At 39.6% G+C, this 144,179-nt stretch overlaps 1 protein-coding gene and 1 long non-coding RNA gene across 2 annotated transcripts; one reads left to right on the top strand and one right to left on the bottom strand.

Annotated features, from left to right (window-relative positions):
* Positions 1-49,359: 49,359 nt before the first annotated feature.
* On the bottom strand, positions 49,360-70,839 carry LOC131558266 (uncharacterized). The gene is made up of 3 exons (XR_009274792.1): positions 70,761-70,839; positions 49,870-49,955; positions 49,360-49,567 (listed from the first exon to the last, which is right to left on the bottom strand). It is a non-coding gene; the product is annotated as an uncharacterized LOC131558266 (long non-coding RNA).
* Positions 70,840-74,518: 3,679 nt separating this feature from the next.
* On the top strand, positions 74,519-104,866 carry MTPN (myotrophin). The gene is made up of 4 exons (XM_058804977.1): positions 74,519-74,682; positions 95,985-96,098; positions 97,049-97,132; positions 101,624-104,866. Exons 1-4 carry the CDS (start codon positions 74,611-74,613, stop codon positions 101,708-101,710), a joined length of 357 nt encoding a protein of 118 aa, XP_058660960.1. The 5' UTR covers positions 74,519-74,610; the 3' UTR covers positions 101,711-104,866.
* The last annotated feature ends 39,313 nt before the right edge of the window (positions 104,867-144,179 follow it).

Genomic DNA, 144,179 nt, shown 5'->3' with positions numbered 1-144,179 from the left:
TGTTTCCATTCCTTTTTTTTTCTTTTCTCAGTCATTTGTCTGCATCATGTTGTTTCTTTGTTTGTTTGGGTTTTTTAAATTCCTCCTTTTATAACAAGGATTGAACAAGGTCATAGAGTTTCCAGTATTCTTCTTTGTAGCAGTTTTTATGGTGATCAAGATAGTTCACTTCTCAGAGAGAAAATCAGGCAGCTTTCCCATTTGAGTATGATACTCATGATGATGCTGTGTTTGAAGTTGTTTCCAAGGATTGGGAAAAGTGCACTTGGTCATGAATGCTGCAGCACAGAACACCTGAAACTCCAGAATTTCCCATTTGAAGAAATGATCACTTAGCCCAGGTGATGTACAAATGGAAAAGTTAGGTTAAAGTATCTTCCTTTGGAAGAATTGATGAACCAGAATAGATAATTTTTCTGACTGTAATTAATGTGTTGGTTTTTTTGTTATGTAATTTTCTCAACAAAGAGATTTATTAAGCTTTTCATTTTGAAATCTAGGACTGACAGGTTTTAATGGTGATTTCAAGTGCAATTGGTTCTCTGGTTTTGCTGCTTTATTCTTTGGTCAAAATTTTAAGCTAATGTGCTGCCCAGTTTTTTCCATCCAGATTTTCTTTTCTCTCTCCTATTTCCAGTTAACTCTTATCAAGTGTGTCAGATGGAGTTATTATTTATGAAATTGGCAAATTTTGTTGCACTTTTTATCTTTTATGTGATTTTATTCAGCTGGAAATATTGATTTTGAGTGCTACAGTGTCACAGCAAGCTTCATTTGAAGTTATTATCACATCTGTCTGTGTTATATATATGAGCAATCCCTCTTCTCTAGTATTTTTTTTTAATTATCAGCATTGAGCCATTTTTGCCAAACCCACTCTAATATCACTTTTCCTGCCTGAGCTACAGCAGCACTCTAAGACATTTCTTTTTTCAGTTTGATAAATCTTTGTTGAAAGTTTATTCTGATGCATGATTTAACATTTTCTGCTTAGCACGAAACCCATGTGTTGATAAGCATTTTGGAATCAGTGATTTTCAGGGATCTCATGCTGAAATTGCAGCCCTGTCTCCAGCTACACATCTCAAATACTTGTTCCAGTGCCAGTAGTTTCAGGTACAACCAGTAAGCGCAGATTAGGCACAAAAGTCTGGAGCTTTTATGTTATTATCAATACTTAAATAAGACCTAGCTCCACTATGGGATGTAGAGGCTGTGCTCACTCTGCTAAAAGTGGACTAAACACTCATACAGTGGAGGACAAGATGGATGGAGGCTCTTCCCTGCTTTCTCCTTTAATGACAATGCAGGCAGATTTTATAGACACAATGCAAGTTACTCTATTTATTCTGGGGGCACTGCCAACAGTTAGGGTTAGAATGAAGCACATTCTTCTATGAGTGCATGTATTCATATCTTCATATAGAAAACATTCATTCTTCCTAATGCCCAAAGACTGCTAATTCTGACTGAAAAACGAAATAGTATCTATCTTCCCAATCCCTTGCATGTAGTGAATTTATACTTTTCTTGCTCATTAGTACTTGCTTTTTATTTCACAGGCTGCACATCTGTGCTGATTCTCACTGGATTTCATTTTGTGATTGAAAGCTGCCTCTAAGAATTGCACAAAGGGCACACAAAATGTGGCCTGCTAACGTTTAAAGAGTCAGCTCTCCACAAGAGGAAAGACCCAGGAAAAAGGCAGAGGAGGGGCCTCATATTGGAAAACAGCTACAGAGACCTTCAAAAAAAACCCATCAGATTTTATAGGAAAGTGGACACAGATGAACAGAAAATACATGTTCTTGGGAGAGACCAAATATTGGTGGACAGAAGCAAAACCCATGGGCAGACTGCCATTTCAAGAGGAAGCATTGGCAGAGATAACACAGAAAAAGATACAGAGCTTAAGACCCATACTAACCAATAGCTCACCCCTCCAGGGCACAGCAAGGGAAATTTATCACTATGGATAGCAATCAGGACAAAGATGGTTATCAAAAAACATCCATTTAGGGACAGCCTACATGCTCAGAACTCAGGCTGTTGAGGAGGAAAGTGCATAAAGGACATAGGTTTTCATTTCTACTGCTTATGGTGGGGGGCAGAAGAAAGAAAATTAGATATGAAGGAGGAAGACAATTAAAAAATACAAAAAGAAGCAGAGAGTCATTATCCCAGTGAGGAATAATAAAGCCTTTTCCTGGCATATGAACCCCTAGGATGAGATTTGTTGCTGCCATGTGCAGCACAACCAGTTGCAGCCCAGAGGCTCATTTGAGGTATAGATGAGCAAAGGAAACAGCACATTACACTGTCTGACAGCTGCTCATCCTCGAGGCAGATGTGGCTTGGGGTAGTGCTGCCTGAAACATCCTCCCAGTTACATCTTTTTTATTTTTAGCAGTGCAAGACAGTTCACTTTATCATTTTAATCAAAGAGAACAGGCTGCGATGAGCAAGGGAATGCTTTCATCTAAGCCATTGATCACTTCATAAAATTGGCAGCATCTTTTCAGCCTCTCAGTCAATTCAGATTCCCCTTCTGACCCCCAAACATGTGACATGAAACCAAGCAAGTTTTTAACTGTAAAGATAAAATTTATTCATATACTAGGAGTATTTAATTGCCATTTCCTCTTTCAAAGCTGTTGGATTTTTTTTTGTTTTTGTAAGGTGTTGATTCTTGGTGTGCTACTGAGGGTCTGCTCTAACAGTAGCATCAACTGTCAAGTGCCAGCAGGTGACCCTGAAATTAAGCTGTACTGTCTTCAACTTAATAGAAAATATTCCCCCACACACACCCCAGTGAAAAAATGCTTATGGAAAAAATTCTTCCCTGAAACATGATAAAGATCAAAAACACTGCAGGAATCTTTTTCCTCCTGGGTTTTTATACCCAGCCCAACAGCCTCATGGAAGAAAGCTCTACTCAAATAAGTTCAGATTTGTATGCATGCTTGCTTTTACTAGAGCTTTTAACATGCATGATGGAGCAATCAGACTTGAAACTCAATAGAAACATCTGATGCCTCGCTGCTGTACCTTGGGCAAAGAGAGAGAATTTCCATGTTTGGAATTCTCCTCTTGTAATAAATGAAAGCACTAAAATTGAATGACTGCAGGTTCAAAAGAAAATGTGGAAATGAATTATCAATCAGGAATCTGAGGGCATTAGATAAAGGCAATAACAATCTCACAGAAGCCATGGGTTGAGAGAAAGAGCTATTTGAAAGCACACAGTTGCAAACATTGCAATGCTGTGTGAGACACAAACATTTTTTCTTTCTTCTTTTTTTTTTTTTCTCAAGGGATTTCTACAGGAAGGTAGGCAATGATATCCATTAGCTTTAGCACAAAGCTAGGAACCAAATTTCTCACAAAAGGCAGAATTCCCCTGCTATGGCTTTTCCCTAAGATACATTTGAAATTAAGTAATTTAGCAAGGCAAATGAATGCAAAGATAAAAATGCCTGCCAGGAGTAGTAGATCTAGAGACACAAGCTCTGACCCCACTTTTATACAGAAGAGTTCCAAGAACAAAGCACCTTCCCATGGCACAGTTATTCTTCAGGCAGGGAGAATTTCTGTTCTTCTAATGAAATATCTGTCTTTTGTTTAAGACATTTTCCTGTCCTTTGCTCCCAGGGGAAAAGGAACCATAAAACTTTCCTCTTTTCCTAACCCTAGCTCAAGTTACTATTGATGCCTTTCAAACCAAGAACTTCTGAGGTGTCTAAAATTACCTCTGAAGCACAATTAACTTTCCTCTAGGATGGCTGTACTGCTCCCAGAACTCAGTGCTAGCACTGTTTTAAGGCTTTGGACTAAGTAGACAGAAATAAGGTAGACATCTCCCTCTCCAAAGGAGAGAACCTGACTGCTGAATAAATCTGCCTCCCAAGTGCTCAGTACCTTGCCCAAACCTTTTTAGTCTTCAGCTACAGAGACTAGTGCTGCCTTTTAAATAAGAACTACAATTGCATCTCCTCCTCCCTTCTTTCTGAAAACTGCTATATAAGGCATCTTGGAACAAAGCTCCAGCAGGCAGGAATGCTTCCTCCTTCATCTGGTAGCCTGTGCAGGAACTATTTTGTAAATGACATCTGACCCAGGCTTCAATGGCTGAGGCATGAACCTGTAGTAACAGAGCTACTCCAGATGGAGAACAGTGCATTAGACAAACCCTTCCCACCTGGTTTGTTCAGTGTTTGTACATCAGTAGTGCAGCTAAACTGACAGTAGTGGGAATAGTAACTGTATGAAACCTGGACCACACACAAGACAGTAACCTTAAGACAAAGAATAACTGGGCCTTTGCCACAGTTTTAATTTATTACAAGGTGCAAAGGTCCTATTCCTGTGCTTCCAGTTTTAATCTGAAACACTGATCTTACTTCAGAGGAGACTGTGGGTTAAGGGCTGTCACCAAAGAAATGAGAAGCATGAAGAGAGAAAAGACTTAAAAACATAGGCCACTGAAGAGCAGAAGAGGTAAAACACTTGTGCAGACAGTTGTTAACATGAGGAATGCATGCATTGCTTAGGGGAAGACACAATTCCCAGTGTTTTTTCCTGCTGTTAAGACAAACCAGTAGTAGTGGTACTAGTAGTAGTCTCTATATTGATGTTTTCCTTTCACCTGAACATAAACGTTCTCTGGTCACCTGTGCTACCTTTTATCCAAGCACACATGATTTGTTTTTCACATGCCATAGACTTCACTGGCTTAGGGAACCAAGCATCTTGGCCATTTCAACACACCATAATTGCAGCAGGGTTTTTCAGGCAGGTATAAGACTTGAAGGATGAAAGTTCTGAGGGATGCTGCCAGCTCTCTTGCTCAGTGTTTTGAGGAATAACCTGGTGAAATACACCTATACCTTCTTCAGTCCAGCAGGACATGACTTAGCAATGGCTTGGGCTCATGCATGGCATGAACCCAAAGATTCTGGTGATACTGACCCACATCCCTCTGTGACACAGCCTCCTCCCTCTCTAACAGGAGTTGCCAACAGACCTGCAGGGCTCATTTTTGGACCACCCCAGCCTGTGGAAAGGTAGGGAAGGTCCTGAGCCCAGTGTACAAAGGGAAAAGCAATTTCCCTACAAGGTTGTTGCCAACAACAGGAGAACTGAACTGAACCCACCTTCAAATCCTTATCTCCTGGAAGAGCCATTTTGCTGTCTAATCTCTAAAGAGATGCAAGGTGCCCAAACTTTATTGAAAAAAAGGCAGAAAGTAGGGCTAGAGAGTCTATGCATATGTATGGTCAGAAACTGGGGCCACTGTTTCCCTAATCTTGTCAAAACTGAGGCAGGCTCCAGAATTCCCAGGAGAATTTCAGAGTAATGACAAATATAATGACTTAATTCCAGGAGTAAAGAATGCTGTGAATTGTGCATTAGCTTTCAATGCAAGCTGCTTAGAAGAGATTTACCAGCCAAATCTGGTTTAGTCAGCTTTAGGTAATGTCCATTTAAAGTAGCCAGGGAGGAAGTAACAAAGCAAATCTATGTTCAAAAAACAGGAGAACTTTCCACAGCTGGGGAAAGCAGCCAGGAAAAAAATTTCCAGCAAGGCTTAACCAGCAACACAATCTGCAGTCTCAGATGATTTGCTTTGGAAAGTGGAAGAGTCTGGATTTTCCAGTGATGCTGTATGAGCTCTTGTGTTCTCTCTAGAACTTTCCATGGTTATATTTAAGCTGTGCTTAAACACGGCACATTTTGTGCTTTTCAGTGAGTGCATTTCTGGCATGAGTGGCTCAGGTACTTTGGGGTTTGGTGATCTCAGATGAACACAGGGGAAGGCTGTGGAGGTTTTGAAGAGGATGAGTTAAGTGATTACCTACTCATCTTTCAGAATGAGAGTTCTGATTTTCTGGTAATGGCACAGTGCTGGGGAGTGATGATCTGGTGCCATCTAGACCCGTGACAAGGAGCAACCCAATCACTACACCCACCACACTCCTCACCTTCAGAGCTGGGTCATTTCACCAGCCCAGGCAAGGAGCATTTGCCCTGGGCAAAGCTGTGCTGAGTGCCCCTGATTGCTTTCTTGCCATCCACATATCTGGAAATAAACTCCAATAGAATGTGCTCTGTGTTTCCTGCAGGGACTGAGGTGAGGCTTCCTGACCTCAGAGATCCTAATTTCTTTTCCAATTTAAAGGAAAACTGCAACTGAGCAAAAAAAAAAAAAACAAAAAAAAAAAAAAAAACCACATTCCAAGTTGGTGCTAGTTTGTTGAGATATAACAAGCCCAACTTCAACCTTCTGGTCCCAAGAGCTTTTCAAACACAATTAATCAAATCATAGCAGCCTCCACAGGATTTCCAAATTGTCGAAGCAAATGAGGTTCACAAGCATGTTGCATATTTCATTCCCCTCACACCATTTTTAAGCTGGTGCCTTCTGTACCTTGCAGTTGCATAACTTTAACCAGTTCAGCCACATAAACAATATATTCAGTGATGATGTCAGAAACTCAGCTACTGCTGATGGTCTCAGGATGAAGAGCCATTTGAAAATCTTTTTCTTCATCGTTTATGTAGGCTCTTCAGAAGAAAGATACTGAAGAGAAGAGAAATACTGCTAATAATATTATAGTAATATACTATTTTATACTCCATGCAATCAACTTCCTTGCTTTTTACTGCCTTTCCAGTCTACTGGAGCCAGAATATGAGGAAAGATCAGTGCACTCTCTTACCAGAAATTTTCCCTTGCTATTTAGGAACAGGCAGAACACAGCATGGAAGTGAATTAGGTTCCTTGTCTGGGAAGCCACAAAGGTCTCTTCTGTTTCTGCTCTACAGCATTCCTGTCCTGTGCCCCTAAGGAGAACCCAGAAGGTGCCCCTCTGACAGACAGGTTGACAAGAGATTAAGGAAGAAATAATCCTTTTTTTAGAACTGAAGCTGCAATGTTCTGTATTCTGGAGATCAAGGAAGAGACAGCAACAGTAACGACAAGTCAAATCATGCTGAAAGATCCAAAAGCAATTTTCATTGGGGGGATTATTAGCAAGATTAATCACAAATAGATGTTAGGCTGTCTCTGATTTGGGTTCAGCACCATGTTTATATACAAGTATGTGATAAACAAATCATAAGCTGAAATATGTAATATGATTTCTCAGAACATCTTTTGATGTTAGATACAGGCTGAAAAATAATCTTCACTTGTAAATCCATGTCACCAAGTTCATAAAATACAAAATAAGAAGACTCAGATAAAAAATAAGAATCATAAATGCAGACCAAGCAAATAAAAAGAAACTATTGCCACATACCTGTTGGTGACATTTTCACCACTTATCAGTGGGCAGTTAGCAAACAAACTTTAACAGAGGGAAAATCAGTATTTTTACTGCTTTTTCATGCTCCATAAATAATCAACATGAGGAAAAATGAATCAAGAAAATCACTACTGAAAGAAAAAGAATAAGAAAGGGCCTTTGTAAGAACAAAACCTCATGTCTCAGTAATGTCAAATCACGACATTTCTGAAGAATGATCTTAACTGTGACATCACTGAAAGAAGCAACATTTTTTTTTGCTGTAACATTTCTTTATCAGGGGGACTAATAGAGAAACTACAGAATGTAAGGACATTTTCACATCCTTCATACTGCAGCTGTTTTGTAACATGCATGGGAGCCCAAACCAGAGAAATCATTAATGACATAAACTAGCATTTATGACATTTTTTAGGGAATGTTTACAATTTTTTTTAAATTCAGATGATTTGAGTTTTGCAAATCTTATGTTACGTCTGTAGAAAAACATGCATTTAGCTAATAATCAGAATTTGCATATTTATGGCCACTGTGCTGGAAAGTACTGCCTCTTGGCACCAAAACAAGCTAAAAATATACCTTCTATTTATTTATTTTGGGTTTTTGTTTGTTGTTTGATTGCTTGATTCTAAGATGCAGATTTCAGATTCTTTTGGAAAAAAATTAAGCATGAAGATAGACAAATTTCATTATTTGCTGTGTAGAACATATATAAACATTATTTTCCCAGTAAATATGCACAGAGCTGGCAGGACACTGTCCTCCAGACACAGAAGGCAACTTGAAGCAACAGTCTTTGAGTGTGTTGGTGCTCATCACATCAATTTGGCAAAGCTGGCTCTTAGTGTGGGAATATTGAATTTTGAGCAGCCCAAATGGAAATGCCTCAGAGGCACCCCACTTTAATTCTCTCCTTCAAAGCTCAGTCTTCCTTTTGTCCAACAGCTGGAAAAATAAGGGCCCCAAACCACTGGTGATTTTTTAAAGTTTGTCCTCAGAAGCATCATGAACAAACTTTTAATGCCAGCAGGGTTAAGTGTTACACTGCTCAAAAAAGGAAGGTATTTATTCACCGAAGAACTGTCCACCTTCCTTTTGATTTTGGGCTATCAATACCAGATTTATTTCTTTATAGACCATTGACTTGCCTGCAGATGACCTAGTTTCCCTTGCCTCTGATAACTAAAAGGTTTCACAAATCAACTGAAACCTCTTACTTGACTGTCCATTTCCTTTTTTTATTTAATAAACATCTTTTTGTTGACAGTGTTTGATGTGCAGCCAGCAGATTGAAACAGCTCCAGCTTTGCAGGTATAGTCCATTATTAACTTTTTGTATGCCAGTGGTTTTCATTTGCTTTTGCCCTTTCTAGAGTGCAAAGCAAGGCTGGCTGCAGCAATCCACAGTGGATTAAATACTTCAAGTCCATAACTGTCACCACAAACCTTTCTCAATGCATTTTGCATTTTTATTGTCACCCACTTTGAAGCCATTCCTGTACCACAGGAAATTTTCAACATAACTTACTTTCTTGCTGTTGTTAGTTGCAACAACATGTTCTGATTCTTCTAATTATGCCAGAGAAGGGAAGGCAGTAGATTGAAATACTTTCACTTGAAATTAAGATTCTTTAACTGAAACATTTCAACTATTGAATAAATAAATAAATTCAAACACGGTTGCAATAAAAACGAGCCTCTTGAAATTAGTCATAACTAGAAGTTGGCAAGCAGTTTATAATAACAACATACAATTAGCTGCAGGGATTTAACAGGCTTTTGCAAGAATTATTATTGAGTCTGTTGTCTTTCTGATTAATGCTATTAACTCTTGCTTACCTAGCTTCACTGATCCAATTCTCCAGGTTCTATTAACTGTCCACCTGGAAAAAAATAAAATTGGTCCCAAAATTGCCACTTTAGGGTCTGAATGTGACATTCACACAGGATTTAAATAATAAATAGAACATGACTGTTCTGCTATTTGTCTGATGGAGGACTACAAGAAAATTTGATGCCACAATTCAGTTTCTGGCTTTCTACAGGCTCTGAACATGATGAGGCACATATGTCTGTAGCCTGGGGCCCCCTGCACTCATTCAGGTGCTGAATGTTTGAGCTGCAGCATTCACAGGGCTGGAGACAAAGAGTAATGGGGCTCTGCAAGAAAGAGAATCTGCCCCATTACCTGTGATCAGCATGAATCTCACATAAAGGGAATAGAAAAAACTTTTCCCCTCTCACTTTCTCATACAGACATCAAGACTGTTCTTTGTGAGCATAAATATGCCACTCACCCACTAACACTTTGGGCTCAAATTTGGAAGGAAATTTAAGGATGACCAAGGAGTAATCAGCAGTTATCTATGAAGAACCTAGCATAGTCAACTTCTACAGTCAGGTCAGCAATCAATATTTAATTTTATCTCTGCATCTCTGCATTTATTTATTCTAGTCATCTTCTCACACACTCATGAGATTAGAAATTGTTCATACTGATAAAAACCATTAATTTGAAATTATATGGGAAAAAAAAAAGCTGTTTGTTTGGTCTTCTGAAAAATCAGGTTTATTACTTGGCAAGTCTCCTTAGCTAAGTGCTTCACCTAATCAATTTCAATATTTGCTTTTTGCTTTATATATAACAAAGCAATAGAGATCATTGATTAAACATGAAAGGGATGTGTGGTAGCTCCTAGTGATGTGAATAGATAAAAGGGCCTAGGTCCACCTTTTTTATTGGAAACCACCCAATTGTTTCAGGGCAGCCTTTGTAGCCCTCTGGAAGCAAAAGCCTAAGCAATGTCAACTGGCCTTACAAAATACTAGATATCTGCTGCATTCTTTTTTCTGTGTCCTTTCAGTCTGTTTAGACAACAATGAAAGGGAAAAAATTATCCAGAAATCCACAGAAACCTGAGCTGCTGTAGAAGGGCTTCATTTTGTGTTTACAGAGAAAACAAACGATACCGACTTCTTTCTTGCCAAGGGGGAAGCTGAAGTTAAAAAATGGGAGCTCCCTTGGGGAAATCTTGCTTCTTACAACCTATTCCACAGCAAGTAAAACCCCTTTTGGGGATATTCCTGACACCAAGCTCAGGCAGTAATGGTTGAAAGGGACTGACAGTGAGAGGCAGCAGCCAGGGCATGCAGACATTCCCAGCCCAGCCAAGGTACTGCAGCACCCAAGGGCTGCAAATTCCCTGTTTAGGGTTAGGGCTGGAACAAGCCCAGCTCAGGGATGTCAGCAGGCACACAGTGAGCTCCCTGTGCTGCTCAGAGCAGAGCAGAGCCCTGTGTGCAGCAGGGCAGCTGCTGGCAGCCTCCTGAGCTGTGAGCACTGCACAACATCAGCTCTGCTGACATCTGCCTATGAGCAGCCTGGCCACAGCCTCCCCCTGGTTACCAGGAGGTGTTTGAGAGAGCCTAACTTTGTTATCTTCAGCCCCTGTGCATGGAAAGTGTGGGAGTGATGGGGTAGGGTGGTCTGGATGGACAGAGATGAGAGATGTCTGAAGCCAGGTCGTGGAATTTGGGGTTTATTGCAGAGGGCCTGGGTGCAGGGCCCTGCTGGGAGCTGCCAGCCACAGCTCAGAGCAGGCCCGAGAGAAGTAAAGAAAGTGGTAAAGAGAAAGAAGGGAAGAGCATGGTAAAGAGGATGAGAGAGTAAAAGAGAGGATAAGAGAGTGAGGTTCCTGTTGCAATACAACAACTCTTCTTCTGTGCTGAATATTCTAATTCTCACTAACCAATCTAGTACAATATACAAATCCTATAGCATTTACATACAGCCTATAAGAATCACTACATTACCATACTGTGTTACATTTTAAACCCTAAAACCTACTCTTTGGACCCCTTCTGCCAAGCTAGTAGGGTCTGCTCTGACCCTTGGGCCTGTCTGCAAGCAGAGGGTACTCTTTAACCAAAAGGAGATTGCCTTCATCTGGCCACACCATTGTTTTCCAGTTGTTCAGTAACTAAGGCTTGGTATCTCAAAGCTTGCTTTCATTTCAATCTCGCTTACAGCTTCCATATTCTCAAGATCTTTTGCCAGGCAATCATATTCATAAGGCTTTCCTGTTTCATCTTCCCCAACAGAAAGTTCCTGACCAAACACTGCTCTGGTCTTGCTGACCTGTTCCCAGGACTGACACAGATCCCACTGCTACTAGAGCAGAAAAGTCCAGTTTGGAACTGACAACACAGCTGAGGATTTCTCCTCTACACTCCCTTAGGTCTCCACAAGTTCTTAAAGGCCATACACATTCTAAACTTTGTTCTGCATAGCTCCTTTTCCTTCCAACAGGATGCTGTCTGCAAAGCTCAGTATGGACAAAGCAAGACATTCTGAATTTGCTCCACACTGTATACTTGTCATAGATACATGGCATCAACACAGAGACACTGATACAAAGCACAAACCCATTAATGCTTGAAGAGAATAAACGTTAAAAATTCTGTTTATCCCTGCTAGTGAAATTTGCTCTGAAATCCTTCCAGGTTTGCACTCAATAGGATATTTATTTAAAAGGGACAGGAAGGAAAACAATAGAGGTAAGTGAAAATCCATCAAAAGGCATCATTCGTCTGCCAGGTGCAACAGAAAGAAAGATAAAACAGATAATAACACTGCTGGAACAGAATGCTGTTAAGGTTGATGGATGGGAAGAGCTGACAGCTCACAAAGACTGTGAGGGCAAGCTGTTGGGTACAGTGTCAAACTGAATAAATCTATACATCCTTGTTTCACCCAAACACAGCTCTATCACAAATGATACAGTCCAGCACTGTGCCTTCAGCTGATTTTTTCAACTTTGAATGTGAACTAACAGCATATTAAAAAAGGTGCGCACTGTTTCCTGCAGGAATCACCACAGGAGATGAGGTATCATATCTAAGAAACTTTGATTCTTCTTTGTCCCACTATGATTTTTACACCACTGAGAATCCATGTATCAACAGAAATTATATTCAGCAAGCTGATAGGATATAGCTCTTGGCATCCTCCTCTTTGGGGATGATGCTAATATGTTAAGGGACATGGGAAATGGAAACTGTTGTAAGGAAAGTCCATGCTTAGGATCTACTGAGAAATCTGGTGAGAGGAAAAGGAAAATAACTTATAGTGCTGCACAGTGAATATACAAAAATCTGGCATTGAAAGTCTTGCACTTCATTTTATTTTTACTTGGTGGTTTTGGGTTTTTTTCAATTATCATGAAAAAGTCAATATTTTCATGTAGCTGTGGGATTAAATGTGAATAAAATAAGCAAGTTTTTAGTTTCACAAACTCATTAGCAAACCTTAGATTTTTCTCCTTAGATTACAATGACTGTGGCAATGCTGACATAGTTGTCACAGAGCACTTTTTACTTGTGGGCCATAAACCACTGAATAAAGGTTAAAAAAATTAAAATATGAGCAGTATCTCATACAGAGAGAATCGGAGGAACAGAGAAGCACATTGATTTCTCAAAGGTAAATGAAAACCATGTGCTATATATCCAGAATTATATCCACTGACCTATCTGGGACTGTGGGGCTTTCTTTTCCCTTTTAAACCTTCCTTAAAATTTCAGGCTTGCCAGTGAAGTTGTATTTGTGGCACCACCTCCAAGGATGCTGCATGACTTCTCCTTAGAGGACAATAACAGCTACAGGAGACAAACACCCACAGGAGATGTCAAGTTCTCAGAAGAGTAATTGCATTTCCTTTTCTAGGCTGTCCTCAGGCAGTCTGAGCTCAAAGAGAGTGGACAGAGCCATTTTGTGAATGTCTCTGTATCCAGTCTCCACTTCCAAAGAGGATTTAAAACAAGGGATTGAGCTTGGCTGGTCAATTTGTAACTAGAGGATGATAGGAAGGTGGGGAATTCTGCTGCTAAATTCTGTTATTCCTTTGGCTTATTCTGCTTGTTACCTTGTGAGTGCATCTACTGACCCACAGAGGACCACAAATAGCATACACCAGGCAGGTGAAAAAATACCCCATTTACTCCAAAAGTAACTTCATTTACTCTCCTCACATTCACAAGTGAAGTTTTCTTCTATTTAGAAGGTATTTCTGAATACCAAACTTTAGATTATATACCAATTTTACATACCTCTATACCTCCCTTACTGCATAACTTTAGATTGCTATGAATCTTGGGTTTGAGTACTCTGAATGTAGTAAAATTTTCTTTAGGAGGAGTGAGGGAATTTGAAACAAAAGTTTGCTGGGCCTTTCTGTAGCTGTCAGACTTGAGAAATTAAATTTGAATCAATGTCAGTGTTTTTATACTGCTCTCATTTTAAAATAGACTTATTTCAACACTTGAATTTTACTCATCATGTAAAATTCCATAAACTTTTCCGTCCATCATCAGTGATGTGTTAAAAGATGATGCATAGATATTAAAATTCCTGGCAAATTCTCATGGCCATTCTCTGCTCCACAGTTGCAAGACAAACCTGCTGCTAATTTAAAGAGCGGCAGGTTTGGCTCTTAGAGGCAGTGCTGGATCAGGAGAAGGAAGAGCCAGAGGTGCCCTTATCCCTTCTAGTGCTCCATGACCCTAAGGCACTGTGAGCCATCTCCAGGCACTGTGAGCCATGTCCAGCTGGCCAGGGCCTGAGCAGCAGCCCCACAATCACACAAAGGGATGCTCACAGAGTTGCCAATGTCTAATTCCCATATGGATTTCTGGTGCATTTATTATGTCCCTCCAAGGACTGCATCTTCCAGGGAGAGAAAAGTACAACCTTTAACATAACAGGCTATAATCAGGAATTCAACTTCCACAAGCTTTAGATCACTTTAGAACTCCAGTCCCAAGTTAGCAGGAAACTCGGGAGCTCTGGGTTTTCAGGCAAGGCAGATTCTCTTCAGAAGGTTTATTTGCTCCCCTAGCCTTCAGTGGCACCTAGTGGAAAAGAAGCAACTCGAAATGAAGAACAGTTGGGAGAGAAAATGAAGTATTTTTTCCAGCTCCATCAAACAACCTTCCTCCAAAGCCTCTGAAGGAATAAGGACGTGGAGTGGCTATTTGAAAAAATAACAAGATGTTGGTATGGCGTAGAGCTGCTGGCAACAGCAGCCTGTTCTCTCAGGAAGGGGTTGCTTTTCGAAACAAGTTCAGAAATTAGCACATGAAGGTGGAAAAAGGGCTTAGTGCAGCATGATGACAAAGCCAGCAACCCTGAAAGAACAGAGAGGGTGCAAAAGGGATGAGGAAGGGTAGATCTGACCTGGGGGACCACTGGAATCATTTAACATTTCCTATTTGAATTACAAACAAGGTGTTTTACCTTTTTTACCAGAGCAGACATTGAGCCATCACTATCTGTTTAAAGTCATACTGGGCAGTTTAAGAAAGTCTCTTTTTGTTTTTTTTCTGACCATGTCCCTGTAATTTACTAATACAGATTAGATTATATCTTGTTCTGGGAGAACACATGCCTTGTTTCCTGGTAGCTCTGTGCCACATTACTGTAATATTGGGGAGTCTATTTACAAACACTCCTTGTGGCTTCAACTACTTTTCAGGGATGGGATTTTAAATTTCCCTGCCCTTTCCCTCCCTCATCACTCCCAGCTGTTGGAGTTCCTGATTCCTTGTGAAATTGGTACTGCCCAGTTATATGTTTATTTTTTCAGATTATCTCTAATTCAAGTGGTACCTGAGGTGAACTGACAAGAAAGATGGGGAGACTTTTTACAAGAGCATGTAGTGACAGGATAAGGAGAAATGGCTTCAAACTGAAATAGGGCAGGTTTAGATTAGATAGGAGGAAAAAAGTCTTTAATTTGAGGGTGGTGAAGCACTGGAACAGGTTGTCCAGAGGAGCTCTGGATGTCCCTTCCCTGGAAGTTAAAGACTTGGTTGAATGCAGCTCTGAGCAACCTGATCTAGTGAAAGGTGTCCCTGCCCAGGGCAGGGGAGTTGGAAAAAGATATTCCTTAAGGTCCCTTCCAACCCAAACCATCCCATGATTCAATGATTCTAATTACATGACTTAAAGAAACGTCCACATTTTTCAGAGAAACATTTTTCAGAGTAGTACTTGGGCTTGTAGCTTCCATGTCTTATTCACCATGGGAGAAACAGATCCTGTAAAGCTCATGTAAAAGCTGTCCCCACTGCCAGTGCCATGCCACATGCCTTAACCCTATTAGCTATTGTGTCATAGAGTCACCTTTTCCATTTTTCCTCAAAACAGATGTAAAACTTCACCAGTGGCAAAGTGAGTTGGGCACTCAGCTTCCACCAAACTTCTAAACATTAGTGTCACTCTGTGGCTTCACTGGGGTTTGAGGAGTGCTCACACGGGTAATGCAAAGGTCTTTGATTAATGTTCATCTCCCCTGATAGCCAGAACAGCTCATTCTCTGCATCACACTTTCATTGCCTTTCAGGGAAACACTTGCTATTGTATTTCTATGTTCCACCCATTCCCATTTTGGTATTTATGCATTCAGTTTTCCGGGATGCTGTCACCCCTGAGCAGTTGGAAAATGACAAGCTAACCAGTTCATAAGTGGGTTCCTTCTCCCTCTGTACTTTACCCACAATGCCAGACACTGGATTTGTTCTTGAAAGAGCAACACACTGCTCACTTCTGTGCTCACATCTCTTTGGCAGAGTTTTCAAGCAAACAACCCACAGAATGCTAAATACTGGACAGATTTTGAAAAGCTCCATTTCTCTCTGTCCTGTGGTTTTAGTCTTTTCCTATATTTTTTTTTGATACTTCTCCAAATACCAAGTGTGATGACTTCGGTATGTGGTTACTTTGCTGGGTAGGTGGTTCTTTGTTTGTTCCACACATCCTCTCCATTCATACAATTTGATATGGATTCATTCCATGATGCTGAGGCCAAAGGACAAAAAAACTCCAGACAGGTAATTTATCAACAGCTGCAGCTCCATCCCGTGGAGCTGCTGCATTCCCAACAGCACAGGTTTGTCCTGTCTGGGTACAGCTTGTCCCCATAATGCCAAAAATGACACTGCCAGAGTTTGCTTTTAGCATTAATCCTATGGCATCACTCATGTGAACTGCTCCAGTGGTAACCCACAGTATAATCAAGAAGGGATTAAGACAACCTTGATTGTTAGAAAATTACAGTGCCCTAAACCTGATGGAAATAGTGAGTATTGTCCACTGTTTATTAGACAAGTTCAAACATTAACTTGTTAGGGAGGGAAAAAGTTTGTAAATGTTAGTGCTTAATAGTAGATCCGACAAAGTATTTAATAGGTCCATCAAAGACAGGACTTTATTTCATACTGCAATGGGCTGTGACTGACACCTCCACCATATTCCATGTACTGACTCGGATTGGATTTGAAATGAAATGTCTTTGTTTCCTGAGACCCTACTTTTCCTAACAAATGGTCCTGCTTCTGCAGTGCCTTGAAATGCATCATATTTTCATGCAAAAATCAAATAGTGTTTTATATTTTTATATTGAGTAATTTCATTCCTCCAGCACACACACTGTTTTCCCTAACTAATATACTCTAATAATACTAATATACATTTATTTTAGCTCTTTCTCCCTTTTTCCTTAAGTGCTAACAATATAATGAAAGCTGCAAACAGATAGGTTTCATATCAGTTGATCTGATTACCTTTAATTTCAAAATAAGGTACTATAATTTCTTTCTCCCTCTTGGGCTGTGCAGTACCCTCTAAAATCTATATTGCTTGTTTACATATCTTTAGAAAACAGTTTTATACCTTATAATATTGCTTGGGGAATCTGGAGTATATAAAGTACTTAGCAGGGTGAAAGGACGTGGCTGCAGTGCCATTTAGAATATTTCTGGGATAGCAAAGCATTCCATTGTTTGTTTTTCTGTGTACTTTTTGTAATAACCAAGATCTTTTTCATTCTCTTGCACTTTTGGAGGTCACTAAAGTCATGCTTGAACCAACAAGTCAAAATTTGCTTCCAGAGTAAGTGCTTCCAGAATTTCTTTAATTTAAATCTGACAGAAGACATTTATTCTAGTCATTGCCAGTAGTAAGAAGCAATGTGAAGTAAGCTGCAAGGAATCTGCAGAGCCCAGCTCTGTACACAAGAAGTCCAGGAGCTTTTGTAAAAGGTGAGATGTTCCCATTACAAACTCTCCCACAGAGGGGATGGCCCTGGTACTACCTACAGAATAGGAAAAAACCACAATTTCCAGTCTTTGTACGAAGAAAGCTGAAGATAGAAGCACATTTAAATCCATGCAGGGACTATTCAGCCTTGCTAATTCCATCCACTTATTGATTTAAATGTGCCTGGTTTAATATGCATCTCTTGGGGACCTTTCATTATGTGAGTAGTTTCAGAAACCAGCACAGCAATAACACAGGTGAGAGTGAAAAAAGTTTGCAATGACATCAGGGTGACAGGTACAAATCTTGTTTGGTGCCTGCCTATGCTCAGGTCAGACTTAGGTACTGCCATGAAGCCTTCCTTTCATAACTTTTTTTAAAAACCCAGAGAGGATAAAATTAATTAGGAAAACAGAGCTATATGGCAGATGAAGGTCCCACCTATCAAAATAATGTGCATCTGTTCAGGACTTACAAGACTAATTTCCCCCAAATAGCTGCAGATTAGTCAACTGCTATTTTTAGATTTTGTGGATAGCCAAGGGAAAAAGTAGAATTATACATCTGGAACACTGCATATGTAGCATTAACTAGAAAAGCTTGTTTTCAAAGAACATATTTGATGTCTTTTCCAGATTTCCCTTCCACCATCTGTAATATCCTCCTTGGTCTTTTCCATCTGCTGAAGAACTTCATTGTCCAGGAGCATGATCCTAGCAGGGACCAGCAGCGCTCAAGCAGTGTGAGCAGTTATCACAGGGGTTGGATTCTCTCTGGAGCAGGGGTACTATCTGTCTTCCAGGGACTCTGAGCATTTCACAGCATGAGCTCTGAGCTGGAGGATTATAAAAGTCAATGCTGACTGCTAATGTCTTTCCTCATTAACAACACAGGGAGTAAAATGAAAGGTAGAGCACCACACTGCAGTGAGTGCGGCTTGTGTTTGCAAATCTGAAGATGAGGGAAAACTTTGAAATTTAAGTAGTCAAAAAAAAAAAAGAAAAAAATCCTTAAAATAGTCCCCAGTAAAGGCACAGTAGTTTTGTGCTAAAGCTAATCTTGATACTGGGAGAAAGAAACTGGTATTACTTTTTTGGCACAGAAATTATAGCAGATTGTCCCTGCCAGCATCACAGAAGGTGGGAGCACGGGGACATGCTGGGAGAGCTGGCACTGGTGATTTCTTCTGCCTGTTAACCTGGTCCTGCTGCCTCAAACCCTCTCTCTCCCAGATCCTGTCCACACTGGGTCAATGAGCCCCACTTTTGGAAGAGATCCCATGTGAGACTGATTAGGGCCATCATGGCTTATTGTGCCCTCAGAGCTCCAACAGCCCAGAGGAAACGCATGACCAATGAAGAAAAGCTTGTCAAATTATTTTTGTCCCCCTTGAAGAAATTCTGTAATAGCATCCAGCTATATTGTTGCCATCTAATCATGAAAAGGTGCTAATTGTCAGCTGATAAGGAAAAGGTAACACAGAGGCATTGCAGCAGATCTCTGAAGTGGCTGGGCAGTCAGGCCCTGCCTCTGGTGAGAGATGTAAATTCAATATTCACATCAAAGGATGCAGTCATGCACACAGAGAACTAAACAAGCACTGGGCACCCACTGACCACTCACATATTTCATGTCATGGGAAATACCAGGATGGAGAGGAAGGGTGGTTGGAGGCTACATGCAAATGTTTGTATCTAGCCTGGACGTTGTCTGAACCCAAATTCACAGCTGGCTTTGGCCATAAACATAATTATGAACATAATTGATAAAAACATTATCATTTATAATTATGAACATAATTTATAAAAGCAGTTAAGCATCTAAGTATGCATGAACAAAATTTGCAGTGAGGCTTAATCAGCTCCTTAAAAGTTAGGGATATATTTGAGTGTCTTCATGTATTGAGATAAATTTAGAAGCCACACACATCTCCAGAGCTGGGGTCACAGAGACTGTAGAGCAGAGATGATGATGTTTATCCTGTTCCTGACAGATTCCTCCCAGAGTCTCAGTGCCTGCTTTCCATCATCAGGGCACAGACCATCACTCACTGAATGTGTGTGTGTAATACACTGAAATATAGATATATAAATACAGAAAGGGGCAGAGCTGGTGGTGCAATTTGGCTGCTCTGGCAGTAGAATGTGATATCATTACTCTTGATTTTGGTACTTATGTATGTGAATAATAATAATAATAATAATAATAATAATAATAATAATAATAGTAATACACATTCTGCCCCTTAATCTTACATTGCCTTACATCTTCATTATACATATCTTTGGGGAAGGAAGGCAAACACTTCCACAAAGTAATGACAGAAAGGATTTTGAGCAATACATGGAGGACAGATTCCTCCTGCTGCAATACAAATTAGGAAACCCTTGTTCTTTTGCTCTCTTGCAAACTAGAAAAATAGTCAGTTTAGAAGAGATTTCTTTCTTTTTGTTTGTTTTTTTGCTTGAGCATAAGAAAATACTGAGTTTCTCTGCAAGCCTGCTAGGATCTGAGGCCAGGACCACAGGCATGTTTACCCTGACCAGCCATGCTCCAACCTGTCACACCCTAACAAGGATAAGGTAAAACTTGTAGCCTCAGCTCATCTCCAAGCTTTGTAGATGTGGGCAGTGCAGCATAACAGCACTTTGTTATACATAACTCCCTCAGAGGGAGGTGTCATGTAAGGCAAAGATTTTTGCAGCTTATAGCAGCTGTGTGTAATGGCTGCCACTTATCTTGTATCAAAATTCCTCATCTGATATTTTTCACATGAAATTTTTATGAAATATTTATTACTTAAAAACACCTCTCTGCAGCTGAACATAGGAACTAAAGGGCTCCCACCAGTGTGTGTCACAGGTAATGAATGTGGTGATGCTTGGCAAATCTCTCTTCCTCTCCCTGGAAAAGTCAGAGTCTACAGTCTGGGAATAGTCTTGTACTAAGGTACAGTGAGAGGCATTACAGCTCAACACATAACCAAACCAATATTCTTCAAAAAGTAATGAAAATACAGTTATATTAGGGGTCAGTAAACTTATCTGGAGGACTGCTAAATCCAAACCACAGCACAGTGCTGCAACCACTGAAAGCACCCGAGGCAGAGGGCCTGCAAGGATGGTGCTTCACATTTGTATTTCAATTCACCCTTCACTGTACTCAAGGAAAAATAGAGGTCCTTTTGTGAGGAGCTGAGCACAGCTCTTGCCAGCTGATGGGAAATGCACATGGAGGGATTTATGTGGTGGAGCTCCTGCCTGTGGATCACAAAACCCCAAGAGGATTAATGCTTCAGGCTGAGAAATGTGCACAGCAGTCGGTCTTGGCCCTGGATGGGAGAGTCCAGCAATTACTCACTCTTGCTCTGTTTTCTGGACACTGCAAATAAGCAGGCAAAGTAGCAAACAAAACCAAACAAATAAAACAAAATATGAGACTCTTTATAAGAAAGTAGATGTGGCATAGAATTAATGTACTGCACTAAAATACTCCTTGATCATAAATCTAAATGCCAACTAAAGGGTATTGTTGTTCTGGATCAAAACAAAGTATATTTATCTAAAAGACACCAAGGCAGACAGATCCACAGTATTTGTGGTTGAGAGACACATTTCTAGCCTCCAATTTAAAAGGAATCAGAACCATTTAATCTGTTCTTTTATACTGCCATCAGCCTGGGTTTCCGGGGGTATTTTCAGCAAGCATTAGTTTTCAGACACAGACATATCTATGATTTATTTATATGGGACTGAATCAGAAAATATTTAGCTCAAAACAAGGAAACAAGCCCTGGTGTCCATGGAAATTTCATTTTCAGACTAATTACAAGGTTTCAAGAGCCAGTTCATTTAAATGGCTAATTTATATTAGACAAATCTGGCTTTGCATAATATTAAGAGAACCATCTGAGTGGAAGTAAAATTACTCTTCATAGTAAAGAGCCATCAAGCCATCATTTCCATTTTCTAAAAAGTCATTTAAGTATTTTTTACACTGTTATGACCAGAAAACATATCACATCTGGATTTCAGGAGATTTCACTGCATAGACTAAAACATCAAAGTGGAAATATATTTTTTAGATCATGAAAATTTATCTAATTCTAAGTAGATGTACACTCAGTCAAGTTTCAGACATGGGGCACAAGCTGCATGCAAGATGGTTTGTATAGTAATTTTCGTTTTCCTACAATAACAGGCTTTGCACAGTGCTCACCATGGAAAGTGAGGGGCTGTGCCTTCTTTTGAGGAATGAGATCCTGCCCAGATTTTTCTTCTTCTTCAATTCACATCTGTGAGAATGTGCTGCTCTAATTTAGTGACTTAGCTGGAGATATTAGAAGAGTAGAAAACAATCATTGTAAACCTCATTAAAATGACTCAGGTCCAAGCAGGTCTGGTAGTTATGAAAGTATAAAATAAATTAAGAGGAAAATGCTGTTAAAATTGAAGAAATCAGAATCATGCAACTTTTTCCATTGCTTTGCAAGGCTCATCCCCTATCTGACTCAGATTCCACCTATTTCTAATAACTACCACAGCCATAAAAACAAAATTTCAGACTCTCTCTTGTGTCTCCTTCCTCACCCTAAGGTAATCCCTTTTAAAACCTTCTCAGTGTTTATCAAATCTGATCAGAGAGACAATGCTCAGAGATTGTGGAGGCCTGTTGCTCCATCCTGTTAAGCAAAGCATCTATGCTTTCATAATACCTAAATCTTCCAAAGTTTCAAAATACAGAAGAGCTCTGTAAATAGTGATAATAACCAGAATGGGTTTAACTGCTTGTGGCTGAAAATCAGGTAATTTCATCAAATTTACAGAGAAGTATTTGGGTTGTGATTAAATTTTTGTCCTGATTGATGTAAATACAATTGCTGAGGCCACACCAATTTTCCTAGATAGCTTTCTGCTGAGGGCACAAAGACTCTCTTCCACAGTTCCCCACATTACATGTATATATCCCTGAGCCTGCAGCATACATAAATTATAACAATAATCTATACTTATTTCACATTTTATTTTAAATACCTCATAATTAAACTATTTCTTGAAGCTAATGTAGTCTTAGAGGGAGAGAATAAAATTTTCTTATTAATTTTATTAGGAGCTGATTAAATATTTACCAAAATGCACTCTGACAAATCTAATTAGAAATGCTATTAAAAAACCCTTGCTTATGAAATATTTAAATGTCTGGAATAAAGCATTTTAAAACTGCATTTAGAAATTACATTGATTTTAAAGAGTGAAATTTTAAAATAAAAGTAAAATCCCCTGAAAAATAAATGCATTTCTCACAACCCCAATACATTTGTGAGCATTTTTCTGTAATAGCTTTGCAACACTGGCTTTTCAGGATGCTGAAATTCTCACATTTTCTGTGGAAAATTTTTAGCAATTTTGTGTAGCCAATATTTTTGTAACTGATTCAAACTGCATTTGCTCAGGTGAAAGTTAAATTCAGATCACAGAAGTACTCTCATGAAGCCACATCACTTTATTTTACTATCACAGACAGATCTAACCATGGACTAAAAACATTTACTGAGCCAAAATCAATTTTTCTCATGTCTGCTGCCTCTCAAACGTCTCTATGAGCATGAACAGCTCAATTTCAAAGGCAGATTCCTTGGAGGAAAGTGAATTCCAACATGAGCATCACTCCCATGCTCAGTCTTCTCCTTCCTCTCCCAGCAGCACCTGAGAAATGTGATTGGAACTGAGGCTTCTGCATTACCAAGCAGCAGGACATAATTTTGGGGTGGAAGCTGTTGATCTTGTGTTCTGTTTCAAGAACACTTAACTTTCTATATTCCTACAATGTTGAGAAATTACCCTTCTCAGGGAGCTCTGTGTGTGCTCCAGGGTAGGGGAGTAGTGGAGTGCTGTTCCCTATTCCCCTTCCAGAGTGATGACTCTTCATTTAAACTTTTCCTGGTACTTTGCATGAAAAGATGAAATTTTAGCTCTCCCTGCTCCTGTTCAGTGCATTGTGCAGTTGAATAGTCTCTTTTTTTTTTTTTTTTTAACCCACAGGTGGTTGCATGAAGGCAACCTCATCATTCAGCAGTATGGAAATGTGTCACATCACATAAAAATTAGTCACTGAGATGTGAGTAGGGTGATTTTCCCAGATTCCTGGATTATGAGGCAAAACAATCTTGTTTTGCAGCAATCTCAGTGTCCCCTACTATTTATGGTTCTTTTTGATAAGTGAGGAGTAGTCGGGAAATTCCTTGATGTCACTTTGGACAAAATTGCCCAAATTTGCCTTCAGGCATTGTTGCTGTATCTTTAATCATGTGGTGTTTCATCTACACCACATGATTAAAGATATAGCAAGTCTTTGAAGAACAATGCTAACTGACCAAAATTCATTTCATGAAGGGCATGGATGTGTCACACTAGCCAGCACTAACATGTGCACACTTCTTTTAAATCTCACCTAAGCCCAGGGAAGCCAGAAGATAAGGCAAATAGTTTTGGAATGCAGTGCCAAATATAGCCTGGGTACTTCAGAGAACAAGAAGGGGAAAATTTACTTGGTTTGCCCATTTGAAATAAGCCCTAACAACCATTTCATAGGGAATTCCTTTGAAGATGACACTTGAAATTTGGCAGAGCTGCTTCCCTTTTTTCCCTTGCACTCTTATGCATATGGCATACATGATGTGCATCTTAGAGCTCCTAGGAAATTTCTTCCACATTTGGTTACAGGCTTTGAAAAATTTCTCTGCAAAGATATGATTGAAATTTGTTTAACACTCAGAGACCCTGTCTGCAGTGAAATGTTCTTACCTGGGTCTTCAGGGACAGAGCAGGGCTTTCTCTTCAGCATCTTCTCTCTCTTTCAGAAGGGAGGGAGGTTAGTGGCAGAGCCTCAGAGATATTCTGCAGGGCTGTTTTGCACTCAGGTGCAGCTCTCACTCCCTTTACTTTACTTTTTTTTCCTGTGAAGAGTGCAGAAAGACATGGGAAGTTTAGCCTCTGTGCTCCAGCCCTCCTGAGGGCGGGATAAATTCTTTTCTGGTCTGTGTGTGCCTTGATGCTGGGCTGAGCCCAGACTGGAGAGCAGAAATCCCCCCTCAGTGGTGCCCAGGTCTTGTTCAACAGCAGGGGCACAGCAGTGGGGAAGGCTGTAGGGGCAAAACAGGGCAAGGATGCAGAGAAACTGGGAAGAGATTTGGATTGTAAACAGGAGGCAGAAGGCGGCAGAAGAGAAGGAAGAACTGAACAATGGAGATGGGGAACTGCAGGAGAAAACCATAAACAGGAGATTAAGGAGAGGGCATGTGTCAGAATCCAGGGAATTCCTCTGGCTACCCTGGAGGATTCCAGACCCTGCCCAGGGGGCTCAGAGACCTTGGCACAGAGCCCAAGACCCCTGTGTCTTTGATTTAGCCCTTGGAAAAAACAATTACCAGCCTTATATGAAGAATTATCGGCCGTGAAAGTTTGAGTAGAATGATAGTGAATTTATCACAAAGTGAAAAAATAGAATTTTTTGGGTTTTAGAATGGGGTTTCAGGGGGCAAAATGGAGGATCTGGGCATGTCCAGATGTCCAGCCTTTCTCCTTCTTCTTCTTGGCCTCCATCTTCTGCTGTGATGTTGGCACTTTTAGACTGGTTTAGAGTAGAAGCTCACTGTCTAACATAGGTGATAGGTATTGGAAAGTGATTGTAAACATTGTACAGGTAGTTTTTAGTACAAAAAATAACACCACTCAGGGGCAGGCAGAGTGCCTCGGACTGTCCAGCTGAGCAGACCTCGTCTAGACAGGAGAAAATATTTTATAGATAAGAAACAATAAACAACCTTAGACCAAGAAATGAAGAGCTCTGACTCCTTCTTCGACCACTGGGCTGGGAAAAGAGACTTTAGAACTCTTCTCAGGGTCATTCTGAGCAGCGAGAGAGCCCGAGAGGCAAGGAAGGAGTAGAGGTAGATGAGAGTGGGGTGGGAATGGAGGCAGGCTGTAGACACAGGGACTGAAGAATTTGCAGCCACTGGTGAATCCCATCCTGCACAACCTGGAGCTGAACTCCAGTAGTTGTGAAAAAATGAAAAGTTCACATATAATTTTTCCTATCCCTTCTTTTATAACTAAACAAGCATGGTAGCTGGGTAATCCAAGAACGGTCATTTACAGAAAAGGAGTTACACAGATAAATAGGGTGAAGATACTGGTTATGTGACAATTCTCAACTCTGACTATTATAAAATCAGAGATGATAAGAGAAAGAGGGGCATAAGTAAAGGAAAAAAAGAAATAAAAAGAGGATAGAAAACAATAGACTTAATGGAACAGAAATGCTGTGAAGATAAGAAGTCAGAATTAAATTGGGAAATAAAAGAAAAGAAGATAACAATGAAGGAAGGTGCTAGAATAGAATTTCCTAAAATTTCTGAAAGCATGAGTGTGCTTTCTCTCATCTGTCTCTGTATGACTTCCAGCGGGTCCAGACACCTGGTAAAACATTTTTGGTGGTGCAATAGCAGAAAGGATCTTCATTAATGAGTTTATTAGTCATACAGGTACATAACTGTGCAAAACCAGTAGTAATAAATGTAAAAATAATATAAATAATTAAACGAAATCTCAGGCATGGAAGACTCAAGCTGCTTGCCTGAAGAGTTGAAGAATGCACCTAGTTCAGCCCCAGAGTACTAAATCTGGCAGTGTAAAATGAATTAATTATAGCAAGGGCTCCCTTGCCATAATTTTGTCTCTAATGTACAAGGTCACTGCCTAATCCTCATCTGGGAGGCCAAACCCAATCCTCACTTCACCCATATTCATACAGTGAGATGATTTCTGATGCAGAGCATTTGGCTTTAAAAAAAGGCTTCAACATGTCTGGAAATCCCTTGGGAGCCTCCTACAATACATGACCTCTTTGTACCACAGGGGCCTTGCTTGTGCTTAAAGGCCCAAAGTTTCTGAGCTCAGAAACATTATCCTTTACACACCTGCGTGATGCTGTCTTTAGCCTGTGAACTGGGATGGGGTTTTGCTCAGTAATAGTAAAACACAGGAGCCAGGGCCTTGGAGTGATGATTAATAAGTAGCTATCACCCTTTACTTCATGGTAGGCACCCTACAAGGAGCTGAAAGGTTTGGACTTGAATTTGTGCTCCTGGTCAAAACTATGTATGCAAATTCTTGGACTTCATTAAAATTGTAAAACAACCACTTGATTTTTCTGATGATAAAAACTCAGAGCTGCAGTTTCACAACCAATTAAAATAACACAAGTAATGAAACAGAAATATGCTAATTGCATGTCATAAAAGTGCCTGTCTCCAGATGCATTTTACGTTGCCTATTTCCTCTCCATAAAAATGTACATATTTATCTCTTTTCACTAAGCATAAAATGAAAACCAAATTATGGTCTTTTATGCTTATCTGGAAATAAATATTAAAACTAGACATCAGCTTTACTGGAAGCAAATTTATTTATCTTCTTCATCTCAAGGGACTTTTAAATGAAGGGACATTCAACCAAGAGTCAGGGAAGGCAAAATGATCATTGATCAGCTGAGCTTTCCATGAGTCTCCAACATTGATCCTAATATCTGTGTGCCCCCTAGGCATTTGTATGTCTAGCAGCATAACATTATGACAAAGAATTTTGGTTTACTTTCATATTAGAAACAAAAGAGCAAATACTTTCCACTGAATTTTTTCAACAGTTTTCAGCTGAGGAGAGAGACATTACAAAAAAGGTGTCTGTACGACATTAGGAGAGCAAACATTATGCAAAAAGGAAAAGGAAACTCCCACCCTGTGTTTTACAGTCAATTCCAATTACTAAAATTAAAACCTAGATTATTGGTTTTGGCACTTGGTTTTTCCCTCTCCTCATAACTCTTTAATTTTGGTGAGCAGAACTACAACACTGTACATTAAGAACAGGCTCAAGGCCAACGTTCCTGACTTTCCATCTGGCTGAAACGTGGCTGGAGCTGGCTGTGGGTGACCTGTGGGGAACATCTGTGGGGTGTCCTGAGGGACTTCCACATGCCTATGACTCAGAGCTGCCAGGTAGTCGTGAGTGAAACACAGACCTTTAATTTTGGAAGTATAAAAAGGAGCCAGAATCTTAATGCACTGACTGATAGCTGCTGCTGTCTGTGCACTGACTGCAGTGGAAGATGATGACTCAGGCTAAAAAAAATTGAAAAATAAATACATAAACTTCTATGTTATACATATCATAACATCAATATTTTAGAAGTACTGAATAAATTGCTTAGATGTATTGCTCCTGGCCTGAGTCAAGCTTACAGCTAACTTTTTATAATTAAATCATTTATTCTAAACGTGCAGCAAACCAATTCACTCATGCTGAGGAGGAAAGCCAGGTGTCTGTAACTCACTCTCATTGTTGCAGCATTTAAGCCTAGGTGTATATCTAGTACTATTTTTACAGGTCTGTTTCTTTTGCCACTGTGATCTCCCAGTTCCAAAATAGATGCAGTTGGGAGACCCCATAGCATGACTTCCTCACATCACTTACCCCACAAGCCCAGCTGTTCAGTGTAGAAATTCAAACTGATCAACTAAGGAGTCTCCAATACAGAGGATCACAGAAATTCAGGACAGAAATCAAGAGCCCAAGGATGGTGGAGGAATTCTTCAGGATAGAGTTTAGGAATAGAGAGAAGGCAGGTGGGTGCTTGCTCTTGCAGCTACATGCCAAGCAATTTCCATCCAACATCCTTTCTGCCTTCTCTTCCTGCAAACCCAAGTTTCTAGTTCCTCCATACCTGAGATAAGCTTGCTTGCTGCTGCACACACCTCTGAGGCCATGGCAGGAGATTTGTTAATCTCTGATGATTGTTAAGCCTCTGATGAGAGCACAGGAACTAATTGAACTGTTATCATTGAGCATCTCAGCCCATTCTTCCCTCAGTTTAAATCAGTGTGTTGCAGCTAGGTTATTGAAATACAGATTATCAAAAGGCTGCTCCCTTTGTGTATATGCATCACTAAATCACACAGAAATACAAAGCAGCTGCACTGCCTCTTCTGTAGGAACTGCACTTGCTAAAGCTTTCTGGAAAAGGCAAAAAGTCAGAAATTTTTTGTCCCCTCCATCCATAAAATGGAGACAAAGTTATATTGCACAAGAGGTGGTGACAGGGAGGAAAACTCAAAAAAATAGTCTAATTCTGCTATTTTATCCATCAGAAGAATGTCCTCATAAAAGCTGTCAATTAGAAAGCTGTCACAGGAGCCACAGCAGGCAACTGACTGCCCAGAAGTGGCTTTTGTCCATGCATGCATGGATGGATCTTCCTCTTCTGTAGCAGAGAAGGTCACACTTTGGGTTTGTTTCTCCAGACCAGCTTCTACACAGTGCTTGGCAAGCAGCTCAAGTAAATAACTGATGCATTTGTAGCATTTATTTCCTAGAAGTCCTGAAAAAATGTTGTCACTGTTGGACACGAAATAACACGACACAGACACGCTGCTCTTTCAAGGTAAAAAGAGACTTTTTTAATTTCTGACTCCAGCATTTATAGGTTTCCAAAAGTGACACTGGATTGGAGGGTGAAAGTGCCACCTCTCCAATGACACTGGACAAACCAACAGTCCATCAAATTTCTCCTCCTCCAATAAAGAATGCAAACCAATAAGTTATTTACATAAGTTGTGTGAGAAAGTTCATTACAAGATTGTAAACATCAGAAGGCTTAGAAAATCTTAAAAAATCAGGGCAAGAAAATTTTCTTTCTATTTTCTCCAAACAGGTGGCAGCCTAAAGGGTAGAAAACTGAATCCCTTGCAGGGATCACTCTTGCTCTGCTAAGCCCTTGGGGCAGACTGTGCAACCAGAGATGTGGAAACTCCATCAACTCCTGGTCAGTCAGCCCTGGCAGAGAGATCCAACCAATGCAGACAGTGACCTGCTGCTTTGGCTTTAAACAGGAGAGACAAAAATGAAGCTTTTAAACTATTTTCTATTATGAAACATGAAAAAAACAGTACTAAGAGTGAAAAATTCAGTGCAGGAAATTACAGCTCTGTTTCTTTGAAAATCCAGCACAGCCTGCTCCAAAAACATCTGAGCCTACAGTGCTTCAGAGGTGTTGGAAAGTGTCTGTGAAACAGCAGGAAACTGGAAGATCAAGACCAAAGTCAGACGTGTGGCACAGATGTGTTAACAAAAACTGTGTTTCTTGGCTATAATTCAAAATTTTATACTCAGTCATATTGGCCCTTAAATGACAACTTTAATTTCCTTAGCATGCCAATATTATTTTTATAGACTTTTCAGTCAATGCTTTTTTTTTTTAATTTTTATAGCAAGTTATTAAGTACAGGGCTTTAAAAATAGCAAGTATAAATCTTTAATAGCTCTAAGCTGTAGCTGAACATAAACTAATAAATCTGTTAGTATTTATTGCCTTACTTCTACCTCCATGCAAAAGCCCAATCCTGCAATTGCCTCTAGAAGAATATTAAGCAATCAGAGACCTTAGATACAGCAACAAGCTGGATGTGGTCCCACCTAATTCCAACCTTTCTGAGCTCAGCTGAGCTCATAGCCTGTCATTTCTAGATAGGTATTAAGTCATTGCCTTGAATTTAAAATAGAAATAACATCATTAATAAAAAACAGGACAGCAAAAAAACAGCATTCACAATTATTAATATTAATTAAAAAATGAAACCTCAGATTGGACTGAAACTTTTGACATCTGTTTTAATGGGTCTCCTTCAAAGGGACAGCTCTGTGAACTAAAAAACTGGTAAAAGAGCCACAAGGAGGAGCAGGTAATTTAGAAAAGCAGGCAAGACTTTGGTTTTTTTATCAAGAACATGCATGACTGAAAACTGTATCCAAACCCAAAATATTTAACTTCACAGGCAAGGGTGAAGTCAAATATTAACTTCTCACTGATGGGTCCTAATTTTGGAAATTGTTTTCTTCAGCACAGGTATAAAATATGTAGATAAATGGTCCAGTGTCTCCCATGATTAGTCCCTACAGTATTTTATTGTGAGTATTTCAGTCAGCCAGTTGGCTTCTTTTCTCTTCACTGAATCCAGCAGGAATTTTGCTTGCAAATTTAGAAACTAAACAGAAAGGAAGAAATTCATTGCCATAGGACATGCTTGCTAAAACTTAAAACTACAGCAAACACTACACAGCTTAAAGAAATTTTAAGGAAATTGTAACTATTCTCCCTAGACAAGTGATGTTTTTTTCACTTATAACAGTGCTCAGAATTGAACAAATATCCTCAAAAGTCAGACATGCATGGCACCTTGCCATTAACACAATAAACCCTGCTGGTTTATACCTGGTCTTCTCAAACAGTGCCTGAGATCATCTCCTGCTTGTTTCACAATGCCAGGACAAGAAATGGCCATTCCCAGAGGTGGGCTAAGCCACTCTCACATCCATTCACTTCCCATAACTCACAAATAACAAAAGAAACCTAGTGCAAGCAGCACTTAGTTCATTTCATGCTTTAGTTTGTGGGAGAAGGGATTATTTTACATTCTTGATCACTTAGCTGTTGATTCCACAATACATGATACATGAGCAGGAGGAAAAGAGCCATATAAGCATCTACACAAAAATCTTGAATGATAAAAAAAGGCATGCTAAACACCCTAATGTGCATAAAAGGCAGTTATTTCAGGCCATCTAACAAACACTCCCCTCATAACTTATCACAAACAGTCCCAGTCAATTACCCATTCAATGCATTCAAGTGAACAAATGCTGCCTATTGAATAGGAAGCATAATTCAGGCTGAATTCAGACTTTTTTTTTTTTTGTTTTTGTTGTTTATGATTAGTTCTCAAGCTTTATTTTACTTGGTTGAATGCAATTAGTAGCTCGATGCCAGACTTAAGAATTTCTGCAAAGGGGTATTTATCCCCACTTTTCTCTTTGCAGTTTGCTGTGAATCCTCAGCATTGAAATGTATTGACCTGTATAAAGATCAGAAGTACTTTTTTTTTTCCTTTCTGTGTCCCAAAGACTTGAATTTAATTTGTAGTGCCAGGTTTATAGAGTAATACTTATTCAATTCTCCTTGAGTTCTCATTCTGTACAGCCAAGACCTTTTGTGCTTCAAATTTGCTCTTTTTATGAACAAATAGTTTTAGAAAGCAAAAATAAAAAATAACAATAAATGCACAAGCAACCTTTATACAGCTCTTCACAATCTGAATCTCCTGTTCTGACTTTGCTCATAGACTCTGAGAAATTTGGGTATTTTATTCCTTTATTCTTCTCCTTAACCTACAATTAGTGAAAAAGAAAATAACACTTTTCCTAAGGTATTGGTTAACAGGGCACACCAGCAAAGTGAGATTGCAATTTACTGCCTCTTTTAAGCCACCAGGAAATGTCAATGCATTTGTAGTCCCATAAAATTAAGGAAGTCTGTACGCAGTGAGCCTATTTCTATATATAACTCCCTCACCCATCATCCACAGATGGCACATTTGAGATGACGAACACAGTAAAAACACTGAGCCACTATGTTTATCTAAAACATGTATTTTTAATTACGTACTACAGGCCAGCTTTCTTCACAGCTTTCACAGTCGGGAAGGAATAATTTGTTTACACTTGACTAAAGCAAGTATTTCATTTGCCTGTTAATATGGGGCACACATTCCAAGATGGAGCTGAGGAATATAGCAGCAAAGATCAACAAATATTAAAATAATGTGCCAAAGCCTGCCAAGTATAATCATTGGGGCACATTTAACACAAACTACACTTGTGTGATAAACTCTGTAATGTTCATGAATATCAGAAGGGCCTACATAAAAAAAAAAGGGTCTTTTTCTTGTTAGATTTATAAGGCTGATCTGCAATGACGGTGAGCAAAAGAGCCACTTCTCTGTCCCTGCCTCACAACTATGCACTTTGCATTGTTTGCTTTTCTGTCACTGGAATGTTGTCATATACAGCAGAGGTCCTTAAAGTTTCAACAGCAGACTGGCCCCACAGATAAATCACAGCAGTAAAAACCAGTGTTCCTGTGTCCTCTTGATCTACTTATATCCCTGTTTTCTCTTTTTTAACTGGAGCTCCAAATGCCACATTTTCTGCAGATCCAGGCATAAAATGTTATAAACCTACTAAGCACCAACTGAAATACATTCAAACACTAAACGTGGACAGGCAGCATTTCATGAGCAGTGGGACAGATAAGGACACAAATACCTGCAGTCAACCCCCACATCTTTTATAGCACTCCCATGTTCCCAAGCACAGCTTTTTTTGCAGCCTCTATTAGTTCACTCCTGCCTGGAAATTCTGTGTTTAAGGCCTGGCAAGAAAAAGGTGCCCCATGGCTGTCCTCTGTGAATGGGCAAGGGGCAGAGTTCTTGCTTTTCTACCAGTACTGCTTGTATCCATCCCCTCACCCCATTCCCAGTATCACAAGGATACTGGGAATTCAAGATCTTTCAGCTCCCTGAATTATAACAAGAATGCAATAGCCTCAAAAACTACTGGGAGGAATGAAAGGTATGTGGGCAAGCAGGCTAGAAACCAACAAAATGTACATCCTTTGTAGATAATTGGTATTCAGACTTAAAAATCAACAATAAGACTAACCACATACAATAACTCTCATCTCAAACTGTTTTACAAATGAATAGCAGAGATCATTTCATACTCTTCCAAAGTGAAGCCTTTGGAACAAAGCTGCAATTCAATAAGGCACGTCAACATCACTAAATAGTCTTGGGACAGGGAATGAAAAGGGATTCTGCAGGCAGTGTAATTCCCAGCAAGAAGCAGATTAAAATTCTGTACTAAACAGAAAAAAAATCTTTTTTTTTTAATGTAATGCAATGCAAAGATATCACAAGGGTAGCTAACAGTGGAGCTGGAGGGATGCGCAGCCTCAGAGCCTCTCTCAGGACGTCCTTCCTTACATAAGTGATTATATCTTTTACTGACAGTCCAGATGAAGATGTTGGGAATATCCACATGACCAACCATCAGCACTTTCAGTACAGAAGTGGCTAAATTGGAAATGGGTAATCTGTTCTGCTGATGCCACTCCTTGGGCATAGATTACTCCTTTCTCCCCTGCCTGACCTTCCCCATGACACTGCAGGGCTTTTGCAAACTCATTCACACAAATTTTGTCTTTGTCCAAGTTGTCTGCCCAAGTTTGCCATTTTCCTGTGAGAAAGCCAATTTACCTTTGCTTTATTCAAATAGATAGACATGAGGTAGGTGAAGCCTACCAAGATGATGTGGGGGAGAGCACAGATCTGAAAGAATGTGAGAGACTGCAAGGACTACTTGATTATAGATTATGTGATGTGAAATAATGGGTGAAGGAAAAGAGAGAGGTTAAAAAAACCCCCTAAAATTAAAAAGTGCCTGGCTTTGAAAGCTAGGAGAAGTAGTATACTTTGAGGATAAAAGTGCTAAATTTATTCATTAGTTTATGTCTTTGAGAATTTTTATAAAGTAGCTTTTCTGAAGGCAGCATAGATTCCTTTCCTGGCTGCAGAGGAACTGGACCACAAACTGATGTGCTACACAAAACCAGTGCTCCCTGCACTCCCAGGTGCCACACACTGGATTAACTGATCCTGAAAAAGGTGGACACTTCTTGGAGGTGCCTACCTGAGCACTGATGCAGTCCCTGACTGCTTAACTGTTGCACTAAGGTAGAAAAGTTAGAAAAGTGATAAAAGAAAGGTCTCATAAAATCAGGCCTGCTCTGTTAGATCAGTGGCTTGTAATTTCTTCTAAGCAAAGAAAAAACTTTGCAAGTTCCCATGTGAAAACAATCCTGGTGTGAACAGCTCGTTAACATAACAATCTATTCCTGGGTAAAAATACAACTAGCACCTGCATAAACATTAAATCTGTCCCATGAGAATCAGTGAAGAAAATATGTAAACAATTTAAGAATAGAGAGATTTCATGGACAAGAAAAATACCTTTTACTAACCAATAGGATAATTGGCAAGAAAACTACTAACCAATTGGAGTCACACAGGAGGTCAGTAGAACTGTATAAAAAAAGGAGAACATACAGCACAAAACCAAGCTTTTGCTACATTTCTCAGTGTGTCATTTCTGTCTGTCTCTACTACAACAATCTCTTAGATCTGATGGATTTTCAGCATAGGCTGAAACAACTTACAGGACATCTTCTATGTTTCTGTTTTTTCGATGTGCTGCTACAAAAGTCTCTGCTGCTGAAATGGAGTCAAATACAATTTGTTTAAGAAGTCCTGTGTTTAAACCACCAAACTTTTACAAGTTGCACATGCTCAGGGAGCCTGGAGATGTCATTGCTCCAACTTTAAAGCGTTAACCAGTGACTGGTGCAAAAATGAGCATTTCAAAACCACAAAAAAATTCTTGGGTCCAGTTTGTGAGTTACATTCCCAGTATCCTCACATCCCAAAGTCACTATGTTACTAAATGTGAATGATATTTACTGCAAACAGAGTGTCCAGGAAAGCATTCTCAGCCTTCCAAAGCAATTTTCCAGCCTCTGATTTCTGGTATAAAATCGTTACATGTTTCTTCTTCTCAACTATGCAGTAATTTGAATGGAGTGTGGTTTGCTGCAGGGAATTAATCAGAGGAGGTGGCTGAACTTCACTTTCAAGTCATCAGTCAGGACAGACAGAATCAGTGGCAGGGGTCAGTGGAGTGAGCCACAGCTGTGAGGACAGGAATCCACCTTCAAAGTTTTATATTTACTTTTTAAAGGGCCAGAAAGAGATTCGGAAGGTCACAAAATCTTGGCTTGTAGCCTAATGCCTACAGGCTCATCACCCTCTGTGCTTGATCACTGACTACACTGCAGATGATCTCAGGAGCAGAGACCTTTTCATCCCCTGTCTGGAATAGCCTGGTGGCCTGAAATTGATTTTCTTTGACTTTTAATATTCAGAGAAAATATTAAGATATTTAAGCACTTTATCAGATTGCACTTTATCACAGTATACATGAACACATGCAGACCTACATTATGGAAGACAATGAAATGAAAACAAACTATACTACTGGAAAAGCTTCTCTTTAGAGGAATTATACAAAAAAAAAAAAAAATCACATAATTATTCTTTAGCTGCAGCCAAAAGAGCTAAACTGAAATTTCAAGACTACACATGAAATGGTCATTGCCTAAAAGTTATCGAGCCCCCCTGTCAAATTAAAGTCACCAAATGCCACACTGCCTTTCCCAGGGGTTGTGCCATATAACAAATCAAAGAGGATTAAGTTTGTTAAAAAGTTTCACCAGTGGGTTTAAAGTTTCTGTATTGAAATCAGTACAGGCTGGGCAATGACATCAGTGGGACTGTCAGATCAACATTAATGCTTTGGAAAAACTTGCTGATGATATGCAGCACTTTAGCTAATTGAACTTCCTCATTTATAAATGCAATAAAAGATTCTATATTTGTAGTTTCATCTGCAGAGAATTGTTTTTACCACAATAAAAAGAGTTTTACATCCTCCCTCTCTGTTGAACCACTCATTTATTTTCCTTACAAAACATTATACACAGATGTACACAGACTGCCTTTTCTTTCTGAAGTCCCCCATCCATATCTTGGTTGCTTAGTTTTAGATACATTTTCAAGATTACTAAACTGAATTTCCACTTCCATTGCCTTTAAACTAAAAGAAACACATGACAGCCTTGATCTCCTCTCTAATATAGGGGTGTCTTCAGATGTTAACACCAGTACATTTAATTCCTAGACTAAATGACCCATTTCAAATACTACCTATCTTTGAATTTCCCTTTTTTCCATTCTGCTTCAACATAATCTATAAAGAGATGAGAATACTGGCAAAATGTGTGAAATTGTTTCTTTGCTAATCACATATATTTAAACATCAAAAAGATTTGTATTTCTGCTTAGCTAAAATATATTAAATTGCCATACAGTATTGTCAAAACTATGCTCATGTCCTAGATTTGCTGTTTCCTGTACATATTGGAAATAATTTTTTTCCTCTTTTTGTTTTACTTTTGGGGAGAACACAGGAAGAATTTCTGTTATTTTCATAATATGGCCCAGAAAAGTCACTGCCACTGCAGTTTAGCATAACCTTTCTGCCATCTGAGGATTTTTTTAATCATTATAGGTCACTGAAGTTCACATATTGCTAGTAAAACCCATGTTAACATTCTTTTCAGGCCACTGCACAGTGACTGATTCAGTCTCACATCCAATCTGGCTCAACCAGCCCAACCTCTTGAAAACAGACATTATATATACTAGAGTTGTGTAACCATAGTTTGATCCAGAACATTTAGCTGGGAAAAAGAATGAGGAGAAACAAAACCACATGACAACCGGCATGGTGTTCAGCAGATAGTTTTGATATTAAAAGGTGGAAAAATTGCTTTTTAGTAACATATCTCATTTCCTAAAGAAAATTCTCATTTTGATGAAGCATTTGTTATTTTTAAATTTTTAAAAATCACAAACAAACAAAAAACTCAAAAAACTTCTCCTAGGCAAATAACTAGTGGGAAAAAAAGGCTTAGAATTAAAATTTTTGCCCTGTTCTTCTAAGTGCTTCTAAGTCTTCTGATGTTTACATTCTTGTAATGAATTTTCTCACGTGCTTTTCTCTAAATAATTACTGCTTTACAGTCTTTTCTGGAGGAGGAGAAATTTGATGGACTGTTGGTTTGTCCAGGGCCATTGGAAAGGTGTCACTGTCACCCTTCAATTCACTGTCATTTTTGAAAATCTTTAAGTGTTGGAGTCAGAAATTAAACTTCCCTTCTTTTTACCTTGGAGGTTCCAGTGTCTGCACCAGTTTACTTCATGTCCTATAGTGACATTAAAATATTCTGCTTAACCAAAGTGATGTATAGCTTAATCCAAGAGAAAGCATTTCAGAGATATTTTCAACATTCTCCAGGCACTAACGAGGGCCGCCATTAATTGCCATCTATCAGTGCTTGAGTCAAAGAAATTCTTACAAGCAGAGCCAGGTTTAGCACACACCCCAAGAAAAGCAGAGCAGCAGGAGGAGCTCAGGCAGGACTGCAGAAGCTGCTGGGATGGAGGGAGGGATGGATTCTGCAGCCCACACTGAGCAGAGCACCAGTGCAGAGCTCCCATGGCACAAAAACAAAACTTGGCCACTGAGGACCGACTCCTGTGCCCTCAAACAGAGCTTGGAGAGCAATAAAACATTCTACAGCAAGCCTAGGCACCAAAGCCTTGCCTGGATGGTTTTCCTCTGCTTGGGCTCTGAACAGTCTTTCTTCTACCAGACAGCCATTTATACCAAATTTCTTTCCTAGCTTCTCAGCTTCTAGACATTTTTTTTGGTGACTTTTTTGTTTTGTTTTTTTTTTTAATGATTCCACTCAGCACCATCTCATAAATTAACAACAAACGACTTGTGGGAGAGACACGGCACGTTCAGAAGGAGTGTCACAGCTTTGGGCACCTAAATAAACCTGCTTAAATTAGGTCACTAAGGGGCCATCTGAACACTCGTTGCTCTCTTAAGGGCACAAAGAGCAAGCATTTTCTAGGGGATAGTTCAGCACCTCTAGGTGAGGATCCCACCCCCAGTTACAGTGAGAGTCTAGAAAATGAAGCTGGGTGCCGCAAAAATGTATTATTTACTCCTTTGGATATCTTAATAATTTTTTTGGTTTTTGGGGTAGGCTTTTTTGAGTTTTTTATACCTAACAAAAGAGGAAATTATATTTTTTCGTTTATACTTGGGGGGAGGAGATTTAATCTTGGTGTACAATAGAGTGATTCTCTATAGAGAAAGGACTATGGCTGCAAGTTTTCCTGATGCAGTTTTCTGACACCGCTAGAACATGATCAGGTGCTGTTTCTGCAGAGCTGAAAGGCATAACTGAGGCAGCCAAAGCATAGATTTCTATAACATGTTCCTAAATAAAGATATATATTTGAGTTAAAGGGGCATTGCTCGAGGAGTTTTAGCCTGCAATGTGTGGAGTAAAACTTTGGTTAGAAGTTTGGTGAGGAATAAAGTAGCATATGATATCAAATATTGTGTGACACTAAGATAAAGTAGGCGAATGCAAGTTACTGAGGTGCTTTGAATCTTTTTCCTCACAATCCTTTTGAAAAAAAACCATGACATTTTCTCAGATTGATTGCTGAACTTTTATGCCTTTCACTTAGTCATAATTACACTACTTCAAAGCAATAGGGAGGGGTTTATCACTGCTGTGTTTTGTTTGGGTTTGTTCTAATCATTATTAGAACATATAATACCCAATTTTATTATTTTTACAGTTTATATGATTTTCAGGTACATGATGACATCTGTGTAATATAAACACACAATATGACTTTCATATGCTCCAGTGTAAACCTTGTCCTTTGCCTTACCTGTAAATCCTCCCAGAAAACTCTGAAAGTACATTCTAAATTGCTAGGATTAGTAAGAGCAGATTACCAAAGCAGTCTGAAATTAAAACTGGCACAGATTATAGTGATTTATAGTGTACCTGCCACTTGCACCTGTCAGGAACAAAAATGTGAGACTCCCATCACCAATCTCTCCTAGGACATGCAAAGGGAATTCAGTGTTACCTGCAAAGGATGAGGGTGCAGTGCAGGAGAAGAAAACACTTTTGTGTTCTTCTTGTGACCACCCACTCACAGGTACATTTGTTGTGATAAATAAGCATTGAGCTCAAGCAACCAGATCTTTACAAGGGATCTTTACCTTTTTTAGTTTGGTTAGAACTCTAACATACACACTTTATAACTAGGCATAACACAATTTCCTTCTTCTGGGCCATACTACCTTTTTTTCCTAGGTGCATGTTTGATGATGGAAGGTTCTCTGACTTCCCAGTCTTCAGGTATGCAAACAATTTTTTTTTTTGTATTGTGGAGTGGAAGCACCAATATATAGAAAATAATCAAATTACTGAAACCCTGGTGTTGCCTGTGGAGTCATTCCAGGGTTTTATGGAAAGCAGATCAAGCCACCAGCTGCAGATATTATCAGACCCCTTGGAAAATTAAGGCTATGGTGGGGTTTTTTGGTTTGGTTTTTTGTTTGGTTTGCTTTTCAATTGTTTTCTCCTAGCTAATGAAAGCCCTGGAAGAAGAGCAGAGTTGGTTTTGCTTCCCACTTAATTGTGTGCTCTCATTAAGGCCAGGAGAGACACTGGGAAGCACTTGGGGAATGGGATTTGCTCTCCAGATCCAAGTACACAACTGCTTTCCCATTGCAAGGGATAACATCTGATGCCTCAAAATAAGTCACCTTGATAACACAGGAAAACACTAGGGGAAATATTTCCAGAGAGACAGAGCCTTTTCTTGTGCTATTTGCCTCAATACCCAGTGGTGCCAGTTTGTACCAGTGGAGGACAGCCCCAGTTTGTGGTGAGTATCAGAGAGTTACATTTTTGTACAACCAGTAGTTCACCATTTTGCTACAGTTTGTGCAGATATTCATGCTGGGAAAGTGCAAAATATTTTCTCAAACCTCATTTTTCTCTTTTTATCTAAATCATCAATTTGGATTCCTGATAGCTAGTAAGTTATGACAAATAAGTTAGAGCATCACGATCTTCATGTACAATATGACTGAAAAAGGTACTCACAGTCTCTTGGGTTGTAGATTTTAGAATATCAATTTAAATGCAGATTTTTAGGTCTCTGGTTAAGCATCCATGAGGGATGTCTCTCATTTGATTAAAATACCAGTACTGAAAATATTTTGGATTTAACATATTCTTCCACACTGTGAACACGATTAATAGGAAGCCCCAGAGAGGATAAAGTTTCAGGGATGAATTTGAGGGAATTTTCAGGTAATGCAGTAATTCTCCTAGCAGACTTACTTCAACATAGCATAATCACAATATACTTTCAAAGGAGTTAACACATTACAGCAAATGCCTAAGTAATTTTTCCTTTTGTCATCAAAATTAATATTTACCTGTAGAAGAACTCTTGACCAAGGAGTTCCTGCTGGTGAAAAGCCAAAAATTGTAATTTACCACGTTGCATCTTGACTGTGTTTCAGGCAGCCCTGAAACTAAAGTCTTTGCACTGATTAAGTGGAGATGTATTATTTGGCTGTATAGGTACAAAGCTCTAAAGCTCTGCACCAAAACTGATTGAAAATGGTATCCTCTTTCACAGCTCAAACCAACTTTATGAAGTTTAGGCAGACCAGCCAGGCCAACTCAACTGGATAAGATGGATCTCTCTGAAACTTAGGATAGCATCTTCCAGTCATGTCTTTGCTGCATTGAATGCATGCCTGAAACCCAAATTATATCAAACAACTCCAATAAGGCAAATAAATGCTTAAGTATTTCCAGTTTTAAATTATAAAAGATCCCCATCCTCCCAAAAAAAAGTTTAAAAGAAATTGGAGCTAAATATGGCTTCATTTCAGGAAGCTGTATAGCAATTATGAGATACCAAGAAAAAGCCCTTCAGCAAAACTGAAAATTTATCACTGCTGATTCTTGCTTTAGGAATTGCATTACTCTCTAAAACAACCTTGAAACCAAATGTCTTTTATAGATAGGGTTGTCTGACCTGATCTACAAAGCACAGAAAGAAGTCAAGCTAATGTGAGTTGTATTTATTTTAATTTTAAGCCTAGTGAAGGAAAATAACAAAAGTCTGTCATAAGTGGGCTGATAAGAAGCAGAAGGATGTTGCATGATAACTTGGGCATGTCAGAAACTATACACACGTTTCAGAACAGAAAGGCTTCCTTCCCTTTCCATCTGGCTGTGACAGTCTCAGCCTTGTCACTGAAGGACTGCTGCCCTTGCAGTGATGGATTCAGATCCCCATGCAGAGCTAATTATTCAGTCTGCTCCTGGCCCCAGAGAAATGAATTTAAGGCAAGATAGGAGACAGATATCTCCTGACAGATAACAATGTATGAGGAACTATCACTCAGCATGATGATCAAAAGGGAAGGCATGCCAGCAGCCAAACATTCCTCTAGTCTTCCTGAGGCCAGGGACAGTTCAGTGAGGATGGTGAGGGACATAATGAGACACTCTGAGATGCTTACAGAGCTCCTCTTGGTGTCTGACTCCCCAAGTCCTTTCAAAAATATTGTGTTTGCTCAGTGCAGTTCTTTATTTCTCCTCCTTCTGCAGATGTTGTCATAAAGCTGCTGGTCTGAAAATAACATAAACCTTCCAGCATCACTAACATTACATCAAACAAAGTTCCAGGGACCTCTGGAGCACAGCAGAGACCATAACAGGGAGTCTCATCTTAGTCCTTCTGGGAATGAGTCATATATCCAGCTTGGACTCTGTCTTGAGTGACTCAGCAACAAGAGAAGTCCTCCCTGACTTTCATCATAGAACACCCAGCTTGTCCTTCCTCTATCTCTCACTCTCTCTAGCTCTGCCCATCTGAGGCAGCTCCCTAATGCATTTAACCTCCTGCAGCTGTGGTAGAGAATATTTTATTGCTCTATTTCTTTAAGTCCACTAAGTGACATCAGTCACTGAGGCTGATGATGACCAGAAATGTCATAAGCATCACAAGAGTCAGAGCCACACAGCCACCTTAGTTCACATTTTTCTACTTCTGAAATAATTCTATTTTCCAATCTCATCTGAATCATCTAATGATTTTAACTGAAATCATCAGGTACAGCAGATTTAGATGATTAGAAAGCCTTCAAGATACACTTACTCTTCTTTCAAAACAGCAATGGGCAAACTTCTATGCAAGTTGGAAATGTAAAAACCAAAAGAAGTAGTAGTTATTTAATTGCACCACAGAGAATTATTTCACAATGCAGCATGTTGTGTTTAAAGTTTAATAATACAAACCTGTAAAAGTAAAGATCCCCCCCCTCCGCCGCATCAATTCTATCAGATTTTCCTTGCCAGTGATTGTGGGTGAGCATGGTGGTTATTATTCTGGAACAAACAAGAGCCTGCACCTTATTCCTAGCCCAGAAATTCCTCAGTAACCAGTTGACATCAATGCTGTGTCTCCATAGGCACAGAAAATCAAAGAATAAATCTGACCAGCTCATACTCCAAACTCTGTTTGAAAGTCTTTTTTGTATTGCCTGCAGGATGGAAGACTGGATAGCAGAATGAGTTGTCCAGCTGTTGAGGGAAAAAATAAAATCATCAACACTGCTTACAAGTCTTTCATCTGAATGCCACTCATCTTGCTAAAGTCTGCAGTGGTAACAAAGACCAGGTAAGCAACAAGCATTAGCTACAGAAAAGGAGCAAAAATAACTTGCAACACCTCAACTCCTTTTTCCAAATAGTTCCTGAATCACAGCAGATTTTTGAGCAATTTTTAAACAGTTTCTTCTCAGTTCTTACAAAATTCAGGAATTATTTTATTGAGACTGCTTTTATATGCAGCATCCTTCTTTCAACTACAAGCATCCAAGCTCTTCTATCTAAGGACTCTCCTATCCTGCTGACTGAAATGAGCTCTACAAGACTCAAAGGATGAGCTGAAAAGGAGCCTTTTTCTCCTTTTTCTTATTGAGACTTTAATATTTTTTATTTTTGCAGTACTCAAGTTCTTCAGACAAACTAGGAGGTGTGTATGTATCTTCTGTGTGGTTTCTGGAATTTCACAGTTACTTTGTCACAGGAGCTTGCTGCCAAGGGCAAAGATGAAATGTGTGGCAAACACCATGTTCCCAGCAGCTGTCTGGATTTTCCAGACAATATGCCAAGCACAGCAGCTCATGTAAACTGATGAGTTCTTACTAGATTCAAACTGCAGAAGTCTTCAAGTTCCACAACTCCTCAGAAAGTGGGATTATAACACTTCTCTGAAATACCTCTTTCCAATACTTTTTAAAAGAAAGGCCATCATAAAATCACAAAAGTTGTCTTCATTTTCAGTGCCATTAACCCATCATTTGTCATTTCCTCAGAAAGTGTTGAAAGTGCAGCTCCCAATGGTGCCAAAAAGGGGACCACAAATGAATCCAAGAAATATTTACATTTTTAGGAAAACTCCAAGGGTATAGCTACCTTGGCTACTTTAGTCTTTTGCAATTTCTGTTCATCCTGGCTGTAAACACAAGACTCCACTTCCTGTGACATCAGTCACAATGATGAGGTGACCCAGCTGGAATTCAGAAGATCTAGTAGTATTTTTTCCCCTGACAGATCCACAGGCTCTGAGCAACTCCTTTAGTTTCACATGCAGTAAGATATAAGTATCCGAATTTGGCATAACTGCTTCTGTTAATGCTTCTTTCCAACATAATTTTTAAAAGCACCTTCAATAGCCACCTAACTCAGGAATTACCTGAACTTTTATGATTTTTACCTGAGGTGTTCTCAACAGCTTTTTAAACCCTACATATTATTGCTCTTCCCTTGCACTTCAATTGTTCTTGAAGCATTCCAGTGTCCAGGACCCCTGTAGTGGTTTAGCCTTCAACACATCCCTTCCATCTTCCTTGGAATGTGAGGGATTCCTCTGCTGCTCCTTAGAGATGTGACTAGTCCACATGTTCCTTGCTCTCAAAGATGAGGTGACCTGAGATTGGTCCTTATCACATTTCCAAATGTTCCAGACAGAATACTTGAGATTCGATGGCATTTGAAAGTAAGGAAGTGACCCTGTAGCCTGTTAGGAGATTCTCAAGTGGAAGAAGAAAGCAGTGCAAAGCAATCCTCTGAAAGCATTGAGGCATTACCCACCTTAATGTTCTAATGGTCAAAAAGGCAGGCATCACAAATTCAAATTGACTTGGATTTAATTTAGGATAAAAACCAAAAATCTTTGGAACTGCTTGGATAGCTGGGGAATTCAGCAGAAACTCAGACTCTGGCTTCAGTCAATTTTCCACTGTGTTCCTGATTAAACAAAATATTGCTACATCACAAACTAAGACCACTTCAGGAATCCCAGACCATTTTGACTCTCTTCCACACACTTGTCTCATTTTGTTTTCTACAATCTGAAGAAGATAAAGGGTTTCTATGGACACCAAAAGTTTTCCTGAACTGCAACACATGCTATAACTTCGAGTGTCCAAAGAGTGGCTACTGCACACAGAACAGTTGAGATAGAATGGGATCATCCAGTCAAATTCTCCTGCTCTAGCAGGAGTCACCTACAGCATGCAGCCTGGAGTCATGTCCAGCCATATTTTTAATAGACCCACTCATGAGATTGAATCTTCTCTGGGAAGTTGGCTCCAGTGTTTGACCATGCTCATGGTAAAAACGCATTTTCTTGCGCTCTGCGTTTTCTGAATTTTAATTTCTGCTCATTGCCTGTTGTCCTTTCAATGGGTGTTCCAGAGAAGAGTCTGGCTGCCTCCTCATCCCCTGCCATCAGATATTTATATCTGAAAAGATCCTCCTGTGAACCTTCTTATCTCCAGGTTACTGACAAGTTAATGCTTGTTCTGCTGACATAACAGGGAAAAATCTGTTTCTGGTTGTGCTTCATTTTCTGAAGAGTTGGAAAACTTTTCTGAATCCCAGGAAAGCTTTTTAAATGTTTGATAAGATGGCTTAAAGAAAGCAACTGGCCTCAGTGGTATTTGTTAGTCTAGGAAACTCTCCAAGACCTTTGCTGGCACTTTGAATCTTGTTCTTGGTCAGGTTTTCTTTGAGACAAACCTGAAACTGAGATGGCATATGGACTCTAATAAACCTCCCTGTGTGTGTGCTCTTATTTATATCCTCACAGTAAAAGGCTCATAAATTCCTTGGAAAAAAAAAAATACATTTTCCAAGTATTCCGTTAAATAAATGAAAAATAAAAGATGTTGCCTATAAATATTTTATGTGTCTTTCAACATGGTTGACATACCAGAATTAGTAAGAAATGCTGGAAGAAGGGTATTCTGCTTAATTTTATCAATACCATCAATATATGGTGGAGTGCTACACAACAGAATGAAGATAACCAGAAACACAGCAAAGAAAATACATTGTAGAGTTTTCTGAATTTGTGGCAAAATCAGTCACAGTAAGCACAGAATTTAATCCCACACTTAATATGTTGCCCCAACATACACTGTCATGGATCACTAGATCCAGAAAAAATAACAGCCTCTCACTGACTTCATTTAGGATGGGGAGTGATTAATTTTGTTGAGAAGTCCAGAACTGAATAACAAAAAAATAATCTACAACTGTTGAAAGAGAGAACAGGAAAACTCCTTCCAAAAGTCAAAAGTGATCTTATTATCTTTGCCCATGCTGGGTAAGTTTGCTACTCTGAAGCTGGAAAATACTTTTCTCAACTACAGTAAATTGCCTTCCACTCAGTCATAGGACATAACTTCAAAGTAATTGGTCTGGAGCCCTGCTTTTGTTACCCACATGTCTGACTCTCACCAATTCTGTTTGCAGAAGGACTGCAATTGTCCTGCCTGTAGACATGTGCTGTGCTCCCTGCTGTTGCCCAATGAGTCTGTAAAACATAGCCCAACAATACTGAACACTTAGTTAAAGCCAAGGCTGCTCCTAACATCCCTATAAATGAACACTCAGTGAAAGGCAGGGCTAAATCTATTCCTCAGCAAAACTGCAAATGAGTTCCACGACAATTATAACCTCAGCATCTGTGTAGGTGGAACTCATGGGAGACCTTCATTGTGTTGGAGGGCACAGCCCCTGGGAGCTGACATGGGGAAGGTTAAGTGACTAAAAGCTGAGTGAACGGCAGGGCAGGTAGCAGACAGAAAAGGTTTAATTGAGTGGCACTGTATTTTATTTTTTAACTAGCAGGGAGAACTACAAATGAAGCAGCCGTGCTGTGAAGTAAACACAAGCTGGTGAGCAGCAGAGTATTAAAATAATGGGAATGGATCAAAATATTTTGTTTTCATAAAGGAGAAGGTTTTTTTTGTTTTTATCTTAGTGTCAAGCCTTTTATATAGAATATCTATGCATTAATTTCCAAACTTTTTGATTGAAAAGCCCCAGGTATCCCAACACCATCAAAACAAAAAATTGAAATGCTACAATAATATATAATTTGATGGGAAAATTTCCAACTGAAATGTCAGCAAAGCTGACAGCTTTTAAGAATGTTTGAACAACAAAGAGAAAAGAAAATCAGTTCCAGTATATCCACTAGCTACAGAAGATAAACAAAAAAAAAAATCATGCCAATCAACAGTTTAGTCATTTTCATCTAATCATTTAAATTCATTTTCATTATCATTTAAAGGATAATTATGAACACCAAGGAGTTTAGAACAAGAGCAAAGAAACTCAAAACACTTGAAGTTTTTTTCTACACTTTGATAAAAAGTGAAAAAAGAGTATATAGAAGTACCCTTGAGTTTTTTTATTTAAATTCTTACAACATCTCACTCCCCTGCTCCTCTTTTTCCTTTCTATTCCATTTCTCTGCATCCTGTGCCCATCCCCAGGTACTGCACAGTAACTGCTCTGTTGCTGTCTCTGACCACACTTGTCTTTTCTGCAGGATGTCCAAGAAACTGCTTCCACTCACTACTGCAGGAGTGACACAGTCACTGCTCTGTCACAGACATCTTTTATGAAAAATCCTTTCCTTAGGATTTTTCCTCCTGAAAAGCTGAGAGGCCTCAGGAACAAAATGTAAACAATGATTATTTGCTGCTGTGGAATGCAACAGGTGCATCTGTGATTGGCCTCATGTGGTTGTTTCTAATTAATGGCCAATCACAGTCCAGCTGGCTCAGATTCTGTCCAAGCCACAAACCTTTGTTATCATTCTTTTTCTATTCTTAGCTAGCCTTCTGATGAAATCCTCTTTTCTATTCTTTTAGTATAGTTTTAAAATAATATATATCATAAAATAATAAATCAAGCCTTCTGAAACATGGAGTCAGATCCTCGTCTCTTCCCTCATCCTCAGACCCTTTGAACGCAGTCACACTGCTCCTCTTCACAAGAGCTGTCAGTGTGAAAATATGTTTATACAAGGCAAATAGGGAGAGCAATGATGCTTCTCCTAGTCTTCAAGAAAATAACTCATCTATTGTCTATAATTATGGAAAAACATGGATTATTTCAGCCCCTGTTCTCAGCAAGATCCAGATTTGTGGAAAGGGATGGTGTTCTGAGAAAACCCAGCCCATTCTGGTCCATTAGGAAAGGACCAGAAACATCCAGAGTTGTGACTTTAATTAAAGCAAAGCTCAATCTGAGCATGTGTTTAAGGGTTTTTGTAGAATTTGGGACTGAAAGATGACAGTAGATCCATTAAATATGTGCTTTGGTAGAAACTCTGCATAGAGATAAGATCATCTTTTAATTAAGTGTAGCTAATTAAAGCAAACAGCAGAGTTTATCTCATTTGCTGCACTGAGACAAAAACAACCAGAGCACTGTCACACAAGGGCTGTACAACAATATACAGATCTCAGGTCAGCTGCTCCAACATTTTTCCAGACATATTCAGGATTTGGTCTCTGTGTGAAACTCATGGGGGGCAGATTTGCAGGGAAGGGGGAGTATAACAGGCAAAATCTCTCAGTTTGCAAGGGGAAGGCAGTCAGCATAAAACAAAGAGGAGGAAATCAGTTGTGTTACAAAATCACTTGTGACACATCCTTTTCCTGTGGGAAAAGAAAAAGTAATAGATGCCATAGTACTGGTCAACACTTTCACCTACTAAACCACACAAATTATTTCCTCAGAGAATCAGATATTTAATCTATTAGACTATTAATCTGATGTTACCACAAAAAAAATTTGGAAACATGTACAAAGAAACAAGAAATGTACTGGCAGAAAGCAAGCACAAGGCTCCAAAACGAAATACTGAGGGGGCTCAATCCCTCTGCCTCCACTGCAGTTGTGTCAGATGTGCATGATAAACTCTTCAAGTCACCGAGATGCTGCACACCTACATCCATGAAGGAATGTAAAGTCCCAAGTTAATAGAATGGCTGTGTAATGAAAACACCCCAAGGAAATGAATAATTCTGTTTACATCAGAGAAAGGGAGGGAAGGACTCAAAGTATCCCACCAGATAACCAACTAAAAAAAAAAAAGAGAAAACTAAATCAGTATTGGGTCCAGTCATTGAATAAACAATTTTTTTCTTCTTTAGGATTTCCCATGGAAACAAATCTTACTGCAAGGACAAAAATTGATAAAGTCTTGTTTCTACTGGATTTATGCCTCTTTCTTGATTGACTTTTTAACTGAATTATAGCAACATTTCCTTTTATCTCCATATATAACTGGATTATGAGGCTGAGGTAACTTGTTTTCCTTGTTCCAACTGTCCTCCAGCAAAGCAGGAAAAAAAACCCCTCAATTCCTCTGTCTACTTAAACATCTCAAGTATTAAGCTAAAGTAATCTATTTCCCCTACAGTATCTCCCACTACCTGCATACACATGAGCAGTCACAGCCAGAAGAACAGAAATTTATCCAGGACAATCTTACAAGTATTTATGAGTAAATGTTTCTTATCCTCTACAGCCCATTCTTCAGCAAATCTAGCAGAACAAAATTGCTTTTGAAACCACTGTTTCTGGAAAACTTTTATGAGGTGATATAACATTCTGGTCAAGTGATTCCCTAAGCATTGTTTCCACCAAAATTAGCATAAAAATATGTGATGCAACAACACAAGTGCACAGAGAAAAGAAAAAACCTGAAACAAGTTTTCTTTGGCTTTTGAATCTTAGAAGCTTTTGTAGCCTTAACATTTCATTAATTATGAATATTTAGAATACATATAATATATTTTTTACAAAATATAATCATATTTTTAAGTGTATATACTTATACACGTATACAAGGCAGTGCAGTTTATTTATTTACACACCTTAAGTTATACACCACTGGATGATAATATTTGGTTTTATTATTATTTATGCATCTGGAATAATTGCTATTCAAGCCTAGTAATTTCCAGCTACGATCTATAACATTTCTCCAGGAAAAACTGCAGTGCAAAAAAAAAAAAATCAATTTAATCTTTGCTATTGTCACCTGCTCTAACAGAGGTACTCTTAATTGCAAACTGGGGATTCCACTATTAAGATTTCAATAATTGTCATTTCACTCTGGAAGTAAGTAATAGATCTTCTTTGTAGAAGTATCTTAAGTGACAACTGCTCATCTTTACATAGAGCAAAGATCTCTGCTTGACATGGAGTTTTACCGCAGTCAAAAAGATCTCTGCAGACAGCTTTTTTCTTTAGCCTTGAGACAAAAACACAAGTAGGTGACTCTAAGGATGAGTATTCATTATTGAAGTGGTTTAGGTGCAAGCAGCACTGCTCAGACATTTACAAAGATAAACCCATCTTTGCTCTGGAGAATATGCAATTATCAGTCTTAAATGAAATTGATGAAAATACTCTGATGGATAATGGACCAGGATGTATGAGCAGGAAAGGGCAGATCTAGGTTTGAAGTTTCATGCATCTATCAGAACACACAGAAGCTATGTATTATTATGGAAGAAAAACTGCAAAAACCAGGATTTTTCACTGCCTACTAACCTGGACTATCTCCTTCTCTGCTTAGCTGGCTGGTGATTTTTTCTTCCCACGTTGAAATGGTCAGATGAAATACAGTTTCCAAACATCTGAAACAAAGGATAAAATCATTAAACTGCCTGGGGAGCTTACATGAAGACATCTGAATTTAGACAGTTTTTACTGCTTTGCCTAACAGAACAGGTAGAATCCCATGCACCACTGGAGTCCTGTTCAAGATCATTTTTCAGGGCTTCATTGTTAGTAACATACACTGGTTTCACTTGCCTCCAGGAAAATTCTCAACAGTGCAGTGAGTGAACGTCTTTAGCTCAGAAATTCAGTTCTACCTCTGTGGTGTGTTTTTATTCCTTTCAGGAGTCAGAGGTAGGAAAGCAGAGAAAGACCAATAAAATCAATAAATTCCTGCAGGCTACCTATGGAATCCAATTCAGAATTCATCCTGATTACTTCTAACGACTTCTAGTATTACCATAAAAAGGTAAATTCCAAATCTTTCACTTTATTTTTAATCTTAGTACAGCATAAAGAAAATACCTCATAAATCAGAAGTGGTTATTGTCATAAATGACAACTTTTATTATCTTATAGTGGATCAGTGAGTATTAATTTTCTTTCTTAATTTGAAGCCAATATCTTGTTCTATTTTTGATGAGGTGCATCAAATGAACATAAAATAAGGTTATGTAGTTGAAGTGATAAGACTAATAAATTTTAAGAGCCTTTTCCTTCAGCACAATGTAGTTTTGACTGCACTGTGGGTTCTGGGGAAAAAACCCAAATCCATAAAGCAAACCAGCTCTGAATAGGATGAATATGGCAGTGTCTCAAAATGTCTTCCATCCATTTTATACTTCTAAGTGAGAAATACTGACAAATGTTATCAGTAGAATTTCTTACAGCCTTAATCCAGGAGAAACATCTTTAGTTTCAGGCCCCAGTTAAAAATCACCATTTCAATTAATCATATATGCAATGAGATTTAAAGGAAACCATATGCTTGTTTTGTCCAAATGTATTGTTTAAGAAAGACTATAATTCCCTACAAAAACGGAAAGGCTATTTTTTCAATAGATCTTAGATTAAGAGTCTGGAGACCAGAGAAGGATTTAGGCACCAAAACACCAAAAGAAAATAGAATAGAATAGGTTGAGCACCTGTAAAATTTCACTGGTCTAGGCCTCTAAGGTTTAAGTAATATTTGCCCCAAAATTAAGTTTCTCAAATCATTGTCAAATCAATCTTGGGGATATTTGTTATGCATTTTAAGATAACATGCAGGTAAACCAAAGCTGATAAGACAATGTTTAACTCATTAATTTTTTTTTTTTTACTGTTTGCTTCTAAGTATATCTAACAAGGCAGATGCCTTGTTAGATATCGATATATCCATCATTAATTACTATGTCTAAAGCTTTTCCCTGAATGATAAAGAGTTAAAATGAGTTTCTGGTTGCCCTTTTTTGTTACAAATTGCTGCTGTGTTCACAGTTATTTATACACATCTGTCTTTCCTGCAAAAGAAATACTACTCAAGTACATCTTTTCCCTGAGAAAGAAGAAAAATGAAACAAAAACTCTGAAGATTAATATACAGCAGCAGTTCTGATGCTGAAGCCAAAGGGATGCTGTTCAGTTGATTAGGCCACAAAATTGATTTACCTTTAAAGATGCTTCATATTATAGCTCTTTACTGCCAGACTCCCAAACGTGGTTCTATTGAAAATCAGTCTTCATTGACAAATGTTTTTGACAGAGCAATAACAAATGAGGCAGGGAATGGCTCCAAGGGGTGTGCTTATTGCTGCCTCCTCCGAACACCCAAAGGCACTCTTAGGACCTGCTTCATTGTCTTTGCTGACAGTAAATGTCAGCAGCCCAACTCCCTGCTGCAGCCTGGAAAGCATCTTCCAGAGCACTCAGGACCCATATTTAAAGCCATGACTGCTGGTTTAGTGCACCTTGTGGAAGCATAAAATCCTGCCAAGCATTTCTGCTCAGGTCAATAACAAGGTACCCATTTGCATGGGAAGTTCCACAAGGTTCCTGGGACCTCTTTTTAAATAGACAGCAAACAATTTATGAGGACCAATAAGAGCAGAAAAAAAAAATTCAAGGGCATGAATGACAACTATATATCTCATTCCCGTTTACTTTCTGCACAAATTAGGCATTTAAATGACATCTGAGGCTGTGAAAAGCTCCACCTGCTAATTTTAAAGTGCAGGATGGTAGAATGTCGTAAAAAATTAGAAAGCATGTCATTCTGAACAAAAGACATCTTTGGACTATGAATCTGCTGCAGGCTCATCAAAGACAAATGTCACTGGAAATGCATTCATTAAGTTGGTGCATATATTTAATTCCTTTGTGGTGGAAAAGCTGTGGTTTCTGCTGATTGTTAAAAAATTAAGAAATTTATCCCCTAAAGCCATAGAGAAGAAACATTAAACACTAACTTCATGTACATTAAGGCATAAAGGGGCATAATTTCAGCTAAGAAAATGCTAGCTAAGACATCTGGATCTTCTAAAAGTTTCTACAATAGACTTTCATTTTAGGACACAGCAAAGATTTTCTCCATGATCACAGGCTTGTTTACTTCATCTTTTTTCCCCCATAAAGCAGGGCTGACTTAGGCTAACCATTGCAGAGCCATCTGTGAGGGTTAGCATGTTACACCCAAATGTGCTCTCTTCGCATCATCTGATGTGCTCTGCTAAAATCACAGGACAGCATGATGAATTTTATCCTGATTTGATGAATGATGAATTTTAACCACCTGTTGTAAGAACTGGAATATTTGTACTCATGGAAACCTTGGTGGAAGCTAAAATGGTAGTTGGGATCCTTTTCACCTGAACAATTAAAAACCTGGACTTTGCTTGCTTTAAAAATTAAAGCAATTATAAAAGTTGAAATTTTATATATAATAATATTGAAGGCAAAGATTAAGCTCCAGAGAATAACAGAGCTGAGAGCAAGGACTGGAATATGACTTTTAACTCAAAGGTGCTGTGCTCATTTTTCAAGATACAATATGTTAGAAGAATTAATGTGACATTACACAGACATGAGCTGATTTTCTTTGGCTCCATGGAAGGAAGTGAGGGTAAGTGTAGTTGCTCTGGTGCTGAATTTTCTAGCAGCTGTGCTAAGTCAAACTGCTAAGGCCATGAGTTTTAAGCCCCGCACAAAAGCATGGTCCTGAACAGGTATGGCAGGAGTAGCTGCCCATCTGGTCTGGCACAAAGGTTTTGTACACAAGCTGGGGATGTGATTCTTTCTGGTGGAAAGCTGTCTCCTGATCTGAGAGATTTGCAAGTGATCAAATGGACAATAGTGCAGAACTCAAACTTCAAAAATTAAAGTGGTAGAAAAATGTTTTGCAGGAGCACAAGCATGTTTCACTACAAATGAAGGCAATGAATATAGGCAAAGAATAACCTGAACCATGGCTGCAGGATATCAAAACCTGAACTGACACAGAGTGCACTAAAAAGACCCCAGAAACAGTTGAGACCATCAATTCATTATGTCAGCAAATCAATAAAAGAAAAAAAGTTGATATCACTTGGAAAAGTACTGAGAGCAAGACAAAGGACATTATTTTGTTACTGTTAGAACCTTTGTTTGCCCATATGCTGAGTCCAGTGATAGGTTCTGACCCCTCAACTCAAGAAGGCTGTAGCAGAGTTAGAGAAGGTATGGAGGAGAATAACTAAGAGGATCATGGTGGTGGTGAAGCTGCTTGATGAGAAGATGCTAAAAAGGACCAAACCCTTCAACAGGAAAATGGAAAGTGAGATAAAGATTTACAAAATAATTAAAGCAGTAGATAAAGTGAACTGTAATTCACTGTACACAATACAGGAGCTAGAGGTTACCCATCAAAACTATCCAGAAATCAATTTAAAAGGTTGGTGACTCTAACACTTGCCTGCACAGCCTTGATAATCTGCAGTGAAGGAACTGGAAAGGACTCCTTTATGCAGTCATAGCAGCAATATTGCAGGTTCTCATGTATTTCTGGGCAGAATATTGTCCACATGTTAGTTACTGCAGACTTAGAGTGAAGTATGACTGTGCCTTGCAGGAACTGACTGATTAAAAACTGATTCAGGGTTTTTGGAATGCATGCAGAAAAGCTGCACAACCTATCAAGGGGAGACAGGAGACACTCACTGTGCTTAAAATGTGGCAGAGAAGCTGTTTGTTTCAAGCATCCCAGCTCCAGCAGATAGCAATCAACTTCCTAACTGAATCAGCAGGCTGTAGATCAAAAGAACTGTAAGTGTTTTAAAGCACTTCAAAGAAGGAATGGAAGGTCAATTACCAGAAGTGATGCCAAGCTGACAGGCAGCCTGTGGAGGGAACTACGGATAATCAGCCTTCTTAGAACCTGGAAACACTAAGGCTGGGAAAAAGGGCACACACATTTTGGGCTCACTGATTTTGTGATACACTTTTCTTGAAGACATTTTATTCTAAGAAAATATTAGATGGCTTTTAGAAGAGAGCTTGATCACTGTATGAGTTACTGTTATTTTCCCACAATGAGTGGCAGGATCTTTCCTTGCTGAGAAACTCTCAGAATGTCCTGGAGAGTAAAGGATAGATCACATTTGAGGGTAGGAGATGAAATAGGTCCCATGCAGAAACAGATGATGGTAAGAAGCCAAAAGCAGTAGAATGAGGAAGGCTGCACTCTTGCTGAATTGAAGGTGGCTAAGGGCACTTCCCAGCAGGCAGACAGGCTTTGAATATAAGGTGTGTTGCTAAATAATTAACTTTACCCACAACTCTGACAGTTAAAGTGACCAGTTTGTGTCAGAACTAGTTCCTACCCATGAGGACTGCAGAGAATGCAGGTATGACAGCTGGTAAGAAAATGGGATAGACACCATCTTGCACATGAAGAATGCAAAGATGGGATGATAAAAGACTTGTCTGAAATAGCAAAGGTGCCCCAGACATAACTGAAGAGTGATCCCTAGATTTCTGAATCCTTATCTGAACCCTCAAGCCCCAGACCTCTTTCCCACTTGCACTAATACTGTCATAATTAGGCAGGCACAACCCCAGCTGGAAAAGTTAATACCCTGCATTAGAATAACTCCATATAATCAATGAACTGCAAGGGAGCATCTGGCAAAATAATCCTCTTGCTTTCCCTTCCTTCTGCTCCTCTCCTTGTTTCACTAGCTTGTGATTTCTTCCTTTGGATGGAATATCCTTTTGCAGAAGAAGATTTCAATATCTTTCCATACCTCCCTCAGCCATAACATGAACACAGCTCTTTTCTAGTACCACAAGAACTAAAAACCAAAGAGTGGAAGAAAAATATCCACCAATGTTCATTGATAGTTTCAATGAAATTCACTTCAGTAATATTTGTGCCTGTTCTTGTTTTTGTGTTACAGGAGGATTTTAGACTGACATGGAGGGAAGGATGTGTGTGTATGTGGAAAGCAGGGGGAAAAGAGACTGAAAGAAAAGATACCTCCAAAGCAGGAAAATTAAATATAATCTATCAGGTAAATGGATAGGATGCCCAGAAACTCAAATCAGCTCTTTCAACAATTCTGCCAGTTATCTCTCTATGGGAAGATTTCCCATAGTTTCCCTACAGGTTTTATCACGTTTTCATTCATATTTAGTCTATTTAGAGTAAAAACGCAAGCGATGGAGGAGACTTTTCTTTGGGAAAATCCCAAAGTTCTAGCCCCACTGAGTGTCCCCATCACATTTAGAATGAGACAATGGAGGCAAAAGAGCATCTTGAAGAGTTATAGAACACAAATTGCCAACTTTAAATGATCAATTACAACACAGTCTGTATTTAAAGCACTTCTGTTTATCACAAACCTGAAAAATAAAATTTTAAAAATGCACTCACTGAAAAATGAATACTGGGGAGCTACAATTCACTCATAGATATTTAAGAAAATTCGCTCATGATTTAAGAAAAACTCATGAGATAAATTGTTTGTTGTGAATTATTCACTTGGGTCTCAAATTGCTACATATTCAAGCAAATACAATGAAAAGCTATGACTCCTTGTCATTGGACTTGCTCTTTGGGAGCTGCATCACACTCATTGTTTTGAGCAAAACAGGCTTTGTGTGACAGTAGCATAACAGTACCAAAAGGATTTTCTTGCCTTTTCCTCTGGATTTTAAATTCACTTCCTCCTTATTCATATTATAACTCTACCCTTCACATACAGACCCCAATCCAGCAGAAGATTTCAACTTCCTTGCCCGCACTTACGCAAGGCTGAAGAAATATCTTAAAACCAGGAGAAAGAATGTATGGTAAAGGGCACGCTTCTCTTCCCTGCTGAATTGGCACATTAACATGTTCCACAGCTGATCTGAACTTTACATTCCAAAGGCAAATATTTTTGTCAGTTAACCCAAGCACAGCTGAGGTCTGACAAAGGCCCTGTTGTTGCTGCCCTTTTAAGCTGCAGCAGCTTAAGAGCCCACCAGAGCACAGTCCTTTCTCCTCACAGAAAAATCACTGGGCACTGCAGAAAGAAATGGTTGAGTAAGGAGCTCACAAAAAAATATCACAAGCAAGCAAAACAAAAGGCTATAGAAAATAACCTTGCTACTGCAAGTAATTGCAGAGAATCAGTTACCAAAAAGAAAAAAATTACTACAACACATTCACTCAAAAAACTTATGTCTACAATTTGAATCTTCTTTCCCACTCTTTCAACTTCAGCCATCCAGAAACACATAGCTTATTGTTTTCAATTTAAGAAGCCTAGCTTCCCCTTCTGCCTGTTATATATGAATACACCCATACAAGGCAGTATTTTTCCCCTCCCAGCTCTCTCTATCATGATCAATAATGAACTTATATTTCATTGCCATATCCTTGCCAATCTCCTTCAGCATTTTTTGAAAAGGGATTATTTCAGTTGCAGAGTACTTATAATAGTACTTATATTTTTGTTTTGTCCTGCTTCAGTCAGTTGTCTTGAGATGGATGACTCAAAAATAAAGGAGGTACCATAAAAGTACAGCTGATGCACTATAAATCTGCACACCTAGCTGTGATTAATAGAGACGGGTGTTTTAGCCAGTGACGTTGGTGAAGAAAAGAGGTCCAAGAAACCATATGAAGAATAAATTGCCTTGACAAAAGTGGCAATATATATATATATATAAATGTTAACTATCTGCATAAGATAAATGGTGGGTCAACAGCAGAGAATATTTGCCATAGTGAAAAACTGTCCTTTCCTACCAGGGAGCAAGACAGCAGTGCCTTTGGCTGAAACAAAGTACAGAAAGTACCTGAAAGCATTACTTTTTGGACTGTTTCCCCAGATAAGTACCTTATTTACTTCTCCCAATCCTCTGCCTCCTTACAGGGAGGCTGAAGGAATAAAAGCACTTAGGGAATTGCTCTCCTAAACTGTCAGGTGCAAGTCTCTGGATGTATCACAAAGTGCAAAGGGTCATATTCTGCATATGGAATCTTCTCAGGCTCTTTCATGCCAAGGTACAGGAAAGACTCCCATTGGTACATGAACTTTTGGGTTGGGTCATAGAGACATTTTCAGAAGCCCTCAGGTATATACCTGAAGTATATACCATGTAATAAGCAAAGCAGCAAGCATGTAAGTTTATCATCTTCTGTCTGAGAAATTCAGCTGCAGATAAAACTAAATGTCATGAGTCATGTTAAGGTTAAGGAAGAAGTGACTTAGGGTGGTTTCTAAAAGTCTGAATAAGAGGTTGAATGAATGACCTTCACATGCCAATGAAAAGAGTGCTGGACTGTTTTAATGATTGTCTGCAGAGAGGAAAGTGAAATAGTGCCTGTCTCTCACATGTATATCCATACAATGAAAAAACTAAAGTTTTAACTACCCCAGAGCACACAGACATCCCTTCAGAAAGTTGCAAATAGCACTTCAGCAAAGCATGCAATGGTAACTTAGAGAAGCTACCATGAAACTAGACAACCTTTCAAATCCATATATCAAAGTAGTTATATTTCTCATTTCAAGGCCAGTGACAGATAATAAATACAGATCAAAGGAAGCCTGTCCATACATGAAAAGTTGTATTAAATGAAAATTTGATTCACAAAATAGCATTGTATATTTTATAGGTTCTTCAAAGCTCCTATTTAAAAACTGAGCTTTGTTTTCTACATTGAAACTTAACACCTATCATATCACATAGCTATAAACCTTGGGGGGGGGGAAAAAAAAGTCACAGATTAAAGATCTGTAGGGACTAGAGATGGGTCCAATCACAGTCCAGAAGCAGGATGGGAATCCTTTCAGATTCGAGGGACATCTAAAATGAGATTTCAGTTGGGAAACACAAACAAATGCTTCAGTTAACAAAATTCATGCTAGAAACCAGATTCAGTAAACACCTTCAGCCATCCTGCTAAGCACACACTGACCTTTTAGAATTCTTTTTCTGAGGTGCAAGACAGCAATGCATCTTCCCATCAGACAAGTGGCATTCCTGGTGCTTCAGATCACGTAGGTGGGAAAACCCCCAGCCCTGGGCTTTGGGTGCAGATTGTGCCACTTGGCAGGACAGTGTTTTACTCAATGTTTACTGATGGGTAACCAGCCCCTTGGCAGCAACACAGGGTCCCTGATTCTGCTCCATTTTGTGATCTCAGCCCATGACTCTACAGGTGATGGCCCCTCAGCAGGTTTATCAGGAGAAAATGTCAGAGACAAGCCCTGTCAAAGACAGACAAAAGCCCTTTATGCACGGAGCAGTGAAGGAGAAGTCAGAAGGATGAAGCTCACACAGAGTGGCCAAGACTTGACAGACGCATGGATGCAGTCACCACTGCTGCTTTTGGGACAAAATAAACAGTGGTGCTGATGACCTTCACACACAGCCTGCTTCTCATCCCTTTGCAATCCACCACAAGTGGCAGTGACAACACAGGGTGTCATTTTCACCTTCTCCAGCTGGTTGTAGCCAACCTGGCTCCTTCAAGCACAATAGCTTTCTTTTTGAACCTGACAGCAAATAGGGATTTTCTAGAGGGCTGAAGTCTAAAATTTAGCCATCATCACAGATTTTATAATGTACCTTGTCATTTCTGGCTACTTGATCCCTTCCATTCCTATAGTAAGAACTGAAAAGTTACCTTGAAATTGCAGAAACTGAAAGAGGGATTTTGCATCCCCTAATATCTTAGGGATGTTTGACCATAAAATTTGTACACAGTTTGAAAACTACCATTATTTTAATAGACTTCTTAAAATTATAAGTGCCAATTTTTCACTTAATTTTCATTATAATTCACTCCTTGGACATATTAGGGAGAAAATTTTAAATGTTCCATGCATTCCAAAGTTTATGCCTGAAGTTTTGTTAGAGTTTGCAATGCATGGAGTGAAATCTTCGCTTCTGATCTGGAAAAAAATATTGAAACTCTATAGAATACTGCATGAAAATTCTATAGCCTGTCAGAAGTGCTTTATACAGATTTTCCTGCATCTGAAAGGCTTAGTCAGAAAAACATGGTTTAAACACAGAAAATACTAATAAAGCAAAGCCAGGAAACAGGAGAAAACGTGCATTTATTGCTGAGAAAAATCACAATTTACTTCCTGTAATGCCATGAGAAAACCAGGGAAAGAAATGACAGTCCTTTGGGGTTAGCTATTCAGTCCCTGTGCTGGCAACACACTGCACAAAACAATGTTAATTTTTCTGTGGTCTCTGCTGAGGTTTGCAGGTTTGAAGAGAAGCTATAGCAATGAGAGTTTAAACATATCTTTTCCTCTCCTTTAATATCTAATCTACACCTGCCTTCTTTCAGTTTAAAGCCAGTACATCCCTTGTAAAAAGGGCCTCTCCAGCTCTCTTTGGCTCCCTTCAGGCACTGGAAGGTGCACCAGGGTCTCCCCAGAGCCTTCTCTTCTACAGAAGAAACAACCCCAGCTCTCTCAGTCTGTCTTCAGAGCAGAGCTGCTCCAGCTCTGAGCATCTCCATGCCCTCCTTTCACTGGAACCTGTGGGCAGATCCCATGTGGTGTCTGCCCTGGCATCCTCTGCCTTCCACACCTTGCCTTTAACTAAAAGTGCAGCAAGAAGTTCTCATGAGAGCATCCTGTAGGAACAGAGGGGTTTTTTTTGTTATATACTAGCTTGAATGACAAAAAGGGAGAATTTTTCTCTGCTCTGCGCAATGCTGTGGGAAAATCTACCCAGGCTCCATCAGATGCTACACAAACAGTGTGACAAATGTGAAAGGAAATGAGATTTACTGGCCTTCTATATTCTTATTATTATTTTTTCCTATTAAAGCAGTTCTCTTAAGACATTTGTTTTTCCTGTTGAGGTTCAAGGAGGATCCTGCACCATCCCTCTCTTCTCTCACCTCTCCACCCCCATGCAGAACAGCTTTCAGATGAACACGGTCTGGTATCATCTCATTTAAAAGGGCACAAAATCACCATGGCACTCCCCAAAAATATCTCCAAGCATTTCTCACAGTGCTAACTCCTCCAAAATTAACACTAACATTGCATTAAAGATGGGAGCTCGAGCTAACTGCCACCTCCATCCACTCTGACAGGAAGGTAATGCAGAATCTGTCTTTTTGCAGAAGGCACAGGCAGTTTACTGACAGGATAACAGAACAAAGCTTCCATCTGCATCCCATTACAGGTGCTGCACTGACATCTATAAATTAACCCTTTCTGCTTCCTCCAATTGGAATTGCTCCTTTAAGGACAGCAGTAAAATATATATGACTCCCAAATACAGGGCATTGTATCATTTTAGATACATAATGAATCATGGACAGGGAATACTATGGTTTATATGATGTTCGCTAGTAAAACAAAATCACTTCAAAACATCAGTGCAGATTAAATCCAGTTCTTAGCTTCTTAGAAAATGAACCAAACAGCTGGAATCACTGCTAGCTAGCAAGACTAAAGCTGTGTTTACTCTTTTCCTGTATATATATTTTTTCTTACAGCAGCTGCAAATGGTGATTTTAATTAAGGCTGACTCCTCATTATCCCACTTCTTAATTTTGCTAAATTTTAGGCACTGGTTAATAATAATAAAGAGGACAATAATAAGTGCAGTACACCCTAATTTAGAAGTGCTTGACCTTGCATTTTTAATCTACTCTCAATAATGATCTCAAGCAGGTAAAGCCAATTTATGATGGCCAAACTCTGCACAGCTACTTCAATTACACAACTGCCAGATTCAGAAAGTCTTGACAGAAAATGTTTAATATTACTAGCCCAAGGCTATAAAAGTCACTAATATGAGAACTGCCAATAGATTACAGAAGTTTTATGCCTCCAACATCATGATTCATCCACTAATTTTTTTTATTAATTAGAGTTTTAATTCAGATTCTATTCTTATGATGCTGACTTCAACCATTAGTTACCCTTTTGATGTCAGATGGTTATGGAGTAAAACTCCCCTAACTGCAGGCAAATGGAACAGCTACCCATTGATGGTAGTGTGGAATATTACAGAGAACATTCAGCTCAGCTCCAAATCTGCAGTTTACTAAGGTAATGCTTCAAATACTGTGCTGGTTCATCAACCATGCAAGGTTCAATAACAGAAAATTAAATTTAAAATTTAATATATTAAAGAACTAGTTAGGTACAACAGGGACAGGCTCCAGAGAAAAAGAAAAAAAATCTGTTTACTGTTTCTCAGAGTACATTCCCACATTTTCTCCTATTTTCTCTCCCTACTTGCATAGGAAAACTTATTCCCTTTCAGATGTTCAGACCATGATGCACTGGGATTTTACACCATTACCCAGTCTGGTGGATCTATCAACCAGAAACCTCTTCCAAATGCAGGAAGGCTTATCCTACCAATTTTAGTATTGCAATACAGACAGCAAACATTAATACCAGGCTAAAAGAAATCAGTAATGCTAACATTTCTAAGCTGAACTGCTTATATTAAAATCATTACCAAAAGAAATTGGTGCAGGCACCAACATTAACCATTTTAAAGCCACATTCATTCTTCTGGGAGAAAAACCTATACACAGAGATCATTTTTAGGATTAGGTACATACTGAAAAGCAAAATTTTTATATTAGCAAGGCAAATGTAGCCAGCAAGATTCTGGATAGAAAAGTGCAGCAGCATCTGGGAATTTGCAGAGCTGAGCTGCTGAGATACAAGATACTGGAAGAGCAGTGTGAATACCTGCCCATTCCTTTCTTAGGTGACTTGGTTATGAACATGTCTGTTCTGGTGAATATGAATTATTTATGCTTCATCCATAGTTCGTTATAGCACTTTTTAAGTAAGCAGACAGTTATGAAAGGTTCAAATTCCCAGAAAAGGAACATGACTAATCCTCATAGGAAAACCAGGTTTGAGGACGTCAGGCTGATTGTGCACCCACTGAAATAGGATTAAAGCAAGCAGAAATCTGCATGAAGATTCAACCTGCAGAAATATGTTCTAACACTTCTCTGCATAACTTACACATACATGCACATAAACAGACCTGCAAAGAGATAAGACCTATAATTACAATGATGGCTTCATTTGATTTTACAAGCAATAGAGACAACCTTTGAGTACCCAGGCAGTGGTGTGTGATAAATATGGACATAACACACAGAGTACACACACCCTAACACAGCTCAAGAAGGTCATTCCTGCTTTATAACCTTAGGTCAGGATAACTTCTATTTGTGTCCAACTTCTTTATCTCTGCTTCATCAAGTCAATCTAAACCCATGAAAAATTTATCCATAGATTTTAAAGTACTTTATAAAGGTGGAGAGGTATTATTTCAGCTCAACAGATGTAGAAGGTAAGACTAAACTCATGCTAGGGGTTTCAAGTCTTTAATCACACACAACAACCCTGAGAAAGAATCATAAAATAATTTTGGTTGGAAAATACCGCTAAAATCATCTAATCCAACTACTAACTTAATGATGTAAAGTCCTACAACTTAACCATGTTCTTAAGTGCCATATTTACATGTCTTTTACCTCCAGGGATGGTGATTCCACCATTTCCCTGGACAATCTGTTCCAATGCTCATCAACTCTTTCAGTAAGGAAATTTTTCCTAATATCCAACCTAAACCCTGCTGGACAACTTAAGCCCATTTCCTCTTCTCCTATTGCCTGTTTCCTTGGGAGAAGAGACCAAACCTCACCTGGCCACAACCTCCTTTCAGAGAGTTGTAAGAGCAGTAAGGTCTCCTTTTCTCCACCCCCAGCTCCCTTTCATAGGATTTGTGCTCTACCTCCTTCCCCAGCTCCACTGCCCCTCCTCTGGACACACTCCAGCAGGTGTGTCCATGTCTTTGTTGTAGTGAAAGGTCCAAAACTGGACACAGCACTCGAGATGTGGCCTCACCAGCTCCCAGCACATGGGGACAATCAGTTCCCTGGTCCTGCTGGCCACATTCTGGCTGATACATGCTGGGATGCCACTGGCACGCTCCTGAAATCCCATTTAGCTTCTCTTCGTATTGCACTCTCTGCACGCAGGAGATTCACTTCGGGAAAAATCCACTAGAGGTCAGGCGGGGTATAATCATGGACACAATGAGAACGGAGATTGCTCAGTGTCATTAGCAAGAGAAACGAGGGACCAGAGTGACACATTAAAAAAAAAAACTGGCTACTTTACATGTCAGGAAGCAAAACTGATTATATATACTTAAACTGATACATTCAAGACAGATCACATGCACTGGTATGAAATTATCAGAGACAAAAGAGTTTATTAGATAGAAAACAGGTGTGCAGGTAAATACAGGTGTTCTATATAAACTGAAGTTGTTCCCAGTAAACACAGTTGCTGAACAAACACTCAGAAAATGCTAAAATCTACCCCAAATTTACTTATCTTCAGCTGCCATGTGAAACAGGTTTTCCACCTTGCTTTTGTTATACTAAGGTGTCTGGACAGGACAATATATACAGAAAAACACTAACACTTTTTTTCCTCCTCTGAAGGAGACCACATGAGAACTGCAGTCCCAGTCTCAGAATACACGTAGAATATCATACTGAAATGAGCACAACTGCTCAGCAGCTGCTTCCCTGAATCTCTCAGTCAGTTGTCAGTGTTCTGGTGATGTCCTCAGGGACATCAAGCTCACAGGTGACCCTCCCTGTCACAAAACCAGAGGCGCCACTCAGTGGGAGAGCTGACCTGCAGCTGCCACAGCCTCCTTTAGCCTAATAGGCTTTCCTGGCCACAGGAAAAGTGCTACTTCTGTCAAAAATATCCCTCTCCTCTGATATGGATACTCCTTTTCCCCTGCATCCTCTACAGGGCTGTAAGCTCAAAGACTAGATGGCATCTTGTACTTCAGAGAATGATTCAGAGAATTTCCACAAATAATCATGTGTCTTTCTCCCCTGTGCCACTTCACTACCTGGTGCACTCATCATCCTGCCTGATTTGGAGCTATGTGCTCCAACAGCACTTCTCTATTTCCTGGGAGCTTATTTCCCAGGAAGCATCCAAAGTAATTTCACCAACACTGACATTAGGGTAGGCTTAGTTATCAACAAGAAGGCCACAATAGCTTTGGTTTGTTTACTCCCTTGCAAATAGCCATATTTTCTATCAGCTACCATGTCCACAGTAAACAGAAGAGATGATTGAAAACTCAGTAACGTTTACTAAGCTTCACATCAAACTGTATCTCCCACATTCAAAATTCAGTATAGATCCGTAAATCTGTAATATTTAGTGATATCTGTTCTCTGATAGTTCTGTGAAAAACAGCACATCCAGGAGAAATATCACTTAACTCAAATTTACCAAAATCTGTATAGGCACTTGCCATCTACTAGACTGAGACAGCTGTCTGAACTAAGTCCTTAATGGCATTAGACAAAAACAAACAAAAAATTTACATGTACTTGCCACAATATGATGGGAAATAAAGAGAAAACATGCAAACACATTACTCATTAAGAGAATATGCTAATCTTTTAATACTTGCTGATTTCTGACAGCTGATGTAATCTCTAACAGATATTAAAACGTAAGTTCTAATCCATTTAGCTGTTTCAATGTCAGAACCAAATTTACACAAAGCAGAAAAAGCTGAGAACTCCTCTGTTCTGGTTTATGTCCAAATAGACACACAAAAATTAAGGTCTAATTGCTGTCTGTAACAACCTAAAAGTGTTTCTGAAACTGTGGCTAATACTAACTTGATTATTTGCCTCTTACCACTATGAACAGGGTCTACAGAGGCAAATTGAAAAGCGCTTCTGAAGTATGCTCTGGAGCCTGTGTCCCCATACATTATATATGTGTGGCATTGCTGTTTTAGTACTTCTAAACCATATGCAAAGCCAAAATCCATGTATACTTCCATTTCCTTAGATTCAAAAAATAAACAAGAATCCCTCAAAACAACCCCCAAACAAACAAATCAGAGGATCAACTGTTCATCAGTTTCCATGAAGAGGAACAAGAACACACAGACATAGGAAAATTCATTCTTTTTCTCTAACTTGTATTTTAGCTCCACTACTACATCCTGAATTTCACATTGAATAGCAGCTCAAAATTAGAGAGTAACACCTGGTGGATGGATAGAGAAAGATGTCACATCTCTGTGCACAGGCTTTGTTATTAGCATGTACATAATGTAATCTGCAATTGCCCTTCAAATGAGAACTGTGAGAAAACACTCTAAATACTCAATCAGGTGCCATTAGTGGTTCTGCAAGATAAGGGAGACCATTCCAGAAAGAGGGAACAGATATGGGATAAGACATACACAGCATGTGTTGCTTTATCCAGAGAGGCTATATTAGCACACTGCTCCTATATTCTATCCTCTCTGGCAGAGACAGAGTAGGCACCACCACAAGAAAACTGACAGAACCCCTGAGCATATTGGCTGGATGGAGAAAAGCATGGATAAAAAGCAGCTCTGCCAAATCATGAGGGATGAGCACAAAGCTTTAAGATTGTCTATAGCTGCAGAAATATTCCAGGCTGAGGACTCTACCTCTCCTTTTCCAGGTTGAGACTTTAACTTCATTAATCTGCTAAGGAAATAAACAGAAGTACCCTATTAGCAGAAGGCTGGTTAACTGAAAGTACAAATCAACCATGAGAATCTGGAGGGGCTACCACAGCCCATCTTTTCCATTACTGGGAGTACTGCAGGCACCGTGGGAGGCATGGGACAGCACAGAGCAGAGGCACCTGAGCTGGCTCCACTGCTCCAGCAGGCATCTCCTAGGACAAGAAAGAGCAGTTCAGATACTTTTGTGCAAAGAGCGCACAGTGATGGAGAGCTGCAGTCTGCTAACAGTGGTGATGGCTGTACCCTGTCACTGCAAACATCAGCAGCTGTGCTTCTGGAGTGTGACACACAACAGGAGCAGCCTGACAGAGCACACCGAGCAACGCTCAGATCTTCTCTTGAGATACTCCTGCAGTATTCCCACTACAATGCTGGAATAATGAATGTTACAGGTTTGCTGGGGCCTTCAGTAACTGCACTATAAAGATGAAAGATAAAATTTTAAGCCATTTCAATTCAGGATTGCATTTAGTCCTTCCACTGCCTGCTAGGACCATGGAAAATGCAGCAAAAACATTCCTTGGAAAGATAGAAGGGGCAGCATTGCAACACAACGTTGTTCCAGACTGTACTGCACCAGAGATGCACTCCAAACAGAGTAAAATGTTTCATAATCCATACAACCAATGCAGCAAGATGAATATACAGCCACTCAAAGCTATTCCCTTCTGCAAAAGGAGGCACAAACTCTTACATAGATTATGGTAAGAGCATTACCACAATTCTGCCTCTGTTAGCATAAAGGGATAGCCCATGTATTAAACAGGAAATGGACAAGAGAAAAATATGGAAAGAGAGGAAGGAAGGAAAAAAAAGATTAAAAACCCCAGCTGCTGCTTCAAAGTAAGGAAAAGGTGATTAAAAATGGACATTAAATAATTATGGTTAGCTGAAAAACACTGGAGAGTTCTCAAGCACACCATTTTCAGTTTATATAACCTGTCAGATTTTTACAGGAAAAACCCAACTGGAGACACAACTGAAATACAAGTGACATAAGAATATGATTAGTTCCTGTGAAACAAGAACATTTTCATTAATGGAGATAACTAAATTTTTTCAGAGCTGTACCACAAAAAAGAATTTGTAGTGTGGCTATGGTCTTTCTTGCATCTGTTTGCAAGCATATTTAATTTTTGAAACAAAAAAGTCTCAAAAAACAGGATATGTTCCAATTTGTGAAATCTACATGTCAACAAAATATCCTATTTTTTTCCAATTCTTCTCTAAAGATAAGTAATAAGTGTAACTGATTCCGTAGACTTGTCTATTCTGCATCTCAGCATATGATTGTCAGGAAAAACCACATCAATAGTTGCAATATTTTTCACTGATATTCCATTCTTCATCTGAGATTCTCAAGGCTCTCCATTGTAGAAAAGTATTGGATTATAGATGGGAAAACAAAGGCATAAAAAATGACAGCTGGGACAATGGAGTCTCCCTGTGGCAAAGCAAGAGTGACTGCTATTGCTTCTTGTTTGTTAAGCACCACTAGTGAAGAAGGCAAAACCCAAGAAAATAAGGAATTTACTGTCTTTGCCCTTATAGTTATAAGGAGATACTTGGCTTATCAAACACAGTGGAATAATCAAAATATTCATCAAAGTATTAGACTACACCAATTAGCACAAACACACAACTGAATGAGGGGTTTTTTTAAAAAATGTTCTGATTGATTGGAGTATTTTCAGATTTTGGTTTGGCTTATCTTCTGATGCTTATAGAACAACCAGCATAGCTGTGATGAGCCTACACAAATGCAGCACCACACAGCTCAGAAAATGTAGATCTCAGGGTGGAACCCTGAGCAGTACCTCAGTAGTCCCAATTTAAATATGATACTGAGTGGACTATGAGCATAAATTTTTCATCACTGTTGTCAAATGCTCAAATATTAAATCCCCTGTGTATAATCTGTATGATTAATTTGGACATTCTGAACTTGAAAACTGTTGGTTTGATTAAAGCAGATTTATTCTGTATCTGGTAATCACAACTTCTGTGTTTACTAGAACAAAGACAGCTTACAGTACCCATGCAGAGCATACACACTGTAGAGTTTCAGATAGTGCTTAATACACTTAAAATATGAAACTCTTTCAAAAATAGCAAGATTTGGAAGCCAGCAGTCAATGTCTCTCCCACTTGTAAGATCTTTCCACCATGGAAAAAAGGGTCACAGAAAATTCCTATTAAGAGTAAGGAAACCATAAGACACAATGAAGTACATAGTTCATGAGTGGAAAACTGCAGATCTAGCAAGCAAGAGATCATGAAGCAGCTTCCTTGAAACTTTTAGACATTTACTTGGTTTTTGTCTTACTTCTGGTATTACTCAATCTCTCTGGTCCATCTTTCACCCAGCATTTAAATTAGACATTTATGTTCACTTTCCAAATACAACTTTTACACAAAGATTTCTTCTGAATTAGGCTAAAAATACATTCATAGGTGTGGTTTTTCTTTCCCTCAATGGCCACCATTTCCACAAAAGACAGAAATTTGCAATTCAGTTCTTTCATAAAGAGCTGGGAATTTTCCTGTTTTCTAAGTGCTCATAAAATTCTACAATGTCACTTACAGTGTTACTTTAGGCAGCTGAGAAAATGCAATAATAATTTATTTTCATTTGGCTAAAAAAAAAATCACATCGCTATCACTTTTAGTAATCAGTTGTTTATTACTTTAACAATAACAACTGTGAGGGGAATAATGCATCAGCCCCTAATGCATGCAACTCTCATTTGCTTACTAGCAGAAGATTTCACCTGTGTCAGCACTGCAAAGCCCAAGCTGTTGTGGAAAAAACCCCAAACTGCAACCTATTCAGGCTCTGGCCCCATCAGCAAAGCTTCAGGCTAAGGTCTCCTGATTGCGATGCTCAGCTGTGCTAAACAGCCCCTGCTTTGGAACAGAGATGTGTTGACACTCACAGGGTTGGATACCTTGACGCTTAACCCTTCATTTCAAAGGTTTGCTTGAAGGCAAACCCAGCCTCCAAAGGAAAATCAAGGACTGACCCTTTTTAGTCATCTCTTGTGATGCTGCAGATGGAGTACTGCTTCCAGGTTTGCACTTCCAGGGTAAAACAGCGGCATGTTGGATGAGTCCATTGGAAGATGACCAAGATAATAAGCTGATTAAACAATTGACCTGTGACAAAAAGCTCATAGGAATTGCCTTGTTTAGCCCTAAGATGACAAGGTTAGGGTAGAGGGACCTCACTACTATCTTCACCTATCTCACGAGAACACAGAGGGAAGATAGAGAAAAACGCTCTTGAAGAGGTAGAGATAGCACAAGGAGTAACAAATAAAGTTACAGCAGTGAAATTGGAACTAGAAAGAAGGACTTTTCATTTGTTTTTTTGAAAACAGTCAAACACCAGAATAAACTCCCAGAAAAAAGCTGTGGTTTCATAACACTGAGATACTTAGAACTTGACTGGTTGCCCTGTCCAGCCACATCTAAACCAGCCCTGCTTTGAGCAGGGATTAGATCAGGTATAACCTCCAGGGGTCCCTTCAAACCTAAATTATTCTGTGTGTCTAGAATCTTATGACTTTAATTTAAAGAAATAACAGATTATCATAAGATTCCTTCCTATTTGAACCTCCACCTCCTTCCTATTTGAACCTCCACCTCCTTCCTATTTGAACCTCCACCTCCTTCCTATTTGAACCTCCACCTCCTTCCTATTTGAACCTCCACCTCCTTCCTATTTGAACCTCCACCTCCTTCCTATTTGAACCTCCACCTCCTTCCTATTTGAACCTCCACCTCCTTCCTATTTGAACCTCCACCTCCTTCCTATTTGAACCTCCACCTCCTTCCTATTTGAACCTCCACCTCCTTCCTATTTGAACCTCCACCTCCTTCCTATTTGAACCTCCACCTCCTTCCTATTTGAACCTCCACCTCCTTCCTATTTGAACCTCCACCTCCTTCCTATTTGAACCTCCACCTCCTTCCTATTTGAACCTCCACCTCCTTCCTATTTGAACCTCCACCTCCTTCCTATTTGAACCTCCACCTCCTTCCTATTTGAACCTCCACCTCCTTCCTATTTGAACCTCCACCTCCTTCCTATTTGAACCTCCACCTCCTTCCTATTTGAACCTCCACCTCCTTCCTATTTGAACCTCCACCTCCTTCCTATTTGAACCTCCACCTCCTTCCTATTTGAACCTCCACCTCCTTCCTATTTGAACCTCCACCTCCTTCCTATTTGAACCTCCACCTCCTTCCTATTTGAACCTCCACCTCCTTCCTATTTGAACCTCCACCTCCTTCCTATTTGAACCTCCACCTCCTTCCTATTTGAACCTCCACCTCCTTCCTATTTGAACCTCCACCTCCTTCCTATTTGAACCTCCACCTCCTTCCTATTTGAACCTCCACCTCCTTCCTATTTGAACCTCCACCTCCTTCCTATTTGAACCTCCACCTCCTTCCTATTTGAACCTCCACCTCCTTCCTATTTGAACCTCCACCTCCTTCCTATTTGAACCTCCACCTCCTTCCTATTTGAACCTCCACCTCCTTCCTATTTGAACCTCCACCTCCATTTCCTATGGCCTGCTCTTGGAAACATAGATGAGATAATCGAAATAAAAGGTAACTTGCCTTGTACAAAGGCATAAAGACTTTAGCTTGCTTTAGTTATGGACAGTAGAATAACATAATAGCAACTTACCGGCACACTCCTTTAAGTAAAGGGTGCAGTATGTCACAGTTGAGATGAACACAATAAAAACAGTATCACTAAACAATTTGAGAAATCTTTAAGGACTTACCCAAACAGAGTATCACCATAACACATGAGAAGTTTTCAGGTATTCACCCATAACAGAGCACCATCCTACTACTTCAAAGGGCTGCAAGTATCCACCCTTGCTGCTCCTTAACTTAACTTTTTATACCCCTCACGCTCATGCATTGCACCTGTGTGCCCTCTGTTCCCCTTGGTGATTGGTCAGTGCCCCTGGGCACCCATTGCCCTCAATGCAGCTCACCTGTCCTGCACAGCTGTAGCCCATTGGGGATGAGGCTCAGCCACAGCCCCACTCCCAATTACCACACCTGTGTGCCTACAGCAGCACTTAGATGGGAAAGAAGCAATGGAAATTATAATACTGAAATAAAGGAAACCTATAGCCAAAAGGAGATTAGTACTCTGTGTTAATAAATAAGTCCGGCCTGGTTATGTATTATGGGTCAAACTTCCAAACCATTATTCACCTTTTTATTTGGCTTAGAGTATTTGTCAACATTGAATCATCCCTTGGTTTAGTTTACAGAGCTAGCCCCTTGCTTAGCAATTGCTAATTGTGTCTACTATACGGTGTCCAAGGAAAAGGCATTTCCATAGACTGACACCCTTCCCCACCACCAAAGGCTGGCCCCAAGTGACTTTCTGAGGCCCAGCCTCACTGGGATTCATGAACAAGCACCAAAGAATGGGTGGTGTATGTCTGACTTTAGCTGCTTCCCCTCCTGCTTCAAGTCCCACAATGAATGCAGTCAATAATTGTTGAGTTTCCCTGACTGCAAGCTTCACTTGACCTTGGGAAAGAAAAAAATAACTCTTCTTTCCTTTTCCTTTCCACTCCCTCTTCTTTCAGTACAAATACAGGCTAATAAAGAGAAAGAAAATGAATTGTTCAATTTTCACTTGTCACTCTTGTGTCAGTTCCATAACTTTATCTAGGCTGCTATCTGTCACCTTTATTATTTTCTCCTTAACAGACTGAGTTCTATATGAGGGTATTTTATATTACTGCTTGGCTGTTGTTGCTGAACTAACAGCTGTTGGGTATGAATTGTTCAGGATTACACAAAGGGAGTATAACAAGTATGAGATCAAACTCGTGTTTTTAAATCAAACCTGCAATGGGACCAATATGTATTCCAATCTCCTTCTTGGATTTTTATGTTGTTTGTTCTTTGAGTTTTGTTGCCTTGGTTTGATTCTTTTTAGGTGGATAGCAGAATTAATTAGATTATCTTTTATTCTAGACTGTTTGTGTGCTGTATTTATGATTTATACAAGTGGGTACATTATAGAATACCAGCAGCATATAACAGACTGCAACAATGAATTCCAATTTATTTATTAAAACAGATTGGGACACTTTAGCAGTAAGGTAGGACTTCAAAACAAAGCTTAAATAGTAAGCAGAGAGTTGTATTTTATCTCAAAGGGAGCAACTGGGCCACAAAAGGCAGTCTCCCTACACTTTAACTCATTCTTACAGAACGATGGATTCATAGAATCATAGAATAGTTTGGGTTGGAAGGACCTGAAAGATATATCTAGCTCCAAGCCCTGTGCCATGAACAGGGACAACTTAAATTAGACCACATTGCTTCAAGCCCTATCCAGTTTGGTCCTGACACTTCCAGGGATGGGACATCTATTAACTTCCTTAGCATTATAGATGGATAATGAGACGATTTGCTCTCACAATTAAAAGATAACTATTGTGTGATATTAAGAAAAGCTTTAGTGCTGTACAGTTATGTTATTGTAGTTTAGATGCCCTCTGCTCTCCCCACAGTTCCCTTTCCCCCCTGTGTTGCTGCCATCACACAGCCTGGGCTGTCCAGGACAGGTACAAAGGAGCTGCACAGGTGTCCCTGGCATGGGGCAGTGGGGAATGGAAAAGCTTGGGGGTGCTCAGGGGGGCAGCATGGCAACACCTGACCTCCAATCCAGTGACAAGAAAGCATCTCCACTGATAAAGGGCCAAGAGGAGCTGACTGGCAGACCCAGCTGGGGCTGGCTGGTGCAACCCCAGGGGTATTGGGTTGCAGGGATGGATGCTCAAAGACTGAGCATCCATCTTGAAGATGAACCAGCCATGTGGTGTGCACGAGAGGCAGTTCTCAGCACTGCACCTTTTTCCTTATGTAGTCCTTTTGTTGTGTTTTTGTTAAGGTTTAATAAACCTTTTGAAATTTTCAAAGTGAGCAGTTGTGTCTCACTTGGGCAACCGTGCCAGTGACTCACAACCCTCACAGTAAGGAAATTCTTCCTAACCTGTGTGTTTTTGTGAAAAACGCATGTATTTTATGATTGGCTTTTTGCAAATATTAAAATGAATATTATATGTGTTGTGTTAGAAAGTTATGCTGTATTAAGTTTTTTAAGTACTGTGTTAAATATAGTTTTAGGTTATAAAAATTATTAAAATAGAAACTATGCTATGTAAGATGCTTTGTTTAAAAGAAAGGACTTGCAGCGAGATAGCAGCCACAGGACACCTAGATCTTTCAGAGAAAAAGAATTTATTGCCCTCTTATCGGAAGAAACGAACTTCTTCCCGCCTTGAAGGTGCTATTAGGATTAGAGGGAAGAAGTTGATGCTGACCAGACAGAATCCTGTGTTTGAATAGAATTTATGCATTATGTATGTGATGTATGAATATGCAATGGGCTATTGTTTTTAAAGGTTAATCCTTTGTTAACGTGTGTCCCTTTTCAGGCTCTGATGCCCAGAAAAAGGTACCCAGGCATCCATAACTCTTTGTTTTTATTGTCTCATATTGTCTTAATTCAATTTGTCCAAATTGTTATTACTCTAATTGTGTTACTATTTTTATAACCATTTTATGACTATTAAACTTTTAAAATTTTAATAACAAGTGACTGGCGTTTTTCACATTTTCATACTATCTCCAGTCACCTGGAGGAGCCCAAGGAAAGCCTGGATGTGGCACTCAGTGCCATGGTCTGGCAGGCATGGTGGTGCTGGGTTACAGGTCAGGCTGGATGATCCCAGAGGTCACTTCCAACCAAACTGCTCTGTGGTTCAGACCGGCTACAGGCACTGCAGAGCAGCTCCAGCTCCGAGGGTGTTTGGGATGCTCTTTGCCAGGGGGGATTAGGGAGAGCGGCTGCCTGCTGGCAGACAAGCCTGAGTCACACAGCAGGCTGCATGTTTCGTAGGCAAAACATGTGGCTTCGTTAAACAGATGCAACCGCCGAGTGCCAACATATTAATTAACCACCACATCCTTCCTTTCATGTCTCCCCGCTGCTGCTTTGGAAGCATTATGATAATTACCCGCAGCTTAGAGCCTCGGGGTTTGCAGAACAGCTATTCAGACACGTGGTTCCCGCAGCAGGCACAGACTGTGAGGGCGGGTCCCGAGTCCCGGCCGAGCTCGGCACGGTTCGGTCCGGGCGGTTCCGGCCTAGGCCGCGTCTCCACGGCAACCGCGGGGCCCGGGCGGGTCTCAGGGCGCATGCGCAGCCCTCCCTGCTCGCTCTCCCCTTTCCCCCCGTGGTATCCGGGGCAACGCGGGGACGCCGGCGGCGCGCGCATGCGCTCTGCGCCCCGTGTGCCGCCGTCCCGCGTGGGCGTCGCGGCGGAGCGGGGGGCCGGGCACGGGAACCGGAAGCGGAAGCGCGGCCGCGCGCGAGTGAAGCCGCTCCTCGCCCCGGCGGGACCGCCCGCGCTGCCTCGTGCCCGGCCCGGCCCCGCCCCGCGCTGCCCGCGCGCCTTCCCGCGCTGCGCCGAGCCCGGCCCCGCCCCGCCCGGCAGCCGGGGAGGGGCTCCCGCCGCCCGCCCGCCCGCGCTCCCGGTGCTGCCGCCGGCCCCTCGCCGCTCAGCGCCCGCGTCCCCCCGCCCGGCGGCCGCGATGTCCGACAAGGAGTTCATGTGGGCCCTCAAAAACGGAGACTTGGATGAGGTGAAGGACTACGTGGCCAAGGTAGGAGGCGGCGGCGGCGCGGGCGGAGGAGGGAGGGAGGGAGGGAGGGAGGGAGGGAGGAGGGAGGGAGGGATGTGCGCGCAGCCCCCGGGATGGGCCCGGGGTGCGGGAGCCGCGGCCCGGGCGGGTACGGGCTGCGCTCCTGGCCGTGGGCTGAGCTCCGTGCGGAGCCCAGCGCCCCCTCCCCCTCCGCGGGGCCTCTCGGCTTCCTCCTTGTCTCCTGCCCCCGCCGCCCCGTGTATGCCGCTGGAGTCATTCCGTGTCTAGGGAAACTTAACGCATTGACAGGCGGGATCCCGGCCCCTGATCCTGTGTGGATTTGTGGCCTGCGTTTGGTTATCCTTCCCCTCGGTGCCTCAGGGCTCGTCCTTAATAGGGTGATGCTAAGCTGCCGGGTGTGCTGAGGCTTAATTCATTAACCTTCTGGGAAGTGTGCTGGTGGCTGGGCAGGGCGAGTGCTCGGGAACAGCAGACACCTGTGTGATGGCTGAACACTCCTCAGGTACACGGCAGGGTTGGAAAGCTGCATTCTGTCCTCATTTGCCTTCTCTTGTCACTGAGAAAAGCACACAAGGGCAACGTCCTGCTTCAGTGAATCCTTGCTGTTCAGGGAGATTGTCTGGGAGCTGTTACATCAGAGCAGAGGTGTACATCTAATTTACCTGTAATTATTTTGATCTCCAAACAAGTTAATGATTGTCTTTGGGAGCTTGACACATGCTGACACAACTTGCCGTGATGATTTAGGTTCTTTCTACTCCAGTTGTCAACTTGCAAACTCGTAGTGCTCCTGGCAGAAAGAAAAGTGTGCAAGTACTTCCAGCTGCTTTTGTACAAAGTCCAACAGCTTAGCCTGAATAGTCTTCTCTGACAGTTCCAGCTAAGCTTCTGGACTTTGCATCAAAGTGGCTGTGCACTCACATGCTCTGCCCATAAAGTTCTAGAGGAAATAACTGGGAACAATTATCCCACTTCAGCTGTTTGCCAAGGGTTGTGTACCTGTCTGTGTATTAAAGGTTGGGTAATACATTGGTATGTCTAGTATCTTCTCAGATTTGGGGATTTGCAGAGTGTGTCAGCAGCATATTTGGATTTTCCTCCTGCTTTTAAATGGTTTCCATGTCTAGAAAATTCACTGCACGCTAGTAATTATTGGTTCCTTGTGTATCTTTTGCTGAGGCAAAAGCTTCAAGGCTGTGGCATTGTCTTGGTTCAGTTTCTATCTACAAGTTCACTGCAGTGCTAATTAGAAAGGTTTTTCTGTATTCCCACTCTTCCTGAGTGTCACTGCAACTCGTGTAGCAAATGGATTTATGTGATCACTCCTCATCTGCCTCAGTGCCCAGTCAAATACTTGGTTCCATCTGCTACTCAAAGAGGCTTGAGCCAGCCTGGATGCTGCTGTAGTGGAGAGGCTGAACTCTCTCATCTAACTGCACTAATGAGGCAGACATCCTTAAAAGAGAGATACTCACTGGAATTACATGATTAGTGTACAAGGAGCCTGCAATCCTTGAGTACTCTTACACTGTAGAACTGCTCCTAATGTAGAAGTTGAATAAACTCTGGGTGTTTTCTGTTGGTTTGTGATCTAATCTTATTCATACTTTTCTCACACTTCCAAGTATGTGTTGTGTCTTCAGTTGTTAAACAACCTACAAGAAGTCAAATGTTTTCAGTCCTTTTTGTTTCCTTGACAAATTGGTGGACTAGTAAACTCTTAGCCTGGTTTCCTGTGGAAGCAAAGCTTATATAACCGAGTTTTGGCTGATCCTTATCCTTCCTAGTGGTTTGTAAATCTTTTTTCTGTCTGATTTTTTTGTAAGTTTCACAGAGGTGCAGGTAGGTCAGTTTTGTTAAGGTAAATGAAATGGAGGGGGTGCCCTCAGGGAAGGGAAGAGTACAAGAATGAGTTTGGGTTTTACTGTATAAAGGAAATGCACGTTGAGGAGGGGCAAGAGAACTCTGTAAATCATCTGAATGTAGGTGAAGCCTCAACTGGAACTTCACATTCTCAGTTCTGAGATTAATGAAATATGTGAAGGCAAATCATGCTTTGGTAGCTGGAGTTCTCAGGAAAGTATCTGTTCTGTGCTCTATGTTCTTTCTGACTTTCTTCATTATCGGTTACATGGCTTCTGCTCCCTGCTGCTTTCCTGCTCTAAGTATGATTTAATGTTCAGGAATTTTACTTATATAAACTTTGCAGTGGCATAAATTTCCTCTCCCTGTAATGGGGGAGGCAGTCATATATATCTTACAGTCTGCATCTTCATAAAATTCTTCCTTGTCTGTCTTCCTGAAACTTTTGGTTCCCAGCTTCTCATTTGTTTTGTTTCTTGTTCTAGTCTTGTTTCCTCATTATTTGTTTGGAAACAATACAGCCTTTAACTATGATCTTGCAGTTTTGCCACCAATTACCACATGAAGGGTTTGACCTCTGATTTTGTTTCATGTTTGAATGGCAGGGCTTGAAATGCAAACTAGGTGACCCTGGGTGCTCTAAAAATAATAATATAAATGGATGTTATCAGTGGGAATGTAGGAATTGAACTCCCTTAATCAGACTGGACTTTTCTTCACTTGTGTGCAATAATGTAATAAGCTATGGAGTTTCTGTCTGTGGAGTCATAAGTATCTTTTTTTTTTCTTTTAATCTGAGGTTTGGCTAGTAAGTACCAAGAAGAATGTGAATGTTTCTGCTCCTTCAACAGTTCCTGGACAAAGAAAGGATACAGAAACAGAAGCAAGGGTCTCCATTTGCGTTACATATTTTTCTACATAGGGATTTTGCATTCTCCTGAAGTTACTTTCTTCAGGAATAAAAGTTTTTACAGAAAGAGTAGTTCTGAGGGGTGCCAATGAAACAGACAATGCCAAGTGATACTGCACTGTTGCTTAGCAAAAGAGATCTGTGTTGCCAGTCTGCATTTGAAAGATACTGGTGACTTCTATTTTATTAAAATATGAAAGATTATTTTTATAGTTGGAATAGCCATGTAAGACTTATTTCTGTTTTTGTAAGAGACATGATATTAGTGTCTATGTTTCTCAACTTACAACAGTGTCAACTTTATGGTAAATGTAAATTTCTCCTGGAATAGTGTATCTAGTGTGTTATGCTAGCAAGTACAGTGTCAGCTATTTTTATGATGACTAGATTAAAAAGTAGTTTTTTACTGTTTGCTTTCTTTGATGTCTCCCTTTTTAATATAGCCAGCATATGTTAGCTTCAGAGATGCCTACAGGAATCTAAAGGATTGAAGGAATTCTGCACTCTTCCCACGTACATCCACTCAAATTTTTAGAATTCCTCAAGAAGGCAGAAACTTCCATGGGAACAAGTGAATCAAATGTGCAGGTTAATGTGTGAGGAGGACCCACGCAGCTGAAAGAAATTTACCTCCCTCAAGGTAGGGAGTGGGTTAAAAAGTACTAGTTAGACAAAGAGCAAGTTGTATTAAGCCTACAGAATTTCTTAATATGAATAGTGTTTGCTCTTTCTCCTTTTCTTTAACCTTCCTCCCCAGTGGAATTAGATAAACTGTGCATTTGCTTAGAAAGGACTTCTCTATCAGCCTGTGCACATAGCATTTCCAATCACCAGTAGATTTCTGAGGTGAAGTACAATTTCTTTTATTCACTAGGCATAAAGTTTTTAGCAAGATAAACTTAGATTTGTAGTAGAGGCTTCAAAATATTTGTTCTGAAGTAATTTCATCTCCCATAGTTTAACTGAGAATTCCCCACTTCCATGAGCTGATTTAATCCTTTGCATCATTTCCTAAACCTACCACTGCTTACATTTAAGTTTGGCAAATCAACTAGCCTAATACCATAAGAAGACAGGACAGGCAACAAAGCTGGAAGCACCAGATTTTTACTGCTCAGAGGACTGGGAGGTTGAAGTTATGGTAGGATGTGAAATGGGTATTTCTAGAAAGTGGCCCTCATAGGCATTTCTGGTGTGGAGTCTTGTTTTTTTTAAATAACAAAACAAACAAAGCAGATTCCTGGAGCACCTCCAATAACTCATCTAGCCAACAGCGACCACCTGTGTGTTCCTGACAAAGCTGTGATGCTGCAATCTGCAGTTCTTTGGGATATAGTGAAGTTTGAGTATGTGTCTTGAGAAATGCATAAAACTTGACAACTGCTAAACTAACTATGGAGGCTAAAATAAAAAAAAATGTGTAGAAGTAACTTTTTGAACAAGAAGCAGCAGTGAGGGATATAGTTAAGTGTTGTGAAAAAGAGAAGAAACTTAAATATATCTGCAAGAAGAGAGATTAACATGAAGTAATAAATAGCTTTTAATTCTTTGGGATAACCTCTGTTCTCTTCAATGTCCATTCCAATGACTATTACACCTTCAGTTACAGACTAAATGAAAGTGTGTGCTTAAATGGTTGCTGTATACGAGAGGATTACTTGATTTACAGATATAATGGATACATTGAAATTCCCCTTATCTCATCATGCTGAAGTGCACATTGTTATTATGGCTGCATTGATACCTGAATTGCCTCTGGTCAGGTAACAGGTTTCCTGCTCTTGAGTGACAGCCTGGAAGCCTGTCTGGATTACAGTGCAGGGCAGCTCGACCTCACTGCCTTGTCCAGGAGCATATCCCTGATCTGGGAGCTGCTGCACTGAGCTTATTCCCTCTGGGGCCTCTTGGATATCTCTGTAACACTCCCCAGTGTTAGCACTTTTACTATGAGGATTTGTTTTTATTTGCAGATTCTAGGAGTTGTGTTATTTTCCACTTGATTACTGTTGAGTCTGCTGAAGTGTGATTGCTAAAGATAATTTTGTTTTACTGGGTAGTTCTAATTAAGCTTGGCGTTCAATTTACATTTTTCACATTTTAACATGATGACCTAAATCCTTCTTTTATGGAACAAGATAATTGTTTGCTACTGTAACCTGCCATTAGCAGGTTCCATTTTCATGGTGGAGTTGCTCTTAACCAAAATCCCGGGAATGTACCAGAAAAACTTTCAGAAAAACACAGACAGCACAGCTGCCACTTCTTAGTAGTGTGCACAATAAAATGAATGAGGTTGTTGAAAACCACCTCTTCAGGATGGCTAATTAATTTCCCCAGTCTGATCCAAGAGTATCTGAGGACATGTGGCAAAGAATTATTCAAAGATATTAATAGTTTGTGCCTCAGTTCTTAAGTAGTTTATAGGAGCAGCATGAAGTAACAAACTTGCCTGCAAACCTGGCATTGTGATGGAATGTGTGACTCACTGACTGAATGAACATCCCAGGATTCTCAAATCTCTCCCTTTTTTTTGTGAAAGTATGGAATTGATTCTTCAGCCATTTCAATTTGAAATTTAAATAGAGCTCATTCCAGCTGTGATCATTTGAATGATCATGAATCTGGAACTGCAAAATGTAATGTTTTCTTTGGGATGTTGATATCAGGCTATGGTGATTTTATTCATTGAGTTTGTGTCTGTGCTCTGAAAATCTTGGTGGCTTTAACATATTGCTAAGTGATTCATAATTGACCTTTCCATGCTTAAAACCCAAGTTAAGTACTTACTTACTTGATTCTGTCTGGGCTGTTCTTACTGTGCTGATTTCTCCTGTGCCTCATGGCTGTTTGCTGCAAAAAGTAGAGTTATATTAAGACCAGATAATAAAACATTGAATTTAATCTTCTTTTCTTTTTGCTGATGTACTAATGTATTCCACTCCCTAAATTGAAAGCAAATTTTATCTCTGAAATATATCCTGTTTTGTCCAAGTTTGTGGTATACAGCATATGCATTCCTAAGTATGACAGTCAAAGTTGGGAATAGGTTATGAATAACAAGCAGAGAATTTAGTGGTGTGAGGAAAACACTTAATTCTAGTACTGCTCTTTTTTCTGCCCTCCTTTATTCTAACCACAGTTTACCCTGTGGTACCAGTTTTATCTTTAATAAATCCTTGTTTTTCAAGCATAGCTCAATTAGCTATTTTGACTTCAACAGAAGGCTTACAGGAGATGAGCTAAGCTTTCTAAAACTTCAGGAGAACAGTTCTGCAGTGGTGTGGATCTGTATCCATTTGGAATAATATGTGGAAAGTTGAGTTAGATGTGAAGATCATGCAGTGCGTGTTGACTTGGGTACCGTGGCATTGGTGATGCAGGTCATAGAAGTAAAAAATCCTGAATGAGTGGATCTTGCAGCACTGTCAAAATGCATAAATAAGGATTCCTTTGGGTACTTCTCAACAGACCAAACAACTTCTGTGTGGTTTTTCTGAAGGACCATGGGCTCAGCTGGTAATATACCAGGATTTGAAGATCAAATATTCTACTGAAGTTCAAGGAGAACATTGTGGACCGAGGGTTCTCATGTCCAAGAATTGTGATGTCTGATTAAAGGTCAGAAGAGAAAATTGAGGAAATATGCAGAAAACCAGGGGATGTGTATGATTATATTGCTGAAGTGATGGGGATCCAGTTTTATGTGAAGCATCAGTTGAATTTAGCATGTTTTTTATAGTTTCTTGTTAATGTTTGTTTGAACTTCTGAATGTGTGTCCACACGAAAGTGTGAGCAAAGTTACTTCTTTCTACCTAATTTCCCCACTTCTCAAGTTGAAGGCTTGTGTTAAATTATCCCTAATTTTTAATTCCATAGTAAAATGAATGTTGAATTTCCCAGTACAGTTCTGTGGAAGGAAGCAGTTGTCATTTCCATAGACAGATCTATTGCCAGGGACAAAAGCACGAGCTGGAATTAATAAGTGCCAATAACTGACCAGTTGGTTATACAACAGTTGTTTTTCTTACAAGTTGCAGTTTCAGCAGTTTTCAACAATTAGATGTTCTTCTGCTTTAGCTCATTATGAGGAGGGGTAGGTACAAATCAGTACAGCTCATATTAAAGTGAATTTTAAACTTTTATCGGATGCTGGGTAGGAGACTGACTTTTTTGTAGTATACTGTTGTTAAAGCCTATGTTGATCATGACCAGTGATGGCAAATTCTACAGTCACAGGCCACAGATGGGGAAGGAAATAATACTTTCATTTAAATGGTTAAGGAACTGCTATCTGTAGTGTTGCTATTTTGACTTTGAATGCAATCAGTATTAATAAATCCTATTGAACAAGCTTCAGTATTTGTCTTAATTCTCTGATTGGAATGTACTTGGGTTTGTTTTGTGGGTTTGTTTTTTTTTGGGTCGTGGTTTTTTTCATCTTTTTAATAAAGACTACGGTAGCAAATAATTTGTTTTCCCAAAAGCAACTGAAATTCTGATGAGGGAGAGTAGGAAGGGAAAGAAAAATACGGTCTTGAAAACTCATAATGCACATGAATATGGCTTTGAAGTCGCTTGAGGGAGTTGGGATTTGGTGCTTTTAGCACTTTGCCCATTTTTACATACTTTATTAGTATTTCTTATGCAGTGTAATTCTGTAGCTCAGTTCAGATACATTGTTTGCCAAGGGCACTGCATTTCTTTAAAGGAAGACACAAAAATTCTTTCTTGCTGCACCAAGAATTAGAATATGGTCTGCAGTTTTGTCTTTGCTTACACACATTGCTGCCTTCCTCAGTGGTTACCGGCCTGAAGGGAAATGGTGAAATCCTTTCACTTAGCCTTCAGCTATGCTTTGGAAATCAAAGAGAGTAATTGCATGCTGTGGCTAATGAGCTGAGCAGACCAAAACATCACTGGATAGGTGTTCTGGAGATTGCCCTGCCACACTTGCAGCCAAAGTTCAGAGAATGTTCTGACTCACTTTATACAACCAAATTGTGTGCTCAGAGTTTCTGATGTGCTCAGATCAAGTCTTGATAATTACTGTTGGATGACTAGTTCTTTCATTTCCCAAACTCTGGTCATTTATGAACTTGCTTTTGAACACTTGTGACCTATAAATTAGTGATTAGCTTCAAGAAGGAAAGATGAGCTGTTAGGCCATTTGAGACAATAGATAGAGAGCTGTCCATAGAACAGTTACCATCAGCATCTCTCATTTAAACTGATTTGCTAATGACACTATGAAAGCAAATACCATAGGCAATAAATGTTTAAAAAGTATTTTTCTCTTGGTTCAAAAATGCTTCCAGTGCTTGATTCAGGTAATGCAATTGAAAGTGGAAGATTTCAAGTCCAATAAAAAAGAGGCTAGGAGAGTTCCTGTGAGGTGAGATCTGCATTTCTGTTTGTGCCCTGTATTAAGAAAAATCAAACTCACAAAAAACCCCACAGAATCCTTTGTACTCGAGTGAGGCATTTCTGAGAATCTTCATTTCTTGGATTGCTGACTTCTCAATAACTTCAGTAATGCTGTTAACTGTTTCTTGGCTAAAGTCTTGGATATTTAGCATAGTTTAAAAAACTTGAATTTTTCTCATGATAAAAACAGTAATTGTCTGTTATTTAAATTTATCTTCGGTACAATGACAGTAAATATAATTACTTTCAAAATAGGGTCCTCTAATCAGAGTATAACATGAGATACAGTTTCGTTCCATGTCTGTGACAAGTCAATAGACTGTAGTTACTAAAGCATTTTCAACAGTAATTCCTGAAGAAAATAGCTTAACTTTTGTAAGTGGATTATTTCAAACTTAAGTACAATACCAATCTTTTAAATTTTAAGGAAAGTATTATAGTGAAGCTGAATACTCCAATGTGTATAACTGTTTTAGGAGCCATGCAGTAGTTGTTAATGCATATGTTTTTAAGTATATACTGCTTAGAAAGCAGAATTTATTTTATAGATGTAAAAATAGCTTTTCTGATCGAGTTTTTGCCTCTGTGCTTTGTTTTTGCATGACTCCAATCACCAACTGCTTCATCATGTCAACAAAACTCTGCATTAAGGTACAAAACTTCTAGAACTCATTAATGCCGCTTTTGACATTTCGTATCTTTTTATGGATTGCTGAATGAAGAAAATGGAAATTCACTGTGCACAGGAAAATAACGCTTGTTAATATTATAGGAAAACCCTTTTAGAAGCTAAGCTTCATTGCTTTGGATTTGATAGAACACTTGATTTTGCCTTGGACATATCTTTTGTTCAGTTTCTGGAGAGCTAATTCCTGCTTATGGTGCTAAGCCCCAATTAAAGCACTTAAATTCAGGGAATTTTTAACCATAGCAATAATCTTTGGGAGATACACTCATCTTCCTGTTTATTCTCTCATCTCTTCCTGCTACAGTACAACCTGAGCTTTGAGAATTTATATTTGTTATTGTTGCAGGGGTTTTTACTTATTGTGTCTTTAGATCACGCAGAGAATTCAAGATACCAAGCTGGCATCTATTGAAACTGAAACCCAGCAGCTGGCGCCGTGTGTTTGCCTCAAAGGAAAACATCCACTTCCTGTTCATTCCTTGGACAACATGTTCTGAGCAGCTTAATGCAGAACTTGATGTGGGGCTCTTCCAGAAACTGAAAGTGTTTTAATTGGCGGTTAACACTCAATGCAGAATGCATGGCAATGGCTGGGATCCTTTGCTCAGCTGCTTAATTTTTGGAGCAGTTTCTGACATGTTAAGCTTGAAAAAAAAATTCCTTTTTGCAGGAACAGGTGTTGTTTTGTAGATTTTTCTGTTTTCATCGTGTCATCTGTTGTCAGTTTGCTGGTGGTTGAGTACTGAAACAGAATTAATGCTCTGATTCTGGTTTGTGTATGGTTGATGGCTCCTGTTTAGCAATTGTCTGGCACCCATGTGAGCTGGAATATCTTCTGCTTAGTGTACTCTTAGAATAGGTATCATGCAAATCACATCATCCAAAATACACTGGTAAAATATGAAGTCTGGCCAATCATTTTTGCAATAAAAAATCCAATCCCTTTAGGCCAGCTCAGTGTTGCCTATGAAAATGGACGCTGCACCGTGTGCACTAGGTGCAGTGCCTAACACTGAACATTATGTCAACTTAAGGTATAAAGGCATTAGATTGATCTGCAGTTCTTTAGAATTAATGGTTAAAGGCTTTTATTTTTGTTTGTCCTCTCCATATCAGGGCTGACAGGTGAGTCCTGATGCTGTAACTAAAGCATTTGAACTTTAATTCTGAATTCTAACAATCTTTCTAAGCAGAGACAGTTTGGGAAGTGTCTAATCATTGGCTGCTTCAGTTCATCATCCAGAATAATTCATGCACTAACATTCATCAGTTAAAGGGTAATCTGAACAGAGAGCAATGATACCTTTCTCTGCAGCAGCTTATTCTGTCAGAACTATTTGCTGCCATTACTCTGAGCTGTTGCCTAGCTAAGAAACAAACTTATAAATGGAAGTTTTGGACCAAACTTATAAATGGAAATTCCTGGGAGCCAAGAGAAGCTGCACAACTGGGCCCTTCATTCCTGTTTCATCCCTTGCTAGTGCAAGTAGTGAGTGGATTGCATGATTTCTCACTCAAATCTTACACAGGTTAAGCATTTTTTGGCGGGGGGGGGGAGAACAACTGTTTTCAATAACAGTGTTTGGCACATCTTTGAAGCTGGGATTGTAGCATGAGCTTCTAGAAGCTGTAGCTAGGAAACAGTTGGTTCATTGCTGTTCTACAGAACAACTCATGTATCAGGTTTGTTTGTCTCCCAAAATGCTGATACAACTGAAGCACAGATGGCTCAGTAGTTCAGTTTATTTAGCAGTTGTTTCTGGAATTGTATTCATTTGACTGAGACAAAGGACTTCAGATTGCATTTGATTATGGTGGATAAGCTAGATACTTGTTTACCACCAACAAAACCTGAAAAGTATGCTTGTTAAGCACCTTTTTGTTGGCTTAAGCCAGAATAATTGTAGCAGTGCTTTAAAAGCTTTTCAGAGTACTTTAGATATGATATCAAGACAGGCAAAATTCATCATCAGGTTCATCATTCATTTTCTTAACTTTCATAGACCAAGTATTGGTGTTATTATTAGCAATTAAGACTTCTCCTAAAGTAGAGAACTGCAAAGTAGATATCCATTTTTTACATGGACAGACATCTGTCTGCTCTGGTTGTACAACTTGCTACAACATGCCAGCTGGAGACACACACTATCCTCAGAACAGAAACCCCTTTTTGATAAACTGATGAGCATCTTTTAGGGGGAATGTTGTCCTGCAATTCTTTGAGTAGCCTTTTTTTCATATTTTTTTTAAACAGAAGCTCAGTTGGATATTGCAGGATAAACTAATAGTAAATACTAGAAATGAGTCCAGAAAAATAATGAAAATTTGATACTCATGTCTTCAGCCTCTTCCACAGGGATTTAACTTTCTGTGTTCAAGTTCCCTTCTCAGCATCTGTTAACTTGGATTTGGTTTTTGATCACTATCTCTACAGGATTTCTTGTGGATGTTTTTGCTATTTCTGTTTGTTTCAGTAAGATGTGATAAGGGGGAGGTGTTAAATCAGCTTGTCCCATATATTTCCCAAAGCATACAGGGTAGAAAGAAGACATCTGGGAGAAAATTCCTTTTTGCTTCAAGTTATAAAATTTAGAGGACGGGGAATAAAACACCCAGAGGAGTTGAAAAAATGTGATTAAATAATCAGTAGGAAGGCTTTGCTAATGCAGTCACACTCAGCTGTTAAACAAAAACCAACAAACTTCTAGGTTTTCTGAAGTTCTCCAAGTGCAAAGTGGTTATCCCACACAACAAATCTAGGTCATTTGCTTTGGATCAGTTGTCTGCAGGTAAGTGTTGTCCACTCAGGCTGCAGTTGGAGAACTCTGGAATGGTTGGAATATGCTGAACCACTGAGCAGCAATAGCTGTTGTCTCTGTGCAGGCTGAGTGATTTTTTTGTGTAGACTGAAAGTAAGTAATTTTTTAAAATATAGAGGATTCACATGAAAATTTGGATCTGGCACAAAATTTTTGCAGTTACAGGTGGGAACTGCCTACTTTCAGTTGCAGTGAGTTGATTTCCTTGGCTCTGGCAGGATCTTATTGCAAGTTTTTAACTGAAGAAATCAGCTTCAAAATCATAAACAATTCACAGCTTACAACATTAATCTTTTTACTTCCCTTTCTGCTCTTTGGCTTAACCCAGACTTTGAGTTACTGGTTATTTCACCAGGTTCCACTCTTACTCTTGGTTGGAATATTTAGTGACTATAAGTGAAACATGGTCATTTTTCTTGTGAATCAGAAGATAGAGACAAGAAAACTTAAGACTAAATAAACTTGCTGGGCAGAAATGATAAAATACTCTTGCTTCTTCTTAGGCCTCATGCATTGTTTTAGAAGTTTTTTCAATAAAACAGGTTGAGTGGAAATGTGAAATTTATCTTTTCCATCTACTCTGTCCAGTTCTTAGGTCTGCAACCCTTGAGGGATCATATGGCAAGAGTTTTTTTCCATTTATAGGAAAAAAATGTACAGAAGTTTAAATTATAGATTGCACTGACTTATTTAGAGCTGATCATTTGAATTGTTCTTAGCTAAAACATATGGGAATGTGAAATCAGCACACTGGACTAGTGTTATGATGAAATACACAAAAGCTTACATAAATTATTTCCTTGTCTAAAGTATTGGACTGGTGGTTCAGTTACCTTCAGATTTGTATTAAGGCAGATGATGTGAGGGTCTGTCTGCTGTATCAATGTAAAGCTGTTTCAGTTCCTGTCACAGATGCAGAAATTTAACCTCTCTACCCAGCAAAAACTGCTTCAGGCTGGTGCTCATTTCAGTTACCATAACAAAGTATTTAAAAGAAATTTTATAACCAGCTTGGAAGAAGAAATTAATTTATTTTGTCTGCTAGTCAAAGGTGTTTAGAGTAATGTTAATTTTACACTTGAAAGCAATATTTTTTTAGATACACCATGAAATGGATTCAGTAATTCATACCTAAAGTAATTTCCTATTGGTAATCTCCAGGGACTGGAGTGTGAAAGTGCTAGCATGGATTTTGGTTGGCTAAATCAGTTTGTCTTGGCAAGAATGAAAGCTACTTCATGAAAGTCAGTGCTGCTTTTTAGACTCTGAGGCTGTTCTGGACTGATGGAATGTTCTGGGGTCACTGAAGTGAAGGCCTAAAGGGCAGACCAGGTGACTCTTTTTGTGCAGCAAGCTGCTATTCTATAATGCTGTCAGATTACTTCAGCATATTTTACAAAAATGCATCTCTTGGGTGTGTAGGTGTATTTCATTCCAGTTTGCAGTTAGGGTTGGCAGTGTGTGAATTGGTGCTTTAGGTGAGAACAAGGTTTCCAGAATGGAATCTGTACAGAATCCTTCCAGAGGCAAACTGAGGAGCAGGAAAACACTCTTGTTCAGGTCATATGGGAAATCTAGTACTTCTGCACATGAGCCCAAGGATTGTTTCAATAAAATTCCAATAAGTGAGAAAATTGGGGTAGTAGCAGTTGAGTCTTCATTGGTAAAACTCAGTCTGCTGAGTTGACTTTTTGTGTTTGAGCTCATAATCAGTTTTAGTTTATCTCAAATCTTCAAAGTTAATTGAAAACAGACTATTTGAGGTTCCAGTTCTGTGCTTGATCAACTGATTTGTGGAAGAAGAATTCAAAGGACAAAAGATACATTAAGTTCTGTTTCCATGATGAAAGGTCAGATTACTCTTTTCTGTGTTATTTCATAGAATCATAGAATGGTTGGGTTGGAAAGAACTTAAAACACCATCTAGCTCCAGCCTCCCTGACATAGACACAGACACCTTCCACTAGACCAGGCTGCTCAGAGCTCCATCCTCCCTGGCCCTGAAAACTTCCAGGGATGGGGCATCCACAGCCACCTGTTCCAGTGCCTCACCACCCCCTCAGTAAAGAATTTCCTCCTAATATCTCATCTAAATGTTTCCCAGAGCTGAACACAGCACTCCAGGCGAGTGAAGAGGGGCAGAACTGCCCTGCTGGCCCCATGGCTTTGGGGTCCAGGGTACATTTGGCTCTCAGGGATGTGTCAAAGCTTCTCATCCACCAACCACCCCCCAGTCCTTTTCCCCAGAGCAGCTCTCCATCCATTCTCTGCCCAGACTGTACCTGTGCTTAGCTCTACTTGTGCTGTTGGAATACAAATAAGATGGCACTGCAGCCTCTCTAAAGAGAAGAAGATCCTGCAGGGACCTTTCTTTAGAACTTGGAGCTCTCTTACATGAGAGCAGGAGAAATGCTGAGTGTTTTTCAATACTGCAGCTTGCATCTCGTGTCACATACTTTGAGGAATTTATAACAAATACTCTGAGTTACTGAGAAGGGGAAAGCAAAATGATCCACTGGAAGGAATCTAGAAACCTTGTACAAATATGCAGAGATGGAGGAGGTATGACAGCTGAAGTGCAATTGAAATTAGTTTGGAATCTGGAAGGCATAGGAAGATCTGTACCAACTGTTTTATGAAGTATAGGATCTACTGAAAAAATTATGAAAGCTTTTTTACCTCTAGTTTTATTGGTAGGTGAAGGATGCACAAGTTGATGTTATTAATTGTGGTACTTGGGTTTTTTGGGTTTTGTTGTTTGTTTTTGGGTTTTTTCCTTTTGGGAAGATTTTATAATTATCTTTAAGTGAAAAGGGCAGGATATAGAGAAGTTTGCTTAGCTGTGCACAGTGAAAGAGACAAAAGTTCCAGTTCAAATACAAGAAATTCTGATTAGGTGTAAGAGAAAAAATACTCCCTGTGAGGATGATCAAAATGAAAGGGCTTGTGCCTGGAGAACTTTTGGAATCCTCAGTCCTTGGAGGTCTGTGGAACTCAGCTGAGCAGCCTGATCTGATTGGACCTACATAAGAGCAAATGTTAGACTGCATAACCTCCAAAGTTCCCTTTCAGACTTAAATAGTCTGTAATGGCATGAGTCACTAGACTGACAAGCTTGTAGAATTAAACTCTCCTTATATTTTTAGATTATTAGTCAGATTTCAGAAGTGTGGTATTTAAGTTTTCCCTCATTTCCACCAGTGTTTATGACCCATGGATTAGATATATAAAAAACATCATGTTGTTTTTGCTGTTTGAGTATGGACTGAAGTTTGTGCTTGGCTGCCAATATTTCTGAGCTCAGTGTTATTTTAGAAATTGTAGAATTATTGACCTGTGTGTAGAAAATGGGTGTTTTTTTCATTTGTTTCTATGATATTGATTTTAGGGATTCTCAGTCAAGGTGTTTACATTTTCCTTACTAGAGATGTAACTTGGTTAGATGAGCCCCAGAGCTGCCATGTGGCAGCAGTAAACACTTGGAGACTCCAGGAACATACAACTGAAACAAACACAGGTTAAACAGTAAAGTGCTTTGGCTTATGTACTTAAAACACAACCATTTTGAGAATTTAAATAGAATGGCAAAAATAACTTAATGTATTTTCATTTTCAGAGTGTTTACCTGGTGTTTGTGGATTTTTGTGGAGTGGGAGAGTGGGGTTGTGGCTTTCTTTAAAAGTCTTTCCAGTGATGAATGAATCTGAAGAAAGTTATAGTAGAGAATGATGGAAGGGGCGTGAGCATGCTCAAGCTCGGAGAACATGAAATAGAGTGTTTGGGGAAGATTAAGTCATAATCAGTTCATCCACATACCCACTGTGGAAGTGCAAGATGGTTTTCTAAACTGTTTGAGTATATGGCTAATAATTTTTTCTACAGGTGTGATTTATCCAAGCTTGCTCTTCCTTCAGAAGACTAAGGAATAGATTGTTCTTAAGTGATTTCAGAGCTCAGTTATGTATGTTCCACTGCAAAATACAGCCAGCATAAACAAAGCCTGTGGAGAAAATAGTAAATATGAAGTTTTTGGTATTAGTATTTTCAATGTGCAGCAAAATAGTCAAAATATCTCATGCATAGGACTTAAACTTTTCTTTATAGAAAGAGGATTTTTTTACTCTTCCTCTTTCACACTGAGACAGCAAAGTTGTTGCTATGCTTAAAATGTCAGAGTTATCTAATACACTGTAAGGGTGGCCATCCCTTGTGCGCAAAGAGATGGAAGTAATGCAGCAGACTGTACAGTGAGTTATTTTCTTTCCTATTATAATGAAGACAGGAATTACACAGTAGCTCCTGCAAGAGGCTCCCCTGCCCTCTAAGGACATCAGACTGCATTTAGTCTGATTTCCTTCATTAAAACTGAAATGGAAGGAATGCATGAAAAGGGGAGATGCAGTTATTTTTGCATGATAAACACAGATGGGGATGTGGAGTTGTTTCTAAATCTGAAAGAGCATTTTAATGCCATAAGTATTACAGGCACTGCTCTACTAATACAGTTAACCTATGCAATAGGATTTAATGAGGCCACAATTGTCAGTTTCTATTCCTGTGGTAGCACTGCAGTGCAAATCCCAGCTACTAATTGCTGGTGTGTTCAGATGCCAAGTCATGGAACAGTTGAAGGAAATGATCAAATAAATTCTCACACTGATTAGTTCCCTCACTGAATTCATCATTCAGCCACTGATTCTGGTGCAGGGGTGGGAAGGGTCAAACTTTGGCTGGAAGTAGCAAGGCTGTTGCTGCCACACAGGAGAAAAGCTGGTGCTAAAGGGAAGGGTGAGCTGTGGCATTTGTAGCCTGGCAGTAATGTTCTAGAACAACACTTCTGACAAACCACAGTGCTCACGTGAACACCTGGCTCAGGTTTGGTTTCAGTTCCTGTGCCACTGCAAAATAAGCCTGTGCTTGAAGCACCTGGAGTGTGCTACAGGGTTAGGTTTAACCTAGATTAGGTTAATGGTGAAATTTAACCTAGATTAGGTTAAACTTGAGTTTAGCTCATTTGATGCTTCTGAAACTGGCAGGAGCTGGGAAAAGAGGGAGTTTTCAGATAAAGGGAGACCAAAGCAGGCATTGAATACAGCCTTGTGTAATAAAGGCTGCAGAAAGGCAGGGGCAGTTGAAGGATGGAGTCAGTTAGGTGTGGTTATTTAATCTCCCTGGAAAATAATGAGCTTCAGAACATGTACTTTATGACTAAACTTGTTCATTTGCATGGAGCTGATGTCATAATGTGCATTAGGGACAGAGTCAGCAAACTCTGGTTCATTCTTTTAACAAGAGCTGCAAAAGAAAAAGTAATTAAATTTGGCACAACTTATTCAGGGCAGCTTGGCTGTCAGGATCTCCTCTCTGAGCTCAGAAAGAAAGAGGGGAGCATAAAAATGGGATTTGGGGGTGGGTACCCAAGAAAAGCACAGACACGTCCCCAGGGTGTGCAGGGATGGAACTTAAAAAGCCAAAGCCTTGACTAGAGGTAAAGAAAAGGACATGAGATGTAACAAGAGATTTAGTGTAGGTATATTAGCAAGAGAAGGTAAAGCAAGGAAAATGTGTGAGAGAGAGGGTAATGAAAGAATCAGGTTCAAGAATAACTATTTTTGACAGTAGTCACTTAAGAAATTAGTTAGAACAGATGTTTCTATGGATTAAATTGCTCCATTACAGAAAGTGGGTGATAGTTGCATTCATAGGGTGTGCTGTAATGATTCCTACTCTTAGTTACTTAAAAAGCAAAGTTCATAAAAGTATTTGGAAGTGAGTTTCCAGTTTTTATTTTCTTGTCCTCCAGTGAAAAATTGAAAGGCATGTTTCAACTGACATTGATACCTTAAGATCTCCTAATTTAAAGTTCTTCTGTTAGCCATTTTAAGTGACTTTTTGAAATAGGGTATAAAAGTCTTCTGTGTCATCTTGCTTAGTAATTCGAGGCTTTTCTTTACTCATAATCAGATTTTAATAGAGGGGATTAAAGCAGATACCTGGGAACTGATGTTTCATGGGTGTAACGTGTTTTTAGTGCTAATACATAGCTGGTGCCCTGGGTCTTTGATCTGAAAAGAAAAATGTGACCAATGTGGTTTATGGCAGACTTAGCCTTAAATGGCTGACTGAGTAAGTTCAGTGTATTCTGGAAAGTCATTATAGAGGTGATCATGTCTTCTCTTTTGCCTGGGCAAGTTACTTTCTGAAGCTGTACAGAAATATTCGCACCATTGTTAGTGAATGTGTGGGTCTACACTAGAAAGTGAAAATAATCTTCTTTCAGGAGAAGCCTGACCTTTGACTGGAGCTACATTTTATTTTGAGGGTGATATGATTCCTTGATCCTGGCTTAATTTTATCTCCTCCAAATACACAGGTTAACCTCCTTGCTGCTCTGTTAGACTCTAGAAAATGGCAGAAGTCCCATAAAACTTCCTTGAAGAATCATTCTGTCACTTTTGGTCTTGTGCACAGCAGATTTTGCTCCTGTGGGTGTAAAGGAAAAATTAAGGTCCATTTTTTCAGTTGCTGTGGATTCTGACCATGCGCCTCTGTAGGAGATGGTGATTTTTAGTATAAACCCTTCAGCAGCTTCATTTCAGCCCACCAATATATTGGTTGCTTTGCTGTCTCAGAGTTCTGTATTGAGAATCATCACCTCATAAGATTGCTGTTCATAACATTCTTTATGGCATGTTTGGCCAGTATGACTCAAAACCACACTAAATTTGGAAAACTTGATGCAGAGGTAATATTTTTCTTTGAGTCTTTACTTGTGTGCTGTTTCCTGCACCAACCTCTGACAGGGCCTGAGAGACCACTTCATCTCATCGTGTTGGTATAATCAGCCACACCTTCACCAGAGCTGTCTCATTTATGAGGCAGGGGCTCAAGTCTTTATCTTATGCCTAAAGATTTAGTTCCAACCCCCCTGCATGGCAGGGGCACCTTCCACAAGACCAGGTTGCTTAAAGCCCCATCCAGCCTGGCCCTGAGCAGGTGGATTGGGACTTGATACTTAAGTCAGCTTCAGTGTGTACTCCTCTACTGTGTAATGTGCCATTATAAAATATGCCCAAAAATGGAAATTAAAGATGAACTAAAGGTGAAATAAATGCTATTTTTACATTTTATTAATAGTACAATATATAGTTTATTTTCACACCCCAGTGGATTGTCTTGCACCCTTCTCTGGGTTTTCACACCTCACTTTGGAAAACACTGCTTGTCCTACAGAGAGATGCCCTAGGCAATACAAATAGGAGACCTAAAGACCTGAGAAAAATTACCTGTGAAGAGTCCTGCAAGTTTTTATTTAATGTATATGTGTTGGTGACTGCATTTGAAACAAGTGGTTTTGCCGGAGTTTGATCCCTGCATGTTAAATGCATTGGTTTATCTTTCCTTCCTAATTCTGTATTTCTTGGACTGGGAGTAGGAAAGGCCAGTTAAAGCTTCATGACATTCAGTGGTCTGTTTTACAGTGGCTTTTCAAACCTGTGAAACAACTGGATGTTTGACTTGGTTTATTGCAGAATATAGGAGTTCTTGGTTTCATTTAATTTTTGTAACTTAGGTGATGTCTGTGTTCTGTTAATTCAGACTAAAATGTTCTGATGTTTGACTTGGAATATTAATGATACGTGTTCTCAGTCCCAATATTCAACACCATGTAATCTGTGTTTGAGACATTTTTATTTGCAAACCTTTTGCTAGGTACTCCCCTATAAACAAGTTTTCATCATCTTTATGGGTATCTTAAGAAACTAGGAGTTTGGATATTTTTTTTTTCCTTCTGAAAGCTCATCATCCAGCAGGAATTTATTCCACTGCCAGCTTAGGGAGAGAACAGAGGAACTTTGTTTTATGTTTTAAAAACAAAAGAAAAATTACTATCGTATAAGCCAGTGAGCCAAATAACATTTATAAGCTTAAGAAAGTGAGAGCTTTGCTGGACTGTCCTAATCTTGAGAAGTGATGACTCTAACTGTCCTTTGGACTGTGAACTTTATGGCTTGACTATGTGCAGTCCCAGGAGTTAGCTTGCCTACCCTTCTCCCATGCTCCTTTACTTGCTGTGTTCTTGGCATGTGTCAGGCTTTACAAGCGTTTTTGGAAATTTCTTTTGGTTTGGGTTGGTTATTGTGTAGCTTTCATGTGGTTGGCTTCTCAAACCTGTGCACCCAATCCCTAATGTATCAGCAAACATGATGGGTTATGTAAATGCCAGTTGTTTTAAAATTATGGGAAGAGTCCATGTGCAAATAAAAGTATGGGTAGAGTTTAATGTTCAACATAAGTATATTGCTTCTTTATGTGCTTTCCCAGACTATTTATGTGCTCTTAGCCTACTTTGATCTGGGTGGTTTTTTTTTAATTGGGAACTTAATTGTCAATGAAATTCAGCAAATGAGAAACTACATCACAATACTATCTGCTACAAGGGTATATGATGAATAATTGAATATTCTGTTTAGAAGAGAGGAGAATAACGAGGTCATCTTGTTATTTGACTAGTAGTGTAAAACTCTGATTATACAGAACATCAAAAGCAGAATAAGATTTCCTTCTGGCAATCTTCCCTTCCATTCTTAGAAGGGAAATAATGTCTAGAAGATGTATGTCAATCCCTCTATTCTGTGCATTTTCCAAAACTTTGGGACAGGAGTGGAGGAACTGCAGGGGCTCTATAGAGAAGTATGAATTGGTGCTTCTGATAATTTTTCTGTGGAGATACAGGGCTTGAGGTATGATGCAAAATTCAGCCACTTCCTAAAACACTAAGTTTCCCTGCACATAAGAACAAGAAGCCACTTACCACACAGCTTGTCTCTAGCTGGTTTCCAGTAACTTCTTGTCACTAAGGAAGGGCAGTAAATCAGTTTATCCTTAGTTGCACAACCCAAGGTGAGGAAACAAAGCTGATTAGGTACTCAGTAAATTAAATTTTGTTTACGCCTTAAGAGATGTCTCAATCCACTCGTATGAGAGGCATTAGAGTACAACTTCCTGTGGCCTGATCTGCTTGACTCTTCAGACTTGTTTGTATCATGTAGAATTGGCAAGTGCTATTTAAAAAACAGGGTGGACAGTTTCATAATTGGGTTTTAAATTATGGATGGCCTGGACTCACTTGCTGGTAGTTATGATGCTGACTTACTTCTATGCAGCTGGTTTGTCATTATGCAAAGCTCCAGTATTCATAGAAGCAGATAAAGGAACTTAGGCAGATAATTATGATCCTAGTTGTGGGGCAAGAGAAGCAAAATGAGCCAAGAGGAGCATTATGTACAAGCTCTAATGATTTTTTTTTTTTAATTGGTTTGGTTTTTTAAATCGAGTTACCTAGCGCACTTGTACCTTGTGTGCAGCGACACCTGAGATGCAGTACAGAAAAAGGGATCAATATTGTCTTATAGTCATAAGTGCAGATGTGAGGGAATAGAAATTGAACTACTTAATTTTCATTTTTCTTGGGCAGTGAGTGGAATATTTGGGCAGAACATTCTTCAGCATGTTTAAAGGTGTTGGATTTCTGTCAAGCTCTTCCTCTTGTGTTAACTCTAAAATTTTGCTGATGAGATTATGTTTATTTTAAAGGGTGAAGATGTCAACCGGACACTCGAAGGTGGGAGGAAGCCTCTTCACTATGCAGCAGACTGTGGCCAGCTTGAGATTCTGGAATTTTTGCTCTTGAAAGGAGCTGACATTAATGTATGTATTATTGTATTTGCAAATGGGTCCTAAAGTCTTCCCCCACACACCAAAGAGATTGGTGTAAGTGCCTAAATGGTCACTGAATGATCTAAATCAGACTAAACAATTTGATGCATTTCAATATATTTGAGAGGTGGGATTCTAGAGGTTAGAAGTTCACAGTTATGCTTATTAAATGTTTTAATTCTCTTTGGATACACTGAAAAAAAGTGTGTCTCTTTTTTGGAGGCATTCTTTCTTATTTAAGACATTTTGTTGTATCTTGACATGCATGGTTTCTTGTTTTGAAAAGATTTGACTAAGCTATATCAGCCCTCCAGAAGTTAAGTTCCTAAATACTTTAACCATACACCCCAAATGTTGACAAGCCTTAGAATGCTTGTCCAAAAGTTAACATGTACGACATCTTAGCTTTAGTTCATAACAAAAATGCCAGGATTTTGCTCCTGGATGTCTGGGAAGATTATCTCTTCCTTAGGAATTTTCCTAGCTGGGGAAGAGTTAAAAATAGCATTTCAGTTGTTCCATTTCTTACTCTTTCCAGGACTGTAGTTTAGAGAGAAGACAGCCAAAAGAATATTCCAGCCAAAACTGTTTTGTGAAGTGATGCTGCCTCTGAAATGGGAAAATTAGGAGTAGTGTTTTTAAATTGGGCAAAATTTGTCAGCTAAACTGCACAATTGGCCTAAAATTATGGACAAGCTTTGTGATACCTTGAAGTATTGTGGAAGACATATCTTGCTATTACCTCTTTTTAAAATTATAACTTTCCTGTATTAAAAAAGAGGTAAAAATTCCTATGGAATGCATTTCTGGCTAATATTCTTAAATTTTTACTTCCTTACTGTTTTTTACTTCCTTGCTGATTAAAGAAAATTAAAAAGTTCTGTGAAACATTATAATGCTGTATGAAATTGTCCTTCAAGTAACTGTATCTCAATTTGCAGGCTCCAGACAAACACAATATCACACCACTCCTATCAGCAGTCTATGAGGGCCACGTTTCCTGTGTGAAATTGCTTCTGTCAAAGGTGAGATAGGAATGTTTTGAACAAGTTATCCATTAGCAAAGCATATTACTGGGATTTTTTTTTTTTGCATTAAGATTATGATGCTCCAGATGATATATTCAGAGCATCAAACAGATGCTAAAACAGGGAGGGTACTCTGATCATGGTGAAAGATAATTGAAAGTTGAAGGATTTCTGTTGTGTAGCAAAAGTAACAGTGACCATAAGAGTACTGTGGGCTCCAGCTAAAGAGCAGAGCTGCAAATCAGTGAGGGGGGAAAAAATGCATTCCTTCAGTGGATTTGGCTTTGGCAGCTGTTTAAATGCTTCATGTGATGCAGTCTCTGCTGTGAAGTTGCTCAGAGGTGTGGTTTCCCTCGACTCTTGCCAGATGACCGAGAACCCATCTGGGTTGGCAGAGGGAGGGGAAATAACAGTAGTGAGCCAAGCTTTCTCTGTCCTACAGCTTGTAAATTTTGTCCTGAGGAGAATAAGCTTAATCTGTCTCTGTTTGCACTTCGATTTGTATTAGAAAAGTGATCAATTTTACCAAGCCAGTAGTTAATTCAAGCAATCTTTTTTCTCCATTCACATACACTCCTTCTTGATTACACTTAAATCATTTGGCCAAAGGAATTCTTTCCTTGTAATACTTTCATATGCCACTTCCAGGGTAAAGTTTTCCTTAACTGCCTTAATGCTGCATGAATTTCACTTAACTTTGATCTTGTCTGATACTAGTTATGCTTTTTTGTAAACAAATGCAGTGACTCTTAATTTACAATTCAAATGGTGTGTCCAACTTGCTTAAATTTATTCTGAGGATTGATCCTTTATTTAGGATCGTCAAAAAATAAGGTATCCTTTATCCCATGTTGATTTATTTCCATTTCTGGTATGGAGGGTTTTCCAGCCTAGATTAGTTCAAATAATAAATTACATTCAGATTTCTTCATGCAGAGTTAAATGTTGATTGCTCCCATTTACATGGGCTAGCTGATAAAATATTTATAAACAGGAAGTTGGTTTATCAGCTCTGTCTGAGGCAGGGCTTATGTGTAGAGATTGTTCTGTCTCTTAGCACAGTTATTTTATGAACCTTGTTTAAACATTAGTTTAATCATGCCTTGTTTGTACCATAGTCATATGTTCTTTGGTAGCAGATACCTGGGAATCAGGAGTCAGCCCTTACTGAAAGATCTGAAAATTCCTGACTGTTTAATGTTCTTCCCAGTTACTCAGCCAAATTCTCCATTGCTTTGTGTGGTGAATGGACTGTGGAGGTGTTGGAAACCTTTTATGTGAGACTCTCAAGCTACTGATGGGAGGAGGAGGAGTATTTCAAGAAATGGTTCAGACATTGATCCCTGGTTTTCTTTAATAATTTGGTGTTTGATTTGTAATGTAAAAAGTTTTGATTTTTTTAGTGTCAGAGAAGCCAATATGTTAAAATAGACAATTAACAGTTTTGAAAGCTTAGAGAATGAGGGCTATTGCATAGGATGCAACAAACTTCATCCATTTGTTCAACTTCCAAAATAGTTCTGCTTTTGTTTTACAAGAAATATCCTGTTAAGCTGGGCAGTTTAGCCCCTTTTTTCTTCTCTGACAGTGGCAAAAGGAAGAGCTGTGAGTATGACCACATCTGCTCACTCATTTCCCTCATTCATGGTTGCTGTACTGGGGATTTCAGAGGTGTGTGCATCTGTCCCCTGTTCAGGAATGTTGGCAGATCTGTTGGCCATGACTTCATCCATGTACTTGTTGAACAAGAAGACATCTGCCTCTGTTGTGTCATCTGGCAACTCTTTTTAGCAGTTTGCTGCTTGCTGTGTAAACCAGTCTTCTCCCAGCTTCGTTTAGTGCCCCCAGTTCTGGTTTCACAGTTTGGTGGGAGCTCAGCTCTCATCATGGCTTCTGTCCTTGTTGCTTTGGGTTTTTTCCAGAGCTGCAGCTGGAGCCAAGTAGCTCATGTGTGGCTCTCAGAGCCTGTTTAACATTTGTGCTTTGCCTGCTGACTTAAGTGGGCAAACATCCTTGTTTGTTATTACCCTGCCCAGGAGAGAGGGTTTATATTTATTTGTGTATGTGTATTTTCAGAGTAGAACATAACACAAATATTAGGAACTTTTTACTTTGGGGAAGTGGAGAATACTATGAAATCATTGTACTTCCATGAGTTTTTTAATAAAGTTGCTTCCAGGCAGTGTTGTACTTCTACAAATTAAAGTCCTCTTGACCTGACCTTTATTGTTTCCTTCTCTTTTTATTGAATGTAGGCAGGAGTCTTTCTGTCTAGCTAATGGCCAATTTTCTAAATTTATTAGTACTGAGTTTAATAAACGGTGTCCTCCTTAGGTAGTCATGACCCTCTTATCCTACATTCAATAAAGCTGGTTTAGAAACACAGGTCTTGAATGTCAATAATTCTTCTGAAGTATTTTTCTGAGGGGGGAGAGCAGTCCTATGTTAAGATTGAAACCTCTCTTTATTCTTCAAAGTTACCCCAGTTAACTGTTATCTTTGGTACCCTAAGTGCTGGTACATTGGTGGAGAGTTTTATGAATTAAAGTTCTTTAAATTCTGTCAGGTCAATTATTCGATAGTTCCATTTTTCTTCAAATCAGGATTTTCCATCAATGAACAGCTTTGAAGCCTTCTTGATTTCCACGCAGATTTTAATCTGAGTGCTGTCTAAACAGTAGAAATAATCAACACCTGCAGAAGAAGCTATTTGTACTCTTATTTGCCTTTCTTTTCCCTGGACAACTAAGATTACAAGTGTTGTATACCTGCTAAATCTCTTGGGGTTCTCTTAGGGGAAAAATAAATGTTTTACAAGCCGTGTTCCCATGGTTTCAGCCCAAGTGTGTCTTTGCAGTAACCAAACTGTCATTTGTTGGGAACAGGCTAATTCAGCTCATGTTCATATGCCAGAGAACTGCAACATCCTTGTACTGTTTGGGCCAAGGATGTTACACAGTGATAGGAGAGACAAAATACTAAAAATTGCTCCTGTCACTGGAGTGAGCTCAATGCATCTCTTGCACTGAGAGTCTCTAGGGGCCACAAGGAAGATGAGCAGCTCCAAGAGGATCAGTTTGGCCAGTGGACCACAAGACTGGCAGTGCTGCCATAAAAACCACTGCAAAACCATCTTTTTCAAATGGCAGGTTGAGTACATTCAAGTAAAGAGTGTACAAATTTCAGAGAGGGAAATATGCTGCATTGTGAAAAGTAGCATTGGTAGCACATCACAGTGGGATCAGATCCAGTTTATTAGACTGTTAGAGAAGTTTAGGGAACTGAGAGTTGTCTTGGGAACAGACATGGTATTATGTATGGAAGTTCAGTGGGGATTTGTGTGTTTAATTAGTGAAGAAACTATGGAAATTCTAGGTACGTTATGTCCTTAAACTCTTCAGTGTCCTTAATAGTAAATAACAATCTTCCTTGTAATTGAGAAGGGATTTGTACCTACTCTGTGGAGAGCTTATGCATAAACTGAAGACAAGCCTCTGCTGTACACACTTTTGACAAAATGTGTTTGTACCCAAAGTGTTTTTCCTGTCATTTTCAAGTGAGATTTGCATATCATCTTGCAGAGTTGTTCTGAAATCAGTCCTGTGATCTCTAATAACTTTTGTCCCCTTATTTAGCTACCCTGTTTACAGTTTAGCCTGTTTTCCCTTTCATGAATGTGATTACACAGTGCTCAAAGCAAACATGACTAGTTAATCACTCTGTTTCCCTTCTTTTGTTCTCCTCCCATAAATCTGGCACAGTGCTTGTGCTTACTTGCAGCAGTTTATTCTAATTCTTTGATTTATCCAGTTGGTGCATTATCCTCCAATTTATCCACTTGGTGCATTATCCTTCATTTTCCTGTTGCCTCCCTGTTCTGTTTGGTTGCCTTTTAAGTGTAGATGTAACTCTTTCAAAACAAACCTGAGCGGTTTTGGACTTGGAATGATTTTGTGGTGGTGTTTTTGTGATATATCAATAAGGACTTTTTTTTCAGAATGGAAGAGAAGCACAATCCTTGATGAGTATGGTCATTTTATGACATAGAACTAATATAGTATGATTTGTTAGTAAATCAGTTCTTTCAGGTATTACCTGTGTAATTTAGCATGTGAGAGCTTCTTGCACTGTAGATTTTGTAGAAGTGTGTAACACTGAATTTTTGCTTTTGTAAGAGTAGTAGTTGCTGGAAATAAGAAATGCATCTAAGATTAACTGATAATTTGTTTGACTTGCAACTTTCTGTGTAACAAAAATTGTGGCTTTTTTCCTTATTTTTAAATGACCAAGTTGGAAACTCAGATTAGCTGCATGCTGAAAAGTTCTGTACATAAATCTTGTCTGGTTGGTTTCTGAATGAAAACAAGGCACTGCAGTGAAAAGCTGTATGTAATCAATATAATGATTCAAATTTTGTATCTTTTGACACAATTTGTACTGATTTAGCCTGGCTTTATGAACTGACAGTCCTTCCCATTGTGTTTCCAGGGTGCTGATAAGAGTGTGAAAGGCCCAGATGGACTAACTGCCTTTGAAGCCACTGACAACCAGGCAATCAAGACTCTTCTTCAGTGATGGATGGACTGATATCTTAAATGTCTCTCCTGTGGCCTCACACTGCTGCCTGTCTGTCACTCTTTGCATCTTCCAGCTTCTTCAGCTAAATACTTTGGGGGGAGGGAAATTCTTTATGAGTTAGTTAGGGGCTTCTATCAAAGATAATCGGGTTGGAGAGGGTTGAAAAGTATTATGAGCAGTGTCCCTCTAGGACTTCTTTCCAGTGCACAATCTCTTCCCATTTCTAGTGAAAATGGAAGAAGGAAGACAGATCATGCTGAATATTTGGCTTGTAAGCCTCCTAGATTAGTACTAAGATTTTTTAGATGGATGGAAGTACTTCCTTTAGATGGAAGTACTGTACTATGTACCTGAAACTAATTGTGAAGGGGACAATAGTCCCATGCTCCTAGTGTCTGCCATAATCTGAAGTGTAGTAATTTAGGTGGCTGGGTTGCTCTTCTCTCTTCTCTCTCACTGGGTAGCTTTATTCTTCTTCTGCCTAAAGCTTTTGTTGCAGTTTTGAGGACTTTTGATACTAGTTATTGGAGCTGTTCTTTATATTGACTAATTGGATGTCACACTAATGTTTTCTGACTCTTGAGCAAACCAAGAAAGACCAGCTGAGGCATGGTGGTGTTACACTCCATAATATCTGCCAAGGTACTTTTGGATGCTTGAATTTGAAGGCTTTCTATCCCATATTTGTTTCAGTCCAGGACAGACATTTTAAGTAACTACTTTTGAGAGAGACATCAAAATTTCACTGTAGTTTTTTTTCCAAAAGGAATGTAAGATGAAATTTCTTTACTCACCACATCAGCATAAAATTCCTGGACACGTGTGAAAGCTCCAGGCTGTTTGGTACACAAGGATAATCAAGGCAAATGTGGAAAATGAACAGTAGTTATTTAGCCATTCAGATCAGCTGAATATTGTTGCTAAACTTTTCTGGTAAACATAGAACCTTTCTAAGTTCAGATGTAGAAGCAGGAAGATGTACAAGCAGAAGTCTTAACTTGCTCTAACTACTACAGAATTTTTTTAAACTGTGCATATCTTCAAATGAGTGTTTCATTGTCAAATGGACGAACCTCTTAAATTCCATTAAGGCATGAGGCTTGTTCTGGAAGCTCCCAGTGTGACCATACCACATTAACCATTGACTTTTAGATAAGATTTACTATACTAGTATGACAGTCTTGAACATTGATGGGAAGGCATTCAATGATGTTGTAGGCACTCCTGTCACACCTTGTGGTCCTCAGGAATATCTGAGCTGCTGGCTTTCATCCTGAAAACTTTCATTAGACTCCTGGTTCACTTAAAACTGAGTAACAGGCTCTATTCCACAAACTCTACATCTTCCTCTCTCTTGAAATACAGATTTCAAACTTTCTGGTAACAAACAGAGTACAGAAAAACAAATGTATATAATATAACTTCTCATGAATTCTTTTAAAAAATAGCTGATATTATTTTGGTATCACTGTTGAGAGGATATATAGAAGTAGACTGGTGACTACCACTCGTATTTAATGGAGATTTAGTTTTACTTGAATAAACTTGCATATTAGGATTGAATGTCTCGGATATGAAATGCATTGCATTGAGAGTGTAAAGTGAGAGCAGGAACTGATTTACATCTACACATAGCAAAGGAAAAGCAGTGGAGAAAACAATCAACTCTGGCCATAAACTGCACAGTGCAATTATTCTGTTTCTTGGAGATAGATGGCAAGGAAGAACAGAAGGTTGGAAATCAGTAATAAATCAATTGATGAACTGCTGATAAAAGAACAAGAATATCTGGTGAACAATGCTTTTGATAACTATTTATAAGAGGACTCTTTAATCTTATCTCTGATCAGTGCTGGATTGTCATGTCATTGTAATAGTGTGAACACAGACTATAGGTTTAACTCTTCATTCAGCTATGAAAGTAACAATCTTTGGCATCAATTTGCCTCCATATTATGCTATTAAATACTTAGCTATTCAAATACTAGTCTAGAAAACTGCAATCTGTTTTTACGTGGAGAACTTGATTATTCAAGTTTTTTGTGTTGATTAGTATCAAGTTGTCTGGCCATAGTGGTTTTGTATTTTTGTTTTTTTTTTTTTTTTCTTCTTCTGTATTCTTTCCTGCCCTTCCCTTTAAACTCTCATTTAAGTGAGCAAAGAAACACCATCTTTGTACTAACTCTTCTGGAGATTCACTGAGGCAATTTTGCCTCCCTTTTTCTACAATTATGGGGACACCTTATTTTTTCTTACTTCACCCTGGGGGGGAAAAAGAAGCAAACAGACTTCAGTGAGTCAAGTGTTAATTTGGCTGTAATATATACCCAAGCTGCCTTTTGAGAGAGTTAAAAAGATGGCATTTAATGTTTTAATGTTTGGCTTTTAAAGAAGAAATACTTTTATGCTTTTTGCACTACATAACAGGTGTTTAATCATTTTGCCCAGGATTAAAAAAAAAAAAAAAGGTAAAAACAAAAGCTTATACATTTGTAATTGTCTCAAGACTGGGCTTGTTCATTTGTTTCTTTCTTGTTAGCTATTTTGTGAAAAATAATGGGTGGCTTCCTCTATCTTTGAGTAGGTCCTAACTAGATAAAAATACCAAACTGTAAATTATTTTTCATTCTATAAACAGAATTTAAATACTTTGTCAGACTGGAATTGCATATACTTGGAAATCCACTCTGTTCTTAAACCTTTTCCTTTGAAATTTGTGCTGAATAAGTTATAAACTTAAGTATATTTTCAATTTTGTACCCTCTGCTCCCTTTTTCTTACAGGGAGCAAATGAGAAAAGGAGTACAATAGTTAAATGGAACTGAACATAACATTGATTATTTGTAGAAGAGGCTGGCAAGAATAGAGTGTCCTAGGTCAAGCAATTGCAGTGTTGCATGCAAAATTTCAAAACAAACTTGTCTTAATTATATTTTGTAAATGGATAAACAATCATCTTTCTACGCAGTGACAGAAGAAAAATTAGTGCTCTGTGCATTTTGATATTTGACTTTCTCTTTTCACCATTGTTAACTGTTTTGACACAGTTGGGTTCATCATTATCATGGTTCATAGACATCAGAATGCTAAATGATACTGTATTTTTAAGTTTGTGTTGCAAGAATGAATGGAATAAACTTGAATTGTGCGATATGAGAATTTGGAGTTTCATTTCTTTTTCTATTCCTGTGTTTTATTAACCTCAGGCTACAACTTTTTATTTGCCTCAAAGGGATCTAAGTTCCAGCTCACATGTACAGTGATTAAACTGTTTAGCTGCTGCTTATAAGAAACATGGAATGGAAGCTGCTTTGAAAACTAAATATATAATGTTCTTTGTGGTTGTTTTAGGGGGTTTTAAAGTACACTCATTTAAAGGGGTTTTGATAATTTTTGTGGCCTTGTAGTCTTGCTTTTCCTGTTTAAATGGTTAAGGTTGAAGATCTTCTATTCATGTTAAATTCTAAGAGACAGTCTGTACAGAGAGGAATGTTCCTTCTATTACCTGTGAAGACTGAAGCAAATTGCTTTCTCCTTCATCAAAGAAATTGAAAACAGTTATTAACAGAAATCGCAGCTGTGAAGTATGAATAAAATTGTATAGAAATGTTTATTCATTATTCTTGTGACATCTTTGCAGTGACTTTGTCAGGACTTCCTTTTTTAACTTTGCTTGTCAGTAGAGATTTGACTCTAATTGCCTGAAGTGTTTGATATGATTTATTTTTAAATAGACACTTATAAAGAAAAGTACAGGAAGATGTGTCAAAGTAGAAGAACTATAAATATCAAAAAAATATTTCAAAATAAATTAAATTTTTCTGGTTTTCTCTGCTAAACTTTGAAAAGTTTACAGAACTTCTCTTGCTGTAGGCACAACCTTACAGTCAAATATTGGAGAGAACAAGTGTGTGTTCACTCTGAATACCAAAGCAGTTCAAATGTAATGGCCAATGGCAACTGATGTGTGTGGGCTTCAGTTCTTGTGTTCATATTACTGATTCTTTGTTCTGTGAGTGTTTTTGGTGTGACTTTGGGGCTTTTTTTAATGGGCAGTTTTTCTACAGGAGGAATATTCTCAGTTCAAAATGCAGATTTCTTTCACTTCCATTCCTCAGTGACTGGCAAACCAAATTCATCTATGCAGGTAAAGAGTCTCTAATATTTATCTGTCTATGGCTGGTCTTTTGAAAGAGAATGGTTTCCCATGCAAAAGGATGTTGGGCCATGAAAAGAGTTTTTTTCAATTGCACCACTTGATTGTTTCTCTCAGTTTGGAGAACACTATACTCTCAGAGCTCTCCTCAAAATATTTATGTTTTTTCTCATGATGTGACATCTGGAAACAGCTTTCAACTCTAAGCTATGCCATAAACTTCCTAGATGAGTGTTTGAAAAGCACTTGGTTTCATGCAGTGCCTTCAGAGTCCTCAAACCCATGCAATTTCTGTTTGCTTGGAAGTAAATGAACATTTTTTCCTAGGATGAGGGCTCTTCTCTTCCCACCTTAGCAGTCAAAACAATGTTTTCTAATTTTAAACCTGGAAGTGTTGCATTTAAATACCATTGCTTGCTATTGTGACCTAATGTTGTTTTGGAGAGCCTTCTTTTAAATAGAAATCCCGGAGTCTCTTGTGTCTTCACTCTTCAGGTGGTGTTGGGAGAACACCTGAGTGCACCTCTCCACTCTCCCATGTCCTGAATGTCTCTGGGGTGGGTGCACTGCAGGCTGCCACAGAACACAGGATTCTTCTGTGCTTTTCAGTCACTCCTTGTTTACTACACAATTTTGCAACGTTTCAAAATTAAGAATAGAGGCTTTCATGCACTGAGGTTCATCTCGTGGCCATTCAAGTTAAGAGGCAGGACAGTGTGCCAAAACCACAACAGACTGCATGTCTCAATCCGTTTATCAAAATTAATTAAAGGAAAATTCATTTCAGTTCTCTCAAGCTGAACATAAATTTGAAGGGTCCAAAACTCAGCCTCAAAAATAGTTTCTTGGCTGGCGAGCTCAATTTTGGTGCATATATTAAATAATTCACTTCTGAAACATTTCTTTCTGTGTGTTTCATATTATTTTTCCTCTAAATGAAAGTAATTCCTCATTGCATTTGAAAGAACATTCAGTTTGTTCAACTTAAGCTTTTGTCACAAAATAAACAAGATCTAGTTTGGATTAATGTTTTAACTCTTGTCTGAAAAGTATTTGGAGGTGGGAAGTCTTGAAAAGTATGTAACTCTTCATGGAAGTTATGCTTCCTCTTTCCTTTTGAAATGCACTTTTAATTAAGATATGTAGCCTTTTGTTTTGAGTAGCAGCCTCTTGTGACCATGTCCAGCCACCTTTTTCTTTTTTCTTTAATTATTCTTTTTATTTATTCTTGTATTATTTTCAGTGGAAAACTAAGAGATCTGTTTGATTGACACAAAATATCTTGTTGGTTGGTTGTTGCCAACTTCTCAGTGCAGCCACCAAACCAGATCTATGACAAATAAATTTTGGTTTTACATTCCAGAAGTCTTTCTCAAAGTTCATTCTCCTTACTTATAAATATTTTGATGAGCTTTTTGTTGCAACACTATTTTAAAGAGTTTTTAATTGCTCTTTTTGAAGCAATAATTTCACCTTTTACAACAAAAAATTATCTTCTACAATATTTTGGCAAAAAAACCAAAAAAAATTAGCCTGTGAGTATCTGTTATACAAGAACATTAGTGCTGAAGGATACCTCATATCAATACTTTTGATAGATTGCTATGAACAATTAGTGCTGCACCCCCTACCATAGATAAATCTGGGACAGTTTTTGAGATATTGGTGAGCTGCCACTAGAACTGGGATCAATACAACAGCAGCTGGTTTTTGGTTTTGGTTTTTTTTGTGACTGTGCGCATGATGCATTAGTGTGTAACTCTGAACTTCATATAAAGTGCTAGCAAGTTCTCTTCACAGTTTAGTCAGACCAAACAATCCTTTTCCATCCTATATGTAAATGGACTAAAACTTATAAAAGTGTCAAAACTTGGGACCGTCTTGGATGGAGCCATGGCTGGGCTCTTGTACTGCCCAAGGTGTATCCTTGGAAGGCTTTTTAATAAATAACTACTTTATTCCTTTAACACTGTCCAGCTTCTGTTCTAGGTAGCCTCTCTAGGCATCACACAGACTTCTCTGTATTTCAGTTATCGACTTCTTTCCTTCTCTTTTGTTCACTTAAGGTGTAAGCTGATGGGAGGATTATCTCTCAGGTCTTGATACACCTAAAAGGGTTTCTTAGTGCAATTTGCAGTCACTATCAGTAATGTTCTCAGAAGCACAGAAGAGCGCATTTAGAGATGAGACAGATGGAGGAAACACACACAAATTTCTAGTGTCAGAGGCTAAAAACATAAGAACAAGACCTGGAATTATAAATTAATGAAATTGCTGGAGGTAGCTCTACATTTAAATATTTACAGAGCCATATTAAACAGTAACTTGAAAAGAATAAATCCAGCCTACAGCAATGAGGCTGCATAACCTGTACACTTAATAAGGAGGTGTAACCCTTCTGAGGCTGTGTTCTCACTATAAAAAGCTGAATATATATTGGCCATCCTTTCTTTAAAAAAATAGGAGCCCAAGAGGAGCTAGAGTTTGGCTTTGCAGGATTTTAAAATATTGCACCAATGAACAAGGCAGGCAAGTGAAGGATAAAAAATAAGATCCCTTAGCGACTGAGTAGTTTTTCACAGACCAGTTTCTATTTCAGGCTGATTTCTTCACAGTTTCTATTGGAGACTAAATGCTTTTCAGTAACAATTATAAGCCAAGTTTATAAAAATCTGAGCTGTAGATTAGGGAGTTGGAGGGCAGTACATGCTGAAGTAAGGCAAATAAAGGTGTATTGCATTCAGGTTTTGTGTTTGACAAATCTGAGCACCTGCTAATTTAATGAATAAGAATTTTTTTGTGCATCTGTGAGATATAATCTAATTAATTAAAATGGTTGTCTTTTGTTATATTTTGAGTTTAAGTGTTTGGTAATACTTGTGTATGTTCATGCTGAACATAGATTCCATTGCCTTCCTGCTTCAAAATGAGAGATGAAACATGTTCTCTGTGAATTGGGTTTTATTAGTTGTTTTTTTTTTGGTTTTTTTTTTTTTTTTCAGAAGATCTTAGGTGTCTCTTGCTCCTCAGCCATTTGGGGTGGAAAATGCTGATTTTATTGCCCTGCAGTTTTGCTGTGAAGCAGAGGCCCATGCCAGTGCAGAGCTGCCTGCTGCACACACAAGACTTTCACTCTGGAGAGGAGCTGTGACACTCTGTGACTGGGAAAACCCATCAATAATCTCATGGCCATCTAGGCAGAAAGCTGTTACCTTTAAAAAAAAGATTTCAACCAGATTGTTTATCTATGTTTATTTTTATCTAGTGATAAAATACCAAAGTGAGGAAATGCTGATTTGAAACATCTTATGTGAGTTTGACCTGCCTGGTGAAAACTTCCTGCAGAAAAAAAAAGCAAATCCTACTGGAATCTCTCCCAAGGAAATGCTCAAATCTTTGCCAGGCAGTAGGCACATGTGCTAGGGTGCACCCATGGATGGGTCAGCCCTCAGTGATTTTCTGAGGGTTTGGAATGTTTCTCCAAAGGTTCTGTGGCCAAAACCCCCAGTGTGAAGCTTTGTCACTCTTGCCAGCAGTCCCATGAAGGAATCACTGTGGATGCACACTGAGAGAGTAGCAAGTTTCTTTTTAAGTTTTATTTCCTGTAAGTGCAGCAGTGATGAAGGCAGGTATCTAGTCAGGGATTCAACTTTGGAAAGTATTTGACTAAGAACAAATACAAAGCTTGTCTTGCAGAGGCTTTGAAATTATACTAGATCTATTTTTTGACAGGTTAATAGTAAGAAATGTCACTTTTTATTATATTGTCAGCAGTTGGGATTATTTTTCAGGGTTTCTTTTGTCATAATGAGGAATTCAGTCAGGTTTTTCCTTTGTGTTCAAAAATTCATCTATCTGTAATGGTAGATGAATTCATTATTCTGTATCTTTTGGGTCTTCTAAAGCTGGGAGTCGTGTTGTGTATGTACTTTGATTAAAATAGAATAATTCCTTGTTGCCTGAGGGAAACTTCTGTATATGTAAACAGTCAGAGTAGTACCTAACACAGAAGTAGATTTTTTTTTTCCCTTTAATTACTATTCTTTCATTTAGGAAGAAAGAGAGAAGGTAATTCATCTTACTCATGGACCATTGATTAGCAGGTAATAAGAGGTAGAAATTTCCCTGATTTTCCTGGACTTTGATAAAATTTTGTGGTTAAAAATTGATACTTTATATCTTTGGCAGGGTTAGATAAGAATAAGAACTGATGAAGTTTTTGTAAAAACTGAATGCTACGTAAATGGATCACATCAGACATCACTGTTATCACAATTGGTACCCAACATGTAAGAATTTCCTCTTGATAACTGAGTAACTTAGGGCTGTTTAATCCCAACAATTTCTTTGTAATGAGGAATTAAATGGTTATACTTTGGTTTGAGAGGCAGCTGGTAAGAAACATTAAAAGCTGGTATGAAAATAACCTTGGTATTCTGCCACTTCCTTTCCAAATGCAAAACAAATAAACAACCTCCTACCCTCCCCTCTCAAAATAAAAAAAAAAAAAAAGCTAACTACAAAAAAAAAAAAAAAAAGAGAAAGACAAAGAAACAAAAAAAAAGAAAACCAACCAATGAACAAAAACAACCAGAAAAATGACTTTGTGTTTCTGCCACTTACTTAAGTTCTTATTGGTGTTTTGATACCTATGCCAGTACTGGTAGCATCTTATAACTGGTTTCCCCAAGGTTGTGTGACTACATCAAAGAGTTATGAGATACTCAGCCTCAAATGTTTGTGTATAAGCAAAATGTATCTGCTCTGTTTGCCACCATGTCAGGAGGCAAATGTTTCTGTGTGGTGTTCTTTTCATAGATATCGAAGCCAAGTGTCTACAGGAGGCCAGCACTTCCCAAAAACTTTCATCTTTTCTACTCCTGTGAGATGTAGTGCTTCCCTCACTTGAGAAATACCAGGGGGAAATATTAGGGAGGGTGTTAAATAGTTTCACTGTCTTAATCTGTGGCGTTTAGGTCTTGCAAAGATAAAGTTGAACTCTGAGTGTTGTTCCTGCAACAAGTTATTTTTTCAGCAGAGGAATTCAGACTCATACAAGAAGTATGTAGGGAGAGCAAAAAAGAGAATTTTGTTGATTTCTGGTTCTCCAACATATAAATAAACTCAGGGCCCAGAAAATCTGTGCCTCCCTCAGTTTCACAGTTATTTAGCAAGTCCCTCCTTGACAAGACTTGGTTTGACCTTGCCAGTTGTGATTTCCCTCTGGGAAGGTAGGATCAGAAGGAGGAAATGCTCATGAGTTTAAGCACTGTTAACCTGTGCAATGCAATTGCCCAGGGTATTACTGCCAAGTTGAACAACTCTGAATTTCTCCTGCTTGCATGTCAAGAAATAATGCTTGGCTGGAAAATAAGATGTGGTTAAAAAGTGGAGCCTCGGTGGGGAGGACTTTTTAATAAACACAAAAGAAGAAGCTGAAGTGTGCAGGGTTATGTGCAGTTCATGTGGCTGTGCTGTCGCAGCAGCTGGGTCCAAACCATTGCTCTCTTTTTGATTATGAATTGCTGAGTTCTGGAGGAAATTGCATTGGAAAGTGATGCTACAGAAAACATCTCTAGAGGTAATATAGAAATAAGAAGGGCAAAGCAGAATATTTTTAGTGTTATTAGGGAAACCAGAAAATTATCAGGTAACACAATAAAAGGAAAATAATGCACAGTGTGCATTGCAAAAAATTTGGTTAACAAAATTTTTCTTGCAGCAAAGCTTTCTTTGTGGCTGGGGCAAAAGAAAGAGTTTTAACCCTACAGGAAAGGAAAGCAATGAGTGTCTCTTGCAATGCATTCACTAATAAATTTCATGTTTACACAGTCCAGTAGCTTCTGCTGCAGACAGCTTTGACTCAGTATAGTAAGGCAAAAGCTGATAAAGTTCAGGGGACTTTTTGTGCTGCAGTTGGGGAGAGAACAAGAGAAACTAGCCCAAACTTCAGATAATATTTTCAAATTAATTAATTGTGCTTTTTCATTTAGCTTTTTTTATTTTATTGTAGTTTTAAATAGTTTTAAATACATGGAAGTTTAGACTGTTTTAAATACATGGAAGCTGAATTAGTGAATGTTGCAGCTTTGAAGTTCTTTGGCTCAATATTTGCTTTCCAAATGGTGCTATTATTTAACCTTGAACTGTAAAACCACTATATTCTGCTGAGTTGAAAGAGCATTGTGAAATATAGTATTGCAAAATGCACAGGAAAGCAGTTGTAATGTTTCTTCCCGAAACAGGCAAGCACAGCAGCACTTCTAAAATGCAAAAGCCTATTTAAAATTAGCAGTGTATAAGCAAACAATAATTACCAAGAGCTACTTTCCACAGACTTTCTACACTTTCAGACTCTTGTCTTTTTTTGAGAATGACCACATTCTCTTAATTTACATACAGCTGGCTTGAGGTTGTGAAACTTCCTTCTGGTTCGATTACGGAGAAAAGTTTGAGAGCCACTCACCCAAGGCAACAATCCTGAATACAGAAATAACACAGAAAAGTCTGAGAGCCACTCACCCAAGGCAGCAATCCTGAATACAGAAATAACAAAGATAAATGCCTATTTCAATGCAATAAACAAGCACTACGCTCTCTGCACTCCGGAGCCAGCAATCCCAGTGGAGGCTGGGAAGTACAAATCTATCTGGCTGAAGGTGAGCTAATCCACTGTGACAAAGCTGTGGGCTCTCCTGTCCTTGAGGCAGCTCCCTGCCTCTCAGTGGCAGGACTGCCTGCATAGGGTGGCTGCAAATGACTTCATTTTTCACAGCTGTCACCTCCAGGACTGCTTTAAGCTCTGCTGAACACCTTCTATACTCTATGGTCTTGCACGCCTTGCTTGATGAGCTTCCACGAGTCAAAGGAGAAGGACTATAAATTCCAAAAAAAATATTTCAAAATAAATTAAATTTTCCTGGTTTTCTCCGCTAAACTTTGAAAAGTTTACAGAACTTCTCTTGCTGTATGCACAAACATTCAGTCAAATATTGGAGAGAACAAGTGTGTGTTCACTCTGAATACCAAAGCAGTTCAAATGTAATGGCCAATGGCAACTGATGTGTGTGGGCTTCAGTTCTTGTGTTCATATTACTGATTCTTTGTTCTGTGAGTGTTTTTTGTGTGACTTTGGGGCTTTTTTTAATGGGCAGTTTTTCTACAGGAGGAATATTCTCAGTTCAAAATGCAGATTTCTTTCACTTCCATTCCTCAGTGACTGGCAAACCAAATTCATCTATGCAGGTAAAGAGTCTCTAATATTTATCTGTCTATGGCTGGTCTTTTGAAAGAGAATGGTTTCCCATGCAAAAGGATGTTGGCCCAAGAAAAGAGCCTCCCACACTGAAGGGAGAGGAAAATTTATTTAAAGAGTGGCATATTGGGGTCTGGTGTGAAGGGTCCTTATGCCAGTGGTGTGACATGAGCTGTCCTGGCTTCTACAAATTGCAGCAGTGGTGGGAGAGTTAGAGATACGCACAAAAAGGCACTGTGGAGACACAGCCAGGAGAATATTGCTGTTCAGTGTTTTCCTCTGCTGAGAAGAATGGCGTTCCAAATGGTTGAATGGCCATCTCTGGATTCAGGAGAGCTGATTTCCTTGTTATTTTGTTTGATCTTCAGACAAATCATCTGTGCTGTGGTTTGGTGAAACAGTTAAAATAACAAATGCTGCTGAAAAAGCAGAATTCCCCCCCCTCTCCTCATTGTGGTTTGAGCCCCAACCTCTTTTCCTGCGTTAGCAGTACTTCTCACCTGGTCCTAAAGAGAGCTGAAATAGCAGAAAATGCAGCCTAACAACAACAGCAAAACTATGATAACCCTGACACACTAATTTAACTGCTGTTAGGGAGAAGAAGCAAAATTTTCTTTCTTAATTGACAGTACTGACAAAAATTGTAGCTGTCTGTGGATTCATCACATCTGGCACATTCCCCAGGTCTTTGCTGGGTCTTTCCAAAGTTTATTGAAAATGCCAGTGGCCACAAGAATCTAGAATAATCTAGGGGACACGGTCACCTTGGTGCTCACCTTCCCTTTCAATTCCTTAATTCGTGGGTTGAATGTGCTCAGCTCTCTCCTGAAGCTGGTCCCTAGGTCACTCCAGTATTAACCTCTGTCAGTAGTGAGAAATGGCTCCTGATGTCCAATTCTTTCTGTCTCCAGTTTCAAACTGTGCCACGACTTTTATCCGTGCTGATTGCCACATTTCTTTAATAGCTTCTTGTGAAGTCATTGGAAAACTTAGACATTTTGTCTCCAGAAGTTTCTCTTCTTTAAAATCAATTGGCTACCAGGGGTGAGGGGCAATAGAGAAGAAACTATAGGGACAATTATTTTACAAAGCATAATTCCTTAACAATCAGTAATTATCCTGTAACTTTACAGTCCTTGGGGGCTCGGGACTCTGACTTCAAAGGAAGCAAGAGAATGCAAGCATCCCAAATGTGTAAATGGTCAGGCAATTAAAAGTTCTCGTTTTCCCCAAAGTCCCTGCGAAGCATCCTACTCCATAAACTGCTCTTTACAAGGGTAAACATATGCTTAGGGGAGCAATCGATTCCTTTCCTGAATGAATGAATTGATTCCCTGCCCCTGCCTCTAGTAGCAAACAACAAATTACCAGTGGCTGTTCAGGCAGCCTCCATGCACGACTTCATCTCCATCTAAACTAAGCTGGGACACATCATTAATTTTGCAGGCCCCGGAATGGAGTGAGCTTGTATCTCTGCAGTATGTTCCAGAACTGCATTGCAAACTGAAAATCCCAGGTTTCCAGCAGGCTGACATCTCAAACAGCCTGTGACAAGCCATCAGAGTGTCTTGTGTTTCAATTACTTATCATCAGTCTGTGAATACAAACCATTCCTTTGGAATTTGAAGGAATACTTTGAATGGAAATGTATCAACTTTGCTAGAGTTCCCCAACACAATGATAGCATGGGCAAAGAGCTGAAAAACAAAATTAGTAATGCCTGGTTCTTAAGCACCATTTGCATGTGGGAGGTTTGAGAGAGGAAGCAGATACTTGGAGATAAAAGCACCATGGTCAAGAACAGAAATAGAAGGAAAATTCACAGTCTCCAAATTCTTAGTCAAGTTCCTCTGGGGCTTGCTGGTACTAAATCTATTTAGGGCCTTATAGGGGTGTCCAGAAGTGCTGGCCAAACACTGGTGTCTCTGCTCTGTGATACAAAGCACACAGGTAAACAGCTTATAGCAGGCTAATGTTTGGCATCAGCTGCCACTTCAAATAGTTCTGAGAGATCAAAAGTCCTCAGTTCCAGCAGGATAAACTCTGAGTGCTCTGAAAGCAGAGGAAAGCAGCAACAATGATCAAAGGTCCTGAAAACATGCAATAACAGCCCTTCTGATATGCAAAACACTCCTGCAAAGAGGAAGGGAAGCTGTCTTTCTCCATGGCTGTGGTGGATGAGATAAAAATGGGTATAAACTAAAATGGGTATCAAATTGGTATCAAGAAATAGTGAATTTCTGAAGCATTTCTGAGAAAGTCTATGGAGTCTCCATCACAAAATGCTCTTAAAAGCATTTTTTTTCTTTTCTTTTTTTTTTTAAGGAGTTACTCATGTAAACCTTTTCAACAATGTGCTTTTTCCAAACTCCTCCTAGGCCAGCAATTTTGTGAAGTTTCATCTTCTTGAGGGGTGTATATATATATTAAGTGAAGCTAAATATACTTTTTAAAAAAGCATTAAAATACATGCCTGACAAAAAAAAAATGTATATAAGGCATGCATATTTATGCAATTTATATGGATTATCATATTTTAAAGTCATATTGAGAATTAGAAGTTCAGGTGCCTTTCTGGGCTTGTTAATGGTTGGCTTTGGATTTACCTCTGTACTCTCTGAAACTGAGTAATTCAGTGCACTTTACAGATATTTTCAAATGTTTTCAGAAGTTGTGCTTGTTGAAGGCAATCTCTGTGTACACCTTATGGAAAAAGAAAAGTGACAAAGGTTTGGAATTTTAAAAAGAAAATTATAAATCTTGAAGATGGAGTTGTTTTTCCTTCTTTCTTCCAAGGATGTATCCCCTGCAGCTGTTTGTATTGATTCTAACACTGACTACTCTGCAGAATCCTACTGAGTCACTGTGACAGCTCTGTCTATGAAAAACAGATTGCAAACCACCTGAAAAATATCTCAAAAATGGCTCTGAGAGCCATATTGGATGTTGAACAGTGTTAAAAACACAAAGCTGTTCAATTGATCAAAGTTAGTTCTGAGCCTTACTCAGGCACAGGCTATGTGCTGGTGTAATTAATTAATTTCAAAGTGTAATATTTTATTTTTCACACTGGCTGTATTTGTACTCCAGTGTGAAAACAGCTTCTAGAAGTAAAGTTTATTTCAATTTCCACTTAGATATGATTTCTGCCATCACTCATGCCATGCTTAGCTACATCTACAGTGCTAAGGTTGTGCTTCTCTAGCTGTACAGGTCTACAAGTCTAGACAGGATTTTTTTGTTTGCTTTTAATAGGTTTTAGTTTCCTCCATGAAACTAATCATCATTGCTGATTAATGGATCTTTATTTCCAGGAAAATGGGATTTATAAAAAACAAACTGTTTGCCAACTTGCTTTGGAGTTTTCCCCCATTCATTTTAGTTAATTGAAATTATAAAAATTCTCCATCTTCTCCAGCAGAGATTTCTCTGCAGAGTACCACTTCTGGACATCCTTCACAGCTCTGTGTTACTTCATAGATACAAATAAGATATATCAAGAAATGTGTGTTAAAAGGCCCCATTAATTTGAAATGGCCTGGGGTATTGTTTTACCCTTTAATAGAAACATTTTGGATTGTAAAAGCCTTTGTCTTTTCTGCTATGATGCTACTATTCCCAGAATTTTGAAAAAATATTTCAGGACAATTTATCTTCTATTATTCATTTGTGCTTAAGGTACAAGTCTGGTGTTATTATTGTCTTTTTATTAGTGGCAAATGATGTGCAAATGAAAGTTGGGCAACAAGCAAGTTAAGTGATAGAAATTCAAACCACCAGGAAGACACTGCCACCAGAGATGTACAATTCCAAGGATTTCTCATTTCTCCCAGCAGGAGGCATTTTTGATAGGCTTTAGCAATAGCAACAGACTAAGTGATAAAGATTCAAACACCAAGAAGACACATCCAGATGTACATGTACATCCAGAAATGTACATTCCAAGGGATTTCTCTCATCTGACTAAACCCCAGCAGGAGACATTCCTGGAAATTGTTTACCTGATATAGGATTCCAGCAATTTTTCACCGGTTCTGGGAAATGTGATGATATGCTAAAGAAGACCCCCTTCCAAAGCCAGAGAGACTGTATAAAAATGGACCCCTTAGAACTGACCCTTGGTGACCCACAGGGAATCTGGTGATATAGAGACCAAGTCCTGAGTCTCCCTGATTGCCTGGCTCAGGGTCAAATTGCTTGTGGCCTTTTCCAAATTTATACTTTTGATAATTTAATAAATTTCTTTAATTATTAAATTGGAGCATTCATTTATAACTCCAGGGACGTCTGGTGAGGCGGCTCTGGTGTTTTGGGGTCTCCCAAAAAACAGCTGCTGTGGGTGATCCAAATAGAGATGTCCAGTTTATCATGACCTGCCCAGGCCCCTCAGGCAGGCTCCAGGGCCACAGGCAGCCTCAGCAAGCTCAGCTCTTGGGTGATATCAGCTCTTTAGGGATTATCAGCTCATTTGTGATTTCAGCTCTTTGCTTGCTAAGTGCCTTTGGCAGAGCAGGGAGAGAGAGGAGAAGGCTGTGTGAGGTTCCACAGAGATGTTTTTCTTGGCAGCTTCTGCAAAGGTCCCCAATGACAGCTTCTTCTCCTGAACTGGACAGATTTTTATAGGGTATAGGGGTTTTGGAAACTATCCAGTGGTGAAGATGGAGGCAAATATGACCTATAATGTCACCACGATGTTTTATGGAAAATCCCTTTGCCAGGATTTTTCTCCTGAGAAGCTGAGAAGCCTCAGAAAATAAATGTAAACAATGATTATCTGATTGCCTGGAATGTGGTTTGGACATTGCTTACCAACAGGTGCATCTTGGATTGGTTCCATGTGAATTGTTCTAACTTAATGACCAATCACCATCAGCTGTGTCAGGACTCTGGTCAGTAACAGGTTTTTGTTATTCATTCTTGTCTAGCCTTCTGATGTCCCCTTTCTCTTTCTTTAGTGTAGTTTTAGTATATAATTTCTTTTAGTATAATATAGTGTCATAATATAATAAATCATCCTTCTGAGAAGTTGGAGTCAATTCTCATCTCTCACCTTGTCCTGTTATGGCCTTGACACAGCTGGCTGTGATTGGCCATTAAGTAAAAACAATTCACATGAAAGCAATCAAACATGCACCTGTTGGATAAACAATCTCCAACCTCATCCAAAGCAGCAAAACAGGGAGAAGCAACCAGATAATTATTGTTTTCATTTCTCCCTGAGGCTTCTCAGCTTCCCAGGAGAAGAATCCTCAGCAAAGAGGATTTTTCAGAAAATAGGACAGTGACAGGGAAGAACTGAACAAACCATGTGATACAAACAAACCACTTAGTGCAATATGAAAACTACTCTGCAAAATTCCAATCACTCAGTGCAAAATAATAATTGAATAAACCATTGTCCTTCAACAACACCAGTGTCTACAGCAAACACATTTGAGGCAGTATAAAACCTGAAAAGCAACCCTGCTTACAAAGAAATATCATAACCTCAAAGGACTCCAAGACACAAAAGCATATCAATCATAAAAGTGGCCTCTTTGAGCCAGTCCTACATTATTAGGGAGAAAACGAGGAGCTGTAAATAATCAGGAGGGTGATTTCAACTGTACTTTAACAAAATATTGGTTAATTCTAAATTTTATTGTGCTGCAAACACATCCATGCTTTTTCTTCTCTAGTTACTTGGTTTTTATTAAGTTACAGGAAACAAATACAAATAATTACAGCTCTAAGAATACCTGGAAGTGGGATAAAGCTTTGACTCTGCAGGGCTTTTAACTGTACCTAATTTTAAGGATGTTCTCACCATGCTTGTCAGCTGATAACGCATAAAACACTTACTTCAGCACCTAACAGCATGGCTGCTATAACATATTCCTTTCTGGAAAAATGATCTGCTGTGCTGTACTCACCTGGGACAGCTATAATCTCCTGATGTGACAAAATGCAGGTTTTTCATGCACAAGTTCCAGGCCACACATGGTTTGATCTGAATCATCAGTGAACAACCTCAATCATCCAGCTCCCAGTGCCACTTTTAGTACAGATTTTGTCATGCTGACGATGAGAAAGGAGAGGAAGATCAATCATCAGAGCAAGGGCCAAAAAAAGGAATGAAAAAGAGAAAAATGGGAAACCTGTTTCCCACAAGCTGGGAAAAATGGTTATGAGACTCTAGATAGACACACAGAGCCTTCAATGAGCTAAGAGCATTTTGGTCTTCAACAACAAATGTGTAAGTCTGTGGCTGAGCTGGGTAAGAGAATGTTTCTTTCCAGTGTTCTTGGCTTGGCTTCTCAATAACTTCTTTCATCATTTATTGAACCGATCCATACGGCCTCATAATGAATAGTTAATGCTGAGATATTAAATGTCTTCAAGCCCTGTTTCAGCTATTATGAGATCTGCCCTTTTCATTTGTAGAGAGCTCTCTTAAAAATACCCAGAGAAAAGTTCAAAGGTGCTACAGGCACCTTTTGTATCCCAGGTTTTTTGCTTCCTGTTGACTTGGGCACATTTATTTTGCATTTTCAGAAGGCCTCTGTGGAGGCACTAGAAGACATCAGATACACGGAAACTGAAGAAGGGACCTCCTATACCTCAAGGATAAAAAGTTCACTTGGTTTTAATAGGCTTTAGGGAAAGGTAAACTTTCCTGCCTGAGAAAATGTATATTTTTGATATAACTAAGATAAAAAGAAGCAAGTGGGAAGGAGAGGAAAACTAGAGGAAACCTTAGAAAACCTCAGAGCTTTAGTATTACTTGCTTTTAGAAAGGTACAATATTGAGAAAAGATGATGGTTTTGTTATTTATTTCCCTAACTCTTAGGGAATTCATTTATTAATTAATTTTATTTTAATTTCTGTATATGAAAGAATTCTTGGTTACTTCCCAAAATGCCTGAGTGTTCTTATACCCAACATGAGCAAAATAAGGAAAACAAAAGCTGGCTTCAAGATCTTACTTTATTTCTACAAGTCTGTTACATAACAGGCTTGTGGGAAAAACCATGTGGGCTCTGATAATAACTTTCAGAATTACAGAACCACAGAACACTCTGAGTTGGAAGAAACACACAAGGACCATCAAAGTCCAGCTCTGGCCCTTCATGGGACAGCCACAAGGATCTCACAACGTGATCTCACATTTAAAGCAACTCATGTTTAGATCTGGATTTTGTATTATTTTTGTATTATTTGCAGAGCCATGTATTCCATGCCAGATGAATCCTGGGTTACCTTTTCATGAAATTTCACCACTGCCATGGCTGGAGTAGAATATCTGACAATGAGCAAACTTTATTAAGTTTAGAAATTTCATTTGGGAACTAGCAAGAGTTCCCAAAAGCTGAATCTGACTTGAATCTTCATCTGAATTTAGTGAGAACAGTGTTGCATGCTTAGCTTTGGTTTCCAAGTATTTTTGCTGTGGCAAAAAATAGTGTAGCTTATTTTGTATATATTTCAGCACTCCTTATTTCAGCCAATTCTAGCAATAAGCAGCAGTGACGCAAACAGCTATGGCAAAAAAAAAAAAAAATTAAAAAATGACCAGTTTCATTTTGCTGTCTCCTTGCTTTGCATTTTGGATTAGTGGATCAAATTCCCTTGGAGGGCAGCCATTGTCATCAGCTGCAATATTAAATATTTGAGAATGACTTAAAGCCAGCTCCAAACCATTCTGGGTAACCTGACTGTCCTTATATGTGTAAGTCACACCTAGGAGCTTTGGGATGCATCACAAAAGACTGAAATGGAAAAAAACCCAGAGATTTTGATGATGAAACTTCAAAATAGTCTTATTTAGGGCTTCAATAATTCTGCTTCTTCTCCTGCCCCATGCTGTCTGGTCCTGCTCCCTTCTTTGGTGCTTGTATGATAGATTGAGGAGGAGACTGTAAAGCTGCTGAGCATCTCAGCCTGTGAAAACTTCTGACTTTCTGAGGGTGATGCCAAGCAGCTCTGCTGGCTCCTGATGGGCAGCACCATCAGGATTGTTGCAAAGGAGAGGGCTGAGCTGTGTGACTCGGGGTGACACCTCCAAAGCAGATCATGTGAAGCCTCTGTGCAGGTGCACAATGAATTATTCAAGGGCTGTTATTAAAGTGGTGGCAAGCTCAGTGTGGGTTAGAAACAGAGCTTGGGTTCATCAAACAGGCATCACATCCAGACAATCAGAGGCCCTAAACACAGCATTCAGGAACATTGTCAAATCGCTCAAAAAATAGGAAAGAGAAAGTGCAACTTGGATTAAGCTTCCTATTGCATTAATTTGAAGTACATATAAAATTCTGCATCTGGAGCACTAGGATAACTAACATCTCTCTAACACACAGTCCTAGATTGGGTCACAAATGACAGACACATGATCTAGTTTGTGACAGTGTTCACAGGGGTCCAAGGATGAGGGAAGAGATGAGGATCTGACTCCATGTTTCAGAAGGCTGATTTATTATTTTATGATATATATTACATTAAAACTATACTAAAAGAATACAAGAAAGGATTTCATCAGAAGGCTAGCTAAGAATAGATTAGCAAAGAATGATAACAAAAGCTTGTATCTCGGACTCTCTGTCCGAGCCAGCTGACTGTGATTGGCCATTAATTAGAAACAACCAACATGAGCCAATCACAGATGCACCTGTTGCATTCCACAGCAGCAGAAAATCATTGCTTACATTTTGTTCCTGAGGCCTCTCAGCTTCTCAGGAGGAAAAATCCTAAAGAAAAGATTTTTCATAAAAGATGTCTGCGACACTAGTTCAGGGTTGTGGTTTTTTGCCTCTTTTTTTTTTTTTTTTTTTTTTTAACTCGTTTTATTTTGTAACGAACTTTCATTTGCGAAGAAGAAAGGCCTCGTCCTATAAAAGTCCTTCTCTTGGGCAGTACTTTTAGCATCACCATTAATTTCTCTAGGGGAGGTTTCAGGTGAACTAGGCACTTTTCAAAGACACAAAGCCCTTTTCAAAGGCAGAAGCTCCTTCTGGTCACGCTCCAGTGTCTCACTTTTGACAGGAGGTGCCATAGCCCAGGTGAATATGTGATGATAAGGGACACCAAGAGGGTGCTTTGCTGTGCATTTCGTGTTTGATGTTTGGCTGGGGCTAACACACTGCCTGCTGGAGAGCTGCAGTCACTTCAGTGTGACTCAGAGGCCAGGGAAGTGAATCTCTCCTTATAGACCCAGCCTGCAGATGAATACAAACCTTATCTTTCATTATAAATGACACCTGTGAAATGCAGCTTGGCTTCCTAAGAGAAGGAGCACTCCAGCTCAATACTAATTCAGCAGCTCCATCCTGTCCTGTGACACAGTGATCAATGGCTTGTTCTCCTTCTCCTGTGGATGTAGCGCATCTTACTCGAGCAGGGAAGCACTTTAGTCTAATGTGTGGATTTAATTTTCCCATCATTCTTCCTGCTCTGTAGAATATGTGCCTGAGCTATGGGAGAGAAATGTAAATTTTTCCGGGAGGCTGTGGCTGGGAGGAGTGATTGAGAAGCAGGGAGCTGTGAAGAGCTCATCACAGTAATTGCTTCATGCCCTGTTCAAGCTATTCTTTATGATCTTCTGTGACATGGAAGAATTATTTCCATGCTTTGAAGTCAGGGGCTCGGTGCAACATGTAAACCCCTCTTTCTCCTGATTCTGAATCCACCTCTGGTGGTGCTGGAAGATTTTATGCACTGTCTGGAATTGGTGGGGATTAGATCAACCTATGACTACCCCTTTTCCTGCAGGATAGGTGGTTTATCCCTAGAACTAGAAGATTATGAGTCACATTAGATTGTTACTTTTCCTCCAGAATTATATTTTAAAGATAATGCCAAGCAGGAATTTCTTTCCCATGTAACTAAAAAAAAAAAAAAAAAAAAAAAAACCAAAAACCAAACAACTATGATCTTCCTAATATTACCTTATTTCTCATAGGAAAGAGGAAAAATACAGAGCCATTAGAAAGCATAGAAAAGCACAGTTCTACAGGTTCCTTTATAAGGACCAGAGAGAGCTCCTTCTAAATTTGTTTCAGCATTACTCACTAGAGTTTGCAGAGGTTTGCAGAGGGCAGTCTGACTTTCTGCAAGCCTGTCAAAACTGCCTTACATAGGGGAGTGGTGCCCTTTAAGAGGGAAAAAAAGCGTCCTCAGCCTTACAATCGAAGCATGCAGGTGGTGTTTCCTTTGTGGCCACATATCTCGTTTTCTTGATCTAAAAATAACAAGTGGCAGCAGGTTTTGTTGTAGCTGCCAGCTTATTCTCAAATTCAGGTAATTTGCTTCTGCTTCAGAAGTGATGGGACACCTTGAACTGGATCACCTGGCATCTGTCTTGCAAACACATTCTCCCTCAGGGCTGGAAAGCTAGGCAGAAACTGAAAACAAGGGTCAATTAGGAAAGAAAGGATAATTATCTGGTCTTCCTTTTTTTTTTTAATTTTATTTATTTTTACCTTGCAACCTTCACTGACCTATAGCTACTGTGAGTTCATTTCCCATTCGGCCCTGGTACTGGTGTGCATTTGAAATAGCTTTGCCCGCTGCTTCTCAGCTTAAATAAAACCCTGGGGATTCTCCAGCCTTTAATGAAAATTACAAAAGCCTTTGCATATTGTGCAACTACCTCTCCCTTTGTTTTCCTACGAAATGGATTGAGCGGCTCCCCGGTGGGACACCAGAATTAGCATGCCAATATCCCAACATCTCTCTGCGGAGTCCCGTTGGGTCTGTAGCATTCTAATGTGTTTTTAGGTGCAAACCACTTCGGAATGAGCTGTTTGCCCCGGCACCTTCAGGGCATGAGAACAGTGAGTAAATTGCTGGTTCCTGTCCTGGCTCATTAAAACAATTGTGGTTTAGGGTGAGAGGTTTCAGAGGAGTTTGCCTTTCCAACACCCTGCCCACCACTGCTGCTTCCCAGAGTCCTTTCACATCAGACTCCCTCTACTGCTCCACTAAATTCACATGGAAACAAATTTTATTTCTCTTCCAGCTTGGCTTTAAGCATTGGAGCCCTAGCAGTGGGAGCCCTTATTTTCAACACATTTAAGCTTATTGCACCTTCACTATGCTTTTCCTGACCTACATGCAGTGTATAGATAGTGAACCTCATCTGAGAAAAAATAAAGTACATTTATATAGATATCTATCTATTTATCTACATCTATCTATCCATCTATCTAATCTATCTATCTATCTATCTATCTCTGTCTATCTATCTATCTATCTATCTATCTATCTACCATCACTTCAAAACCACAGGCCATTCTGAAAAATTCCCAAGGTCAACGATATCACTTTGATATAATGGTGTTTTAAGGTTAAATGTCCCAATTAAAGTCTGTCTCCAGTTCTGAGTCATTTAACTTACACTAGAGGTCAGAAATGTGTATTTTTCAGCTCGCATAGCAGAAAGAAAAATACCAAAAATACTGGTTTTGAAGGTTCTGGTCCTGTTTATGCAGTCTACCAGAGTAGATTGTGCTTTTCTGATAAGAGAGGGGCAGGTGAAACCAAACAAGCAGTACAACAGAGAACAGCAACACCCAGAATCTGGTGAAAAAACAGTCTGCACAAAGCAGAGCTTCACCCCTCAGATCTCCATCACTAAGCCACAACTCTGCAGGGAGATCAGAACAAGCCTGGGAATTGCCACAACCTTAGCACTGCTTCAGAATAAAACCACAGACCGGGTGAAAACACCTCCCCTCCCATTTCTCTTTGAAACTGTTAAACTAAACATCATAACAAGACTTTCAGCAGGGTTGTACTCCACCCTCTGCTTAGCAGGACTGTGCTCTGCCCCTTCCCAGCTCATAGGAAACATTAGCTCTGTCTCTGATGTGAAATTTGTATGTAGAGCAGATCTTATTTTCTTTTTTCCTTTCTTAGTGCACTCTGTTGATTTTGGAAAACACTTTACCCATCCCTTCAAACCATAACTTTCAGAAAAGAGTGGCAGTAGCTGATGTCATTGCAGTGTTTGTTGCTGATGAAGCAAGTAAATAAGTTTGGGTTGTGTGCACTCCTGGATGGCATGATGCTCTCTTTTCTTTGGAAGAGATAATAAAAGGAGCTTGAGCAAGCCTGTAGCTGGATCAGGCTGCATGTTTGGCTCACTCACCTCTCCTCCTTCTGCCTCAGTTTCATCATCTGTAAAATGGAAGTAATGATGCTGACCTCATTACAGGGCTTGAAGAAAAGATTTGCAGAGAGCTCCTGAGCTCACCAAAGCCTGAGCAAGAAGTGTGGATGCCTGCTTCAGAGCTCTGCTCTGGGAGCATCAAAATGTTGATTATTTCCAGATTTCTGGGCCTAGATCTGCATGTCCTCAGTAGATCATAGTGCCTTGTTCACTTCAGTGCTGTTTATCTGCTTGTCCATTCTTCTTCCTTCCTTCCCTGCTAAGAACTCATGAAGATGAAAGTTCACTTCTTCCTTCACTTGTTTTATCCTCTGCTTTGGTATTAACAGCTTCAGAGCATCCTCAGGCTCAGCAACATCCCACTGGATGCTGCTGGACTTGCTGCTGCTGCAGCTGAACGACACCAGAACATTCAAGTGAACTCATGGACTGATGTGTGACCGCGTTCACAGGTGTCTTAGGATGAGGGAAGAGACAAGGATCTGACTCCTTGTTTCAGAAGGCTTGATGTATTATTTTATGATATATATTACATTAAAACTATACTAAAAGAATAGAAGAAAGGATTTCATCAGAAGGCTGGCTAAGAATAGAATAGCAAAGAATGATAACAAAGGCTTGTGGCTCAGGCTCTCTGTCCGAGCCAGCTGACTGTGATTGGCCATTAATTACAAACATCCAGCATGGGCCAATCCCAGATGCACCTGTTGCATTCCACAGCAGCAGATAATCATTGTTTACATTTTGTTCCTGAGGCCTCTCAGTTTCTAAGGAGGAAAAATCCTAAGAAAAGGATTTTTCATAAAATGTCTGTGCCACTGCTGTGTTACAGCAGCTCCTTGGGCTCCTCTGAGGCACAGGGACCATGCCTGCTGCCAGACATGGTGCATGAGCACCTCAAAGTTTACAGCCTGGTCAGGCAAACAAGGCCCATGGTAAAGGAACAGCCAGCAGGCATCTCCAGCTAGCAGACAACACACAGCAAAATAAAGGGATTTGCCAAGGACATGGCCTTATCTTGCTGCACCTCTCAGGTGAGAGCTGGGTATGTACAGACAGAAGGCAATGTACCCTTGTTCTGGATGAACACACACTTTGGATTTTGAAGTGGTTTTACTCCTTCTCCCACCCCCTTTTGCTCTCTTTGTCTCCTTCATTCTTTAATCTTTTCTTTGTTTCTTTCTTTTTTTTTTTTTTTGCTTTCAGGCCTGCTCCACACTGTCCCTGGCATTCTCTGTCCCTCTCTCCAGCCAGGTCACAGGTGAATTCTGTCCTCAGCCAGCCCTCACTTCCCTCACACAAATGCTTGTAGGCAGCTGGTGCCAATTCCTCTTGTCTCCAGTAATAATGGATTCCCTGGGACACTCTGCCTCAGCTGTAATTTTGGCCTTGACCAGAATAACCTGACCGTGCCAGTAGCTGGAAACAGCAGCTCTGTGCTCAGGTCTTTCTGCCTCCTCCCTCTGCCTGTTTACAATTCCACCTGCTCTCCCCTGCCTTGCCTTGCAGTAGTCTGATCATTCCCTCAGCTTCCCAGCCCTGGCTCCCAGGGGCTGCACAATTATGGAGAGAGAAGCAGACCCAGACTAGGGGGATGCTGTAAGAGCCTGAATGAGAGATAAAGGACTCCAGGTGGCTCTCCAAAATGCAGTTTATTCCATCCAAGATGTTACAGCAGCCCAGGGTTGTGGGTGACAGAGCTGTGCCCACAGCTGTCAGCTCCAACTGCAGGCAGCCCTGGAGACCCTGAGTTTTGGTTACAATGCATTATATACTTTTCTTTGCTGAGCATCTTAATACAGTAGAACCAATCTATACCTTAACTTTTACCTATAGCCTGTCATAACAACTATAATTACCATATTCACGTTACTATTCTCCAATCACTGAGAGTTAGTACATTACAGTTGAAGCTAGAAGTTGTTTTTCAGTTTTCTTGCAGTGGAAAATTCTGAGACCTTTTTTCTACTCGCAACATCTGCACACTTGTTTGCCTGTGCTCTCTTTCTGCTTGATAAAAACATCTTGTTTGAGGTGGGTTTATCCTTTGCTGTAAGTCACAAAACCCCTTCTAACTAACAGACCCTTTGCCTCCTTGGTTATCCAGTAAGACTGGCTCAGCAATTCTTTTCCTCTGTATCAAAGCTTGCTTCCATCTCTATTCCTTCATCAGACTCTACATTTAAAAATCTTTCTGCTAAGCATACATATCTGTGAGACTTTCTTGTCAAACTTTCATCCTTCCTAACAAGATACAGCACAGGGTTTGGCTATTGAGTAGTTCATCAGCAGCGGCATCCCTGTGGAAAACAAGTCATCAGCAAAATGAGAGGTGTGTGACCTTCCCCTCTGAACCCCAGGGCAGCTCTGACTGCTGATGGCTTCCTGTAGGGCTCCTTGTGCTCCCTCTGTGCTCTGCAGAACAAGAAGAAATCTGCTTCCACGGGGAAACCCTTCCAGCAAGGCGCCCAGGGGTGTTTGCACATCCCCACCAAGTGCCTGTGCAGCTCCTGCAGCAGCTCAGAGCTAATGTAGGTTTCCACCTAAGGGCTCTGTCGCAGACATCTTTTCATAAAAATCCTTTCTTTATGATTTTCCCTTCTGGGAACCTGAGAGCCCAGAAAAAAAAAGTAAACATTGATTATCTGCTGCTGTGGAATGCAACAGGTGCATCTAGGATCGGCCCATCTTGGATGTTTACAATTAATGGCCAACCAAGGACCGAGCTCTCTCAGGGACAGAGTCAGAGAGAGCTCCTTTGTTATCATTCTTCTCTATTCTTAGCTTAGCTAGCCTTCTGAGAACTTTTCCTTCTATTCTTTTTAGTATAGTCATAATGTAATATATATATCACAAAATAATAAATCAAGCCTTCTGATCATGGAATCAACATTCTCGTCTTTCTCTTCACCTCAAAACCCTTGTGACCACAGTCACAGGGCTCCACCCTGCAGAGCTGCTGTGTGCACAGAGCAGCAGCTGCTGCTGCTGGCGCCGAGGTGCTGTGCAGTGTCCTTGCCTGCCCTTGCTGTGGTGGCCACAGGCTCTGTGCTGCTGCAGCCCTGGGGACCACAGCGCTCCTGGCTGTGAGCCACAGCTCCGAGCCGGCCTCTGACCCGCGGCTCTGCGCGTTTCCATTTCAGTCACAAAAGAAAAAGAGAATTTTGTTAAAACTTTGCAAAGGGTGTGGGGGATAGAGCTCAGTTCTGTGCTTTTTCTAGAAGTGCATTTCTGCAGGATGATGCTGCTGATAAACTCCCAGCACTGCTCTCTTACCCATGCATCTCCTCTCCTATACCTCCCTTACTTTTGTGTCAGTCGTCCAGTCCAATGCAGCATAAGCTATGTGTGACACAGATATCCAGTGACCTTTCCTGGAACATCTGTGTGAAAAATGCGTATTTTATGATTGGCTTTTGGCAAATATTAAGATGAATATTATATGTGTTATGTTAGAAAGTAGTGCTGTCTTAATTCTCTTGAGTGGTATCTTAAATATAGTTTTGGGTTATAAAAAATGTTAAAATAGAAACTATGCTATGTAAGATACTTTTTTTAAAGAAAGGAGTCGCAGCGAGATAGCAGCCACAGGACACCTAAATCTTTTAGAGAAAAAGAATTTATCGCCCTCTTATCAGAAGAAACAAACTTCTTCCCATCTCGAAGGCACTGTTAGGATTCAGAGGAAGAAGCTGAAGATGACCAGACAGAATCCTGTGTTTGAATGGAATTTATGCATCATGTATGACGTGTATGAATATGCAACAGGCTGTTGTTTTTAAGGGTTAATCCTCTGTTAACGTGGGTCCTTTTTCGGGCTTGTGCTGCCCAGAAAAAGGTACCCGGACGTCCGTAACTCTTTGTTTTTATTGTCTCATATTGTCCTAATTCAAATTGTCAAAATTACTATTAGTCTAATTGTATTACTATTTTTATAACCATTTTATTACTATTAAACTTTTAAATTTTTTAAAAAACCAAGTGATTGGTGTTTTTCACAATCTGAGTCCTGTGCTTTAAAGAATACATTGGCTTTCCATTCCATACCACTCCATATTAAAAGCTGATTCCCCAAACCTTACCTCAACTAGATTTTTGCTCTTACAGATTTGCCCTGCTTCAATGGTTCAAAACAGCCTTGTTAGCTAGAAGAAAGAAGTTTTTTCCCCTTCAATTTTCAAAGAGAGAGTTGTGTGGGCCTGCAAGTCTTCAAAGCCTATGGTCTGTGGTCCAAGAGCTAAAAACAGTCGCAAACTTCACCATCAGATGGATGGAAACTTAAGGCTCATCTTGCTCCTCTTTCTCCTTCAGCAGTAATAAAAAAAGAGCTGCTTTTAAAAGAGTTTATCAGTTGGAATTTTTCTCTGCCTGTAACTGGGAAGAAGCAAAGAAACCATGGCAAGATTCCAGATTTAGCCTAGCTGCAGGATTCACAGTCCTGAGAAGTGCTCGCAGTGAGGTATCACTCAAATATGTAAATACATTTCCCATGGGGAGCTCTCAGACTCTGCCTCAGAGGCAGAGCTTTGCTTAAATAAGCTCAGAGCAGCTTTGCTGCCGCAGCTTTGTGGAGCCTGTCCCTTCAGGCTGCTGGTCCCAAAAGCTGTGCAAGTCCTGGCCAGGCTCACTGGAGAGCAAGGAAATGTGTTCAGCTGCAGGCACTGCCTTCTCCAGCCCCACCAGTGCTCCCCTCCCTGCTCTGCTGCTGCCCTTTGCTAATAATAGAGCACTTGTACTTTTTTTACGGGGAGGAACATAGTGCATGTGGGTTGTGCACAGGGAGGGTGACTCTGAAATGCATTTTTTTGTGAGACTAAATTATAATGATTCAGCTTTTGTCTTGCTTTGAGATTAGTGCAGTCATGCTATGACAATTGTAGATCCTTTTCTTACCAAAAATACAGTGCGAGTTGTCCCTTAAAGTGATGGCAATTCCTGCTTCTCTGGAGCAGCCTCCTTCCTGACACAGAACACTGGAATTGTTTTGCCATTATTTTTGACAACTCTTCCATTTATCCCCATTTCTTTGAACCAGAGATTTGGAAATCTTCTGTGCCAGCACGGCCAGCATAATTTAAAGCACAGAGTGCAAAATTTTAGATAAATTATTCTCAGAATAAATTATTTTCAGAATATTTTAGAAGAAGAGATAGTTCAAGATCTCCAGAGAAAATAGTCACGAAATGGAATGAAAAGGAGGAGGAGGTGTCGGCATAAGAACAGCAGCAAAGGCACAACCAGGAGAGAGGGAAGAGAAACTGGATGAAATCAGGATATAAAAGCTTATAAATCTCTTTATTTTAAGGTACAAAAAATACCGAGTCCTAAAATATCATCTTTTCCTGGCAATGACCACACTGTTAAGAAATTTGGAGCAAAAAGGGTGGGTGTGCTAAGGGGCATTTTTCCAGCCTTGTGCTTGAGACCTCTTTTCTTCTGTGCCTGATTCAAGCAAGTGCTACTGCAAGCCATACATGGGCACACAAGCAAAAATCCCTTAAGAAAACAGAAGTAGGCTGTACTTGAGACAGCAAAAACAGAGCAAGCTTTGCATGCAGATGGCCTTCTCTGGAATCTCACTGGCTTTCAGCACGTCAGCATGGCTGTGTATCTCTGAGTTACTGTGACAAGAGCTGAGAATGGATGGCTGACTGATTTACTGCAGTTTTTGAAGCCAGTTTTCAGAGATTGGGACTATTTTGGAAGGCCAGGTTTTAGAATCTACTTTCAGAAGGTGCTTGACATCAGCAAGTGACTTTTGCCACTCTGGTATTTCCTTCAAAGATGACAGGGGTTAAAGGAAAATCAGTCATAAAGGAGAACTGAGTTTGGTTTCTTGTCACATTCTGCTTGTCTAGGGAAGTGTTTTTCAGAGGTTTGTCAGACCCAGCAGTGGGAAAGGGCTGTGATCAAGGGAATAAACACAGTCCTGAGCACAATACAGTTACACTGGCTTAGCTTGTGGCCTCCTGCACTGATTGGGAAGAAGTGGGATCAGCAGGTAATAAAACAGGCAAATTTATTTTGATTGGGTTTTTACTGATTATTTACTTTTTTACTTTTCATTTTCCTTCAGATTTTTTGTTCCCCCTGTTGGCTTTCTGGTGTCCTGGGTTTACTTTCTGCTCTCAGTCACTTGGCTCCCTGCCCCAGTGGGAAATCATTCATCCAGCATGGCAAATGAAAAGAATTTAAATGACTGCTGCTAGTGTTAAACATTGTATTCCTGAATCAGTTTTGTAAGGCAGTGTCTGGAGAAGTGAGAAGAATCATATTTGTCTGACAAACTGCCATAACTCCACTGACAGCCAAAATGAGCAGTTACTTGGCTTAGGACTGACTGGGGCCTCTCATTTCATTTAAGAATGCATTGCCCTCTGAAATTCATGGCTGCTTTATACTAAGAATAACTATTCTTTCTGTCTCATTTGGGTCACATCCACTGAACCCAGTAATAGATGAGGGAACAAAACTCTAAAAGATGTGTCCCTTCAACATTGCTAAGAAGCAAAAAGTTGATGTGTCCATCAGCAGTTATTCTCTTTCCCTTGTTCTATTCAGTCTTGGAACAAGAATTTCCCCAGATCTCATTTTTTGCACAATTTAACTGTGTTGTAACTTGTTATAGTAGAGAAGTATAGAACAATATTTTCAGAAAAGCAAGATCTCTAGGGAGAGACAACATTTTTTACTAGCCTTGCTGATACATTTGGAAAAATCAGGTATGCTGCCAGGTTCTGAGGCTCTGCAGGTAACTGTGCTTTGAAAATGTTTTATATCTGTTCTGATGAATGATGTTAGCTCTGCTCCAAGCTTCACTTTCTCTGGCCACCAAACTTACCACAATGCTACTGTCAAAAACCATGCAGGGGATCATTCCTTCACCCCAGCCTTCCATAGGCCATTAAAATAAAGTTATTATTGTATGTCCTTTAAGAGGTTGGGAGTGAAGAATAAATGTGTTTTATATCAATGGGCAACATTTTCTTTCCAGCCCTTGTCTGGTGTTGGCCTTTGATCACTCCTGCCTCACATCAGTTGTGATTATCTCAGAGCTGAAGCCAGGCTGAAGCCTCCCACTCACTTCTGGATATTCCCCCTGCTCCCCACACAGCCTACCATCAGACCAACAGCTTCTGCTCTGTTTGAAACACATTTCATAACTGTCAGCTTCTGGTACCAGCTTTTATAGACATGCAAAATAGCTTTCCTTCCCCCAGCACCCATATGCTGAACTGCCAGATTACAAAGATGCCCTTTTTTAAAGTTCAAATTTGTAAAGTCTCATTAAACTGAGAATTAACTGAAAAGTGGGACTTCAAACAGTTGCCTCTCTTAAGCAGTGCTACATGACTAGGAAAACTGTTTTCTTTGACAAGACTTTTTAAAGCTGGGTTTGCCCTAGGTAGTGTCTGGTTGTGAATTTCAGACCTAAAATTTCCTTTTTAGTTACATTTAGTTAAATTCCCAAATGGTCTTTCAGGGGAGTCTTTCAGCCAAACTTCTGCACCTTGGATCATATGCCTGACATACTGAAGGAAAACAGAAATCAGGAGAGAAAACAGAAGCTGGAGAGAGGCAGGATTTTGTCCAAAGTCAAAGGGAAGGTGGGAGCCAGAGCAGAGCTGCACCATCTCAGCCCTAGGATGTGCACCAGGTGCTGCTCTTGGGCTCCTGAGCTCATTGCTTCATGTTTTGTGGCAGAAATTTGTCATGGCTTCACAGCTGCCTGGCTGGGCTCCTGCAGGCTGAGGATATTTGAAAAGCAGAATAGAGGATAAGATCATGTGTTTTCCTCACTATAAACTAAATGAATAAAATTTCTTCTTGGGTTTGTATTTGGTCAGTTTGTATTTATTCATGACCATTTTCCCAGGATGAGGTAATACATTAAATGCAAATGTTTATATTAATGCACTACCACAGTTCACTTTGGCCAGGAAGGTGAAGCATGTTTAACCAATCTGTTAGCTGCCCATGGCTATTTTCCTAAGGGTTACCACAGTGGATTGCAATGCTCATTTAAATTCCAGCATCTTCCCATCTAGGACAGGCTGGTAGCCTGGTTTCACAGGCCTCTTGTTCACACAAAAATCAAGCAGTGCATATAGGCCTGGCTATATTTGCACCTAACCTGGATACAGATCTGCTGATGAAACAGAGGTGTGGCACAACTTGAAATGGTTTGGACCAGTTCTTTGCCAGGCTATACCAGAAAGAATGCACGCAAAGCTTCTAGGTGTTTTGATCAGTATGGTCATAGCAATTCCAGACCAAAAAAAAGGGTAAAAAAAATCCCACACAAGCACAACCATACCAAAGCCCACATATGTATTGTGGGCCAAACTTGATTTTCTTTATAATGTGTTGATAGCAGCTGATGAGCTAGCACACCTGCTAAATGTTTCATTTTTATTTAGAGCACAGATACACTCAGATTGGATATGTTCCCATTTTTTGTGCTTCTTTAGCCTTGTGCATGGACCCCCTGAGTCTCACTGTCTAGTAGTGCAAGGTGCCTTATTCTCAGAAAAATGAACAGAGACTCTTTATTTCTTGGGATTTCCTCAGTTTAAACATTCAAGTTTATGCAGTTTTTTCCTGCATTTGTCTGTCCTAAGGAAAGAGCAGGTAATTATATGAATGACATTTTCTTTTGCTGACCTTGTCTTCGTCCCAAATTGAGGATGTTTTTGACTGATTGGCCCCCAGATTTCCAAATTTGGATTTGATACATGAGGCCGGAGGCATAAAGGCTGTCTCCAGGTAGAGTCATCGCAGGCTGTAAGATTTCAAAACTTAAAGTGGTTTCATCTCTGAGTGCTCCTTGGATGCCATTTTGTGGTAGCTTTATAAAAGTATGACTCAGAGCCTGTAATTAATCCCCAAAGCATTTCATTCTTTGACGAGTTTTGCAACACATGGGACTTCACAATGATGGTAAAATCATTTCCAAAATGTCTGTATGAGTTCAGCTATAACATTTCTGCTGGGAATATAGCAACATGTTTATTTCTGTGCTCAGAATGAGGAAAATGCAATAAAGATGGATGTATTCCACCTTCAAACAAGGAACAAATTGGGAGACTCAAAAATACCTGTGCATATATATAAAATTTATAATCTTCTGTAGTTAAATTTCCTCATGATTTGTTAAACAGGGAGAAGTGCTGGGAGAACTTAATGATGACTTAATGTGAGAAGGCTATTGAATTTCTGGGACATTGTTCACAGAATTATCTACGCTGTTTGAAGGTAACTATCCATATTGCTTTCCAAGACTGATTCATTGAGTGAAATTATTTCAGTGCAGGATTAGAATAAAGATTAATTTAGGTAATTTGCTGTCCAGGGCCAGGAACAGATGCTTAGAAATGAGCACCAGCTTATGATTTCATAATACAGCTTAAGCCAAGATAAAAGCTCGCTGCTGCCAAGAGGGAAAGGTCCTGCCCTTCTTTTCAGCTTCTGCACCCCCAGCTCCTGGCTTCACAAACCCCAGATGGCCTGTGCAGTGCTGGTGCTCCTCCAGACACACAGTAAGCCAATTTACTGCAGTGGCAGAAAGGTCACTTAAATAATAACAAAAAGAAATGCTTTTGTCTGCGGTGACGCGTCAGGTCGCAGTGCCAGACGGAGAGGTCAGGCACTTGGGATCAGGGGATGTGGGAGGAAAGAGCAGGGAAGGCTGGACAGCAATGAAGGAAAGAACTCAGAAGGAGGGACTAGGAGAGAAAAGCTTCCAAGTTGTGTCAGCAATGAGACATTTATTTGGCTAAACCTTCTATTTTTGCCTGTTTGACACCTACTGGAAAATCCAGCTGGCCTTCGCTGAGCAGCGTGTACAGTGTGTGGAATAGCCCTGTCCTGAATGAAAATATCTCGTTTACAATCTATGAAAAAGTCTCTGTGGGGATTGTGGGGGGTTGTTTTAGTATTTGCACATGTGCATTACTTTACAGTCATTGTTCTTGAGTTTTATTGTCCATTTTATTGCTTGGTCAGTCGGCATCATGCAATCCTTCTGCAGCAGTTCACAGTAGCCAGAGCTGGAGGCCACACATGATCTCAGTATCCAGAAATTGTTGTTTTATCTGAAAACTCCTTTAACTCCGCTTTAGCCCATTTAATGTAATTCATTGATATGTTAAAGAATAAAGATCCCAGCACTGAACCTGGGTGCATCATGACAGGTGCCTTTCCACTGTGTTCAGTTCAGTGTTCTCTTTCCCAATCCTTAAACCACTATCAGTCCCTGAGGGAATCCTTCCTCCCCCACTGAGAGAGCTGAAGAGCTTTCACAAAGGAGCACAGTTGCCACCATTTTTGGAAGATGGCAAACTCAGCACTTGAGCACAGATTGTGTCCATGGATGGGTGACATGGATGTCTTCCCTGGATAAAATGAATGAGGATACATGGATCATACAGATAATATTTGCTATTTGTTCTCTTCTTTGGGGGATTTTTTTCTGTGATTTCCAGCAGTGGCAGGGAGCCCTTGTGTAAGGTTGGTGCCACACTGCCACCTTTCATTCCTCCAGCACTTTGTCAGTGCTGAACTATAGATCACATCTCATGGCAGCTCCACAGCTGAAGTGCTTTGAGCTCCTGAATAAATATCATCTGATCTGGGCAGTTTTTTGCTGGTTCGGTTTCTCAATTTGCTCCAAGTCATCCAATATTGATTTATCAAGCTGAGGCAGTTCCTCCTGGTGAAAAATATCTCCATTGTAGGAAATTAATGGATACTTTTAGGGGCATTAGATGCTTCTGAAAATCTCTGAGGTTCTTTTGTAGCTTAGCAATATCTGCTGTCACAAACATTGAATACATAGTCACTCTGGGGTGTTGTTCCCTCTGTCCCACCCCTGATAGGCATGAATTAGGTACTGTGTCTTTTTTCTTTTTTTTTCTCCAATATTCTATAACAAGTTGAGGTTTTATTTTATCCTCTTATGTTCTGAGTCTTGATAGACACTTTGGTTGTGCTTTCAATTGTTGTTTTTCATAGAATCACCATAGAATCACAGAATGGGGTAGGTTGGAAGGCATCTTAAAAGATCATCCACTTCCAACCTCTGACCATGAGGGTGTTTTTTTTTTTCCCTGAACTGCAAAAGCTAACACAATATAGACAGAAGTTTAATATAATTGCCTGTTTTTTCTTTTTTTTAAATTAAGATTTGCCTTTATGGAAAGGTTATGAGACAGTTCATGATATGAGCATTAGGTTACCTACTTAGTATTTATTTTTTTAAGTTCCTCTGAAATTTGGACCCTAAATCCTTATGCAGATTTACAACAAGGCTACATGACATGAAAAGTGATGAACATACACCAACTTCTGCTGCCTTTCAGCCTTTTCACTGTAACTCAAAGCCCTTGTCTTGTACTTAAACAGACAGGTGCTCCTTTGTTTCAGCCACTTCTGAAAGCAGAACAGGAACTATTTCATTACTCCCTCTAGCATAGGTCAGGTGCTGTGAGTGGTCAGCTATCCAGATAGTCAGCATGCCAAGGAAGGGAGGGCATATTCCCTGGACACCCAACTTCAGGGCAAGAAGGCTTGTGCCCTTTGATTTTTGTAGCCACATTTCTGTTCACAGAGAAAAGCAAGGTACAACTTCCCAAGGATATTTCTGGGATTCACATTCTTTGAAACTCAGATAAAGAAAAAACAATTCTTATCTCATTTGCTGCTCCCGTGTTTTGGAACAAGTGGAATGCATTGAGGAGGATTATTTACCTGAAGGAATTTGCTTGATTGGATTCTGGTGTGAGTGTTTTGATTCATTGGCCAACTGAATCCACTTGTGTGTGTCAGGACTGTCGGCTGACAGTCACAAGATTCTGAGTGCAGTGAGTGTTTGTGCAGATTCAGTTGTAATATAGTGTAATATAGTAAAGAATAATATAGTATGATAAAGTACTTAATTAGCTTTCTGATAATATGGAGTCCTCATCTTTCTCCCCTTGTTGGGGGTTGCTTGCTTTTATTATAGGTTTGGAGCTGCTGTTCCTGAGGCTGGCAGGCACCTTTCTTCTTATATTGATGATGGGTATCCAGCGCCACAGGCAGCCTCTCAGCATCACTTATTTTGTTCTGCTAAAGCCAAAAGCCTTCATTTTTTATCCCTAAAACTTCTTTGAGCTTTGGCTCATACTGCCTTACACAAACTGCTAACTCATTCATTTCTTTCTGAGGTTTCTTCCAGTCAGGAGCATAATGAACAGCAGCCAACGTCATTGGGACAGCGTTGCAAATATCTCCAAATATTGCCAAACTGCCACACCATTGATTAAGATTTCATTGTGGGAACCAGAATTTAATGAGATAGCACTCCAACCATAGGAATGATTGGTCATTGGAATGATTTGTTTTGGAATGATTGATCTGTTGATTGGAGTAGATAGCCTGTAAACCAGAAATATTAAAATAAAGGGCACATAAATTTTTGTAAGGATGTGCTTGTCTCAGCCTCAACAAAAACTGTTACAGAAGAGAGAGATGATAGGAATCAGATTATGGCAGTTTTCTCTTTTTTTTCCCTCCTAAAATGATATAAATTGTATCTCTTAGATCAGAATGTTTTTCTGAATTATTTACCAGTTTACGGTTTTTATCATCTTTCTTCACATCTTCGCTAGAATAGTAATAGAATAAACAAGCAAAAGTTTTTGGCTTTTATTTCTGAAGGGCAGAAAAAATCCACACTTCAAGTCACAGTCAGCATCCCCCTCGTTTTCATCTCCTTTTGATCACCACTGAGAACAGACATATTCCTCTTCCCCTCACTAGGCACGTGCTGAGCTCAGGAATTCCACATCTCATGGCTGTCTCTACAGGGAATTGTCACATGCCAAAGCCCACAGTGGAAAGGACTGCATTTTTACTGTGTTGGGTATTTTTAATATCTAGCAGGATTGGTAGAAAGGGTAGCAAAGCAAACAAAATTAGTGTGGACCTCAAGGTGGAAATAACTCCTCTTTGCTGTTAGAGTTTTCTTCCTCTTCAAGTCCGTTTCAGCTGAAGCCAAAGATGCTCAAGTTCAAATGCTCAGACAATTTTGCAAATGAATTTATGGCTCATTCTGTGAAGCACTGAAGGAAATGCTAGTTCCAGTTCAGTTCCTAGGAAAATATCCACAGTGCCTCACATTTCCTGCTGCCACAACTGCTTGTCACCCTTACCTCTGATCTCTCCCAGCCCACTCAACTCTTGCTGTTCTGTGGAAAGCTTTGCTTTCATACTGAAATGTGATCTTTAGAAGTGTTTACTTAAATGAACAAGATGCTGCTTTTGTACTTGTTCTGGGTTTCTCATATCATTAAATAAGTCATTTTCTGTTAATACTCTGATTCCAGAGATCAGTTCTTTGCCTTCCAGAGTAAGGCAGCACACAGCATGGCAAACACCACCTTGGTGTATTGACTTGATTATAGCTCAAGCAAAATTCTTGCCAGGCTTCTATAAAGAATTGTGGTTTTCACTGGTTGCCATCACTTGATTACTCTAATCAAGATTATATCCCTAAAACTACTGGTTCAGCCAAGTTGTCCTGCTCAGAATACAAGATTCAATCACCATGTTCAGTGTAATAGAACAAGTTGACTCCCTTACCCTTGTAGCCCAGGAGACTGATCACAGATGTGTCAGCCTAAAGTTCCAGTGGCAATAAATGTTTTTTTCCACATGAATAAAAAATGAGGAAGTGTGTACATGCACATTTTCAGCAGGTGGTTTCCAACAGCCTCACTCTCTAACCAGCTGTTTTCTCTGTTCCCTTCTCGTGGCTTCTGCAGCAAACGTGCTGCATTATTATTCAGAAGATGAAGATTTTGAGGAGGGAAAATGGAAAGTCCCCAAACCATTCCTTTCCTGCAGCCTGCCTGGCTGGCTGGGAAGCACAAGATGTGCCTACTCAACAGCTCAGTGGAAAGGGGTAGAGCAGCCAATTTATTTTCCTCTGACAGCTGAAAACCTCCAGTTTCTCTGCTCTCCTGACTTCCTTGTCTCTACCTCTCATTGCAGGGGTCACTGCAAACTGGTTCCACCTGGCTGCAAAGAGCTGTGCTGTTAATTACTTCATTGGCCATAGAAGATCCCAACAGGTCACATTTTTGCTTGATTTCCCATCTCTTCTTTATGTTCCTCCTTGTCTCTGCAGTGGGAATTGAAAGCTTTCCCAATGCAAGAGGTGGAGTTTTAAAATAATAATGTATTTAATTGCAAAGGAATGTTTGAAGGGAAACAAAGTGCTCTGTTCTCAGACATGCTTTGGTACTTCTTTTGGAATTATAGCCTCTAGGAAGGCATTGCTTCATCTATTGCCTCTGCAAAGCTCCACAGTCACAGGTGGGATCACTCTGCCCCCTGTAATTGTCTGTTTTGTGTTAATTATTGTCTGCTGTCTCCTTTTATAAAGCCACATTTTATAGGGTTTTACAGTTACAAAGTCAAATATTACAGGTTTGTTATAGGGAGAAAATCATGAATTATAGAAGATATATAAGGGCAGATATAAACTACGATTATTACTCTAAGGCATTCATTCATCTGAACGGTTCTCATAAAGTACAGTAATGTCAGAGATTGCACTCAACACACCTTCATTGCATGGTTAACCCAATCATCACCTTAATTTCTACTATTTAGGTGAAAAATCTTGCACTATTGAACAAATACATCCTCCCCAGTAAGGGTGGCTACCCTTTGGAATCAGGTGGAAGATATCCAGAAAACAGCAAACAACAATTCTCCAGTATTGTTCCTGTGAATCCCCCACATTTATCAGTAAATAACTGAGACTATTAACTTACAGTGGCAGCCTAATTCTTCTGGTACTTTTTAAAGAAAATATCTTTCCAAACTGAGGAACCTTCAGGTATCTCCATGCTCTGCTGAAATAGTGTTAAAATCTTCCAGAAGTGATAAAAGGGAAATGAAAATATGTTTCCTGCCAATGAGTAGGATTTCTTAAGACTTTAACTTTGCTTTGAGAAAGATGGTGGTAAAGCCTCTGGCAAAATACATTGGTAATAATTGCAGCTGAAAGTAGAGCAAAACACAGGAATAAATTGTCTGGCTGTTGTGGTGTGCCTGTTGCTGATAGCTTTTAATAATACATTAGAGCTAAATTACCATCTCTCATTTTTGGGGCAGTCCAGTAGATCTTGCCTGAGGGCAGATGAATAAACTGGTTATTAGACTGAGGTCCCTCACAGCCCTGATCTTCTGTGATTGCTCACCATCCCAAGGAAAAGGCTTCTGCTTTTCTCACCCAGGCTATGAATGATCAAGGTCTGGGCGCTGTCCTGACTGTCTGGAGTCTTTTTATGTGCCCAGATGAGGAGTGGGACAGAGGGGAGGTAAATATTCCTGCTGCCTGGCTGGTTGTACTGGCCGACACTGTTTTACCCTGACAAAACCTTGTCAGCCCTGCCCACAGCAGTGTCTGAGCCTGGGCTGGGGTGTGTGGGGTATTTTCCACGGGCAGGGGAGCTGGGACAGCAGGAATTCTGTGGGACACCTGCAGAAGCCATTTCAGGATGTTTGTTCTGTGGAAGGCAGCCACAAACTTGGGAGAACACATCTGCAGGTGTTGCATCCTGCTGCAGCGCTCATTCATCTGGCTGGCAACACTGAAGGGTTCAGAGATTTAAATTGCTTTGAGTTCACTTTCAGAGAGTTGCCAGAAAGTCCAAGAAAATCTGTTCCTTTCCTGTTTAAAGAACTCCATAGGCTGTGGAATGCAAAACCACTGGAGAGGAAAAAAAATCCTTTAAGCAAGTTACATTTTCATAGGATGTTATTTTTTCTTCTATTTTAAATTTACTGATATTTTTTATTCCTTATACATGCTGGATAGGCCTACTATAAGCTTCTTAAGCACGTGAAATGTTTCACCTAAATAATTTCTGAGAAAAATGAATAAATGCTGTTAGCAGCTGGCAAAGAACATCTCACTTAAGGTTCATTTATATTATCCCAATAAATTGCTTGGCACGTGCTTTAAAACTTGTACTGGAAGTCAAACTAGATATTAGTGTAGCAGTAATGGAGAATTATGTTTTATTGTTACCTAAAACTTTGCATGACAAGGAATCTACAGCTGGATGAGTTCAAACTAGAAACTTCCTCATGAGATTCTTTTAAATGGAACTTATTTGGGAAAGAAAATTCATCTTAAAAGCGGTGGCTTTCTTTAGTCTTTAAAATAAAATTGTAGGGTCCAAGATGATTCACCACATAAATGAACTTGATTAGCAAATATTGATTCCTCACATTTACGTAGGGCTATTCATCTGGGGAAAACAGCATCCTGTGCTGATTTATATTCCATTCTCTTTCTTACACTCTGTTCTCTTACCGAACATCTAAAATAAGTAGCAGATCAAATGCTTTTTACCACTGCAGAAAAGGATTAGAAAAGCAAAGAACTGCCAGGAAAAAAAATCATAGGTACATGGAATTATCAATGGAAATGTTTTCTGAGGGCTAACTGAGACCAGACCATGTAGGTTTTGGAGAGCTGAAAGTTTCTAAAAATGACCTCTATCCTGACCAGCTCCCAGGTAAATAAATAATGTCTATTTCTACACTTTTATTCAGAACTGGGCAGGCTTTGTCACAGTGGGGTAAATCATGGGTGTGAGGAATTTGTGGAAGTCTGTCTGTGATGATGTTCACAGGTGTTTTCAGGTGAGGGAAGAGACGAGAATGTTGACTCCATGTTCAGAAGGTTGATTTATTATTTTATGATGTACATTACATTAAAACTATACTAAAAAGAATAGAAGGAAAAGTTTCATCTCAGAAGGCTACCTAAGCTAAGAATAGAAAGGAATGAATAATAATAGTTTGTGTCTTGAACAGAGAGTCCAAGCTAACTGGGCTGTGGTTGGCCATTAATTATAAGCATCCAAGATGGGCCAATCACAGATGCACCTGTTGCATTCCACAGCAGCAGATAATCAATGTTTACATTTTGTTCCTGAGGCCTCTCAGCTTCTCAGGAAGAAAAAATCCTAAGGAAAGGATTTTCATGAAAAGATGTCTGCGACATATGTCCTAGCAGCAAATTCCAGGAGTGATCACCTAAGGGCTGTGAAACCCACAGGTACAGCTTCCAGTCCCACTGGGTCTATTTTCAAGAACAGGAAGATTTCAGAGACAAAACATTTCTCAGCATTGGTTCTGGGTTTGCTGTAAAAGAATGCTATCACACTGTCAGAGAAAGGACATTCAGGTATGGAGGCTGATGTTTATTTCCTGCTGCCATGGGTGAACCAACCACAACCACAGCCTTCTGTGCCTGCCAGCTTCTTTTTCTGCCTTACAGAAGCAGTCTGTGAAAACAGACATTTCTAGACTAGAAAAACAAGGAAATGGTTGATGTTTGAAGTCTCTCTCTGCTCTGCTTCTCTTTCACTTTGCCATGCTGATCCTTTATGGTGATATTCATGGAGCTCTCCTGTTCACAGCTGTTGTTTCATGACAGATGGAATCAGGTATTTGGACATGGCCAGTGGTGAATAGTGACTCATTCTACCTGGTTACCTGAGTTATGTGTCAGTGAACAACTGAATTATAACACACACAGGGGAAACAAACTGATGTAAAGTGCAACAGTGCAGTCCTAGGCAGGGGAAAAGAGTAAAGAAATTGCTGAAACAAAAAGAATTATTTCTCCAGAGTTTTGGCTCCCAGAACCTTTTGTCTGAGTCTGGTTTCCAAACTTCTCTGAGGTTGTTTTGTTATTCCTGCTCAGCTCACATCACTTGTGCCCAGAGCTGGTCAAACAGGCTTTGGCTGTCAGTATCCAGGTGCTCCCACCTCTGCTCTGTCTGCAGGTTCCCAGGAGCACAGGGAAATGCTCCAGGCTAAAATCATGACAACACTAACAGCACTAACATACCTTCCAGATGATTTATGGGAACCAGCACTTCATGAATGGGAGCAGCACTCAAAATCTTTCCTTCCTTCACCACTGCTGCTTCTGCCCTAGGACACACGACTGCTTTTGCCTGTCCAATGGAAGGGAATCACATCAGCAGCTCCTCTAAGATGAGAGACGTGGTGGCTGTACCAGAGCTGTAGACTAGCTTGGAAGAAGTGATTTAATATTTTATACATAGAATTCACTCTCACATGTATGCCTTGTGAGACTTTGCAGCCCTTCTAAGTCAGGTTAAGAATTCCTTAAGGAATACTTTGGAGTTCATCCTCTGGGATTTGTTCTCAGCACTTTACAATTGCTGTAAGTAGAACTGTACAAATAACTAATAACAAGTTACACATGGAACTTTAACTAAGATGTTGTCTTACCTTTTTTAATTTTCTCTATTACTTTTGTTGTTCACATTTCTAGAACCTACAGACAGAAAATGAGATCTCTTTCGAGAAAAGCAGAATGCTGCCTCTCTTTTCCAATTTCTCTGTTCTTCAGGGGCAATGAGCTGACACTGCAATCAGTCAATACCTAACAAAAGGAAGACACAATAACGCAACAGGAACACTCTCATGCTGTGCAGTTTGCTAATAAATCCCTTGAGTATCAGGCAGGTTATCTTAGATAGGCTGGCTTCCATGCCCACTCCTCCTGTGTATTATATTTGCCCTAAAAATATTGTGCCAAAATTTACTCTTATGCAACTGGCCATGAGAAATGAGCTTGACTTTTGCAGGCTTAATATTGCTGATATTTCCCCTTCTTCTTCTTGTATCAGCTTTATTTCTTTAAGGGGTCTAGTTCATTTTTCACACTCCTCAAAAAATGTGTGGCTATTTCCTGAATGAAATAACCAGGGCTTACCTCCCTGATAATGGCAAAAATCAAATTATGTAAAAAGAAGCCTGGACTTCTAGCTATTGTTAAAGAAAGTTTCTCTGTACTACTTTCATATG

Source organism: Ammospiza caudacuta, chromosome 5 (assembly GCF_027887145.1).
Source record: "Ammospiza caudacuta isolate bAmmCau1 chromosome 5, bAmmCau1.pri, whole genome shotgun sequence".
NCBI classification, from domain to species: Eukaryota; Metazoa; Chordata; class Aves; order Passeriformes; family Passerellidae; genus Ammospiza; species Ammospiza caudacuta.
Note: the sequence above shows the minus strand (reverse complement) of the source record. Positions and strands in the feature narration are given on the sequence as shown.

What these genes read in the sequence shown, in the direction of transcription:
- MTPN (XM_058804977.1), top strand. Translation starts at nt 74,611, where the DNA reads ATGTCCGACAAGGAGTTCATGTGGGCCCTCAAAAACGGAGACTTGGAT. An exon ending in TGAAGGACTACGTGGCCAAG is followed by an intron (nt 74,683 to 95,984) that starts GTAGGAGGCGGC and finishes TTTATTTTAAAG; the next exon opens with GGTGAAGATGTCAACCGGAC. An exon ending in TGAAATTGCTTCTGTCAAAG is followed by an intron (nt 97,133 to 101,623) that starts GTGAGATAGGAA and finishes TTGTGTTTCCAG; the next exon opens with GGTGCTGATAAGAGTGTGAA.